Source organism: Oryx dammah, unplaced genomic scaffold, assembly GCF_014754425.2.
Source record: "Oryx dammah isolate SB20612 unplaced genomic scaffold, SCBI_Odam_1.1 HiC_scaffold_28, whole genome shotgun sequence".
NCBI classification, from domain to species: Eukaryota; Metazoa; Chordata; class Mammalia; order Artiodactyla; family Bovidae; genus Oryx; species Oryx dammah.
In genome coordinates this window covers 101095689-101239353 of record NW_024070212.1, presented here as the reverse complement: position 1 = coordinate 101239353, position 143665 = coordinate 101095689, and the positions used below count along the sequence as shown (strand labels likewise).

The window sequence follows — 143665 nt, the reverse complement described above, 5'->3', positions numbered from 1 at the left end:
TACTCAATATCAAAAAACCAAACAATCCAGTTGAAAAATGGGCAGAATATCTGAATAGACATTTTTCCAAAGAAGATGCACAGTTGACCAACAGGCACATGAAAAGATGCTCAGCATCGTTAATGATCAGTTCAGTTCGATTCAGTTGCTCGGTCATTTCCAACTCTTTGAGACTCCACGGTGTGTAGCACTCCAAGCTTCCCTGTCCATCACCAGCTCCCAGAGTCTGCTCAAACTCATGTCCGTTGAGTTGGTGATGTCATCGAACTGTCTCATCCTCTGTTGTCTCCTTCTCCTCCTGCCTTCAATCTTTCCCAGCATCAGGGTCTTTTCAAATGAGTCAGTTCTTTGCATCAGGTGGCCAAAGTATTGAGCTTCAGCTTCAGCATCAGTCCTTCAAGTGAATATTCAGGACTGATTTCCTTTAGGATGGACTGGTTGGATCTCCTTGCAGGCCAAGGGACTCTCAAGAGTCTTCAACCACAGTTCAAAAGCATCAGTCCTTCAGCACTCAGCTTTCTTTATAGTCCAACTCTCCCATCTATACATGACTACTGGAAAAACCATAGCTTTGACTAGATGTACCTTTGTTGGCAAAGTAATGTCTCTGCTTTTTAATATACTGTCTAGGTGGGTCATGGCTTTTCTTCCAAGGAGTAAGCATCTTTTAATTTCATGGCTGCAGTCACCATCTGCAGTGATTTTGGAGCCCCCCCAAAATAAAGTCTACCACTGTTTCCACTGTTTCACCATCTATTTGCCATGAAGTGATGGGACCAGATGCCATGATCATTTTCTGAATGTTGAGTTTTAAGCCAGCTTTTTCACTCTCCTCTTTCATTTTCATCAAGTGCAAATTAAACCAATGAGATAGCATCTCACATCTGTCAGAATGCCTATCATCAAAAAGACACAAATGTTATTGAAGATGTAGAGAAAAAGGAACCCTTGTACACTGTTTGTAGAAATGTAACTTGGTGCAACCACTGTGGAAAACAATATGGAAGTTTCTCAAAAAACTAAAAATAAAACTACCACCTGACCCAGCAATTCCACTCCTGGATATATATATTCAAAGAAAATGAAAACACTAATTAAAAAAGATACATGCACCCCAATGTTCATAGTGTCATTGTCTACAATTGCCAGTTTGGATTTGGACACAACCTAAGAAGGCAGTGGCTCCCCACTCCAGTACTCTTGCCTGGAAAATCCTATGGATGGAGGAGCCTGGTGGGCTGCAGTCCATGGGGTTGCTAAGAGTCAAACATGACTGAGCGACTTCTCTTTCACTTTTCACTTTCATGCATTGGAGAAGGAAATGGCACCCCACTCCAGTGTTCTTGCCTGGAGAATCCCAGGGACGGGGGAGCCTGGTGGGCCGCCGTCTACGGGGTCGCACAGAGTCGGACACGACTGAAGCGACGCAGCAGCAGTAGCAGCAGTGTAGTGACCATAACAAAAAAGGAACAGACTCACAAGTATTTAAAACAAACTAGTGGTAATCAGTGGGAAGATGGGGAGGGGGCAAGCAGAGGTAAGGGATTAAGAGGTATAAATTATAAATAAGCTGCATGGATATATTGTACAACACAGGGAATATAGCTAGTATGTTGTAGAAATTATAAATGGAATATAACCTTTAAACATTTTTCACCTGTAACATGTAATATTCTATATCAACTATACTTCAATTTAAACATTTTTGAAAAGATTTAAGATGGTAAGTTTTATGTTATGTGGGTTTTTAAAATCACAACAAAAAAATAAGCACAACCTTTGACTCAACAACTGCACTTTTAAGTTATCCTAACTAAATAATCAGAGTGGGTGCTATTCCTAAGAGTAAAAAACCAAAACAACCAAAATATTTATAAATAGAGATTGATTAAGTAAATTACAGGATAACTAAAATGGGATTCTATGGAGCCATTATAGTGACACAGAAGAATATTTTAAAAATGTTTTAGTATATTAAATATGACAAGTATATTAAATATAAATTTAGTATATTAAATATACAACATAGTCACAATATTTGTTTTATCATTTCATTTCATGAAAAAGAGTCTGGATAGAAACACATCAAACTGCATATTCAAATTACTTTGAGTGGAGATTATTTTATCTTCTCTGTGCTTTTCTGTATTTTCCAAATTTTTTTCAATGAACATTTAAACTTCAGCAAGATTTATATATATTTTTACACTTTTATCACATTGTACAGTTTATAAAATTCATATAAACTCTGGATTAGATTATAGCTGGAGGCAGGGCAGGGACCTTTGGAAGGCTTATAAAGCCAATGGAAACAGACTGGATATATAGAGTATTAAGTTGTGGAAAAGCTAAACTGGAAGGTTAGAGAAACAGTCGACTGCTGATAAAAAGTGAATGTATGATGAGTTGGCTTGGGAAGGGATGAGGAAGAAGATAAATCAGAGGTGTGTGTGTGTGTGTGTATGTGTGTGTGAGAGAGACAGACAGACAGATAGAGAGAGAAATACAGAGAGAGAGAGAGCTAGTTTACACTTACAGATGGCAATAAGCAAGAGTTGTCCACTAAGCACAGGGCTCCAGAGAGTCATAGGTGTGGAGGTACTGGTTTGGGATTTTTCATCAGGAAGGTGAAGGCTGGAGCCAGGAGGGAGTGAAAGTCCCCTCTCTGTTCTTCATCCATGAATTTATAATTTCTCTCTCTCTCTGTCTCTCAACTATCAACAGAGTCTTGGCCAGTCTACCAATTCTCTGGTTGCTTGAGTCAATGTTTACATGAATATAACTGTAGAATATTTTTACAGTGTATATTATATTAATATATCATTCATTTTATTAAGCAACTTTTTTTTTTACCCTGGAGTCAAAAATTGTCTGTTTTTTTTTTCCTTTGTGTAATTATCTATGCATCTACTGGTAATCATTCCATAAACTCTCCATCAGGACTGTAAAATGTCTTTTAATCTGGTCACAAAAATCCAATATATTTCAACTGTTTTTTTTCCCTTGGAGAAAAAAAAACACATTCCTTAGGCTTATCCTCTTTGCACTCCAAGCTGTACTCTTGGCTTTACTGTCCCACTGTAGTCCTGAGACTTCCCCTAACCACATTTGGGGACTTCCATCTCCTCTTCTTGCCAAATCCCCTGTCTCCTGGATCTTCCTATTTGTGGTTTATTCTCTCACTTTGGAGGAGTTCATTCCCATCATTTCCCCAGGACAGTTCGACGGGAGGTAAACTTTTGAAATCTTGCTTGTCTAAAAATGGCTTCACTGTGCTCTCTCACTTGATTGACAGTTTGGCGTGGTACAGATTGGAAATCATTTTCCCTCAGAATTTTAAAGGCCTTGATCCGTTGTTGTCTTGCTTTCCATGTGGCTAGACTCTGAGAAGGCTTCCCACGTGGCACTAGTAGTAAGGAACGCACTTGCCAACGCAGGAGATGTAAGAGATGCGGGTTTGATCCCCGTGTTGGGAGGATCCCCTGGAGGAAGGCATGGCAACCCACTCCAGTATTCTCGCCTGAAGAATCCCATGGACAGAGGGGCCTGGTGGGCTACAGTCCCTAGGGTTGCAAAGAGTCAGACATGACTGAAGCAACTTTGCACGCATGCAGACTCTTGAGAAGTCTGATTTATTCTGATTTCTGTTTTGTTTGTTCACTTGTTTCTAGAGGCTTTTAGGACATATATTTTCCCTGCTTGATCTTTTGAACCTTTATCATGATAAGTATTAATAATGTTAGTCTTTTTCATGCATTACAGTGGGTATTCAGTGGCCGCTTTCAATCAGGAAACATATAGTCTTCAGTTCCGGGAAATTTTCATTGTGTTAGATTTCCTCGTTTTTCCCATCATTTTTTCTCTTATTTTCTATCTCCTGGCTCTGCTTATTCTAACTCTATAAGAGATTTTTCTGAACTTTACCCTCTAGTTTTTCTGTTGAATTTGCTCATTTTTTTGCTATAAAATTTTAATTCCCAGTGTTTTTCCTGGTTCCCTGGCTTTCTTTTTGGTAACCTCTTGCTTTTGTGTTGATTCAGGATCTTATTTCGTGCTTCTGAGGGTATCAGTTGTTGTTTTCTGCCATTTTCTCCCACTTCTTAGACTGCCTCTGTTTATTTTCGTCCCTGATTTCAAGTTGGCTTCCCCGGTGGCTCAGACGGTAAAGTGTCTTCTGCGTACAATGCGGGACACCCGGGTTCGATCCCTGGGTCGGGAAGATCCCCTGGAGAAGGAAATAGCAACCACTCCAGTACTCTTGCCTGGAAGATCCCATGGACTGAGGAGCCTTGTGGGCTACCGTTGATGGTGTCAAAAAGAGTCAGACACGACTGAGCGGCTAACACTTTCATTGGGTATAAAGCACAGTTCTAAGTATTTTACATGTTTTAACTAATTTAATCTTTACACCCAATGAAGGAGTTACCATTCTTATCCTCAATTTACCAATAAGATGCAAACTACTGTGGATAGTTTACCAGGCTCCTCAGTCCTTGGGATTCTCCAGGCAAGGATACTGGAGTGGGTTGCCATTTCCTTCTCCAGGGGATCTTCCTGGCCCAAGGATCCAACTCGTATCTCTTTCGTCTCTTGAATGTCCTGCGTTGACAGGCAGGTTCTTTACCATTAATGCCACCTTGGAAATCCTATAAAATAAATAAGCTACAGTGTATATTGTACAACACAAGGAATATAGCCAATATTTTATAATAACTATAAATGGAGTATAACCTTTTAAAAAAAGTGTTTGCTTTATTTACTATTCTGGTGTATGAGGCTGTGGTAAAATTTTAAAAAGTTGATTTTCCTGAAAAAATTACAAAGAAATGTAAAAAATTTTACTAGTAAGGAGAATTCCCTGGCAGTCCAGTGGTTAGGGCTCTGAGTCTTTGCTGCTGGGGGCATGGGTGCCATTCCTGTCTGGGAAACTAGGATCCCACATACTGTGTGGTGAGGCCAGAAAAAGAAATTTACTAGTAGGGAAACGGATACAGTAGGTTACGACTCTCACCCAGGTCACACAGCTCAGAAGTGAACCTGAATGTAATCAAACTTTCAGCTTTCCAGTTTAGGAAATCTGAGAAATAGAGAACTACACTAAATGTTACCACAGGAATGTAATTGGCCAAATCCACAATGTGTCCCTTTGTATAAGACAATTTACCAACAATCAAGTGTGTAGGGCAGAGGAATCATTATGGAATAAAGACACTTAAGAAATTTAACCACAAAATACAATGTGTGTTCCTTGTTTGGATCCAAGTTTGAACAACCCATTATAAAAAGACATGTTTGACATTATTGAAAGCATATGAACATAGACTGGACACCAAATAATATTAAGGGATTGCTTGAGTTTCTTCCAGCCCAGCATTTCTCATGATGTACTCTGCATAGAAGTTAAATAAGCAGGGTGACAATATACAGCCTTGATGGACTCCTTTTCCTATTTGGAACCAGTCTTTTGTTCCATGTCCAGTTCTAACTGTTGCTTCCTGACCTGCATACAGATTTCTCAAGAGGCAGGTAGGTGGTCTGGTATTCCCATCTCTTTCAGAATTTTCCACAGTTTCTTGTGATCCACATAGTCAAAGGCTTTGGCATAATCAATGAAGCAGAAATAGATATTTTTCTGGAACTCTCTTGCTTTTTCGATGATTCAGTGGATGTTGGCAATGTGATCTCTGGTTCCTCTGCTTTTTCTAAAACCAGCTTATATGCAGAGTACATCTTGAGAAACGCTGGGCTGGAAGAAGCACAAGCTGGAATCAAGATTGCTGGGAGCAATACCAATGACCTCAGATATGCAGATGACACCACCCTTATGGCAGGAAGTGAAGAGGAACTCAAAAGCCTCTTGATGAAAGTGAAAGAGGAGATTGAAAAAGTGGGCTTAAAGCTCAACATTCAGAAAACGAAGATTATGGCATCCGATCCCATCACTTCATGGGAAATAGATGGGGAAACAGTAGAAACAGTGTCAGACTTTATTTTTTTGGGCTCCAAAATCACTGCAGATGGTGATTGCAGCCATGAAATTAAAAGACACTTACTCCTTGGAAGGAAAGCTATGACCAACCTAGGTAGCATATTGAAAAGCAGAGACATTACTTTGCCAACAAAGGTCTGTCTAGTCAAGGCTATGGTTTTTCCTGTGGTCATGTGTGGATGCAAGAGTTGGATTGTGAAGAAAGCTGAGTGCTGAAGAATGGATGCAAGAGTTGGATTGTGAAGAAAGCTGAGGGCTGAAGAATTGATGCTTTTGAACTGTGGTGTTGGAGAAGACTCTGGAGAGTCCCTTGGACTGCAAGGAGATCCAACCAGTCCATTCTGAAGGAGATCAGCCCTGGGATTTCTTTGGAAGGAATGATGCTAAAGCTGAAACTCCAGTACTTTGGCCACCTCATGCAAAGACTTGACTCATTGGAAAAGACTCTGATGCTGGGAGGGATTGGGGGCAGGAGGAGAAGGGGGTGACAGAGGATGAGATGGCTGGATGGCATCACCGACTCGATGGCCGTGAGTCTGAGTGAACTCCAGGAGTTGGTGATGGACAGGGAGGCCTGGCATGCTGCAATTCATGGGGTCGCAAAGAGTCGGACACGACTGAGTGACTGAACTGAACTGATTGTCAATTTTGATAGGTATAGTGATGGCATGAAGGGTGTAGTTGTGTGTATGCGTTAAAAATTACTGAGAACTCCCAAGAGCTTCAGTTTCTGTGGGTTATGTTTTTTGAAACTCACCATATTAGAAATTAAAACAGAGATACTTAAATTATAATTATTGCTTCATTTGAAAACAAAAATAATAAACACATTACATGTTAACATGCACAACATGTTTTATGAAAACAATTATTTTCTGAAACAAAAAAGTTAGTGAGAAAGATGGACTTGTTTTCTGTTTCTGTAAATCTTTTTATGTGTCTGGCTTAGTAGAAGTCAGTTGTATCCTCATGCAAGCTAGTGCATTCAGTCAGGAAGTTCACGTACACCTGACCCTTGAACAATGATGGTTTGAATTGCCCAGGTCCACTTATATGTGGATATTTTTCTTTTTCTTTAAAAAATTTTTTTTTAATTGAAGTAGTTGATTTCCAGAGTTGTATTAGTTTCTAGTATATAGCAGAATGATTCAGTTATATATATAAATATATATTTATTATTCTTTTATATTTTTTCCACTATGATTTATTACAGCATATTGACTCTAGGCCCCGGTGCTATACAGTAGGTCCTTGTTGTTTATCTATTTTATATATAGTATTTTGTATCTGCTAATTCCAAACTCCTTATTTATTCCTTTCTTACCCCCTTTTCCCTTTGCTAACCATAACTTTGTTCTCTCTGTCTGTGATTCTGTTTCTGTTTTGTACGTAAGTTCATTTGCGTCACATTTCAGGTTACACGTATAAGTAATAGCCCATGGCATTTGTCTTTCCCTTCTGACTCACTTCATCTGGTATGATCATCTACAGGTCCATCCATGCTGCTGCAAGCGGCATTATGTCATTCATTTTAATGGGTGAGTAGTATTCCATTGTGTGTGTGTGTGTTCATCTACTTTATCCATTCGCCTGTTGAAGGACATTTAGGTTGCTTCCATGTCTTGGCTATTGTAAATAGTGCTGCTTTGAACACTGAGGTGCATATATCTTTTTGAATTACAGTTTTCTCTGGATATGTGCCCAGGAGTGGGATTGCTGGATCATACGGCAACTTTATTTTTCACCTTTTTAAGGAAACTCCAGGCTGTTTTTCATAGTGGCCACACCAATTTACATTCCCACCAACAGTATAGAAGGGTTCTCTGGAAAAGGAGCATTTCAATCACCTCATATAATTGTGGATTTTTTTTCTTTGATGCTAGAAGAAACTTGACAAGTTACCACTTGTCTTAAAAGTTATTGCCGCATAGAATCTAAAACTATACCAGTGAACTTTCCCTATCTTTCCTCACCTGTTTTTATTGAGATATAATTGTATAAATTTATAATATTGTATAAGTTTGAGGTGTACAATAGGTTGATTTGACACACTTACAGATTGCAATCTGATTACCATCGTAAAGGTAGCTACCACCTCCAGGACATCACATGAGATTACCATTTCTTTTTTTGTGGTGAGAGCGTTTAAGATCTACTCTTTTGTTGTTCAATCACTAAGTCGTGTCTAACTCTTTGAGACTCCAAGGAATGTACCATTCCAGGCTTCCCTGACCTTCACTATCTCTCTGAATTTGCTCAAACTCATGTTCATTGAGTCAGTGATGCCATCCAACCATCTCATTCTCTATCGTCCCCTTCTCCTCCTACCCTCAACCTTTCCCAGCATCAGAGTCTTTTCCAATGAGTTGGCTCTTCACATCAACTGGCCAAAGTATTGGAGCTGCCGCTTCAGCATCAATCCTTCTGATGAATATTCAGGGTTCATTTCCTTTCGGATTATCTGGTTTGATCTACTCTTTTAGCAACTTTCAAATATATTATATACCAATGAACTTTTCATACTGTTACAGTAAAATACACTAGATTATCTTGAATTTTATCTTTTACTCATGCATGGTTGTCAACACATGTATTAGTCAATTTGAATTTACTGGTTCACTGAATTGTGCAGATCTTTCAAATGTTGACACATTTCATATTCATTAATGTCACTAGCAATCTCATCAGGAAAATCTTCTTTTAGTGGGAAACCATTAAGCTCACAGTAGCAGATAAAAGTTTTCCAAACTTCTAATTTCCAACCAAAATATCAAATCTCTTTGGCAACAAATACTGTCAGTTGTTCTCCTTGAAGTGACAAAGTGCCCTTTGTTCCTTTTAGAGAAAACAACTGCCGAGTCCCCAAGTCTGAATAATCATACTTTGTCTGTGGTTATACTTTTTGGTAGGAATGAAGTTCATGAGTAAAGAGCTAGTTCAGCTCACAAGTCATCATTTATGCGCTTTTCCTGGAGAAAGTCATTGTATCTTGATACACAGCAGAACTGCTTAAGTACTTCCATTTTGACACACTGAATATTTAAAAGATATGTGCTCAGTGGTTGAGCTTCACTAAAATCAGCAACTTCTACTGCAGTTTGGTGCTGCTTCCTTGACTGTACTAAGATGCTGTCAGTTTTACCCATCATTGCTTTTGCAGGTTCAGGGAAAATGTCAACACCTTGAAAAAGACAAATGATGGCTCAGTGAACACGATCGCACAGGGGTCCCCTGAAAGGATCTCAGGGACTCTCAGAATTCATGGATCCACACTGAGAACTGCTGTCCCAGAGAAACTGTTGCAAATATAAACTGGGTAACACAGGTCAAGAATTCTCATAGCAGCACTATTTGTAAAAGCAAAAGCCCAGAAATAACCCTCACTGTTATCAATGAGGAAATGGGCAGACTGTTGGTATACTCATATTAAATACAATGATCTACCACACAGTGGGGCTTCCCAGGTGACGTAGTGGCTAAGGAATCCTCCTGCCATGCAGGAGACGCAAGAGACTTGGGGTCAGTCCCTAGGTTGGGAAGATCCCCTGGAGAAAGAAACGGCAACCTAGTCCAGTATTCTTACCTGTAAAATTCCACAAACAGAAGAGCCTGGCAGGTTACAGTCCATGGGGTTGCAAAGAATCAGACACGACTGACCACACACACCCACCCACACACACACCACAGTGTTGGATAGATTTCACTCTCTTAATTTGTACTCCACAAAATCAGAGTGCAAGATAAATTCTTCAGTGCAAGTGTATTTAGGTGGTGATCCCAGGAATCAGAAATGGTGAGTGAGAAGAAAAGGAAGACAAACCGATAACATGTGCATTACTGAGTTACTGATGATGGTGGGGATTGTCCTTATTCCTGCTGGGAACTCCCTGAGGAATCGTGTAGAATACAGCTTAGAACTGTTCCTCTGGAGATGTGAGGCTGGACCATTTTCCACTGACTTCCATCCCTGACAGCCCAAGCCCCCTTGACCCCCTGGGGCATTAACTTTCCTGAACTTCTAAGCTACTCACAGGCTGAACAGCTTTCTCAAGTTTGAAAAGACTCCCAGTTCGGTAGGCAAAGAACTGCTATGGTCTGTGAGGTGGAATGCTGGCAGCTTGCCTGCAAGTCTCACTCAGCTACCCTGAAATTGAGTGGGCTGAGGGGACATGGTGTGAGCAACCATAGGTGCTGCTAGACTCAGAAACTAATGTGGAGTGAAAAAAGGAAATCACAGAAACTCATGTACAATGTGCTCCATCTTTGTAAAGTTCAAAAATACATAACAGTATATAATGCATGGGTAAGAATGCAATTACGTATATTATGAACATAAAATTATGGATATTCTGGGAGCAAGATAGGCGAGAAAGGGTTTATCACCCATTGGGGGACAGTCAGCAGGTTTGTCAGAAAGCACATGTCAGAGTGCAGTTGGAGATAAAAGTAGCGAGTTAAAGAAGGTGGCTAATTGGTGGGTGTCTGAAACCAGTCTTCAATTTGACTCTGAATTGGAAAGTAAAGAGGAGCAAGCTTTTTAGCATGGGTGTGATCGGAGCAAAATGTATCAAAGCAATCAGCATGCCATTAGCTTGAATGGGAGAAGGAGCTGAGGGGCAGAGGTCCTGTTCCTTACCTGGCGCCGCTGGGAAGCTTCCCTGCTTTTAGGAACCTTCTCTTTGCTCTGTTCCTTTATCAGGGGCAGACAGGCAGGGCGTGGCTTGTTGGTGCTTAGGAACAGCTGGAAGAGAGTCTGTGTGGCAGAGGGAGCTCTGGCTGAGAGCTTCAGGCCTTAGAATAAAAGCCAAACTTTTCCCAGACCCATCTCCGGAGTCCTTCCTGCTGCTCTGCCTGATGCCTGGTCTCCCTGAATGGGCGGAGGGTGTTCCCAGCTTAGAGACTCCAGTGCAGCCAGTGAGGGACAAAGGGCCCCCAATGCCAAAAGTGGTGAGTCCTCCTCCCTCTCCCCTCTCTTCATTCTTTTCAGTTCTGACTTTCTCGGGATCCTCAGGTTCGTTGGAGAAACTATCTCCTTTCTCCATATTCACAAGAACATTTTAGAATATGAAATGGGGAAATGAGGAACACAAAAGGGGGCAAGTGACAAGGGGACCCAATGGGTTTTGTCAAAGGACTCTCCTTTAGGTATTACTGTCAGTATTGTTAAGTATGACAGCTAACACTTAGCCCTTACTCTTAGCTAGGTCCTGGCTGTGTGCTTTCAGACTGAACATCTGTATATATGCAGGGTCTTCTTAAGCTGCTGGGACTTATCAGGGGAGCTTTGGTTGCATATTTTTTTCTGATTTAGAAGTTTTTGAAATTAAACTGTTTCAAACTTAAGGGTGAATGATTTCCTGTGGGGGAAAATATTTCCAACATGTGTAATAGAAAAAAAAATTGTTATTCTATGAAGAATTATATTGCTTAAAGAAACCATTTAAGAGACAAATGTCCAAATAGAAAAATGGACAAAGTATAAAGACAGGTAGCTGACAAAATTCAAATGACAAAGGAATAATCAAAGAAGTACAAATTAAAATGACACATCATTATTTTTAATGAGATACCATTTTCTTACTCATTAAAATGACAAAGAATTAAAAAAAAAAACCCAGTGATGGCAAGATTGTGGAAAAACAATTCCATACACTTTGGTAAATTGATACGACCTCTATGGAGGGCAATTTGGCAGTGCAAATTAAAAGTCTCATCATTTTAAAGATGGGAAACTCAAGGCCTAAGAGTTTGTGATTTCCTTAAAGTTACAAAGTCACTTAGTTAGAGACCAAACTCAGACTAGGACTAAGCCTTATAACCTGACCTTTAATCCACAGTCAGTTGTAGCAAAGCTTATAATAGAAATGCACTGGGGAAAACCTGAATATTCTATAATATTATTTTTTAAATTATTTTAAATTATTATATTATTTTTAAAATTCTTGCACATTCATGATGGAATACTGAAATTATTAAAAGAATATTTTATGGCATGGAAAAACTACATAATGTAGTTCTTGGTAAAAATGCTGGGTATGAAAAGAACACATACAGTATGTGCTGTGCTTAGTCGCTCAGTCGTGTCTGACTCTTTACAATCCCGTGGACTGCAGCCCACCAGGCTCCTCTGTCTATGGAATTCTCCAGGCAAGAATACTGGAATGGGTTGCCATTCCCTCCTCCAGAGGTTATAGTCCTCCTTTAAAAGTTATACACCTATACAGAAAAAATATTTGAAGAACTATATTATCTTCAGGTAAAGGAATTACAGGTCATTTCACATGTTTTGGTCGTTTTTTTTTTTTTCCCTTGTAATATCCAGATTTTCTAAAATAACTAGGATAGAAAAAGTAATACATTTTATTTGATAAAAAGTGTAAAACAGCTGAAATTTCATGGGGCTATGCTAGAGGTGAGCTGGAGTTGGCTGACCATGGGTGCCTGTCAGGCAGGGACCACCCATTTCCAGAAGGCAGTGTGAAGGGTTCCCAGAGCCAGAGTGAATTTGAGGCCAAAGGCAAGGGAACTATAGATGGTCAAAAAGCACATGAAAAGATGTTCAACATCAGTAATTGTTAGAGAAATGCAAATCAAAACCACCATGAGATATCACCTCACGCTGGTTAGAATGGCTATTATCCAAAATTTTTTCTACAAACAATACATGCTGGAAAGGATATGGAGGGAAAGGAACGCTCCTACACTGCTGGCGGGAAGGTAAATTGATAAAGCCGCCTGTAGAACAGTAAGGTTCCTTAAAAAACTAAAAATAGAACTGCCATATGACCTAGCAATCCCAATCCTGGGCATATATATGAAGAAAACCATAATTCAAAAAGATACATACACCCCAGTGTTCACTGCAATAGTGTCTAGTGTAGCCAGGATATGGAAGCAACTTAAATATCCATCAGCAAAGAGATGGATAAAGATGCACATATGCACACTGGACTATTACTCGGTCATTAAAAAGAATGAAATAATGCCATTTGCAGCAACGTGGATGGACCTGGAGATTGTCATGCTGAGTGAAGTAAGTCAGACAGAGAAAGGCAAATATCACATGATACTGCTTACATGTGGAATCTTTAAAAATGGGGGGCACAAATAAATTTATTTACAAAATAGGAAGAGAGTCACAGATGTAGAAAACAAACTTACAGTTACCAGAGAGCAAGGATGGGGAGAGGTAGATTGGAATTGATATATACACACTCTGCATGTGCGCTCATTCACTTCAGTAGTGGCCGACTCTTTGTGACCTCATGGACTATAGCCTGCCAGGCTCCTCTGTCCATGGGATTCTCTAGGCAAGGACACTGGAGTAGGTTACCATTTCCTTCTCCAGGAGATCTTCCCAACCCAGGGAACAAACCTGGGTCTCCTGCATTGCAGGTAGATTCTTGACTGTCTGAGCCATCAGGAAGCCCATATATACACTGCTGCTGCTAAGTCGCTTTAGTCGTGTCCGACTCTGTGCGACCCCATAGACGGCAGTCCACCAGGCTCCCCCGTTCCTGGGATTCTCCAGGCAAGAACACTGGAGTGGGTTGCCATTTCCTTCTCCAGTATATGAAGGTGAAAAGAGAAAGTGAAGTTGCTCAGTCATGTCTGACTCTTCGCGACCCCATGGACTGCAGCCTACCAGGCTCCTCTGTCCATGGGATTTTCCAGGCAAGAGTACTGGAGTGGGGTGCCATTGCCTTCTCCAATATACACACTACAGTATATAAGATAGACAACTAATAAGGACCTATTGTATAACATAGGGAACTCTATTCAATAATGGCCTGTAGGGGAAAAGAATCTTAAAAAGAGTGGACATATGTATATGTACACCTGATTCACTGCTGTATACCTGAAAATGGCACAACATTATAAATCAACTATACGCCAATAACATTTTTTTTAAAGACTAGGGGAGATAGTAAGAAGAGAGGACTTTTAGTTCCTTAAAGTAGGATGGATACAAGAAAAAATTAAAATCACATGTATAGCAATGAAAAAAATACTCTTTTACATATAGCAATTTGGGGACCTGGTGTCCTACAGGTGACTTACAGCAAAGGTAACATCTAGACAGCTGATGATGACAAATTCTTCCTCACCATCTGTTCACCCTTTTATTTTTTCAGTCTTTTTCTTCTACCTTGTCTCCCCTCTACCATCTTTTACTTTCCAGTCCCTTTCTTTGATTTTTTTCTTCCCATCTGGCTTGGAAACTTCCACTGAATAACATGGTTTTCCTTTACCATTGCTCTGCCCACTGAAGGCTCTCTCAAAAATAGAATTTGAATAATGCCCCTCTTAACTCAATAATTTTGTAATCGGAAGTATCATATTTCCAAATTAGGATATTTCTAATGGAGAACTGGGGTCGCAAAGTCAGACATGACTGAGCGACTGAACTGGACTGAACTGAACGGAGAACTGAAAGTTAGACATTCTTGATATGTTGTGTTTCCTTTTAGGAAACAAGATTATAGCATATTGGAGCTGGGGAAAGGAACTTAAAACTTCAACTAGTCAAAATTCTTTAATTAAATGCATTTCACTTTTGCTAAATTTAGTTTCATGTTACACATTTGTTCATCAATATATTATACTTTATTAATAAGTTGGGAAATAGAGATGAGAAAAAATTGCCCATATTTCCAACCACCTTAATGATTAATGACTACTCATATTTTATAGGCCTTCCTTTTTTTGCTTTTAACACATCATTAGTTTACACTTGAAGCATAGGCTTGATGAACTGTAATTAACTTAGTCATTTCCTTATTGATGTACTTATAGATGGTCCTGTTTTTCACTATTATACAAATACTGCTGACATCATGTAAACTTCTGTATTTCAGATTCTTTCCTTAGAGTAGATTTCCAGAATATTTCTTCCTGGATCAAAAGCCAAATATATTTCCTTACCTCTTGTTACTTCCCAATCGACAGTGTACTCAGCAAATATAAGTGAATCTCCCAATTTAAAGGTGAAAAATCAGGGACTAAGAGTTTAAGTGACTTGCTCCAAGTTACAAAGTCACACAGATAGAGAGCCCAAGCCAAGACTAAAAGCAAGCATCTGGCTCTAGTCCTCAATTCACTAAGGACATAAACCCTTCTTTTATCTCTTGGTTTTATTTAACCTTAGATGTTTGGAAATGTTGTCAAGTAGCTTACTCTCTGCTCTTCTCATATGAGATTATGAGGAATACCATTCACACCTTCAATCAAAATGCTCAAGTCTCATGTCACATGAGTCACATTCTACCCAATGACAGCAAAATACACGTGAAACATTTACCAAACTAGACCACATGCTAGCCCATAAAATAAGTAAATACATTTCAAAGGGTTGAAGCCACATGAAGTATGTCTTCTGGCCCCAACAGGATTAAACTAGAATCAATAAGAGAGGTGTGTCTTCTTCCTGGGAGAAGGCAATGGCACCCCACTCCAGTACTCTTGTCTGGAAACTCCCATGGACGGAGGAGCCTGGTGGGCTGCAGACCACGGGGTTACTAAGAGTTGGACATGACTGAGCGACTTCACTTTCACTTTTCACTTTCATGCATTGGAGAAGGAAGTGGCAACCCACTCCAGTGTTCTTGCCTGGAGAATCCCAGGCACGGGGGAGCCTGGTGGGCTGCCGTCTATGGGGTTGCACAGAGTCGGACACAACTGAAGCGACTTAGCAGCAGCAGTCTTCTTCCTGACTGGTCTCTGTCGTTCCCGCCTGAGAACTGCTGATATCAATATGTCTTCAGGAAATGCCGAAATTGGGCACCGTGCCCCTCAGTTCAAAGCAATGGTTGTTGTGCCAGATGGTCAGTTCAAAGATATCAGCCTATCTGACTATAGAGAAAAATATGCTGTGTTCTTCTTTTACCCTCTTGACTTCACCTTTGTGTACCCCATGGAGATCATTGCTTTCAGTGATGGGGCAGAAGAATGGAAGAAACTCAATTGCTGGTCTTTCTTGGTGGTGCAGTGGTTAAGAATCTGCCTGCCAAAGAAGGGGACATGGGTTCGATCCCTGGTCCGGGAAGATTCCATGTGCTGTGGGGAAATGAAGTCCATGTGCTACAACTACTGAGCTCACATGCCACAGCTACTGAAGCCTGTGCACCCCAGAGCCTGTGCTCCTCAACAAGAGAAGCCTCTGTAACGAAAAGCCTGGGGACCACAACAGAAAACAGCCCCTTCTCGCTGCAACTAGCAAAAGCCCTCGAGAAGCAATGAAGACCCAGTGCAGCCTAAAATAAATAAATTTTAAAAAAAGAGACTCAACTGCCAAGTGATGGATGTTTCTGTGGATTTTCACTTCTTGTCACCCTGTGTGGATTATCGCACCCAAGAAACAAGGAGGACTGGGGCCCGTGAACATTCCCTTGATATCAGACTCCAAGGGCACTATTGCTCAGGACTATGGGATCTTAAAGGCTGATGAAGGCATCTCATTCAGACCCTTCTTACTATTGACGACAAAGGTACCCTTTGAAACATCACCACCAACGACCTTCCTGTTGGCCACTCTGTGGATGAGACATTGAAACTAGTTCAGGCCTTTCAGTTTATTGACACACATGGGAAAGTGTGCCCAGCTGGCTGGAAGCCTGGCAGTAATACCATCAAGTCTGATGTTCAGAAGAGCAAAGAATATTTCTCTAAGTGGCCCTCGGCCATTTTAGGGCCAGGCTGCAGTAGAGGGCCTTGAGAAAAAAACCTCCTTTGTCCTACTGCCATGCTTAAAACCAAGACCTTACACTCCTTCTAGACGTGGTGTGGGACAGGACAGGCCTTTCCTGTAGGAGCTGGGGAGGCAAGCCTCTCTTCCTCTGGAGGGAATGACTTAGCTGCGTTATGGGGCAGGCCAACTGATGTGTACAGTAGTAGGGTATATAGTAGTAGCATATCACTTTTAATCTTTTGTAGTTTCTATGAAACGTGAGCTAAAGGGAAAAAAGAAACTAATAGAAAGTTATCTCAAAAAATTTCAAATATTTGGAAACTAGATAATACATTTAATTAAAAGAAGAAATTAAAAGGAAATTAGAACATTTTTCTTTCTTTACTTCTTGAAATGAGCACTGTCTTTATTCACAGTTTCACAAAGACAGAGACTGAGGCTTAGAAGTTCTGCTTAAACAATTGGTTGGTAAGTGGTGACTCAGGCTCAGAGCCCTAGTGCTTCCCTGTTACCCTAAAAGGCCTCTCTCCACCTAGTTCTTCCATGTATACGGGGTCCATGGATGCCTGAATTTAATCAGAAGTATAGAATGTATTTTGACTGGACCAAAAATGAAAACCACTGCATATCAAGATTTGTTGGATGTCCCTAAAGCAATTCCTAAGGAGAAATTTGTGACTAAATGACTAATGACTATATTAGAAAAGATGAGTAATATAGTCATCTGTATTGTACTAAGTGACAATATTAGGAAAGAAGATCACAGATCATTGACCTAAGCAACAAGGAAAGAAGAACAAATTAAATCCAAAATAAGCAGAAGAAAGGAATTAATAAAGATCTGAGCAAAAACTAATACAATAAGAAACAGAAAAACATTAGAGAAAATAAATGAAACCAAAAGACGATTCATTGAGATCAATGAAATTGATGAACCTCTAGTCAGACTGATCAGGAAAAAAGAGACATAAATTACCAATAGCAAGAATGAGAGAGGTTCCTCCTGGACTGTGTGTTCCCTTGCCCAAAGTGAACTCTATTTCTCCTCCTTTGTCTCCTTTCCTTCCTGGGCATCCTCCTACTGCTTCTTTTAATAGATTTATTTCCTGATAATCACAGTTATACACATTCAAGGTAGATAATTTAGAAAACACACAGAGAAAACTGTAAAGATCATCTTTGTTCTCCTCTCCCACTCTTAGAAATAACCACTGCTTAATATCGACATTCTTGCCTTTTCTTTAAGCATCTTCTCCCTAAATTGTATCAGACTATGAATAATTTTTGTAAAGATATTTATTTATTTGGCTGCATCGGGATTTAGTTGCAGTGCACGGACTCTCTAGTTGTGGCGCGTAGGCTTAGTTGCTCAGCTGCGGTTGGGATCTTAATTCCCTGACCAGGACTAGAACCTGCGTCCCCGGCAATGCAAGGTGAACTCTTAACCATTGGACTACCAGGAAGTCCCTATGCATAGTTGTTATATGCATGCATCACAATTTTAAAACAAAAACTGACAATAGAACCCTAAACCAGTGTGCTGTTTGCCATGAGATAAGCAGAACTGGAAATATGTTCAAATCTTGAGTCCATCTTCAGTTTCACAATCTTGCTTTGACCGTCCTACCCACTCCAAGCTCTGTTTTGCCATCTTCCAATACCTGCAGGGATCCAGCCTTATGACTTTTTGGAAAGGATTTGAAATCTTGAAGAGAATGTAAGAGTGCAAGGGATAGATTCTCTCTTTCTTGAGGGTTTGCATTTGAACTTCAACCCCAGGGGTGCCATTAAAGATTTGTTTCCTGCCCAAGGAATTTCTGGATGGCAGACATGAAATTAAGAGACACTTGCTCCTTGGAAGGAAAGCTATGACAAACGTAGACAGTGTATTAAAAAGCAGAGACATCACTTTGCCAACAAAGGTCTGTATAGTCAAAGCTATGGTTTTTTTTCAGTAGTTATGTTACAAATGTGAGAGTTGGACCATAAAGAAGGCCGAGCACTGAAGAGCTGATGCTTTCAAACTGTGGCGCTGGAGAAGACTCTTGAGAGTCCCTTGGACAGCAAAGAGATCAAACCAGTCAATCCTAAAGGAAATCAACCCTGAATATTCACTGGAAGGGCTGCTGCTGAAGCTGAAGCTCCAATATTTTGTCCACCTAATGCAAAGAGCTAACTCATTGGAAAAGACCCTGATGCTGAGAAAGACTGGGGGCAGGAGGAGAAGGGGGAAACAGAGGATGAGATGGTTGAATGGTATCACTGACTCAGTGGACATGAGTTTGAGCAAACTCTGGGAGACAGTGAAGGACAGGGAAGTCTGGAGTGCTGTGGTCCATGGGGTCTCAAAGAGTTGGACATGACTTAGCGACTTAGCGACAACAACAAGGAATTTCAGACGATAGCAAGGGCAGATGGTGACCCACACCTCCCAGGGATGACTGGTCTCTTTCAGTTTAGTAATAAAAACAACAGGTACTGGTGACAGGTGCTCTACAGGTATCATTTCCTTGAACCCTCGCATTGGCAAGTGAAGAAGGTCCCCCCTTTACACATTAAGAACTGCAGGCCCAGGACTTCCCTGGCGGTCCAGTGGTTAAGACTCAGTGCGTACACTGCAGGGGGCATGGGTTCGATTCCTAGTTAGGGAACGAAGAAATTCCCCACGGCAGCACAGCACTATCAAAAAAAAAGACAACTCTCCCAGGGACACAGATCTAGGACACGGGTGGAGCTATGACTTGAGCCCAGGTCCTTCTAACTCCAGACGCTGCACTTGTAGGATTAGTGCCTTCACGATGACATGAAGGGACCTCACTGCCTTGGTTTCTTGTTTTCCAGCAGTCAGACTTGAAAAGCTGTCCGGGAAGTGCTTCAGGCTACATCATGCGCCCATGATTGGCTTGCAACAGGCACTTTCCAAGCCTGACCTGCGACGCTAAATGCAAAAAACAGTCAGTCCTTACCATGTTTATCTGGCTAGTTCTGGGTATAAGTTCTCATTCTTCCAAACTCCTCCCTGTGCTGTCTATATCAGAGTTGGTGTCTCACCCTCTGTCCCCACTAAAGGCATTTATAGACTTAACCATGATGCCAGCCTCTGTGTGGCTGGCCTCCTTCAGTCTTCATAATAATCTTGCCAGGAGGCACGGTAAGTATACCCATTTCAAAGATGGAGAAACTGAGTCCCAGAGACTTAGCTTACATGGAGCTAAGCAGCAGAGCTGGGATTACACACCTGGTTTCTGTGACACCAGAGCATACTCTATGCAACCTCCATCTCCGCCTCACCTGCTGGGTGGTACCCTTTCTCACATCAAGCTCACTGACTCTTTTTGATGTCTCCCTGTGTCTGTCCTCCTAGTTTGGATGAAGATGCCAAGTTGCTCAGGCTCCTGGCTCTCTAGATGCTTCACCACACTGGTCTTCCTCCAGCTGCCTTTGCACATGTTAGGTAAGAGTTTCTGAACCTCTTTCCCTGCCTAGGACATTGGGCAAAGGTGTCCAACAGAGCCAGGGACAGCACTCTGGGGAGTGTACTGCACCATCTGCGACATGGCCCTCGGCCAAGAGAAGACCAGCCATGGTCATAGGAGATAAATGCAGGGCAGGAAAAAAGCCTGAAGTCCCTGGTGGTTCCAGAGAAAACTCCTATGCTAGCTGAAACATAAGACAGCAATTTTGGGGTTTTTTAAATTCTGTCAATAACAAATGTTTATTGTGGACAATTTGAATAAATACAGAACATTTTAAAGAAAACCCTAAATGGCCTAGAACCTCATAAATTGGAAAGAACAACTGCTAACATTTGAGGGCATTTCTTTTTTTTTTTTACCATTAAAAAACTGAAATATAGTTAATTTACAATGTTGTGTTAGTTTCAGATGTATAGCAAAGTGATTCAGTTTTATATAGATCTATATATATATAGACATATATATATGTCTATACACTATATATATATATACACTACATATGTCTATATATATATATATACAGTGGAGGGATTTCTTTGAAGACTTTCTTGTATGTCTGTATCTCTGAGTGTTCATGTGTTTATGTGTATGTATTCTTCTGCCCGGGTTTATTTTTTTCCCTCCATTTACAACGCCATGAACATTGTTCACCCATGTCCTTAAGTCATTCTCTGCAGCATGGTTTTTAAGGGCTGCGTAGTATTTCATTGTGTGGTTATAGCATAACACAGTTATTCAGATCTCCATTTCTAGACATCTGAAGGTTTCCATTTTTCCCTTATATTATAATAAATGGTGCAATGCACATCTTAGCACATATTTTGGGATGTGATTCTGATTGTTTTCTTAGAATGTGTTTCTGGAAGTAGAATTAATGGGTCAAAAGGGTATGACTCTTTTAAAGACTCTGGAAACATGGAGCCCTGTGGCAGAGCAGAGTGGTTTCAGAGCCAAGAAAGACTGTGGTCTTGGGTCCCAGATGGGGAGGAGTCATGGACCTCTGCCAGTCTCTTTTGTCTTTTCTCTCTGTCCCCACCTTCTCTTACTACTGCCACTGTCTCTCACTAAGAGCTAAGTGCCTGATCTCATTAAATCTCCCAATGGAATAGAGTTGGCAGGCCAGGCTTGGTGAGCCTCAGTCTCTGGCCTGGGATCACGCAGTGCTGAGCGAAAGACTCTCATCCAGCTTATGCTCTTCGCCGCTTGTCATAGAGCCTCTTCTGCTGTTATTTCCTTCTCCACTTTGTCTCTCCTTTCTCCTTTCTCTCCTGCCTAGACATTCGGCTTGCTGCTGTAGCTCTATAGAAATTGGTTTGCCCTGGCCAACAGGGCTCAGAGCAAAGGGTTCACTGACCGCTGTTCTATCCTGGAGTGAGGATTTGAAGGGGAAGCAGGTGGGTGCTCACAAGATGATAGGGGATTCCTGAGGCACAGCTCCAGTTCTCCGAAGTCTCTGCGTAGTTTTTCCATATAGGGTAGGGTGAGATTGTGGTTTAGGGGCCGAGTTTGTTTTTTTTTTTTTTTGTCTTGTCTTACACCTTTTATTCTCTTTAAATTAAATGTATTTGACCATGCTGCACAACATGTGGGATCTTAGCTCCCAAATAAGGAATTGAACCCATGCCCCCTGCATTGGAAACAGAGTCTTATCCACTGGACCACCAGGGAAGTCCTTAGATGCTGAGTTTTTAAAAATTTACTTTATTATTGGCTGTGCTGGGTCTTCCTTGCTGCCCATCAGCTTTCTGCAGTTGTGGTGAGCAGAGGCTGCTCTCTAGTTTTGTTGCTCGGGATTTTCATCGTGGCAGCTTCTGTTGCTGCAAAGCAGAGGCCCTAGATGTGCGGGCTTCAGTGGTTCCTGAGTACTGGCTCAGTAGCTGTGGTGCACGGGCTTAGCGGTCCTATGGCCTGCGGAATCTTCCTGGAACAGGGATCGAACCTGTGTCCTCTGCACTGGCAGGAGGATTCTTAAGCACTGGACCACCAGGGAAGTCCAAGTTGCTGAGTTTGACTCATTGTCTTCAGGCAGGGTCATTGAAACCAATCCTGAGAGATAAACATCTCACTTTAAAGTCATCCCTTGGTTATCTGGGCTTTGAGTTGCTGAGAGAAGCAGAGACCCTCACCGTCTTGGCTTAAGGTGTCCCCTGAGGTGACAAAGGCTGTTGGGATGTGCCTGAGACACCTGCTTCCTTGGCATGGGAGCAGCTCTGAGTGGGTGGTCACAGGTGGTTTCTGTTTCAGCCGAATCTCCAGGGAGCTTCTCGCCATCAGCCGTGGCTCTTACTGTGATCCTACCTGTTCTGGGGATTTTCATCATGGTGGGCATTTATATCATCTGGAAGCAAAGAAGGTCAAAAGGTAACTGAGTGGTAAGGGAGCCCAGACTGGCAGGAAGTAGTACTGCAGACTCTCTAGGGAAAGGCTGGGAGGGATGCCGACACAGATTCAACAGTTATCCATAGGTTGTCTGGGAGAAAACTGGTAAAGCCATGCTCTCGGAGTCCACATTGCAGAGAGGATCAATAGGAAGCTCCTAGGCAGGGCTGTGAATTCTCATCTTTAGAGAAATTACCACATAACACATCATGCCAATCTTCCAATTAATTAAGAACTCCAGTTGTATCCACTGGATGAAACCCTTAATAGGCTTGCATTTCCTGGCTCTCAGGATTGCAAAGGACTTTGCAAATCACATAATCCAACACTCCTTTCTGCATCTGATGGTTTGAAGACCCTCTAATCCTTTCTAATGGTCACACACTCACAGTGACAGGGAACAAAATCCTGCTCAGGCCGCCTGTGGACACCTCTGCTTGTTAGAAAAGCTGCTGCTGCTGCTAAGTCGCGTCAGTGGTGTCCGACTCTGTGCGACCCCATAGATGGCAGCCCACCAGGCTCCTCCATCCCTGGGATTCTCCAGGCAAGAACACACTGGAGTGGGTGTTAGAAAAGGGCCTTCCTTAAAAAAAAAGAAAAGACCCTTCCTTAAGCTGACGTCTCTCTCTCTCCCTTCCAGAGAGGCTTCTCTATGAACACGCGGTGGAGGTAGGTAAGTGTCCCGGGCTAGGTGGAGATGTTTCTCCGTTTTGTTCATTTTTGTGTCCCCAGGACCCACTAATCTAAATTCTGGACCTGCAGATCCCAGCGTCTGCTGTCCTTGGTGGTGACAGTAGTGGGGAGGGGATCAGCTCCTGTCATTTCCACTTTCTGATGATTCTTTCTTGTAACATCTTGCCTTCCAATGTGTTTGGTGATTTTGTCTGTGAACTCATGGCTTGATCTGATTCTGGGAGAGTCGTGTATGTCTAACATAGGGGACATGTTTATTCATTCAACAAATAATCGATAATTCTCTACTAAGTGGTTCAGACTATACCAGATGCTTGTGACACAATGGTGTGTGAAAGTGGACACAGTCTTTGTCTTCTTGGAAGCTTTGATCCAGTCAGGGAGGTACACATGAATTTAATAGTGAGACAAATGCCACAGATGGAAGTTCTGAAGGCTGGAGAGATGGTGACTGGATGAAACTAACCTGACTTCAGGGACAGAAGAGGACTTTCCAAAGGAAGTGATGTTTGGCCTGGAGGACGGACTGACATGGGGGAAGAGAGCAGAGAAGACCACCCGCAGCAGAAGAGCTTGAGACAGAGACGTGGTGCCTGCATGAGGGGAAAGGTGGCCGCAGATGACGCTGCAGAGAGAGCCAGGGACCAGCATGTGGGGCTCCGGGGGTCCCATGGAGCTCTTCATCTTTCTCCTGGGAGCAGTGGTGAAGCTGTGAATGGGATATCCTGGCCAGAACTATGCTTCCAGAAAGCTCTCTTCGGCTGCTGTGTTGAGAGGAGACCAGAGGGAGGAGACAGAATGTGAGGGCAATTTGGGCCACTCTTTCTGGCATCCTGATGGGAGGTGATGAGGGCCTGGATCAGGGAGGAGGAGGTGGAGAGGGGAGGACATGTTCAAGAGCCCATAAACTCAGTTAGAAGCAGGGATCCTCAAGAAAATGGCACAGAATCTCATTTTCTTTTACTTTTCCTTCCTCTAGAAAATCTTCTCTCCGACCATGCAAAAGAAAAAGGTAATTCTATGTATAGCATAAGGGGCAGGGAACAGATAGCATATTTTTTCTCCTTCTACATAAATGCTGACAGTCACTTGTTAAACGTACAATATACATATGTGTATGTGTACACATGCACACACTCCCCACGCATATCTCCTTTGTTAGTATTATTGGGCTTTGCTTTCCACTGTCAAGGGTTGTTAGCTATGGGTGAGGGGACGCCTGTGGTCAGAATTCATTGGGCCATTCATTGGCTTTTCCAGCAATCATCTAAAAAGAAGATCTATACACTATATAAAAATATATTAAAATGGTATTATGGGGGACTTCCCTCATGGTCCAGTGGTTAAGAATCTGAACTTCCAATGTAGGGGGCACAGATTTGATCCTTGGTTGGGGAACTAACACCCTGCAGGCTGTGTGGTACAGGTCCCAATTTTTTTTTAAAACAAGGTATCACAGGATGTACGAGAATCTCAAGGACCCATACAAACTTTGTGTTGACAGGGGTGGTGCGATACAGTGGGAGGATCATAGGTGATGGAGTCAGCAGCAGCTGGTTCAGGTCTGCCACTTACAGGCTTGGGTTAAGTCACTTTACTATTCTGAGGTTTGGTTTTCCTCATCTGCAAAATTGTGATAATAAATCCTCTCACCTGATTGTTTTCAGTATTATTAAAGACAACTTAAAAAAAACCAACACCCTCCTGTTACAATTCCTGAAATCTTTCTCTTACTACCATTTTGTCTTCATTAATTAAATGCTTGCTCTGGGCCACTGAGGGTAAAAGACAGAACCCTGGATTCAAAAAGCAGGTGGGACTCTGCCCTTTGAAAGTCTATCTGGGAAGACAAATCACTGTCTTCTAGCTCAGAAATGGCTCCACATGCAACGATTTCGGCATCTCCTCCCTTCCCCGCTCTCATCTCCTCCAGGCTGGTTAAAGTGTGGGATGCAGCCTCAAGGATGCAGTGACCGTGCAATGACCATCCTGTCCTAGAAGGGAAGGGACAGTGTGGGATAGGAGGGAAGCCTCTAGCTAGGAGTCAGACAGACTTGCGTGTGAATCCTGCCACCTTGGCCACTTGCCGCTGCTGCTGCTAAGTCGCTTCAGTCGTGTCCGACCCTATGCGACCCCATAGATGGCAGCCCACCAGGCTCCCCCGTGTCTGGGATTCTCCAGGCAAGGACCCTGGAGTGGGTTGCCATTTCCTTCTCCAATGCATGAAAGTGAAAAGTGGAAGTGAAGTCACTCAGTTGTATCCGACTCTTCGTGACCCCATGGACTGCAGCCTACCAGGCTCCTCTGTCCACGGGATTTTCCAGGCAAGAGTACTGGAGTGGGGTGCCATCGCCTTCTCCGCCTTGGCCACTCACTAGCTGGATAATCTGGACAAATTTCCATGTCCCTCTGAGCCCCAGGCCACCACTCTGTAAAATGGGAATAATTATATGCACCTCACATTGTTGAGAGGATTCAGGACCTACATCATAAGAACAGGACACAATGAATGGAGGCTGTTGGTAGTGAGAATGATAAAATAATGTCTTATTGGGAGGCTGTATCATATTCAGCTTCACTGCCCCAATGCCCTGAAGAAGGCAATGGCAACCCACTCCAGTACTCTTGCCTGGAAACTCCCATGGACGGAGGAGCCTGGTGGGCTGCAGTCCATGGGGTCATGAAGAGTTGGACACCTACTGAGCGACTTCACTTTTACTTTTCACTTTCATGCATTGGAGAAGGAAATGGCAACCCACTCCAGGGTTCTTGCCTGGAGAATCCCAGGGACAGCGGAGCCTGGTGGGCTGCCGTCTATGGGGCATAGAGTCGGACATGACTGAAGCGACTTAGCAGCAGCAGCAGCCCCAATGCCCAGCACCTAATGCATGCCCAGCCCTTAGCACAGGGCCTGACAGTAAACTCAGATGGATCACTTCAACTCTGTGGTGGGGCCAGTGCTGAGCGGAAATGTGGGCGGGCGACCCTTCCAGAGAAGCTGGAGGTATTCCCCCAAAGCACAGAAGCATATGCACGTGTCCCAGACCTCCTGGGGTCACAGTTCTTCAGGGAGGGCCACTGTAGAGAATAATAGAACATGTCAGTAAGTGAACAGTGGGTCTTCAGCTAGTTTTACACCATAGATATGATGGCATAGCATAGTGTCGTGCATGTTCAGTCATGTCTGACTCTGTAATGCCATGGACTCTGGCCCACCAGGCTCATCTGTCTAAGGAATTCTCCAGGAAAGAATACTGGAGTGGGTAGCCATTCCCTTCTCCAGGGGATCTTCCTGATCCACGGATCAAACCCAGGTCTCCTTCATTCCAGGCAGAATCTTTACCATCTGAGCCACCAGGGAAGCCCAACAGTTTTAAAAGAGCAGCAAGGCATACACGCATGGACACTGGTTAAAAACATATGGAAAAATTCATACAGACAGCAAAAGGAAACCAGACAGACAAAGGGAAGGGAAGAGGAACCAGAGTCAGGGTAGTCCAGGTCATCCGGAAAATGGAACGGGCACCAGTGAATTTCCACATCTGCCCTTAGGGAGATGTGATTGGATTGGGGGCTGATGGGATCGTCATCATCTTTTCCACCCGGGGCAGGGGGTGGGGGCGACTGGCATGATGAGCCCTCCTGCTCACTTGTGCTTCTTTCTCTGTTTTCTAGGACGACTCCATAAAGCCCTCAGTAAGTTCTGCTTCTCATCTGTGCTCCAAACCTTCTGCAGACATCTTTGTTTTAGGATGAGAGTCCCAGATTCACCTCCTGGGGCAGAAGAGAGGGGGCAAGGGTACTTAAAGCATATGGGTTGGGGATTTTTTGGCTTCATAAAGGCCTCTTTTTTTTTTTTCTCAAATATCCCCTGCTCCTGTTTCCTGCACAATTGTTATCTGGTCTCTAAAAAGGACATGTTTTAGCAAGAAGAGAGGTACCTCCTACAGGTGAAGTCATCAGGAAGACACTTCTGTCACTCAAGCATGACATTCAGTTAGGTGGAATCCAAGGTAGATGGATCCTCATTCAACTGGATATATGGAGCAGTGCTTCTCTACCCTTTCATGTATGAGAACCTCGTTATAACAACTACCCCAAATCCTCAGACACGTGACGTATCTACATGATTTCACACTGAGAAAATATGCATTAGAAAATCTAATGGAAATTCAATAACAGTTTTAAATGAATCTATATTTTATTTTTCTCCCACAATATTGCATACATTTATGTGAGATGTGTTGTACATTCAGTCTGCAGGTCATTTTGGCTCCCATAGGAACTTGCTGACCCTCTGCTTTATCACTGGGGACCCGGGCTGGGAGTCATTGCTGTTGAAACACTGTCGTGGGGGAAGGATCTGCTCTAGGATTGTGGTTGGGATGGGACTGGAGCATCACAGGCATGTAGAAGCCCTCATTCTGATTTGTCAAATTCTTTTAATTCTCTAGAGAAACTCCGGAGAGAACTGAGTAAGTACCCCTGCTCTTATAACTTCCATAACATCTTCTTTCCTGTTGATTCTGTTTCCAATGAAAACTCATTCTCTGTGTTTCTTCTTTTGTAGAGTTAAAAAGAGCTGCAGCAAACTCAGGTGAGATGCACTTTCCCCATCCAGCACCCCCCCATCCTTCCACCATTCCCCACCTCCACCCTGTATCAGAAAGTCTCCATTTATTTCTCCATCACTTTAACAATGCCTTTTTTTTTCTGTCTTTCAGGCTGGAAAAGGGCCCGGCTGCACTTTGGTAAGGTACACCCGTCAGATGGATCCACGGTTGAGAGCCCATGACTCTGTTCCTTTAGAAGGCACACTGTAATTTTAACAAAATTTAAGTCTAATCTGTTTATCTGTTAATCAAATTTTGAAACTCTTTTATTTTGGGAGGATCAAATTTAGATTTAGAAAGTCTCCTTTCTTTTAAAACACTGATAAATATTTGGTTTACTCTTCTTAAGGGTATTCTATGATTTTTGAGATTTTTCTTAAAATTTGTATTTTATCTCTGTGACTTGTCTGCTCCTGTCCTATTCTGGCTACTTTCCAATTTGTGGGGACTTTTTGCTATATTAACCCTTGGTCGTATTTTTCACACAGTATGCTTCTGAGTTTTTTATTTGCATGTTAATGTCCTCGATGTACTTCTTTTGAAGCATGAGTGTTTTTATTTTTCTGTAGTCAAATCTATTCATCTTTTCCTGTGTAGTCTCTCCTGCGCTTTCAGGTTGAGCAGTCCTTCTTTTCCCACTATTGGACAGCTAGTCAGTGCTCCTGTCTCTTTCTACGAATCTGCCACATCCTTCTTTCTCTGAAGATCCGTTTCCTTGGTGAGTAGTGATTCTCAGCAAAGAGAGTGAGTTGGGTGGAAGCCCCAGCAATGTAGACTACAAAAAGGTTTCATAGTTTTATTTGAAAAGACTTGCACATCTCTTCAATTTTTTTCCTAGATCACATATTTTTGTTGCTGTTTGAATGAGACCTATTATTTTCACTGCTTTTCTGCCCTTCCTGCGTTTTCCAAGATGCTCATCCCCCTTCCATTCAGAAGGTTTTTGTTTAGGCAGGAACAATAGAATCCATGAGTCGGCCCATTGAGAAAACACCGGATCACCTCTATTGACATTCTGCTGCTGTTGCTGCTGCTAAGTCACTTCAGTCGTGTCCGACTCTGTGCGACCCCATAGACGGCAGCCCACTAGGCTCCTCTGTCTCTGGGATTCTCCAGGCAAGAATACTGGAGTGGGTTGCCATTTCCTTCTCCAATGCATGAAAGTGAAAGGCAAAAGTGAAGTCGCTCAGTCGTGCCCGACTCTTAGCGACCCCATGGACTGCAGCCTACCAGGCTCCTCTGTCCATGGGATTTTCCAGGCAAGAGTACTGGAGTGGGGTGCCATTGTTATTGACATTCTGGGAACTCACAAACCCTTTTCACTCTCTTAGTCTGATTCATTCCCACTACTTGACTGAGTGTGCATTTTGTGGATTTAACTCTACAAAATGAGCCTGTTTTTTGACTTGGGGAAGGAAGGAGATTCATTGTCACCCTCATAATCCATAATTTTAAGGAAGTTATCTTTCTACATTAACATTTTAAGATGATGACTATAAGCAATAATTTTAGTTAAGAAAATGAGCATCACACACTCATTATCTAGTGCATTAGCTCGTCAAATCTGCACAACAGCTCTCCAACATCGATGCTGCTATTATTCCCACTTTACAGATGAAGGTTTAGAGATGAATAACAAGCCCAGTATCACATAACTAGTGTAAGACAGAGCTGGGGCTCCAATATGCTATCACGCTACTGGGTCTAACATCAAAACTTGTTTATTATCATATGTGAGAGTCCTTTGGACCAGCAAAGACAAAAGCAGTATTTCTTAAGGATTAAGACAGCTTCGCAGACAGATGAGAAACGTTTCACTCTTTTACTTAATCCACTAGTAGATCTAGGAGACTGGACAACATATTTTTTTTAGTTCCAGGACATGTGGGGATGAGAGCACCATGGTTGCAGACCTAGAGATGATTATTCCCTCCACAGCTACTCAGAGGTCGCTGGAGACTTAGCTTCCTAAAACCTCACCTCTCTGTGACTCTCTGCAGTGACTGTGACCCTGGACCCAGACACAGCGCATCCCAAACTCATCCTGTCTGAGGACCGCAAGTGTGTGAAGCTTGGAGACACAAGGCAGCCCGTGCCCGACAATCCCGAGCGATTTGACTTCGTTGTCAGCGTCCTGGGCTCCGAGTACTTCATAGCTGGCTGTCACTACTGGGAGGTATCTGTGGCAGACAAGACCAAATGGGCCCTGGGGGTGTGTAGTGAGTCAGTGAGCAGGAAGGGGAAGGTCACCGCCTCGCCTGCCAATGGACACTGGCTCCTGCGACAGAATCAAGGGAACGAGTACGAGGCCCTCACATCCCCGCAGACCTCCTTCCGCCTGAAAGAGCCCCCGAGGTGTGTGGGGATTTTTCTGGACTATGAAGCAGGAGTCATCTCCTTCTACGATGTGACCAACCAGTCCCACATCTTTACTTTCACCCACAGTTTCTCCGGCCCCCTCCGCCCTTTCTTTGAACCTTGCCTTCATGATGGAGGGAAAAACACGGCACCTCTAATTATCTGTTCTGAACTCCAGAAACCAGAGGAATCAACTGACCCCAACACAGAAGAAAAAGGCCAGGCTAATGGAGATGTGCCTCTGCAGGTGGACCCTTTCTTGCTCCCTGCTCAGACATCAGAGCTCGTCCCACTCAGAGATATGATCCTGTCCTGGTCCTCTGACCTTGGCCCAGCCCTTCAGGGGCTCAAGGTTCCTTCTTTTTAGGGATGGGCCTCATCACCTGATTCTCAGACTCTCTCGCCCAGTGCCCTGGACTTCAGTCTCCTGGTCCAGTGATTCTGGACTCTCTCCTCTCCTTTCACCCAACCCAAACCCCTTTATGGTTTCTCTTGCACCACTTTCTCCTAGGGCTCAGTTTTAGAATTTCTGGGAACTTGAAGTTCCCATTGCCCTGGAAGAATTCTTGAAAACCAGATGAACAATCAGATTAGGTTTAGGTGATGGTGTGGAATGTGTGCCACTGAGATATAGGGACTCTCTACTCAAGGGGCTTCTTAAAAGCCTTCATCCTGCCTCATCCTGCACTCAGGCTTGTAGTTATGAAGTTAGGATGCCCAGTCCTGACTTACTTATCACATCAAGAATTGCTTTTCTCCTTTTCTCAGTTCAGGCCTCTAACCCCCAAGGACAGCTTTTTAAAAGTAAACTTTTTTTGGATCACATACTCTTCCTTCTTTCTTCTGGAATATAGAGCAGAGGGCCAGAGGGATTTAAAAAAAGAAAGTCACTGTTTTCTATTTCCTTGATGCTATCTATAACGTAGTTTGGTGACATGCAGAACTAATATGTGGATGTGTTAAGTCACTCAGTTGTGTCCGACTCTTTGCCACCTACAGACTGCAGCCCACCAGACTCCTCCGTTCATGGGGATCCGGGCAAGAATACTGGAGTGGGTTGCCATGATGTCCTCCAGGAAATCTTCCCAATCCAGAGATGGAAACTAGGTCACCCACATTGCAGGCAGATTCTTTACCATTTGAGCCACCAGAGAATGTTTACAAAGCTAACTTGGTGATAGCCAGGTATGGAGACTGTAGACGTGGTAGCCGTAATCTTAATTTTGAAAAACCTAAGGATCACCATCAGGAAGATAGGAAGCAAGGCTTCATACAGAGTAGACCAGTTGTGTGTGGCCTTGAAAAGGCAGCTGTGGGTGAGGCCGTGTGTTACACTGATCCTTTTGAATCCCCTCTGAGATTCAGAGAGGAATTTTTTGTTTGCTTTTGTACAGTCCTTAAATAAAAGCTTGGTATTTGTCATTTGGCATACTCTTATTTTCACTGGGAATGAGAAGTTGTGGGGAAAGGCTTTGGGCTGATAAGCAAAAGGCACATTACAGGACTGCTTTTGAAGAGCCTTGATTCCATGCATGCGAGTTTAACCACAGTTAAAAATAAAGCCATAGTTTTATTTCTGAGTCTGCCTTCTCAGTATTTCATTTATATCCATTTATAAAGTTGTAGTGTATGTGGGCAATTTATATTTCACTCATCCATATTTAGTTTCAAACATAATTTGTGACTATCTCAGTCTTAAAACGGATTCACATTGTTCACACTGGTTGCACCCAAGAAAACTTACCAACAGGAAAGAGAACTGACATTTGTGGTGGCAGAAGTATTACATATGTTAACTCATTTAATTCTTACAGTAATTCAGCCAGGGATTTTACAGGGGAAGGAAATAATGCAAGGTGGTAGAACTGGGATTATAAATCTAGTGTATCGGTCTCTGAAGACAATACTCTTTTTTCGCTTTGCACTGAAATACCTTGAAGATGTGAGAGGCTTGTAGAATTTTAGCCTACATATTTGATTAGATTTTTAAAAAATTAAACCTGAAAGAAAAAACCTTTAATCCTGGATAGTGGTCTTGTTGTGTCCGAATCGATGAACAAAAGTCAAGTTTAACTAAGTAGCACTCAGAAAAATCTCTGTGCAGGGACTTCGGGAAACTGGAGGTGGTTCCTTGGCCAGGGAATGTTTAGCTTCTCCGATAAAGGTATTGGATTAGTTGATCTTTTAACACCCTTTCAGGGAGAGGCATAAATTAGGAGTACGGAATTAACAGATATAAACTAGTATCCATAAAATAGATAAGCAACATGTATTTACTGTAGCCCACAGGCAATTACACACAATATCTTGAAATACCCTGTCATGGAATATAATCTGTAAACAACAACTAGCCCCTTATCACTATGCTACACACCTGAGACTAACACAATATTGTAAATCAACTATGGAAAGTGAAGTTGCTCAGTCGTGTCCGACTCTTTGCGACCCCGTGGACTGTAGCCCGTAGCTCCTCCGTCCTTGGGCTTCTCCAGGCAAGACTGAAGTGGGTTGCCATTTCCTTCTCCAGAGGATCTTTCTGAACCAGGGGTCGAACCCAGCTCTCCTGCATCGCAGGCAGATGCTTTAACCTCTGAGCCACCAGGGAAGCCCCCAACTATACTGCATAATAAATAAATGGACTCCTTTCCAGTTCCCAAATCCTTTGACTTTAAATTATAAACTTCCAGTGGGGCGCGGGATTCTGGGTTCGGGGGATGTCTACAGGGCCGCCAAGGGTGTCAAATTTAGAGTGAAGAAGAAATTCTGAATTCGTGACCTCTAGGAGAAGGAAATGGCAACCCACTCCAGTGTTCTTGCCTGGAGAATCCCAGGGACGGGGGAGCCTGGTGGGCTACGGTCTATGGGATCGCACAGAGTTGGACACGACTGAAGCGACCTAGCCGCAGCAGCAGGAGATCAGGTAGGTTAGCGCTACGTAGCCTACTACTTCCCACAGTGGTGGCCCGCACTTTGGGCTTTTAACGCCGGAGCGCAGCAGGAAGCCCTCGACCTGAAAGGGAATCCAGTCTCCACCACTAAATTCTAAACTTCTCGAATTTCTTCTCGTAGCCTGGTATCTTCAACAGGACTACAACTCCCAGCAGGCCACGCCAGGGAGTCTAGCGCTGTGGCAGCCAGTAGAAAGGAAAGGGAATTCTCAGGAACCAATCCTGAAGAGGTAGGGCGGATCCTTTCCGGGTTCCTGTTCCGGCTCCGCCCCCCGGCTCAGTGAGGCGGTACTGTTCCTGACCGCGAGACGCTGGAGCTAGGTGGGTTGGGGTCGGGCCCGAGGTCGCGGTGGTGAGGTGCTAGCGGCTTCGCGGGGAGCTCTCAGCTTAGTCCCTTTCCTGTCATCGGGCAGCTGGGGCTGTGGCTTTGTTCCGCGGACCCACTGGGGAAGAAACGGGGCCCTGTGGTCCCTCGTCCCAACTCCTGGCCCCTTCCCCCGGCCTGCACGGCCAGCGTCTGGCTCCAAGCCCCTGCCTTCCCGCCCTTCTGTTTGCCTTTGAGTACCCAGTCCCGCTGCCACTGACCATATCTTCGGGGTCAGCTTCGCCTTCTCTCCCACCCCTCCGGCCCCACGCCCGCCCGGCAGCTCTGAACTTAGCTCCTCTACAACGCTCGAACCTCAGACTCCGCCCGGCTGCACACAACCCAGCCTCTTGGGTCGGGTTCCCACCCTGACCAGTCTCCTCGGACCCTCTGACTCTCTTGGTCCTCTTCTCTCTCTGACTCCTTATCCATCCCCTCACCCCCGTTCAGTTTGCAGTGCTTTCACACATTTCCCCTGATATTTCCAAGCTCCCTCCAAGTCTTGACTTGACCCTAACGGCTCCTCAGACCCCTTTCCAGCTTGGTCCCTTCCATCTAACCCAGGCCTTTGGCCTTCAGCATCTCTGATCACCAGCCCCATCTTCTTGGCTCTTACTTGTTAGATCTGGATCCTTTTCCACACCGTCTCAGTCCCTTCCACCTGTGGTCCTCCCTGTACCTCTGCACCTCCTGGGAAGACAAACCCCATGAGTCCCTTTCTCCCCAAATCTCTGAAATGTGATATGGAAATGCTTCTTTACCTGGCACTGTCTTCTTAGTAGCTGGTGGGTTCTCCATCTCTGTCAGTCTTGCTCATCCATCCTGCAAGTCCTGACTCAGAGACTACCTTTTCCACCAACCTGCTTATACCTGAACTCTTCAGGGAGATATGCCTGTGTCATCAGAACTCCCAGGGGACTGTATTTATTACTGGTGTAGCGCTAAAAAGCACTGGCTTTGGAGCGATGGGCATGGCTCCCAGTTCTGCCACTCATTGCCCCTGGGCAAACTACAAGTTTCCTGCTTCGCCTGGAACTTAACCTTCTACACATGTATGACAGTTTCTGGAGTTAGTGGCCCATGACGCTGCACTGTACCATAAAGTCTTTTAGGGTGATGACTACAGTCTTAAGTCTTCTTATTCAACCCAGCATTCAGCTCTGGGAAGAGTCAGAGCTTGGTATATTGTGGATTCTCAGTGTAGTAGGGTTGGCAGTGAGTGGAGGCCGTGTAGCTTGTTGCATAGAGAGATATTGGAGCTCTAGCTGGGATGGACAGGAGTAGGAGGTAAATTAAGGTCATACCCATTCACTGATACTGAAAAAATTTTGAGCACAAGGTCTTGTGCTGGAGACATTACCAAAATGACCAGTCCCTGCCCACAAATTGCTTATAAACTAATAGTGGGAACAGGCTTATAAACTAATAGTGGGAACAGACTTATAAACAGAAAATTGCAAAACACCATAAAAGCCAGTACAAGACTCTGTGAGTGCATAAAGGAGGAGGTGAGCAGGAATTAAGAGATTGCTAAGGAATCGTGGGTGAGAATAGACACAAGTAAGCATGAAATGGGTTGTGGAGACAGGCCTGGTCTTCATTCAGTTTATTCAGCAAATATTTATTAAGGATCTACTGTGCTCTAGGAGTTTGGTTTACGTTAATGAATAAAGCAAAGAACCTGCCCTAATGGGACTTATGTTTTGCAGGGGGAGGCTTATACTAAATAATAGACCTTTATAAAGAACAGATCATTAGAAGGTGAGAAATGCTATTGGGCAAGGGGGAACTGAGTGTGGGGGAAGGGGTTATAATTTTTATTTTTAACTTTTGTTTTGGAGGGGTTGTAATTTTTAAAGGGATGGTCAGAAAATAGTGACTAAGTATCAAGGAATAGTTTCTGATTTTTTTTTTTTTGCAGTTTTGAAAGTGAAGCTGCCTTTTTTTTTTTTTTTAAACATTACTTACCTAGATTCTTGAAAAAAGAAACACTCTTAACAGAGATTGGTAGATTATAGTTTGCTTTCTTTTGTTTGAAATAAAGTTTTGTTAGGATACAGCCACACCCAGTCATTTATGGATTTTCTATGCCTGCTTTTATGATACAATGGCAGAGTCGAGTAGTTGCAACAGAGATCCTATGACCCCAAATATTTACTAAATATATATTCCCTGGTCCTTTACAGAAAAAGTTTACTGACCACTCCCCGACCCCACTCCTTAAAGGTTTAACGTACTGTCCATGTTTCACATTTTAGATTATACACACTGTACCATTTTTTAATTGAATTTTTTCCTTTCCTAACAACATCATGTAAGGAATCTTTTTCATTCTTGCCTTCTTTGCAGGGCTAGCGTATAGTGTCTTCAACAGTTGATCGCAGCTGTCATGTACTGAATGACTAGTACGTGCCACAGTTGACACTGAGCGTATGATAGGCATTCCTCTAACTGTCCTGCTGTCAGTTGGTATCACAATTTCAGTGATACAGGAGTTGAGGCTCAGAGTGGTTGAGTAATTTGCAGAGTTGTAAAGACAGTATATGTCACCATAGGGATCCAGCCCTAAATGTAGTTGGTGTCCCTTCCATTATTTGTTGTTGTTTTCCAAAAAGGATGAAGAATTACCAGTCTTTGACTCACCGTCATCAGTGTCCCATCGTAGCCTGGGCTCGCCTCCCTCATCCCCTTGTTCATGTCACTCTGTGGTATTTCCAGCAGTCCACTCTGCCTTTTGAAATGCCATTATTTCCTCAAGGTTCTGAGGAAATACCACTCTCCTCTTGTCAGTCTTTCTCCGCCTCATTTGCCGTCCGTGTCTGTAGGGACTCTAGAGGAGTCTGTGTGGCTTAGCGAGCATCTACTGAAGTATGCCCAAATAGGCCCCGTCCTGGGCACTGTGTTGGGGGCAGGGGGGCAGAGGGGGCAGTGTGTGCCTGTGAGACTGTGTGGTGTGAGAGTGCAGCTGCCTGTGTATATGGTGGCTGCTTGTGTAGCCATGTATGTGGTTCTGTGTATGGGAGGGCTGTGTATGGTGTGTGTGATTGGTACGTGTGTGGCTGTGTACGTGTGACTGCATGATATACGCGTGTGTTGTAAGAGTGACTGTGTGTGTTTGGTGAGTATGACTGTGTGTGTGGTGTGAGACTGTGTGTGTAGGCACTGCTCTCGGGGGGGTGTGAGTGGAGGTGGGCACTGCCCAGGCAGAACAGACACAGTGCAGGCCCTGCAGGCCCCGCAGTGGATCTTGGAGGACCCAGATGTCACCCTTTATTTGTTAGACTGTGGGGAGATGAGGAAGGGAGGGTGGCAGAGCACTTCAGAGGATGCAGACCTGGGCCTTGTGAGTGGGTAGGAGAGCCTCAGGACTTAGAGGCTCTGTTATTTTCAGTTTGAAAGCAGGCAGATAGAGGGATACTTGTAAGGAAGGTTTTTCCAGAAAAGGTTAAACAGAATGGGAGTTTCAGTTAACTTAGACAGTTAGAAAAGTCAAACTCACCCCCTAATGGAAGGTCCTGTACTTGCAGGTGAATTAGTCTAGACTGTCTTGGTTTAGTGTGGTAGTAAGATAAGTGACATTATGCAAATTTCACAGATAACATCTTTTGGGGGTAGACAAAGCTGGGGGCCTTCCTTTTGCTGTGGTGGGTAACTTTACGTATCTGTGGAGGTTTGTCACTTGAAAGTTAGTAAAGGCATTCTTCCAAGTATTCCAGTTAATGGAATGAAATGATTCTTTCTATAGGGATCACGTACTGGGACAGAATCTACCCAGGATAGAAGATTCGCTGGGGGCTGGCCTGACCCATGGAATAAAGGTGTTGGCCATTTGTGTTCATTCTCAGGATTCAGAGATGGGCAGTGAGAAGGAGCAGAGCCCAGAACAGCACCTGCCCGAGGAAGGGGAACGGGGTAATAAGCCATGGAGAGTGGATGACTCCAAGGTACTGGATGGGGAAAAAGAGCCTGGGCAAGCAAGCCCGTCGGAGGGGCCACAAGGGCCCCGTCCAGAAGAGCCAACACAGGAAGTTGCTGTCTCTGCTGCAGAGCCAGAGGACCTCTCTGCTCATCGGAGGCCCGAGGTGGATGAGAAGCCCTTTGTATGTGTCCAGTGTGGCAAAACCTTCAACAACACCTCCAACCTGAGGACACACCAGCGCATCCACACGGGCGAGAAGCCTTACCAGTGCTCCGAGTGTGGTAAGAGCTTCTCCAGGAGCTCCAACCGGATCCGGCACGAGCGCATCCACCTGGAGGAGAAGCAGTACAAGTGCCCCAACTGTGAGCAGAGCTTCCGGCGGCACGCGGACCTCACCACGCACCAGCAGGACCACTTGGGCCGGCGGCCCTTCCGCTGCGACCTCTGTGGCAAGAGCTTTGGCCAGAGCGCGGCGCTGGCCGTGCACTACCGGACCCACCTGGAACCCGCGCCCTACATCTGCTGCGAGTGCGGGAAGAGCTTCAGCAACAGCTCCAGCTTTGGCGTGCACCACCGCACCCACACGGGCGAGCGGCCCTACGAGTGCTCCGAGTGCGGGCGGACCTTCAGCGACATCTCCAACTTCGGGGCGCACCAGCGGACCCACAGGGGCGAGAAGCCCTACCGGTGCACCGCGTGCGGGAAGCACTTCTCCCGCAGCTCCAACCTCATCCGCCACCAGAAAACACACCGGGGAGAGCAGGCCGGGAGAGAGTCCAGCTGAAGAGGCCGAGGCAGCGAGGACAGGGCAAGGGGCCCCAGCCTAGCGCAGAAAGGTCTTTAGGAGCTGCTGCTGCCCCCTTGACCTCAAGCCCTTCTCCCATTTTGGAGAAGGGTTTTCTGTTGCCTCTGAAGCCAGGATCTCCAGGAAGTCAGAGAAGGGACTCTGAGTAAAAATCTTTAAATTTTTCAGGCCAATTTCTTGTGGTAGATAGTCAGAGGACTCTATCTTAGTTTCATCTCCTTGAGGTGAAAGAGAAATAGGGTAGGCTTAGTACTTGCTTATATCATTAGGGTGACCTTCCCCGGCCTTTAAGGAAGTTCCTGTGAGATAAGCATCACTGTCTGGAGGGCCTCTGTATTTTGTATGGTCTGCTTGAGCTTAGGGTGCACTGCAGGGGTCCACTAACTCCACCCACTGTGCCTCAGCTGGCCAGGGAGGAAGGAGCTTCCCAGGCCTGGAGAAGAGGTCTGAGGTCCTACTTTAGGAATGAAAGGGAAACCCTCAAGGAGCCATGATCCAGGGACCTTCACATTCCCTCAGGTGTGTGACTTGTCACCCCCAGCCCAGCGTGCATCTGTTTCCCCAGGATTAGCAGTAAAACCCTTTAATGAAAAGGGCCTGTGTACTTATTTGGGGGCATCAAAGAGGTGGGGAGATGGTCACACTGCCACCACTCTGGAAGGGGGTTGAATTTCAAGAAAATGGGCGACTGCTCTGAAAAGTGAAAGGAAGCAGCTGACTGTGAGGTCTGTGAGGAGGAAGGGGAGCGAGAGGGGAGTAGTGTTAACTGAGCATCTGCTGTGTGCCCTAGGTGCCACAGGCCACATTCCCATTCTTCATTTAGAGGCGCAGCAGCCCGCAGGGGCATATGTGGAGGAGACGAGGAGAGGCGAAATCGCCTGCTGTGGTCACGTGATGGGAATGCTGGTAGAGCCGGGCTTCACACCTGGGTCCCCCTTGTTTCTGAGCTGACGCGCTTTCACTGCATTCACCTTGCTGGCTTCCGAAGGAGGAGCCACTCAGGGGGCTGGCCTGGGGCCAGCTGATTTCCTAGAAGCGGGAGCTAGTGCGTGGCCTCTTGAGACAGTCCCGGACCCTTTGCTCTGTGGGACATCAGTGCCAAGCATGAGAACCTTTTCAATTTTAGACTGATAGTTGATTGACACTATTCTGTGCCTAGGAAATAGGACAGTAACTTGGAATAGGGGCTGAGGGGTGGGACAAGATGAACCTAAAGAGAGTCTTTGCCCTTAGTAGCAGCAGTTTAGTTCCTAAGGTTGGGACAGCTTGGTAGAGGTCAGGCCTGGCAACAAATCCAAAAGACCCCCGTCTCTGGCCACTCTGGGGTTTTGTTCTTCCAGAGTGAGGGGCCTTCTTCATCTGTCACCAGCTGCAGAATGTGCCTGGCACAGCTGATATCCTGACTACAATGGGATCCTGCCATCCACCCAGGAGGGGATGTGCCTTTATTCTTTCTAACCATAAAAGATGATTTCCAAACAATGCCCTGAGATTTGTAGGGTCCTTTTTAGTTTACTAAGCACTTTTATTTCATATACATTTTCCTGCTCCTTGAAAATCTTCATACAAAGTATTTTAAACATATAGTCACCCAGCTTGTATGTATAACTTGCTCCCTAATAATAGAAGTTGCCAGGGACTTCCTGGCTGTACAGTTGTTTAAGACTGCTTCCACTGCAGGGGCTGCGGGTTTGATCCTGGCTGGGGAACTAAAATCTCTCATGCCATGTGGCCAAAAATAAAACTTGGAAGTTGCCATCTAACACCTACTGAGCGCCAGTTATTTCTGATTTGCATGACTAGTGTGCAAAGTAGCAGTATCCCCATTTTGAAGATAAGGAAATTCTGAGGGTTTGAATGACCTGACTTCATGGCTGAGCTAGGATTCCAGTTAGGCCAGCTCTTCGTTTTTGCTCATTACCAAGCTAGGTCTGCTGGTCTCCTCTCAGTCTGGGGAGCTTGGTAACGTTAACCTTCCAGACCCAGAGCCTTAGTGACAACTGCTGTGACTTGGAGTCTTGCCAGTAAGACCTGCTTTGAGCTTGCTGGCCCATTTCATTTACCCTTTTCTTTTGGTGTTGGTCCAGGCTATTGAGTTCTGATTAGCCCATTTATTCGCTGTCTGATTTCTTTTTTTTTTTTTTCTAACTTCCTTTTCTTCATTCCTTTTTCCGCTTCCCTTCTCCCTTCCCCTTCTTTTCTTCATCCCCAGTCATTCCCTCTCGCTTCCTCCTAGTTACTAGGAGTACTGACAGTGAGGATATGGCTTCTGTGTTCTCTAGTGTGGGGTGGCTGCTAGGTTTCACCAGCAGGCAAACCTGGAAGGGTGGGGCTCCCATCAACACCTGGCACTTGATCCTCGTGTGGTGACCACCCACAGCGTCCCTGCCCCTGGACTGAATTCACATGAAGCCCCTTCCCCTCCCATCGGCCTGCATGCAATTCAGTTCCATCCACCAACATTTATGAAGCAGCTATTACGTGTCAGGAAGCAGGGAATTCTCCCTGCCTCACCTAAGGAGTTCTAACTGGATTCCTGAGAGGGTCCAGAGCAGGGAAGAGATGTGGGTAGGTGTGGAGAAGGGAAAACCTGAGCATGCATAGCCTATGTACAGGCCTTCTCTTCCTTCAGCACTGGAGGACCTTGACCCCTGAACTCTCCTCTATGATAGGAAAGATCTAAGGGACATCAACACAGCCATAGCCAGAGCTCCTGGATCCCGACTTCTGTTGGGATAGGCAGTCACCCCTGGTCTCCTTATGCTCTGAAAGTTCTGGGTTCCTTCTGCTATGAGATCCCAGATGAAAGCAGAGACCCACATGTACCTTTACCTGCAGGTCTTGCCACCTGCCATCCAGTACTCCTTGGAATCAAGGCATTTTCCCAGTCTCTAGTCCACAGAGAGACGTCACCCCATTATGATTTGGGTAACAATACTTCTTTCCCATTCTGTCTCACAATACCATAGTGCAGGCAAATTACAGGATTGCTTTTGATGGAGCCCAGAAGATAGGCCTGGAACCAGCCCTACACAGGTTTGGGTATTGGGAAATGGTGATTATAACAGCATTTACTGTTGATCCTAATTTTAAGTCTTCATAGTTGTGCACGGTAATTATTGTTGCCATTTTGCTGAAGAGGAAATCGAGGTTCCGTTCAGTAAAAGTAATTTGCCCATTTAAAGTCATGTGGCCACTAGGTGGCTCACCTGGGATTTTAACCAACCCAGACCTGATACTAAGGCCTCCTTAATGACATGGTAATTGAGCCTCGCTCCCTGGACCCCGACTCCCTGTCAGGTCCCACTACTCCTTAGAGTGGTCCTATCCCGGAAGGATGTTCTTTCACATCTCTATCATGGTTATTTGGCCTGGCCTAGGAATTGATGTTCCTGGAGAAGATGGGGTGTACTGAGCCAAGGCCAGGCTGCTGAGGGGAAGGTCTGAGCAAGAACAGGGGTCAGCTGGAGCCCTGGGAGCCTCCTCCTCGTTCTCCCTCCCCAGTAGGTTGTCTTCCGGGCAGTACAACGTCTTGCTCTAGTCCCCAGGGTGATTTGGGACCCTGGGACAACCAGGGCTTCCTTCTCCTCTTCACTGGACACTGAGAAGCTGACTCTTTCCCCTGCTCTGGGACACTGCCCCGGGCCTCAGCTTACTGCCCCGAGGCTCCCACCCTGGGTTTAATTTTCACCAACCCTAATGTGAGACACCAGACCAGGGTACAGCCTGCAGTAGCAGGCCAGTGATGGGAGAGGGAGGAGCCTCCAGAAAGAGGTGAAAAATAACTACCACTTTACCCTTCAGAGTTCTTGCCTGAGACCCATGTCACAAAAGACAGATGAACAGGAGAAAAACAAGTTTATTCAGGTGTATATCTCACAAACCTGAGACACCCAGGGAAAATGAGTGAACTCACCTAGGTGGTCTAATGTGTTCAGTTGTGTCCAACTCTGCCACCCCATGTAGCCCACCAGGCTCCTATGTCTGGGATTTCCCAGGCAAGAATACTGGAGTGTTGTCATTTCCTTCTCCAGGGGATCTTCCCAACCCAGGGATCGAATTCACATCTGCGATCTTTACCACTGAGCCACCTGGGAAGCCCTACGTGGTCTAAACCAGCAGTTTAAATACCATCTTTAGCCAAAGACAAATAAAGGTGAGGGTGAGGAAGCCAGCCAGTTCCAGGAGGTTGCCAGGAAGAACAGGGTAAACAGCTTAAGGTTTGTTATGCGGATTAAGTGTCTGCCTTCCCCATCAGTAAGATTCTCTTACTATTTAGTTGTTTTCTCCTAGTGCAGCAAGGGGGACACCCTCACAAATAGAGATTTCCTTTATAAGTGTAAATTTGCCTTTCAAAAAAAGTAATCCCTACTCTGTTTTTCTGAGTCAGTCCTTCTGACTGTGGGAGACTGGCACTTAAACCCAGCGTTCCAAGGCAGGGTGATAGGTGGCATTCACAGGCATGCCCAGGGGTCTGTGGGAGCAGCCCCGGGGAGGCCCTAGCCTGGCCTGTACTGGACACTGGCCCCCAGGAGTGAATAGGACAGTCCTTCCTGCTAGGAACTCAGAGGAAGGGAGACTCCCTTCTGAACAAGGTGCGGGGGGAACACAGGCAGGATGCCTAAACTCTTCACAGGAGAGGAGAAGGCTGAGGATTGAATCTGGTCTTGGAGAATGAGTAAGTGTGTACTAGCTAAAGAAGAGGAAGGCTATTTCTGGTGGAAGGGAAGCTTTAGTGTTTTAGGGAACAGTGAAATATTTGAGGTAGTGAAGGTGGTCCTGGGTGAGAAGATGAGGTTGGCAAGGTAGTTGGAGACTGGGTCCTGAAGGGTGTTGGATGCCAGGATAAAGAATTTCAGGTTGTGGACAGTAGAGAATTTTCAAGCCAAGAGATAGCATGATCACATTCATGCCTGAGGTTCCTGTGGTCTGTGCAATCCTGTGTGTCAACAAAAAATTAATCAGGCGATCTAAGAAAGAAATGGAAAATTTTAGAAAGCTCCGAGAACTGTTCCACCCATTAGAGGCCAAAGAAAAGTTATATAAATTTTTGAGATAGAGGGTTGTACATTAAGTGTTATTGACAGTTTACACAATCCAGACCTGTGTGTACAAAGCAAGCAGTGGGCCATGGGTCATCATGGCCCGTTCCAAGATGAAGAAGGAAGGTTATCTCCCAGAAAGTTATAACCCTTGATGAGATTAAGAAGAAATGTTATCTCCGAATGAGGTCTGGTCAGTGAAGGCCCATAACACAGTAAAGGGGAGGGAGGAGGAGAAAATAAAAATTTTATTTAAAATTTTGTCTTACCATAAAATATAAATTTTATTTCATCACTTGTTTGTCTCCATTTGCTTAATCACAGAACTAAGCACCTTTCTGAGTTCCCTGGGACGTTCTGTCATATCAGGCATTTGTACAGCTCGAATCCCTTCGAGAGACTGGGAATCTTGCGGAGGGGTCTCATCAGGGACTGGGACTAACTTGCTCTTCTTTCCTCCCATCACTGTCCTTACTCCTCTCTCAGATTGCTGTGGAAACTCCAGGTCATTTTACTCTACTATAAAAAAGCTGTTCAGCTGTCCTCAACTTCTGATAATTTGTATATGCAAACACATCAAGGGACTCGACTCAGCAGAACAAAGGCCTCACCACTTAACAGTGGTACAGTTCAGTCGCTCAGTTGTGTCCAACTCTTGGCGACAGTGGTACACTTCAGTTCAGTTCAGTCGCTCAGTCGTGTCCGACTCTTTGCGACCCCGTGAATCGCAGCACACCAGGCCTCCCTGTCCATCACCAACTCCCAGAGTTCACTCAGACTCACGTCCATTGAGTCCGTGATGCCATCCAGCCATCTCATCCTCTGTCGTCCCCTTCTCCTCCTGCCCCCAATCCCTCCCAGCATCAGAGTCTTTTCCAAAAAGCAGTTGTAAAAAAAATCCAAGCGACAAATATCCTGGAAGATTTGCAAAGCACGTGAACATATTAAGGGTTCAAGATGGTCATGTGAGCACAAGTTTCCACTTCTTTCTGAGACCCCCATTAAAAGGACAGAATAGGAATACAAACGCCTAACAGCAAAGAGAATGGCAGGGAGAGGGGGTGCCAGGTGAAGCGATGTCAGCACCTCTCTAGAAGTGGATGACAACACGTTTGTGGTTCAGCAGAGTGGAGGAAGCCATGGCCCAGAAGGTAGGTGATGGACGTGACGGCCGGTCTTCCTGGCAAGATCCCACAGAGGCTCTGAGTTCATAACCAGCAAGTACCGAGGACAGACATGAAAAGTGGACCTAAAAATGACGGCGCTGGTAGGAGCTCTTTCTGTGCAGAAGCTTGTACCAGTCAGTCCCCTACCCCTCAACCTTCAAAATGGAGAGTGATTGGCACTTACTTTCAGACAAGCAACACACCACACACACACACACAGCCAAACCAAGAAGAATCATTCTATGGAAATCCACTGAGTCCCTAGGAGAAATCTAGGGTGTTTAATGCGGTGTTGACATCTCAGAATAAAACTTTTGTTATTCTGACATTTATAAGCCCCCCCACCCTTCCCCACCAAGAATCACCCAAACACTCACCCTGTAGTAATTCCCGACAGAAAACCCTACTGCCGAACGTCCTTCATGGTCCCGCTCAGGAAGCAGACACGGCAGGGGAGGAGACACACAGCAACAGGAGAACCAGCGCAATTACTGAGATCGTTGGTCTGTTACTCTATGAACACACAATCCGCAGCACTAGAATTATAAAGACAGTTAAAAGCGCGAGAGACAACATAAACAGAGTAGGTGACTCCAGACAACAGAAAGTTATAATGGCACAGTGAAAGTGAAAGTGAAGTCGCTCAGCCGTGTCCGACTCTGGACCCCATGGACTGTAGCCCACCAGGCTTCTCCGTCCATGGGATTCTCCAGGCAAGAGTACTGGAGTCGGGTGCCACTGCCTTCTCCAGATCTTCCCGACACAGGGACTGAACCTGGGTCTCCTGCATTGTAGTCTGAGCCACAAGGGAAGTCCAGTAGAATCATTTTTTAAAAATTGATTTTTGTTCATTTGTAATACTCTATTGGTTTCAGGTATACAACATAGTGACTCGGAATTTTTATAGCTAATACTCCATTTAAAATTATTACATTGGTTATATTCTCTGTGCTGTACAGTATGTCCTTGTACTTCATTTTATACAGAGTAGTTAGTAACTTAGTCCCCAACTCTATCTTGTCCCTCTCTCTCCCCGACTGGTGACCATTAGTTTGCTCTCTGTTTTTGTGAGTCTGCTTCTGTTTAGTTATATTCATTCATTTTACTTTTTAAATTTCACATATAAGGGATAACATAAAGTATTTGATTCATCTCACTAAGCATAATGCCTCCAGGTCCATCCATGTTATTGTAAATAGCAAAATTTCATTCTTTTCATGGCTGAGTAATATTCCATTGTATGTATGTATATATGTGTGTGTGTGTGTGTGTGTGTATGTGTATGTACACCACATCTTCCTTATTCATTCATCTGTTGAGGGACACTTGGCTGGTTTCCATATCTTGGCCATTGTAAATAATGCTGCTATGAGCATTGAGATGCATTTATCTTTTTGAATTGGTATTTTTGTCTTTTTTTGGCTATATATCCAGGATAGAATTGCTGGGTCATATGGTAGTTCTAGTTTTAGTTTTTTGAGAAACCTTACTGTTTGCCATAGTGGCAGCACTAATTACATTCCCACCAACAGTGTACAAGTTTCCTTATTCTCCACATTCTCGCCAGTGTTTGTTATCTGTGGTCTTGTTGATGATAGCCATTCTGACAGGTATGAAGTGATATCTTGTGGTTTTAATTTCTTTGATGACTAGTGGTGTTGAACATCTTTTCATACGCCTATTGACCATCTGCATACCTTCTTTGGAAAAGTGTGTTAACTCTTCTGAACATTTTGAAATTGAGTTGTTTATTGTTTTGATGTGGAGTTGTATGAGCTGTTTATATACTTTGGATATTAACCCCTTATTGGACATATAATTTGCCGGTGTTTTCGCCCATTCATTAGGTTGACTTTTCATTTTTGTTGAGGTTTCCTTTGCTGTGCAAAAGCTTTTAAGTTTAATTAGGTCCCATTTGTTTATTTTTTCTTTCATTTCCTTTGCCTTAGGAGATCTCAAGAAATACTACTGTGACTTCTGCTTATGCTTTCTTCTAGGAGTTTTTGGTTTCTGGTTATACATTTAGGTCTTTAATTTATTTTGAGTTTACTTTTCCATATGATGTAAGAAAATGTGCTAATTTCATTCTTTTACAGGTTACTGTCCAGTTTTCCCAGCACCACTTATTGAAGAGACTGCCTTTCCCGTATTGTATATCCTCACTTCCTTTGTTAGAACTTAATTAACCATAAAGGCATGGGCTTATTTCTGGGCTCTCTGGCACAATAGAATCTTTAAGAACTCTAGAGATATCCTCAAGGAGATCTGGCAAGATACTACCTCTATAGAACAAGAAGGTTGATAGTGGAAAGAGACCAACTGGAAAATCGGAAACAGCTTTTGGATATTAAAATTTGTGTTAAGTCGCTTCAGTCGTGTCTGACTGTTTGCACCCCATGGACTGTAGCCTGCCAGGCTGTGTCCAAGGGATTCTCCAGGCAGATACTGGAGTGGATTTCCATTTTCTCCTCCAGGGGATCTTCCCAACTTGAGATCAAACCCCCGTCTCTTCTGTCTCCTGCATTGGCAGGAGTTCTTTACCACTAACGCCACCTGGGAAGCCCTTATGGGTATTAAGCATTTGATAGATAAAATAAGATATTCAAGAAACCACTTCGAAGATAACATCAAGAAAAGCCCCTAAAATGTAAGGCAAAAATACAGAGATAGGGAAAGAGGAAATAAGTGACACAGAAGATCAGCTTCGTATGATGAAGACTGCTGATTGTTCTCCAAAATCTGTCCACCTATTTTATTTGGAGCACTTAACTAGTACTTCCCAGTCTCCTTTGCCATTACGTGTAATACTTTCATTTAAGTTCTTACCAATGGAAAATGAGCAGAAATGATACATGACGTTCCTCAGCCACAGCACTCAGGAAAGCAGGCGTGCCTTCACGTCACTCTTTTTCCGTTTCTCACCAGCTGTAACCTGCAGAAACCCAACCTTAATGGTTGCAGACTATATAATGTCCTAGTGTGGATTTGCCAGATAAAGCACAGGACAGCAAGTTAAATTTTAATTTCAGATAAACAATGAATCATTTTTAGTTGGATGCACATTTCACAGCTGTTAATGAGACAGAAACACTTTTTTTTTTTTTTTGGAACTCCAAAGCACTGTGTTGTTTGGTCTCTTTATTACAGCACCCTAACCTTTCATCCGGATATTTACAGGTGAGTCTCTGCTATAATGAGGCTGTGGCTCATCACACTATGTATGATGTCTTACTCTTGCCATTGGTCATGTCTCCTCCACAATTTAGCATCTCTAAAGCTAAAATACATCCAATAATTGATTGGATGTTTTAGATAAAATACCATATTATGAGAAAGAGAGGAGGCCATGATCTCAGCAAGATAGTGGAATAGGAAGTCCCAGGCATCAGTCTTAAACTGAGATGCCAACTTAACAACAATGTACAGACCAAAATACCTTGAGAACTCCAGAAACCCACAAGCAAGCACAGCTCATCTTGGGTTGGTTTTCTGGGGTTGGGATGAGAGTGGAAAGAAGAGTGGAATATGCATGCAATGTTCTGGCTTTTCAGAGGGTTGCCCAAGGGACTAGTTTCTGTTTCCCTTGATTTGCGATACTGATGCGGAGCCAAAATACTTGGGATGCCTCTGAGCACAACATACTTTGTGATCTTGCTAGGTGAGGTGGCTTCAGTTCAGCTCAGTCACTCAGTCGTGTCCAACTCTGCCACCCCATGGACTGCAGCACGCCAGGCCTCCCAGTCCATCACCAACTCCCAGAGCTAACTCAAACTCCTGTCCCTTGAGTCAGTGATGCCATCCAACCATCTCATCCTCTGTCGTCCCCTTCTCCTCCCACCTTCAATCTTTCCCAGCATCAGTGTCTTTTCCAATGAGTCAGTTCTTCACATCAGGTGGTCAAAGTATTGGAGGTTCCGCTTCAGCATCAGTAATTCCAATGAACACCCAGGACTGATCTCCTTTAGGATGGACTGGTTTGATCTCCTTGCAGTCCAAGGGACTCTCAAGAGTCTTCTCCAACACCACAATGTCAATTCTTCGGCACTCAGCTTTCTTTATAGTCCAACTCTCACATCCATACATGACTACTGGAAAAAGCATAGCTTTGACTAAATGAATCTTTGTTGGCAGAGTAATGTCTCTGCTTTTTAATATGATGTCTAGGTTGGTCATAACTTTTCATCCAAGGAGCAAGCATCTTTTAATTTCATGGCTGCAGTCACCATCTGCTGATAGTAGAACCAGAGAACTTTCAGTACCACAGACAGACACCAGAGGGAGCAAGAGATTGCAAAAAAGAAAACTGGAAAAGAAACCAGCATGTGCCTGCGTGCTAAGTCACTTTAGTTGTGTCCAACTCTTTGCAACCCTATGGACTGTAGCCTGCCAGGCTCCTCTGTATATGGGATTCTCCAGGCAAGAATACTGGATTGGCTTGCCATGCCCTTCTCCAGGGGATCTTCCTGACTCAGGGATCAACATACTTTGTGATCCCGTTTGGTGAGGTGGCTTGATGCTGTAGCACCAGAGAACTTTCAGTGGCCACAGACAGACACCAGAGGGAGCAAGAGATTATGAAAAAGAAACCAGCAGCCCTCTCTAATTGGAAAATTTGTTACACAAGCTCGGAGAAGTTGTATCCACCAAAAATGTTTTCAGAGATCCCCAGAATCTCTAGTGAGGCTAACTATTAAAGGTCTTCCCCTGAATGAAGCCAGTCCATTAAATCAGGATTATGATGCATGAACAAAAGGAGGATACCAACAAAGAGAAACTATAAAAAAAGAACCAAATTCTGGAGCTACAGAATGCAATTAAGTGAATTGAAATGTTTTTAGAGGGGTTCAACAGCACACTTGATCGAACAGAAGAAAGAATCAGCAAACTCAGAGAAGGTCATCTGAAATTATTTAGAGTCAGAGGAACAACAACAAAAAAGAAAAGTCAAGAAAAGCTAAGGGACTTATGGGATAACACAGAGTAAACCAATATATGCATTATGGGAGTTCCAGAAAGAGAAAAGAGAGAGAAAAGGACAGAGAGCATGTTTGAAGAAATAATGGTCAAAAATCTCCCCAAACTGAGAAAGATTGGTGTTAATTCTTCTTTAAATACTTGATAGAATTTTCCTGTGAAGCCATCTGGTCTTGGACCTTTTGTTGTTGGGAGCATTTTGATTACAGATTTAATCTCTTTAGGAGTTATTGGTCTGTTCAGATTTTCTGTTTCTTTGTAATTCATCTTTGATATATTGTAAGTTTCCAAGAATTTATCCATTTCTTTTAGGTTATCCAATTTGCTGGCACATAATTTTTCACAGAAGTCTCTTATGAATCTTCTTATTTCTGTGGCATAAGAAAGGTAGATAGATAAGATATAAAAGGCATCCACTGGAATGGAAGAAGTAAATTTTTCTCTATTTACAAATGAACTGATCTTACATGTAGAAAACCCTGAAGACTTCATGAAAAAAACTGTTAGAACTAATAAATTCAGTACAGTTATAGAATAAAAAATCAGCACACAAAAATCAGTTGCATTTCTAACAGCACTCCTATATATTAATAATGAATTAGCTGAAAAGAAAATTAAGAAAACAATCCCATTTACAATAGCATCAAAAGGAATGAAATACTTAGGAATAAACTTGGCCAAGGAGGCAAGAGACATAAAGTGAAAACAACAAAATATCGCTGAAAGAAACTGGGTGCAAATGAATGGAAAGGCACCCCCTGTTCATCTTGGGGAGACAGTGCTTTAAAGATGTCTAGACTACCCAAAGTATAACTTGGGTCCCTTAGCCTTTCTCCACTCTTCAATGCTATCCCCATCAATATCCTGACATTATTAACAAAAATAGAAAAAAATCCTAAAATTCACATGGAACCACAAAAGGCATCCCCCCAAGGTTTCTTAAAGCAACCGTAAGAAAGAAGAACAAAGCTGGAGGCATCACACTTTCTGATTTCAAAATATATTAATATTATGAAGCTACAGTAATCAGATAGTAAGGTATCGGCATAAAGACATGGAACAATGGAACAGAATGAAGAGCCTAGAAAGAAACTGACACAGAGAGTCACCTGATCTTTCACAAGAGAGCCAATAACACCCACAGCGAACATCATTCTCAATGGTGAAAAGCTGATAACATTCCCTCTAAGATCAGGAACAAGACAAGGATGCCCACACTCACCACTTTTATTCTACCGAATTTTGGAAGTCTTAGTCACAGCAATCAGAGGTGAAAATAAAAGGAATTCAAATTTAAAAGGAAGATGTAAAATTGTTACTCTTTGCAGATGACATGATACTGTATATAGAAAATCCTAAATGCAACTAGAGATGATCATACTAAGTGAAGTCAGTCGGAGAGGGAAAGGCAAATACCATATGACAGCACTTATATGGGGAGTCTAAAATGTGGCACAAATGAACCTACCTACAAAACAGAAACAGACTCGTGGACAGAGAGAGCAGACTTGTGGTGGCCAAGGGGGGTGGGGGAGGGAGAAGTTGGGACTGGGATTCGGGGGTTGGCAGAGGCAAACTATTACATTTACAGAGGATCCATCACAAGGTCCTAATGTATAGCACAAGGAACTATAGTCAGTAACCTGTGATAAACCATATGGAAGGGAATATAAAAAAGGATGTATGTACAACTCAGTCACTTTGCTGTATAGCAGAGATTGGCACAACACTGTAAATCAACTATCAGTTCAGTTCAGTTCAGTCACTCAGTTGCGTCCAACTCTTTGTGACCCCATGAATTGCAGCACACCAGGCCTCCCTGTCCATCACCAACTCCCAGAGTTCACTCAGACTCACATCCACCCAGTCCGTGATGCCATCCAGCCATCTCATCCTCTGTCGTCCTCTTCTCCTCCTGCCCCCAGTCCCTCCCAGCATCAGAGTCTTTTCCAATGAGTCAACTCTTCGCATGAGGTGGCCAAAGTACTGGAGTTTCAGCTTTTGCATCATTCCTTCCAAAGAAATCCCAGGACTGATCTCCTTCAGAATGGATTGGCTGGATGTCCTTGCAGTCCAAGGGACTCTCAAGAGTCTTCTCCAACACCACAGTTCAAAAGCATCACTTCTTTGGCACTCAGCCATCTTCACAGTCCAACTCTCACATCCATACATGACCACAGGAAAAACCATACCCTTGACTAGTTGGCAAAGTAATGTCTCTGCTTTTGAATATGCTATCTACGTTGATCATAGCTTTCCTTCCAAGGAGTAAGCGTCTTTTAATTTCATGGCTGCAATCAACATCTGCAGTGATTTTGGAGCCCCCCAAAATAAAGTCTGACACTGTTTCCACTGTTTCCTCATCTATTTCCCATGAAGTGATGGGACCAGATGCCGTGATCTTCATTTTCTGAATGTTGAGCTTTAAGCCAACTTTTTCACTCTCCTCTTTCACTTTCATCAAGAGGCTTTTTAGTCCTTCTTCACTTTCTGCCATAAGGGTGGTGTCATCTGCATATCTGAGGTTATTGATATTTCTCCCGGCAATCTTGATTCCAGCTTGGGTTTCTTCCAGTCCAGCGTTTCTCATGATGTACTCTGCATAGAAGTTAAATAAGAAGGGTGACTATATACAGCCTTGACGTACTCCTTTTCCGATTTGGAACCAGTCTGTTGTTCCATGTCCAGTTCTAACTGTTGCTTCCTGACCTGCATACAGATTTCTCAAGAGGCAGGTGAGGTGGTCATCTCTCTCAGAATTTTCCACAGTTGATTGTGATCCACACAGTCAAAGGCTTTGGCATAGTCAATAAAGCAGAAATAGATGTTTTTCTGGAACTCTCTTGCTTTTTTGGTGATCCAGCGGATGTTGGCAATTTGATCTCTGGTTCCTCTGCCTTTTCTAAAACCAGCTTGAACATCTGGAAGTTCACAGTTCACGTATTGCTGAAGTCTGGCTTGGAGAATTTTGAGCATTACTTTACTAGCGTGTGAGATGAGTGCAATTGTGCAGTAGCATGAGCATTCTTTGTCATCGCCTTTCTTTGGGATTGGCCAGTCCTGTGGCCACTGCTGAGTTTTCCAAATTTGCTGGCATATTGAGTGCAGCACTTTCACAGCATCATCTTTCAGGATTTGAAACAGCTCAACTGGAATTCCTTCACCTCCACTAGCTTTGTTTATAGTGATGCTTTCTAAGGCCCACTTGACTTCACATTCCAGGATGTCTGGCTCTAGATGGGTGATCACACCATCGTGATTATCTGGGTTGTAAAGATCTTTTTTGTACAGTTCTTCTGTGTATTCTTGCCACCTCTTCTTAATATCTTTTGCTTCTGTTAGGTCCAGACCATTTCTGTCCTTTATCGAGCCCATCTTTGCATGAAATGTTCCCTTGGTATCTCTAATTTTCTTGAAGAGATCTCTAGTCTTTCCCATTCTGTTCTTTTCCTCTATTTCTTTGCATTGATCGCTGAAGAAGGCTTTCTTATCTCTTCTTGCTATTCTTTGGAACTGCACATTCAGATGCTTATATCTTTCCTTTTCTCCTTTGCTTTTCGCCTCTCTTCTTTTCACAGCTATTTGTAAGGCCTCCTCAGATAGCCATTTTGCTTGTTTGCATTTCTTTTCCATGGGGATGGTCTTGATCCCTGTCTCCTGTACAATGTCACGAACCTCATTCCATAGTTTATCAGGCACTCTGTCTATCAGATCTAGGCACTTAAATCTATTTCTCACTTCCACTGTATAATCATAAGGGATTTGATTTAGGTCATACCTGAATGGCCTAGTGGTTTTCCCTACTTTCTTCAATTTAAGTCTGAATTTGGTAATAAGGAGTTCATGATCTGAGCCACAGTCAGCTCCTGGTCTTGTTTTTGTTGACTGTATAGAGCTTCTCCATCTTTGGCTGCAAAGAATATAATCAATCTGATTTCGGTGTTGACCATCTGGTGATGTCCATGTGTAGTGTCTTCTCTTGTGTTCTTGGAAGAGGGTGTTTGCTATGACCAGTGCATTCTCTTGGCAAAACTCTATTAGCCTTTGCCCTGTTTCATTCCGTACTCCAAGGCCAAATTTGCCGGTTACGCCAGGTGTTTCTTGACTTCTTACTTTTGCATTCCAGTCCCCTATAATGAAAAGGACATCTTTTTGGGGTGTTAGTTCTAAAAGGTCTTGTAGGTCTTCATAGAACCGTTCAACTTCAGTTTCTTCAGGGTTACTGGTTGGGGCATAGACTTGGATAACTGTGATATTGAATGGTTTGCCTTGGAGATGAACAGAAATCATTCTGTCATTTTTGAGACTGCATCCAAGTACTGCATTTTGGACTATTTTGTTGACCATGATGGCTACTCCATTTCTTCTGAGGGATTCCTGCCCACAGTAGTAGATGTAATGGTCATCTGAGTTAAATTCACCCATTCCAGTCCATTTTAGTTCGCTGATTCAACTATACTTCAATTAAAAAACAATCCTAAAGACATCATCAGAAAACTACTAAAACTCATCAATGAATTCAGTAAAGTTGTCAAATACAAAATTAATATACAGAAATCTGTTGTATTTCTATACACTAACAATATCAGAAAGAGAAATTAAGGAAACAATTCCATTTATAATTGTATAAAAAAGAATAAAATGCCAAAGAATAAACCTACCTAAGTGGGCAAAAGACTACTCCCAAAACTATAAGGCACTGATGGAAGAAACTGAAGGCAACAGAAATAGATTGGAGGATGTATACTGTGTTTTTGGACTGGAATAATCAATATTTTTAAAATGCAATCATACACAAGGCTATCTACAGATTCAATGCAATCCTATCAAATAACTGGGTTGGCCAAAAGGTTCATTTGGGTTTTCTATAGTATCTAGTTATGTGAAAAATGCCATTGGTATCGGGTTAGCCAAAAAGGTCATTCAGGTTTTTCAAACTGAATGGCATTTTTCACATAATTAAAACAAATAATTTAAAATCTGCACAGAAATGCAAAAGATCCCAGATAGCCAAAATAATCTTGCGAAAGAAGAATAGAGCTGGAGGAATCACTCTCCATGACTTGCACTCATGTAACAATGTATGCCAAGCGTGTGAACTAACAGGTGAATGGACATGCAAACGCACATTTGCCTCTTTGAAAGTTTGCAGCTTGAAGGTGTGAATGTAGGAGACTTACTGTGATGGAAATAAAAGCAAAAATAAATGGGACCTAATTAAACAATACATTTTGCACCGGAAAGGAAACCTAAACAAAAAGATACCTACACAGCAGGAGAAAATATTTGCAAATGATGTATCAGACAAGGGATTAACTTCCAAAATATATAGACAGCTTATACAGGTGAATATCAAAAAAACAAACAATTCAATCAAAAAATGGGCAGAAGACCTAAATAGGAATGTTTCATTTTTCCAAAGAAAACATACAGATGGCCAATGGGCAATGAAAAGATGCTCAACATTGCTAATTATTAGAGAAAGGCAAATCAAAGCTACATCATTGTAGCTCTATCACCTCATACCAGTCCAAATGGCCATCATCAAAAAGGCTACAACTAATAAATGTTGGAGAGAATATGGGGAAAAGGAAAGCCTTCTTCAGTGTTGGTGGGAATGTAAATTGTGCAGCCACTATGGAGAACGGTATGGAGGTTCCTTAAAAAGCTAAAAATAGAGTTATCATATGACCTGGCAATCCTACTCCTGGGTACGTATCTGGAAAGGACAAAAGCTCTAATTTGAAGAGATAGATGCATTCCAATGCTCATAGCAGTACCATTATTATATACTTGGTGTATTATTATATACCAAGACATGGAAGTAACCTAATGTCCCCAGCAGATGAATGGATAGAGAAGACGTGATATAGATATACATGATGGAATATTACTTGGCCATAAAAAATGAAATAATGCCATTACAGTAACATCAGTGGACCTAGAGATTATCACACTAAGTGAAATGTCAGCAAATATCATATGATATCACTTATATGTGGAATCTAAAAAAATGATACAAATGAACTTATTTATAAAACAGAAATAGACTCACAGACATTGAAGACAAAGGCACGGTTACCAAAGGGGAAAGGACAGGAGGAGGGAGGGGTGAATTAGGAGTTTGAGATTAATGATATACCCTACTATATACAAAAGAGATAAACAACAAGGTCCTACTGTACTGCACAGGGAACTGTGTTCAGTATCTTGTAATAACCTATAATGGGAAAAATCTGAAAAAGAATATGATATAAATACATATATGAATCACTTTGCTGTACACCTGAAACTAACAACACTGTAAGTCAACTATACGTCAATAATAATAATAAAAAGAGAGAGAGCCAAGAATACACAGGGGAAAGGATAGTTTCCTCAACAAATGGTTTTGGAAAACTGGGTATCCACATATAAAAATAATGAAATTGAACCCTTGTGAACTGAAGACTCAAATATAACACCTGCTACTGTAAAACTCCTAAAATAAAAAAATACAGGAAAAGGTTCTTGGCATGGGTCATGGTAATTTCTTGGTATGACACCCAAATCATAGGTAACAAAAGCCAAAATAGACAACTGTAACCACATAAAACTAAATAGCTTCAGAACAGTAAAGGACACAATCAACAAAATAAAAGGTAACCTACCCCTTATTGGTAGGAAGAAGATATTGTGAACATTATACTTAGGGGTTAATACCCACCATATATAAATAAGAAAGCCCTACAACCCAGTTAAAAAAAGGAAAAATTTGATTAAAAAAGGGGTAAGACTTGAATAGATATCTCTACAAAGAAGACATGCAAGTGGACAACAGGTATATGAAAAGGTGTTCAAGAGCACAAATCATCAGGGAAGTCAAAACCATAATGAAACGTCATCTCACGTCTGTTAAAATGGCCACTATAAAAAAAGAAAACAAGTGTTGATGAGATGCAGAGAAATCGGACCCTTGTACACTGCTGGTAGAAATATAAATTGGTGCAGGCACTATGGAAAGTACCATGGAGATTCCTCAGAAAACTAAAAATTGAACTACCATATGATTAACAATCCCATCTCTGGGCGTGTGTCTAAAATAATTGAAAGAATGAGCTCAAAGGGACTCTACACTTCCATGTTCATTGCAGCATTATTGATAATAGCCAAGATGCAGAAACCACTTATAAATATACATTAAAGTAGACTACATAAAGAAAATGCAATATATATTGATCATCCCTAAAATATTGATCATCCTTAAAAAAGAAGAAAATCTTGCCATGTGCAATAATATGGATGAAACTAGACATGCTAGGTGAAATAAGTCAGTCACAGCAGGACAAATATTGCATAACTCCACTTATCTAAAATAGTCACGCTCATAGAAACAGAGAGTAGAATGGTGGTTGGTGCAAGGGAAATGGGCGGTATTGTTCAATGAGTATAAAGTTTCAGTCCTGCAAGATGAACAAGTTCTGAAGACAACACAGTGCCCATAGTAACAATAGTACAACATAGCGTTACCTGTAAAACACAGTGGTTAAAGGAACAACACTGTTTGTACACTTAAAATTTAAGAGGGTAAATCTCATGTTAAATCTTCTTACCATAATAAAAAATGCATAAATAAAGATTTAAGAACACAGAGAGAAAGTAAAGGAATTTAAAAGATATCCCAGGCAATTACTCATCAAAAGTAAGTCCGTGTGTAGCTACCTTAATATGAAGAAACCAGACTATAAGGGAAAATGTATTCCTAGGGTTAAAAAGGGTCACATAATGATGAACTGTAACTCATCAGTAACATATAAAGATCCTGAAGCTGTAAGAATCTAGTAAAACCTCAGAAGTTGGGTGTGGCCTTGTTACTCCTGGATGGAAGCTCTAAGAATTAGCTTGTGCTTTGCCACATGCGCGTTCCTCCACCATGGCAATCAGGACTGTCCAGATGGTAGCTTCTCCATCAGCCTGGGACCCAGAGTGAGGAAAACGAAAATATGACAAGCAATTCACGATGCACATGGAACATGAGTTAAGCAACAAACCTTTCCTCTGCTGTTTGTGTTCCTTTTGTTGCTGTTTTTGGCTGCATCGGGTATTTGTCGCTGCCTGTGGGTTTTCTCTCGGAGAAGGCAATGGCACCCCACTCCAGGACTCTTGCCTGGAAAATCCCATGGACAGAGGAGCCTGGTAGGCTGCAGTCCATGGGGTTGCTGAGGGTCGGACACGACTGAGCGACTTCACTTTCACTTTTCACTTTCAAGCACTGGAGAAGGAAATGGCAACCCACTCCAGTGTTCTTGCCTGGAGAATCCCAGGGATGGGGGAGCCTCGTGGGCTGCCATCTATGGGGTCGCACAGAGTTGGACAGGACTGAAGTGACTTAGCAGCAGCAGCAGTGGGTTTTCTCTAGTTGCAGCAAGTGGAGACTACTCTCTAGTTGTCGTGTGTAGGCTTCCCACTCTGCTGGCTTCTCTTGTTGTGGAGTGCGGGTGCTAGGCTGTGCAGGCTTCAGCAGTTGCCACTTGTGGGCTCTAGTTGCTGTTGTTCAGTCGCTAAGTTGTGTCCGACTCTTTGTGACCCCATGCACTGCAGCAGGCCAGGCTTCCCTGTCCTTCACTATCTCCCAGAGCTTGCTCAAACATATGTCCATTGAGTCAGTGATGCCATCCAACCCTCTCATCCTCTGTCACCCCACCCTCTCCTCCTGCCCTCAATCTTTCCCAGCATCAGAGTCTTTTCCAGTGAGTCAGCTCTTCACACCAGGTGGCCACAACAGTTGTGGTGCACGGGCTTAGTTGCTCCATGGCATGTAGAATCTTCCTGTATCAGGGACTGAACATTGGCAGGTGGATTAGGGAAGTCCCTGGGCTGTTTGTTTTTGACAGCTTTATTGAGGTCAACATGCAACGGTGCTGCAGCTAAGACCTGGAACAATCAAATAAATAAATAAAAATAAATATTAAAAAACATACAATGAATTACACATAGTTAAGTCTACAGTTTGTTAAATTTTGACACGGATATGCACCTGTAAAGCCACCACTACAATCGAGATACTGAATGCATACATCATCCCCAAATTTCTTTAGGTCCCGTGTGATCCTCCCTCTCATCTTCACCCTCTACTTGTTCCAGGTGACCGCTGGATCTGCTTTGGTCATTGTAGATCACTTGCATTTTTTATTTTTTAATTTTTATATTATTTTATGTACTCTTGTTTGTTTTCACTTGGCATAATTATTTTGAAATTCACGTATGATGAAGAGTTCATAAATAGTTCATCTATTCTTATTGTTGAGTTGTATCCCATCATATAGCTGTACATTTATATATTTATCCATTCACCTCAGTTCAGTTCAGTCACTCAGTCATGTCCAACTCCTTGAGACCCCATGGACTGCAGCACAACAGGCCTCCCTGTCCATCACCAACTCCCAGAGCTTACTCATGTCCATTGAGTCAGGGATGCCATCCAACCATCTCATCCTCTGTCATCCCCTTCTCCTCCCACCTTCAATCTTTCCCAGCATCAGGGTCTTTTCAAATGAGTCAGTTCTTCGCATCAGGGGGCCAAAGTATTGGAGTTTCAGCTTCAGCATCAGTCCTTCAAGTGAATATTCAGGACTGATTTCCTTTAGGATGGACTGGTTGGATCTCCTTGCAGTCCAAGGGACTCTCAAGAGTCTTTTCCAACACCACAGTTCAAAAGCATCAATTTTTCAGCATTCAGCTTTCTTTATAGTCCAACTCTCACATCCATACATGACTACTGGAAAAACCATAGCTTTGACTAGATGGACCTTTGTTGGCAAAGTAATGTCTCTGCTTTTTAATTTGCTGTCTAGGTTGGTCATAGCTTTTCTTCCAAGGAGCAAGTGTCTTTTAATTTCATGGCAGCAGTCACCATCTGCAGTGATTTTGGAGCCCCCAAATATAAAGTCTGTCACTGTTTCTACTGTTTCCCCATCTATTTGCCATGAAATAATGAGATCAGATGCCATGATCTGAGTTTTATGGATGTTGAGTTTTAAGCCAGCTTTTTCACTCTCACTTTCATCAAGAGGCTCTTTAGTTCTTCTTCGCTTTCTGCCATAAGGGTCCATTCACCTATTAATGGACATTTTGATTGTTTCCAGTTTTTGCCTATTATAGATGAAGCTACTATGAACATTCCTGTAGAATTCTTTGTGTAGACACATGCTTTTCATTTCTCCCTAGGAATGGCTGGATCAGATGATAGACATATATTTATTTACCTTTTGAAGAAACTGCTGAACTGTTTTACAAAGCGTACTATTGTGGTTTTAATTTTCGTTTCCACAATAACTAATAATATTGAAAATCTTTTTATGAGCTTATTCGTCACCCATTTATCATCTTTGGTGAAGTGTCTCTTCAAATATTTGCCCATTTTTCATTGGGTTTTTTGTTTTCTTTTTCAACCCCAAACTTCTAACCTTTGGAAGACACTGTTAAGAGAATAAAAACACCAGTGAGGGTGGGTTGTGTGACTATAAACGGTAGAACAAGGGAGATCTTTGTGGTAATAAAATAGTTTTGTATCTTCATAGTGATGTGGTTACACAAATATACATGTATTATAAATAATACATAACACAGTATCAATGTTATATTCCTGGTTTTGATAGTATATCATAATTATATAATGCTAGATAGTAGAAAATATATATATTAGTCTCTGCCCCTGGTTCCTGGCACAGAGCTCCTAAAACCTTTGCAATTTCCAAAGTGATTAGAGCACTCGGAACCTCTTTTGTTTCAGTATCTGGCCTTTGACACCATCCCTGATACAAGGTGCTAAGTCCCTTGGAATTTCCTAGGTGATAGGAGGGTCTTTTGTTTTAATGAAGTGACTCCGGGTGGACTCCTGGATAGCTCTTAGATAGAAGCTGGTCATCAGAAGGACCAAGCCATGATTAGAAGCTTGGAATTCTCCCTTCCACTCTGCATAACCCCTTCCCCATCAGAGAGGTTGAAAATGGAGTTAATAACTGATCATGCCTACCTGAGGAAGCCTCCATAAAAATCTCAGCAGAAGCAGTCTGTGGAGCTTCCAGGTTGGTGAACATGTCCACATTCTGGGAGGGTGATGCAACCCGACTCCACAGGGTTAGAAGCTCCTGTAATTGGGACCCTCCCAGACCTCACCCTCTGTATCTATCCGCTCATCTGGCTATTCATTTATGTCATTCATCATATCTTTTCGTAAACTGTTAAACATCAGCCAGTGTTTCCCTGAGTTCTATGAGCTGTTCTAGCAAATAACTGAAGGGAGAGGAGGTCATGGGAACCAAGTTGGACAGAAGCTGCGGCTAATCTGGGGTCCTACTATTTGCTATTGGCCTGTGTGTGTGTGGTCAGGGGGAAGCGTCATGGGACTGATCCCTTAACCTCTGGGATCTGATACTTCTTCTGGGAAGATTGTATTAAAATGGAGTTAGGTTGTAGGACACTAGCTGGTGTTGCAGAGAACTGCTTGTGAGGAACCTCCTGACTCCCACATTTGGTGTCGGAAGTGTTGTGAGTGTGAGACGGCGTGCGTGACGGTGGTGGGAGAGTAAAGGAGAAATGCAGGAGGAAAACTGGGTTTTTCTAACTCAATAACCATTTGGGGGAACTGGGTGAAGAGTATAAGGGGCCTCTGTACTATTTTTGCAACTATCTGTGAATCTAAAATTATTTAAAAAAAACCCCACAGACAATGTAAAATAAATAGTGCTTCAACAACTGATCATATTTAGGCAGAAAATAAAATTGGATCCCTATCTTACAATATACATAAAAGTCAATGCCTAGAATATTAAAGGCCTCAATCTGAATAGAAAATTATTAGAGAAGAAATATGGAAATTATCTTTGTGACTGCAAGATGGGAAAATATTTCCTAATGTTCAAAAAGAAAAAACCTAATGTTCAAATGAAAAAATGTTCAAAAGGAAGAAAATCAATAAACTTGACTACATTTATATTAAGCATTTAGATTCACATAAAGTGAAAAGATAGGCCACAAACTGAAAGAATAAGTACAACACATAAAACTGAGTAAGATTTAATATCTAGACTATATAAATTACTTCTATACATCAATAAGAAAAGACAGTTCAATCAGTAAAATGGACAAAGAAATGAATGGTATTTTCACTTAGGAGAAAGCATGAACAATCCATAAACATATGAAAAAACTTTCTGGTTCATTTGATATCAGAGAAGTGTAAGTTGAAATCATAATAAAATCCAATTACACAGCCACTAAATGCAAAAGTTAGATAATACCAAATGTTAGCTAGAATATGGAGTAATGGGAACTTTTACGTGTTGCTGATAATGGTGCAAACTGGAGAAGTTCCCTAGGGAAATAGTATGTTATTACCTTAATAAGCTGAACCATGCATATCCTCTGCAAGTTAGGAATTCTACTATGAGGTATATTTCCTAGAGAAGCTCTTGCAGCTTGGCACCAAGAGACACGTACAGGAATGTTGATAGCTGCATTGCCTATAATAACAAAACTGATGGCTTCATAGTTTTAAGCTTTTTCTATGTTATTCCATGAAGCTGTATTTTATTTCACCACTCTATTGCATGAATATTATTGTATTAGGGAACGCCATAACTTATTTAACTACTCTCTTCATTAAAAGCACTAAAGCCAGATGGTTTTACTGGTGAATCTTTACTAAGCTTTCAAAGGAACAGATAATTCTTATCTTTTACTTGTTATTCCATGCGAAATCATCTAGCTCATTGGGAGAAATTATCCAATTTCTTTTTAAGAGGTTAATATAATACTGATACTAAGACCATTTAAGGGCAACCTCATTTGGGAACATGGGTGTGAACATTTTAAATAAAATATTAAAATTTAAATCCAGCAGTAAATTTCAAAATAATGTACTAGAAGCAGAATACAGCATAATCTAGAAACACAAGGATTTTTGAAAATGAGAGACCATCAGTGCTTTTGACTCCCTAACCTAGTCCCATGACTTTGTAGGCAATAAATGGCACAAGCAAGGAGAACAATCCAAGCCGTAGGTCACTACAGTTACTATGATCCAGACCAGATTATACGGAGGATGACAAAATGAATGTCTGGGGTTCATTCATACAGCAAGGCTAATGGTTTCAACATACAGATAACACAGATGTACAACTGCACGATTTGTTAGCTTAAACTGACTAGATTGAAGTTGACAGGAAAAACACCTGCCTTATGGATCCAGAACCCAGAAGCTCTCCTGGGTGTAAAGGCTCAAGATTATGTTTTCTTTCAGGACCTCATGTCTTTATCTTCTACATAAATCCCTGTAGGTGCCTCCCCAGATCTTTCCCCAAGGTAGTTAACATCTCTAACTTATTTCATCTCCTCTAATAACATCACTGTTTGCAGGTGGTATTATTGCCTTAGAAGATCACTCTTTTATAGCCATCATGTAATGAGCAGATTCAGGTAGGGATCATCAATGGATGCTAAAACCACTGGGCGAAAGACTGCTGCAGAGCAGAATATTTACTTCATTTCCAAGTATCATTCCATAAGTTACTTGATTAACTAGAAAGAGGAAAAGGTACCTTTAAAATGGAATTCTGATGGACATCACCTGAAACAAATGATCAAACTTACCATCACCAATAACAAGACAAGTTGGCATGATGTACCTTTTGATGGGATATAAGGTATACAACATCACACATATAGTATTTTTGCCAAAAAATGTTTAACCTAAATCTAATTGTGGGAGGAAGGTGACCAAATCCAAATTGTGAGACATTATAAAAGACAACTTCCCTGGACTCTTCAAAAACAGTAGATTCATGGAAGACCGTGCATGTCTGTGTGTCCTGTTCTTGATTAAAGATAAAGATTAAAGAGTATGCAAAAGGCTGGACAGCCAAAGGCACCGTTGGATTCTTCACTGGATCCTAGGTCAAACAAGAAAAAAGTTCTAAAGGAAACTGGTGGTAATGATGAAATTTTACTATGTTATTGTCTATTAAATATATTAATGTTAAATTCCCTGGATGTGATAATGGTTTTGCAGATATTTAGAAGAATGTTCTGTAAAAAGCTATGTGCTGAACTATTCAGGCAAAAAGTCTCATCATGTCTGAAACTTTCAAATGGCTCAGCAAAAAAAAAGAAAAAAAAATACACAGATGTATCTTAGATAAATAAAATGTGGCCAAATGTTAATAATTGATGAATCTAGGTAATGGAACAACTATTAATTCATTATATTAATACCATAAATTCACCTTTTCTGGGGATTATTTTTCAAAATGAAAATTTGGGGTAAAAGCAAAAAGAAAACATTAAAAAAAAAAAAGGCACCTACTACAGTTGGAAAAAGGCAAGGGCTGCAAGGGAGAAAGGATGTGTAGTGCTAAATTACAGAAACTTGAATCTTACTTGGTTAATCATCCACTGTGCTCCTAAAACCTTCACTTTTCTGGTCACAAAAGTCGAAACATTCCACACTTGTTGTTTTTCTCCTCTCCCCTCATAAGGTCTGACTCATATGAATAGCTTCTCCTGAATTTACTTAGTGAATTATTTCTTCCAAGTTAAACTTGCCTTTCCCACCTCTTATATAAAAAATTCCCCTCTTCAGTTCCACTCATTAATCAATGTTGTCCTTTCAAAATGTGGAATTCACCTTAATAGCTTCAGCTCAGTTCAGTCACTCAGTCATGTCCGACTCTTTGCTACCCCAAGAACCACAGCACCCCAGGCCTCCCTGTCCATCACCAACTCCCGGAGTCCACCCAAACCCATGTCCATCGAGTTGGTGATGCCATCCAGCCATCTCATCCTCTGTCATCCCCTTATCCTGCCCCCAATCCCTCCTAGCATCAGGGTCTTTTCAAATGAGTCAACTCTTTGCTTGAGGTGGCCAAAGTATTAGAGTTTCAGCTTCAGCATCAGTCCTTCCAATGAACACCCAGGACTGATCTCCTTTAGGATGGACTGGCTGGATCTCCTTGCAGTCCAAGGGATTCTCAAGAGTCTTCTCCAGCACCACAGTTCAAAAGCATCAATTCCTCAGTGCTCAGCTTTCTTCACAGTCCAACCCTCACATCCATACATGACCACTGGAGAAACCATAGCCTTGACTAGACGGACCTTAGTCGGCAAAGTAACGTCTCTGCTTTTGAATATGCTATCTAGGTTTGTCATAACTTTCCTTCCAAGGAGTAAGCGTCTTTTAATTTCATGGCTGCAGTCACCATCTGCAGTGATTTTGGAGCCCCCCAAAATAAAGTCTGACACTGTTTCCACTGTTTCCCCATCTATTTCCCATGAAGTGATGGGACCAGATGCCATGATCTTCGTTTTCTGAATGTTGAGTTTTAAGCCAACTTTTTCACTCTCCTCTTTCAGTTTCATCACGAGGCTTTTTAGTCCCTCTTCACTTTCTGTCATAAGGGTGGTGTCATCTGCATATCTGAGGTTACTGATTTTTTCTCCCGGCAATCTTGATTCCAGCTTGTGCTTCTTCCAGTCCAGCGATTCTCATGATGTACTCTGCATAGAAGTTAAATAAGCAGGGTGACAATATACAGCCTTGACCTACTCCTTTCCCTATTTGGAACCAATCTGTTGTTCCACATCCGGTTTTAACTGTTGCTTCGTGACCTGCATATAGGTTTCTCAAGAGGCAGGTCAGGTGGTCTGGTATTCCCATCTCTCTCAGAATTTTCCACAGTTTATTGTGATCCACACAGTCAAAGGCTTTGGCATAGTCAATAAAGCAGAAATAGATGTTTTTCTGGAACTCTCTTGCTTTTTCCATGTTCCAGCGGATGTTGGCAATTTGATCTCTGGTTCCTCTGCCTTTTCTAAAACCAGCTTGAACATCTGGAAGTTCACAGTTCACATATTGCTGAAGCCTGGCTTGGAGAATTTTGAGCATTACTTTACTCACGTGTGAGATGAGTGCAATTGTGCGGTAGTTTGAGCATTCTTTGGCTTTGCCTTTCTTTGGGATTGGAATGAACACTGACCTTTTCCAGTCCTGTGGCCACTGCTGAGTTTTCCAAATTTGCTGGCATATTGAGTGCAGCACTTTGACAGCATCATCTTTCAGGATTTGAAACAGCTCAACTGGAATTCCTTCACCTCCACTAGCTTTGTTCATAGTGATGCTTTCTAAGGCCCACTTGACTTCACATTCCAGGATGTCTGGCTCTAGGTGAGTGATCACACCGTTGTGATTATCCAGGTCATGAAGATCTTTTTTGTACAGTTCTGTGTATTCTTGCCACCTCTTTTTAATATCTTCTGCTTCTGTTAGGTCCAGACCATTTCTGTCCTTTATTAAGCCCATCTTTGCATAAAATGTTCCCTTGGTGTCTTTAATTTTCTTGAAGAAAACTCTGATCTTTCCCATTCTGTTGTTTTCCTCTACTTCTTTGCACTGATCGCTGAGGAAGGCTTTCTTATATCTTCTTGCTATTTTTTGGAACTCTGCATTCAGATGGGAATATCTTTCCTTTTCTCCTTTGCTTTTCACTTCTCATTTTCACAGCTATTTGTAAGGCCTCCTTGGACACCCATTTTGCTTTTTTGCATTTCTTTTCCATGAGGATGGTCTTGATCCCTGTCTCCTGTACAATGTCATGAACCGCGGTCCATAGTTCCTCAGGTACTCTGTCTATCAGATCTAGTCCCTTAAATCTATTTCTCACTTCTACAAGAGATCATCCCTTGTATAATCACAAGGGATGAATGTTCTAGTGGTTTCCCCTACTTTCTTCAATTTAAGTCTGAATTTGGTAATAAGGAGTTCATGATCTGAGCCACAGTCAGCTCCTGGTCTTGTTTTTGCTGACTGTATAGAGCTTCTCCATCTTTGGCTGCATAGAATATAATCAGTTTGATTTCGGTGTTGACCATCTGGTGATGTCCATGTGTAGTGTCTTCTCTTGTGTTCTTGGAAGAAGGTGTTTGCTATGAGCAGTGTATTCTCTTGGCAAAACTCTATTAGTCTTTGCCCTGCTTCATTCTGCATTCCAAGGACAAATTTGCCTGTTACTCCAGGTGTTTCTTGACTTTCTACTTTTGCATTCCAGTCCCCTATAATGAAAAGGACATCTTTTTGGGGTGTTAGTTCTAAAAGGTCTTGTAGGTCTTCATAGAACCGTTCAACTTCAGCTTCTTCAGCATTACTGGTTGGGTCATAGGCTTGGATTACTGTGATATTGAATGGTTTGCCTTGGAAATGAACAGAGATCATTCTGTTGTCTTTGAGACTGCATCCAAGTACTGCATTTCAGACTCTTTTGTTGACCATGATGACTACTCCAATTCTTCTAAGTGATTCCTGCCCACAGTAGTAGATGTAATGGTCATCTGAGTTAAATTCACGCATTCCAGTCCATTTTAGTTCGCTGATTCCTAGAATGTTGATGTTCACTCTTGCCATCTCCTGTTTGACCACTTCCAATTTGCCTTGATTCATGGACCTGACATTCCAGGTTCTTATGCAATATTGCTCTTTACAGCATTGGACCTTGCTTCTATCATCAGTCACGTCCACAACTGGGTGTTGTTTTTGCTTTGGCTCCATCCCTTCATTCTTTCTGGAGTTATTTCTCCACTGATCTACAGTAGCATATTGGGTACCTACCGACCTGGGGAGTGCCTCTTTCAGTATCCTATCATTTTGCCTTTTCATACTGTTCATGGGGTTCTCAAGGCAAGAATACTGAAGTGGTTTGCCATTCCCTTCTCCAGTGGATCACATGGACTATATAGTCCATGGAATTCTCCAGGCCAGAATACTGGAGTGGGTAGCTGTTCCATTCTCCAGGGGATCTTCCCAACCCAGGGATCGAACCCAGGCCTCCTGCACTGCAGGTGGATTCTTTACCAGCTGAGCCACCAGGGAAGCCCTTAATAGCTTAAGGGAGGAAAATTATATGATTGTTACCCTCCATGCAAGGAAAGCATGCAATAAAGTTCCGTGCCTTCTCAAAAGTAAGAAACTAACTTCCTTAATGTGAGAAACAGCATTACAGCACAACCTCTATCAAACCTCATATGTTAAAGTACGAGTATCCTTATGGACCTCAGAGGCATTTCCTTTAACACTGGTAATGAAGGAGACCAATAAGATGGGGGGGTACCTCTATCACCTCTAATGCATGATGTTGGAGGCCCTGACCAATATAATAAGACCAGAAAATGAAGGAGTAACTATAAGGACTGGAAAGAGAGAGATATATTTGCAGATTATATGATTATTTGCATAAAAATAATGATAAGAATGGCATCCCATTCCAGTACTCTTGCCTGGAAAATCCCATGGACAGAGGAGCCTGGTGGGCTGCAGTCCATGGGGTCGCTAAGAGTCGGATACGACTGAGCGACTTCACTTTCACTTTTCACTTTTATGCATTGGAGAAGGAAATGGCACCCCACTCCAGTACTCTTGCCTGGAGACTCCCATGGATGGAGGAGCCTGGTAGGCTGCAGTCCATGGGGTCACTGAGAGTTGGACACGACTCAGTGACTTCACTTTCACTTTTCACTTTTATGCATTGGAGAAGGAAATGGCAACCCACTCCAGTGTTCTTGCCTGGAGAATCCCAGGGACGGGAGAGCCTGGTGGGCTGCCATCTATGGGGTCGCACAGAGTCGGACACAACTGAAGCGACTTAGCAGCAGCAGCAGCAATGATAAGAATAGCTAACATGCATTGAGCACTTAATATATGCAGAAGCTGTTCAGTAAGCATTACATGTATAAATGCCACTTCATCCTACTTTAAAACAACCCTAGGAGATAGGTATAACTATTATCCCCATTTACAGATAGTGATACTAAGGCATAGAGAAGGTAAGAAATTCGCTCAAGGTCAACCTAAGCAGTCTAATTCTAGAGCTTTAAGTTTTAACCACTCTTTGATAACTTTACTGTTATCAACACAACTTGTGACAGACAGAGAGAGGTATTCAAGAGCCAATATGATAAAATTAACATGTCTTCATAGCTGGAAGAGAAGGCGCAACAGTGATTTTCAACATTGGCTGCATATTAGAATCATTCAGAGAGCTTTGAAAAATCCTGATGCCCAGGCTGCTCCCAGACCAATTACAAATGAATCTTGAAAGAATGGTGAAGTCTCAGGAGTTTTAAAGAACAGTTGCACTAACATGTCTTAAGAGAACTCAAGAATCCACTCAAATTGTGGTGTAAGTTTCCTTTCTTGCACCCTGGGTAAAGTTGCATACTCCAAGCAGATGAATTACAGAGGGGTGTAATTTGAACCCAGGAAAAGGACAGGGAATCGAAGTGCCCTGCTGTAGCGGAGACTATAAAAAGGGCTCACTGTATCCATATGTAGTCAGGTGGAGTCATCCCGGAAGCAGGTGAAGCTTAGGTTGTAGCCCCCAGGGTCAAATCTCTGACTGATAATGACCTTATTGGGGTAATAAATTGTCAACCTAATTAAGGTATCAACCTCAGCTGGATCCTAAGAAGGTAACTATATCACGGCCTGGATTGTTGAGCCAGTCACCTCAATGTTGCCCTGCTAGATGGTAACTTTATCATGATCGTGAATTGTTGACTCAGTAATCTGAACTCCCTAGAGATGTTAGAACTTCTTTCTTGGTGAGTAAGTGGCTTTTCAAGTCTGAAAAGGTTTAGAATTAAATTTAGACATGATAAATAAATCAAACCCATCATATAAATACTTCTGTGTTTAAAATAATTTTGAGTGTCTGGTACTTAAAATGTAATTTTGAAATAATATGCCATATTGAAAAATCTGAGAGGTTAACCTAATTTGATAGATTAGATTTATTAAATGTAAGGGAATTTAATTGTTTGTAAATAATATTATTGAAACTATTCTTTTGGCCACTCCACATGGCTTGTGGAATCTTAGTTCCCTGACCAGGGGTTGAACCTGGGCCCTTGGCAGTGAGAGCACAGAGTCCTAATCACTGGACAACCAGGGAGCTCCCAAGTAAATAATATTAGAATACTAGATCTACTATATCAAGTATATGTGTTATTTATACACATGTAACAAATTTTTGTTAAGTACTTGGGAAGAATTTGCTTATTAGAAATGAAAGTTGATTGATATGATAGATATAAAATTAAAAGAGAATATATGAAATTTATATTTGGTTTACAATACTTAATGAAATTATATTTTATAAATTTTAAAATGGGATTAATTGTTTAACAGAGTTTATATTGTTCTGTCTGAGTTCTCTGAACAATAAGATCCTCTTAGGCCTAATCATTAGTTTTATATAAATATAATCAATTTATAAGTAGAATAATACATTTATAAGTTGAACTTTCAAGTCTTAAACAAAACCAAAGTTTTGAGTTTATAGATGAAAATTTTAATATTGATTTAAATTCAAGATGCTGTAGTCTTTTGTGGCTCACAAAATCTGCCCTTAGACATGGAAAAAAACATATCAACACTATTATTATCTGCATTTAAGTGATGGAGAAATGGAAGCTCAGAAAGGTTAAGAAACAAGGGATCAACTCCACGCATGTGTGTCTTTAAAAACCTGTGTGCTCTTAACCAGTATGCATGTGGTTTCCTGATGGACCAACCTCCTAAAAAGTCAGGTGACTTCAGAATAATTAAATGTTTTGAGGTGACTTAATCAGTGTCTGCTTATGTGCACTGTAGGTCGACTTCACAACTAAGAGTCGATTTCAGATCAAGGAAAGAGACTTTACTGGCTCATATGACAGAAAATTCTGGCTTCAGGCAGGGCTGCTACAGACTCAAACCCTGCTTCTCTCTGTCCATCTGTCTGTGTTGGCTCCTTTCAGACACAGGCTCTCTTTTCCCTCATTGTGCAAATGACTGGCATTGTACCTCTGGGCTCAAGGATAGCTAGAAAATGTGGCTGCCTCTCTTTCAATGTTCCCACAAAGGAACCACTGCATCTCACTGACTCCGATTAGCTCATAGCTATTCTGGAACTAATCACTGTGCCCGAAGAAATGTGATGGTTTAACTGACTATGTCTGAGGTCTCAGGTTGACCACAAGAGTTGGAGGTGGAGTCAGATCCACCACAAATATGTGGGCTAAGAGTAGGGAAGGGGCAGTCCTCCTCAAGAAGGCTGAATGGATGACAGGCAGCAAAAACAGATGTCCACTATGGCATCTTCTCTCTTAGTTAAGTACCTCACTATAGCGTTCAGAGGTACTGCTGACATAGACTCTTCCTTTCAACCAGGAATCATGATACAACACTATAACTTAACTGGGCATCCTTTATTCTGCCCATGATTTCAGTTTGTGGGCAGGGATCTCTGTCTTGCCTTTCTTCAGTGACTGACATAAAAGCTGTCCAGGGACTTGTCTAAATGAATGAAACCCAGATTACAGAAGCCTGGGTTTGCTACCCCAGAAAAGAAATGAGGAAGATGGTAACATGTTTTTATGGTATTGTGGGGTGGCTTCCCTGGTGGGTCAGACAGTAGTGAAGGAGGGTAGGTCAGATTCACCAGACACTTACTGATACCTTCTTAGTGTTAGGCTGATCCCTACTGGGGACAGTGTTCCAGTGGCCCTCAAGGAGCAACCAGGCTAGAGAAAGAGACACGTGGAGGGTGTTGGTTCCTGTGATTTGGTTTTGGCCCAGACCCAGGTTAGAATGGGCTGCCACAGAGCCCTTGGTAATGGATTCGGGTTATCATGTGTAATGTTGGTTGGGTTTAGGGATTTTAGTTTCCATTTATTTGAGGCCCCCTATCAAGTTCCTGCTATCCAAGGCCTGGCACTTGGGGGTAGGCAGGTCAGAAATCTCCCAGAATAGGCCCACACCCTGGCTTAGGGTTAAAACTACCACTTCAGAGTGTGAAGAACCTAGCCACAAATAGACCCAGATACCCACAAAACCACAGACATAGGGAGCAAATTGGGCAAAGCAGAGACCATGCTTCCAGACACCCATGGGAATGGAGCACTGTCCCAGAGATGGCATGTCTAAAGATGTAGAAATAGTACTGACTAGTTCCAGAGGGAAGGTGTGCAGGGTGCCTGAGCTGGAGACCCTGTGAAATGCAGTTGATCACACTTTTCACCTTGGCTGTTCAGAAGGAAGGACATCTTTGTTAAACTGCACCCATTCTGAAAACCTGTCTATGTCTTTCAGAAGCCAAGGCTTGTTTAGGAAGTGTGGGAAAACAGGAGCAGAGCTGGAGAAGGAGTCATTAGGCTCTATGAGAGCATAGCTCATTCCTTTTCCCTCTTACTTTCCTGGAGGGAGAGGCTAGTGATGAAAGACCTACCATGATACTCATTTCTCAGTGTACATGGGTCTGAAGTAAACATGGAGGGCTTCTTGAGAAGAGGGAATAGTCTGTCCTCCAGGTCAAATGGAAACCCTGCTGTTGCTACACATGAGCCCAGGACAGCTACCCAACACTCATCACTCAAGAGCTGCCAGACACTCCCCTTGATCCAGATGCCCCAGGCGGAGGATGGAAGAGACCCCGGATAGGGAGCTGGCACCCTGTTGGCATATCAGAGGCAGAGTTAGAAAACAAAACAAAGGAAGCAGAGGACTATTAATCTGGACCCTCCAGAAAAATGGTCTTCAGACTTGGTATGCATACCCCTGGTGGTTCACAAAAACTTTCCATGAGGATGTGAGCATATTTAGTTTAAAGGGAATCAGTGTAAAGATCCTCAGCTTCCAAGTGTACTCTTTACAAAAATTAATCTAACAGGAGTTATGTTAGCAAGATGATATAATTGGAAGCCCATTCTTTCTTCCCCAACAGAGACACTGACTTAACAACAGTATTCAGTCCAAAAAGCCTTTATGAGAATTCTAGAAACCAGTTAAGAAGTCACAGTACCCAGGCAAACTAAAAGTCAAGAACAGCTGCATTGAAACAGATAAGAGGAACCATTTCATTTCATTCACAATAGCCCTTTTCCCAAGCTGGCACGGCTTAGGACACTCAGGAGCAGAATAGAAATCATGGAGTGGGTGCTCTCAGACCACAGTGGAATTAAACTAGAAATCAACAACAGAAAAATAGCTAGACAATCTCCAAATACATGGAAGTTAAAGTATTAAATAAACTTTAAATAACACAAAACTTCTAATGTGGACCAAAGAAGAAATATCAAGAAAAACTTAAAATATTTTGAAGCAAGTAAAAAACACAACTAGTCACAATTTGTGAGATGTAGCAAAAGCAATGCTTTGATGGCACTGAAAAGGGGAAAGACCTAAACTCAATAGCCTAAGCTCTACCTTTGGAAATTAGAAAAGGAAGAGAAAATTAAATCCAAAGTAAGCAGAAAAATTAGAGCATGAAATTGAAGACAGGATAGCAACAGAAAAAAATTAACAGAGCCAAAAGCTGAATAAAATTGATAAACCTTTAGCTAGTAATAAATAATGATAACTAATAAAATAGAAGACATAAATTATTAATATCAGAAGTGAAAACAGGGACATCTGATCCTATGGGCACTAAAGGATAATAAAGGAATATCATGAGCAACTCTATGCCCACAAATTCATTAACAGATGAAATGGACCAATTCTCTGAAGGACATAAGCTATCAAAACTCATGTAAGAAAAAAACAGACAATGTGAGTAGGTTTATAGTTATTAAAGAATTTGATCAATATTTAATAGCTTCCCCAAACAGAAAGCATTAGATCCAGATGGCTTCACTGGTGAAGTCTATCAAATATTTAAGGAAGAAATTATATCGATTTTCTACAATTTCTTCCAGAAGATAGAGTCAAGAAGGACTGTTTCCTAACTCATTCTATGATGTCATCATTAAACTAATACCAAAACTAGACAAAGGCCTTACAAACAGAGACAACTACTGAAAAATATCTCATGAACATAGATCCAAAAATTCTCAAGAAAATATTAGTAAATCGAATCCAGCGATGTATAAAAAGAATTACAGAGGGAGGATTCTGGGAAGATGGCAGAATAGGAAGCACCTGGAATCTGTATCCCCACCAAGACAACAATCTAACTGGCAGAATCTATCTGATGTAACTTTATATTGGGGAGATCTGGAGTCTACTGAAGGCTTGCAACTTCCATGGGAAGGCTTAGGTGATAAATAGTTAATTTCAGTCAGTTTCAGCTCTGGTACAGCAGCAGGTTCTCATCCTCCAGCCTAGCCTCGTGGCAGGCAGCACACACATTTCTTGAGTAACCTACACACAGCTAGTGAGAGCCATGGTGAGCAAACAGAACGTTGTCCTCCAAATATTGAGGATCGGTGCTCTGATTGCTGCTGCTGCTTTTAATTTTTATTACAGTTGATTTACAGTGTTGTGTTAGTTTCAAGTATAGAGCAAAGTGGATCAGTTATACATATCTATCTATCTCGAGATATATCCACTCTTTTTTAGATGCTTTTCCCATATAGGTCATTGCATAGTATTGAGTAGCGTTCTTTGTGTTATACAATAGGTCCTGTTTTATATCAGTAGTGTGTATATGTCAACCTCAATCTCCCAATATATCCCTCCTCCTCCTTTACCCCCAGTAACCATAAATTTGTTTTCTATGCCTGTGACCCTATTTCTGTTTTGTGAATAAAATCATTTGTATCATTTTTACTTTTTTAGATTCCACCTATAGCAATGTCATGATATTTGTCTTTCTCTGACTTACTTCATTCAGTATGACCATCCCTAGGGCCATCCATGTTGCTGCAAATGGCATTTGATTGCAGTTTCTGCTCACAGAGGTGCAAAGAGGGCAGCTTTTGTTGCTTCTTCCCTTACTGTTACAAGCCATTCTCCCTCTGGCTCAAATGTCTCCCAGGGGATTTAAAGGACCAGTACTCTTTTTCACACCAATTTCCTTTCTCTCTTTTTGGGGCCAAACCAGTAAAGACTAGGACATTCAAAAACAACTGCATATATGGGGAAAGTTAGAATGTGACTGCACACACCCGGGGAAAGACGAAGGCCCAGAAAAGACCTGAGGAGACCTTAGATTTATATCTCAGGCTGACATTTGGTAGAAAGACAGCCTATAACAATAAAACAAACAAAGGAGCAAGTCCTGGGAAGGGGGAGAATAGGATTTCCAAAGTCAATACATTATTAGATTTAAATGTCCAGTTTTCAACAACAACAACAAATCACAAAGCATACAGAGAAACAGGAAACTATGGCCCAGTTAATAAAATAAATAAATAAACTAACAGAAACTATCCCTGAAAAGAATCTGATGACAGTTCTACCAGAAAACCCTTACAAGCCCTGTTTTAAAGATGCTTAAAGGAAGATGTGGAGAAAGTCAAGAAAGTAATGTATGAACAAAACAGAAACATCAGTAAAGGGAGAGAAAACCTGGAAAGAAGCAAAAAAGAAATTCTGGAGCTAGAAGGTACAAGGAGTGAAATGAAAAATTCATTAGAGGATTCAAAGGCAGATTGGAGCAGGTGGAAAGAATCAGCGACCTTGAAGATAAGACAATAGAAATTATTAAGTCTGAGGAACAGAAAGAAAAAAGATGAAAGAAAAGTGAACAGAGCTTAAGGAACCTGTGAGACAACATCAAGTATGCATTATGAGAGTCCCAGAATGAGAAGAGAGAGAGAAAAGGGCAGAAAGAATTATCTGAAGAATGTTTGAGAACTTTCCAAATTTGAAGAAAAATATGAATATAAACATCTAGGAAGCTTCATGAATTTCAGGTAAGATGAACTCAAAGAGACTCATGTTGAGATGCAAAAGCAGTGAGACAGAAACAAATTATTACACACAAAGGATCCTCAATAAGATTTTTGACATATTTCTCATGAAAAACTTTGGAGGCCAGAAGGCAGTGGGCCAATATATTCAAAGAGTTCAAGGAAAAATATTGTGAACCAGATACTTATAGCTGGCAAAACTATCCGTCAAAAGTGAAGGGGAAATCAAGATATTCTCCAACAAACAAAAGCTGAAGGAATTTGTGGTCTATAGACTTGACCTGCAAGAAATTCTCAAGGGAGTCCTGCAATATGAAAGGAAACAACATTAGACAGTAACCTGGAGCACAACACACGGGCAATTATGAAAGCTAGCATTATTGTAATGATGGTTTGTAACTGCATATTCGATTTGAGAGACTAACATATTTAAGTGGGCTTCCCTGGTGGCTCAGAGGTTAAAGCATCTGCCTCCATTGTGGGAGACCTGGGTTCGGTCCCTGGGTCGGGAAGATTCCCTGGAGAAGGAAATGGCAATCCACTCCAGTATTCTTGCCTGGAGAATCCCACGGACGGAGAAGTCTAGTAGGTTACAGTCCATGGGGTCGCAAAGAATTGGACACGACTGAGCGACTTCACCTTCACCTTCAACATATTTAAAGGAAAAAAAAAAACCCCATTTATTAGTCTAAAAGCTAGTACTGTTCTAACTTTGGTTTGTAACTCCAAATTTTGTTTTTGACATCATTTGAGAGACTAATGAACTTAGTTTATGGTTTTTCCAGTGGTCATGTATGGATGTGAGAGTTGGACTATAAAGAAAGCTGAGCACAGAAGAATTGATGCTTTTGAACTGTGGTGTTGGAAAAGACTCTTGAGAGTCCCTTGGACTGCAAGGAGATCCAACCAGTCCATCCTAAAGGAGATCAGTCATGGGTGTTCATTGGAAGGACTGATATTGAAGCTGAAACTCCAATACTTTGGCCACCTGATGCGAGGAGCTGACTCATTTGAAAAGACCCTGATGCTGGGAAAGATTGAGGGCAGGAGGAAAAGGTGACGACAGAGGATGAGACGGTTGGATGGGATCACCGACTCAATGGACATGGGTTTGGGTGGACTCCGGGAGTTGGTGATGGACAAGGAGGCCTGGCGTGCTGCAATTCACGGGGTAGCAAAGAGTTGGACATGACTGAGCGACTGAACTGAATGAACTTAAAAGGATTATCAATTTATGTTTGGGGGAGCAATTCTACAATTCTGTGGCATCAGAACACAAAAGGGGTGGGGATGGAGATATAAAGGAGCAGACTTTTTGTATCGTATTGAAATTAAGCTGTAATACATTCAAATTAGAATGTTATAAGTTTAGGATGTTAAATGTAGTTCCCATGATAATCACAAAGAAGAGAACCATAGAATATAAACAAAGAAAAATGAGAAGGGAATGCAAATGTTTTTCTACAAAAAATCAAGTAAACAAAAAAGCAGACAGTAACACAGGAAGTGAGGGAGAAAAAAGCTCTGGGGGCATATAGTAAACAAATAGTACAATGATAAACGTAAGTCCCTCCTTACCAGGAATTGGGCTTCCCTCATAGCTCAGTTGGTAAAGAATCAGCCTGCAGTGCAGGAGATCCCAGTTTGATTCCTGGGTTGGGAAGATCCGCTGGAGAAGGGATAGGCTACCCACTCCAGTATTCTTGGGCTTCCCTGGTGGCTCAGCTGGTAAAGAATCCGCCTGCAATGTGGGAGACCTGGGTTTGATCCCTGGGTTGGGAAGATCCCCTGGGAGAAGGGAAAGGCTACCCACTCCAGTATTCTGGCCGGGAGAATTCCATGGACTGTATAGTCCATGGGGTCACAAAGACTTGGATATGACTGAGTGACTTTCACTTTCACCAGGAATTACTTTAAATGTAAATGGATTAAGTTCTCTAATCAAAAAACAGATTGGCAGAATGGATAGAAAACACATAATTCAATAAATGTTATCTACAAAAGATTCATTTAGATGCAAGGACACAAATATATTGAAAGTAAAGGATGAAAAAAGATAGTCCAAGGAAATAGTAAACAAAAGAGAGCAAAGGAAGCTATCCTAATATCAGACTAAATAGACTTTTAGTCAAAAAAGGTTACAGGTAACTAGGGGTTTTACCAGAGGTTCAGTTCAGTTCAGTCGCTCAGTCCTGTCCAACTCTTTGTGACCCCATGGACTGCAGCATGCCAGGCCACCCTATCCATCACCAACTGCTGGAGCTTGCTCAAACTTATATCCATTGAGTCGGTGATGCCATCCAACTATCTCATCCTCTGTTGTCCCCTTTCTTCCTGCCTTCAGTCTTTCCCAGCATCCAGATCTTTTCCAATGAGTCAGTTCTTTGCATCAGGTAGCCAAAGTATTGGAGCTTCAGCTTAAGCCTCAGTTCTCCCAATGAATATTCAGGACTGATTTCCTTTAGGATGGACTGGCTTGATCTCCTTGCAGTCCAAGGGACTCTCAAGAGTCTTCTCCAACACCACAGAGGTAGGGTGTATGAAAAAGCAGGCCAGAGAGTACAGAGTTTTAAATGGTAGGCAAGGAGGTCCAACCAGTCCATCCTAAAGGAGATCAGTCCTGGGTGTTCATTGGAAGGGCTGATGTTGAAGCTGAAACTCCAATACACTGGCCACCTGATGCGAGGAGCTGACTCATTTGAAAAGACCCTGATGCTGGGAGAGATTGAGGGCATGAGTTAAAGGGGACAATGGAGGACGAGATGGTTGGATGGCATCACTGACTCAATGGACATAAGTTTGGGTAAACTCTGGGAGATGGTGATGGACAGGGAAGCCTGGAGTGGTGCGGTCCATAGAGTCAAAAAGAGTCGGACACGACTGAGCAACTGAACTGAACTGAGGTATTCTTTCTGAGTGTGCAGTCACTAAGGTCATCCACCAGGGAGGGGCTTTAATCCCAGACCTGAGTGTGAAGAATGAAATGGGAAGAGCACCAAGAAAGTGAATTTGGTTGAGATATTTCAGTTTACTCAGAGAACAATATACCTTTTCCCATAAATGTCCTGATATAAAATATTCCTAATAGGGCCTGCCTCTGAAGATATGTCTCAGAGTTAGACATGATTTTTGAAAGTATATGATGAAAGGCTGAAGTTTGCCTAAGTTCCAGAACCTATTGCCCCAAAATAAAAGAAAAAACAAATTTATAGATTTTGACCAAGTTGCTTTGAATCTAATTGGTTTTTAAGAGAACCAGCATAGTTTGGCTGTGTGACAATATAATAATCATAAAGCTAATACAATACTATAAATCAAACATACCTCAATTTACAGAAAGAATTAAAAACAAATAAAGTGAAAGTGAAAGTCGCTCAGTCGTGTCTGACTCATTGCGACCCCATGGACTATACAGTTCATGGAAATCTCCAGGCCAGAATACTGGAATGGGTAGCCTTTCCTTTCTCCAGGGGATCTTCCCAACCCAGGAATCGAAACCAGGTCTGCCACATGGCAGGCGGATTCTTTACCAGCTGAGCCACAGGGAAGCAAAAACAAATAAACAACAAAAAAATTATAGTAACCACTGAATGAGTGCTTGCTATGAGGCAGGTACCATAAGTCTTTCCTCTTTCAATACTCACAGCAACCCAATGACAAAGATTCACTTATTATCCTCATTTTATAGATAAGGAAACCAAGTCTAAGATAGTCCTGAGTCAATACACAGCATCACTTAGATTAAAATGCTGTGCTTCTTATTTCAAAATCACATCTTTACCCACTGCAATTCATGTACCTAAGCACTTGTGCTTGGTAGGAGCATACAGCACTACCCCCAAGGATGATGACGTGACAAAAAAGAACTGGTTGACTTCTTTATGTTTGATTCGTTCAGCAATAAGTATAAATAATAACTGTCTCTTTATCAGGCAGAGTAATGGGAGATAAGACTGGTTTTCCCTCTTGGTTTGATTGCAAAGAAGGCAGCTAGGCCATGTCAGTTCATAGCTGTGAATGGAAATTAGAGGCCACTTACAGAATGTGGTTTATGTTGGTGGCCCAACTGAAGTTGCCTCATCTATACAGTGGGTATAATAATAATGGTACCTACCTCCTAGGGTGTTGCTAAGGATCTAGTGTACTAATATATGTCATAGATTTAGGACAGTGCTTGACAAATAGCACTCACTATCTAAATATTAGCCATTGTTGGTATTAAAAACAGAAACTTGGCTACCAGGGATCCCTGTGGCCATAAACATAACATAACCACCAAGCAGAAATAGGGGAGAAGTCCCCTCTCACCCTGGCTTTTTCTCAGTAGGCATTTAGTCAGGATGATTGGCTAGCTATAATCTTGCCCAATGGTAAGCAGAGCTCAAAGAATATGACAAGGATGGAGAAATAAGGTTATCAGAAAATAATAATAGCTCCTAATCTTTACCATTTCTATAATCAAGCATCACATTAAGAGTATCCCAACTTGGTCTTGCCTAATCCTCACAGTTCTGTTAGGGTAGGTTTTAGTAACTTTCCCTTCAATTTCCACTTCCACCTCTGTGAAAAGACAATAGGAAGTGATGGGAGAGGTGAGGGGTCGGGGGTGGGAGGTGGGCTGGGGTTCCTGCGGGGTTCCTGGCTGCACAGCTTTTCTACACTCCCAGGCAGTAAGTGCCTTTTCCAAGGACATCAATGCAAGCCTGAATAAGAAAAATAATTTCTCCCTCCTAAGCCATGGCACATCAGCTGTGGAAAAATACCAGTATGGGAAGCAGTCTTTGGGAGAGCCTCAATGAGCTCATACTGTCTAGACACATTACCCCCCAACTTGCCCTTCAAGTTCTACTTCAGTTTGATAAAGCTGTAAATTCAACACTGCACAAAACGTCAGAGTCAGTTTCAGGCCTATGTATATTTGGCTACCTCCTCTGAGGAGTTACTGAGATTTCAAACATCTGAGACATTATCTGCAGGACTGAAGGGCTCTCTAAATACTCACAGATTCTGCAATAATGCATAGACTTTTGAATTGAATGATGTTGAATTCAGAGAGGTGACAGAATTTATTAAATTGGATAAAGTGAAAATTGTAGCCTGTAACGGTAAAAACACTGCTCCAGTACTACAGAATGAATAGGGAGAAATGGCTTTTTAATGACATCCTGTCATCGTTCATGGCTTTTTGAAGAAAAGCATAGAAAACTTAAAAAAAAAAATGTATCCTAGCATTGAGGAAACGACTACACTGTGCCGTACTATCAGTAGAAAGAAGCTTATCACTCTGTACCCTCTTATATTACCTTTATTATACAGCATGAAGAAGTAGAATTTTTGTTAAAAATGACAAATCAAACATTGTTGCTTTCCTAAGACCATTCTTTAATAAATTCATTTTAAAACTAAAAAAAAAAAAAAGTGATGAGGATTCCTGCCTGGGCAATATTGACACACCATAATTACATCACGGGTTTGTGGAAATACTTTGAGTCCCCCCAAATACTTTGAGTTCTCTCCTTTAAAATTAGATTTTAAACCCTAGGCTACAAGAATCAATGGTACTGCCTGAGAAGCTCTGAGTGAAGCCTGTTGACACAAGTGCATTTGAAAGTTCAAAACACCAACAGATTTGTACTCTCTGTTTAGAAAGAAAGGAGGGAGGAGGAAAACTATCTACCTCCCAGATTTTATAAAGTTTAGGTTAAATTTATACTTATTGTTTTTTGCTGTTGCTGTTTTTTAATTGCTTTATTAACTTTACATCTTTCCATGCAAATGGTGAAACTCTACTGTTGACAGAAACTTAGACTGCCAAGGCAATCTCCAATTATAAGCTGGTAACACAGAACCCACCTGACATTTAGAAATTACATAAGGTTCACAGCCAATGTATCAGTAAAGGTGTATCAGGAAAATGCACGGAAAAAGAAGACAACAGTGGGAATCACACTATTAATCTCACGGAACATGGCAGGAGTCAAGGCAAAAGGCAACATTCCTCATGGTGGTCAGGGTGATTAGAGAGCTTTCCCCATAAGAATACGCAGACAATTCCTCAGCTGCAGCTCCCTTAGTTTTCTCATCTCTGCTTTGAATATTTCCATATCATCTCTATCTCCATCATCATTGGGTATGGTCCGTTGGAAATTAGGGGCAAGCTGGCAAGCCTGTCCTCCTCTATTATTTCCTGCTGGCTGGTGGCCCTAGCCCCTGCCTGAAGGACAGTCTTCCTCTCCATTCTGCATGGGCTGTTCCTTTCCTTTGTTTTCTGGGCCTATCCTCAGTGTCTCCTGCTCCTCTGATTCTCACCACAAGTGCCCTGCCACACCACTTAATCCTGCAGACCTGATCCTCTTCCCCTGGCCTGATGCCAGCCCCCAGTTGGTACCCAGATAGGAGTCTGTGCTTATTTTTTATACTTATTTCTATCTTGGAGAGCTAAGATAAATTAATTGAAATTTCTAAGACTTCTTACTGGAAATGCCAATGAATTTTCTGTAAGAGTCAGAGGTTTGTTTTCATAATTATCTTTATGGGTTTTTTTTCACCTTACAACTATATCTTTGTTATAGAAAACTAAATGCGTTACAATGTAGGTCCTCTCCACAGTTGTAAAGTAGGTCATAGGAAGATGGATTTGCTCACTAACCCTATGATAACTAACCTGCTGAGCATAACTGCATAGTATAATGCATGCAAACAAAATATCAAAACTGGGAAGTTTCTTCTTATATTAAAAAATCCCTAAAATGAAACCCAAAGTTCCCAAGTGACATATGAGGCCCGACAGGGTCTAGTGTCCTGCCACCTCTTCACCCTTATCTCCCTGCTGCCCTGGTCCAGCTGTCCTGACCTCCCTGCTGGTCCTTTAACACATCAGACATGGTCCTGCCTTTGTACCTTTGGACTTGCTGTTCTATTGGCTTAGAAAAGCCTCTCCCCCAAATTAAGGGTCTGATTTGCTCCCTTACTTCATTCAAGTTTGTTATCACTTCTTACTTCATTCAAATTTTATTATCACTTATCACTCCTTCAGGGCGACCTTCACATTATCTCATCTAAAATTGACCCACCCACCCCATGCGCACATCTATCATCTTCTATTCTTTGGTTAGCCTTTCCTTCCCCATAACACAAATCACCATCTGATACTTTATTATATACCTGTTGATTGTTGATTGCTGGTTTCCCCTACCAGAATGTAAGCTCCATGAAAGTGAATCTTGGTTTTGTTTTACTGCTGTATCCCCAGCACTAGAACAATGCCTGGTGCCCAGCAGGTACTCAGTAAATTAATGAAGTGAAACTAATCAAAAGATCTGGGTTCCACAATAGGAAAGAGCTTGCACTGGGAACCCTGTACCAGGTAGTTTAGGAGCTGCAGATCACAGAGCCAGACATGACCTTGAAATCCCTGGGGATTCACAGAAACCTTGGGGTGAGTACCAGACTTTACGAAAGGAGTGGAAGGGGAACTATGGAGTAACTCTAACGGACACCTGTCTCATACATACATCGTCTTATTTCATCTTAGTATCACAACAGATGAGGAAATTGAAGATCAGAAAGGTGAGATGACTTACCCAAAGATTTTCAGCTAAGTAGCAGGGCCGGAATCTGAAATCAGCTCTATCTGACTCTAGAAACCATGTTCTTTCCAAGACACCACACAGCTGAGGAGAAAGTTTGGCAGAGTATTTGTTCAGTTAAGTAACTGTTGAAGGAATGAAAACATGCTTCATAGAGAAGGTAATTGTTCATTTGGTCTTTTTTTTGAGATCAAACAGACTTATGGAGAGACCAAAAGCAAACCAAGAGAAAGAAGAAGCTTGGACAGACCGTTTTAAGATTAGGCAGTGAGGTGAGGGGCTGTCCAGGGAACACTGAGTATCTCAGCTTAGCTGGGTCTTAAAGTGTTGAAGGAGCATTTGGGAAGATCAGGTCTCCAAGGACCTGAATGTGAAAGATCTTGACAGCTTGGTTATGGAATTTGAGCTTTACCACAAGACAATAGGGAGCATTAAGCTGTAATGTGGTCAGACACTGCTCTAGGAAGTCATTCTTGGGGTGCTGGGGACAGGGTTGAAAAAGCATCTTTTGTAATAGTCCCTGTGAAGGGTTATTGCCAAAGAAATCAATTCTCTCAATCCACGAGTTGAGGTTAAAATCAGCCCCCACCTACACATTCACACAATAGCCACTAGTTGGCAGCAATGTTCCAAGAAATCAGTGAGCCAGCCTCTGCAAGCAGCAGCTTCCTCAGCTAACTCCTTGGGCTGTCCTGGGATATGGTGGAACACAGAGTAAGTGGGGGATCAGTCTTTGTGGAGGGAACCCCAAAGGCACATAGGGCAAGGAGTATGTGGAGGTCAGAGGACAGAGTGATCAATGCCTGAAGGATGGTTGCAGTGTGTGTGTGGGAGGGGTGGGGGTAGGGGGTGGGGGCTGGAGGCAGTGGAGAAAGAGGAGTCTACATCTGAGAGCTAGAAACATTGCAAACGGCCTTGAGTTTCCAGGCTAAGAAAGCTGAATGTTACCCTGAGGGAAATGGGAGCTCAGGAAGGGTTTTAGGTAGAAGAGAAACATGCCGAGATTTGCCTTTCAGAAAGATTACAAAGATTGCTGTGTGGAGAATGAAGGGAAAGAGACAGGAAGTAAAGAGAGCAGTGAGGAGGTGCCGCAGTGATCTCTGTAGAGAAAAGTGATCTGAACCAGGGCCAGCAATGTCAGTGGACAAAACAGGTCAGATTTGTAAGAGACTTGCATAAAAACCATAGAATGAGAAAGAGGGCATCAAAATGTAGTTTTCACAAAAGAGAATGAATATTCTCTCCCCATTAAGAACTCATTCTGAATTGTTGGATTTTCTCCCTAAAACTGCACTGGGAGAACTCAGATCGTGGAACTTCTTTTAGGTCTAAATTCACTCAGCAATTCTCATCAGTCTATGGTGGGAACTGGCAACAAAGGAATGATTTAGCAGTTGCCTCCCCAGTCTGGGGGAATCAGTCAACTTCTGTACAGCGTGGAGGGGGCTTTGTGAAGGAAATACAGGACGCTGTGGGGTCCAGCGGGGGAACCTGATTCAGAGGTCCAGGGAGAATAGACTTTTGAGCCTGAGATATCGGATAAAGGTTCTCACAAAACTGTAAGCTAAGCACTGGAAAGGAAGGGAGTTTGGGAGGAGCCCCATTACCTATTTACCCCTTTTCGTCACAAGGCGTCACCTTTTGTACTATAAGGTATCCCAGGTGAGCTACATTCCTCAGGATGCCAGCGCTAACCCTGCCACGGTCGCCAGCTCTTAGAGCAAACGCACCTCCCTGAAAACATAGGACCACAGAGTCCCTAACATGGTCCTGGACCACAGCCCGGAGCAGCCAGGCTGTGATTGGTGGGAGCCTGGGGCCCGCCCCTCACCAGCCCAACATTGCGGTAGTGATTGGTGAAGACACTGCGTAGCCCCGCCCTCCCCGCGAGTACACAATGGAGGCTAACCACGTGGGTCCGCGATGCCCAGCCGGCCCTGAAGCACCAGTGTTAGGGGTCTATGGGGAAGATGAAAGATCGCCCTGGCACCAAATCTTCTACACTCGCGATGGATTGCGGCCGCTAGAGAACAGGCGGCAAGGGACCGGAAACTGTGCCTCCTTAAGAATTGTGGACCCAGGCTGGGGCGGGCCGGGACTCCAGGCGCCTGCGTGCACCTCGCAGTTTGGGAAATGGTGGCATCCAGCACGTTGGTGCAAGCCTTGTGAAGGGCGGGAACCCGGGAGTGGATTCTCCGACCTTTTCAAACAAGGTCTGGAGCCCTGGGCTGTGGCGGGGCTAGAGTGTTTCCGGGCTCTGCCCTATTTCGGCGCCATCTGCTTTGCATCCCTAAGTTCTGGCCGCTCGTGCCTCTTCGGCCCTAACCCCACCCCGAGTCCTTTCATCCGGTGGGACAGCCAGTGTCACCATAGGTTTTTAAGAGCCCTGAGTGCACACCTGGCAGCAGGGGTCTCTGACTCTACACTAACCCGCGTAGGACCCCTGCGAACTAACTCCTTTCAACATAAGACTTTTGAGGACATGGACATGTGATAAGTCCTCCTTCAACGCACCTGGCCCCTGCCCTTCATCGGTTCACCACCCTGCCCCCCTGCTCAGGCAAAGCACACCCCTTTTCTGAACTTCCCTCTTTGTGAGATGATGGCTAACTCTTCAGATTCTTTATACCTAATGATAATACAGATAGGCACTGCCAACTAGGATGTACTTTTCTTTCCCTTCTTGCCCTCTTCTTACAACCCCTCTTCATGCCAAGCAGATTTCAGTTTCACCTGTGTGCAGTTATGAAAGCTTCCACAGCTATATCCTACCCCCCCCAACCCCCCACAAGATTTTGTCAGATGAACCTCTAGGGAAAAATATCTTTGGTGCTTCTATTTCATTAACTGTCTTCTGACTACCTGCTCTGCCAAGGACTGTATTTAGTACTGGAGACCCAGAAGAATCAGATTGACTTCTTTCTGTGAAATTGAGGCTAGTGGACGAAATAGGAACTTGTGATAAAGATATGGTGCCACAGGAAAGAAACAAAGTGCTCTTGAAATTCAGGGATTGGGAGAAGGGCATGAAAAATCTTTCCAGAGTGTGCAGTAGCCTATAAGCTGTATCATACAGGGCATTCTGAATTAAATAGATGGAAAAAGGCAGCTTAACGGCTCACTCGGCCCATGCAGTGAACATGGTTCATTGAAGGGGATGGGAGTTTGAGGGGAGAACTGAGCTATAGCATAGGGGGTGTGCAGTATAATTTTTTTTTTTTTTTGCCACACCGTGTGGCTTGCAGGATCTTAGTTCCCCTGACCGAGGACTGAACCTGGGCCACCACAGTGAAAGCATCAGGGAATTCCTGCAGTATAACTTAAAAGCAGGGGTTTTAGCATATTTACTGTGAAACTTCAGGCACCTTAACCTCTTTGAGCCTGTCAAACGTAGAGATAGTACCTACCTCACTTTCAAGATAATGCATATCAAGGCCTGAGCATCAAGGTCAGCACATAGCTGTCGTTCTTTTGAATACCAGCTATCATTTGTGAATAAAAATGGGAATGCGGCAAATGCCACAATTTTCAGGTAATCTCTAGGTAATAGAGATCAAATAGATTTTTAAGCAGTAGAGGGTGTTTACCAACGGTGCTTGGAAATAACTGGATCTTGGAGTCAGAAAGTCTGAAGCTGTACTAAGAGTGGCTTCTCTCCCATTCCCATCCAAATCTGCCTACCCTCAATCCACACACATTTCAAAACCACGTTTCTAAAAACCAGCCATTTATATCTGCTTAGGTAAGTTACAGAGGGAGTAAGGTGGTGTATTTACAAGTTGGTTTGTCCAGATATACTATAACTTAGTGTCTGTATTTAATATTGACAACCAAAAAATATATATAAATATCTTCCAACTATACACAGCAGGGCAGGAGTGCCCAGGTCTTCTTGAATAGTGAGTTCTCAGTTTCCCATGGCCCTCCTCCTCTCATGGTGATCGTCTGGCCCTCAGTACAAAGGAGACTAGCACCTGGCAGCCCAGTCTGGCCCTTCCGCTCTCCTCCCTGCACTCCAGTGCTCCCAACTGGTCTCAGGCAAGGGAAGATTAATTTGAGTGGTTGGGTAGGAAGAGACGGGAATAGGCAAAACCTAACGGAGCCTGACTCCTAGGTTTGGGAGACCCAGGCCCACAGAAGGGGTGGCCATAGCCACCTCTTGGGGTAGAAGACTCATAGTTTGCAGTTTGATTAGTGTGTCCTTAGGTCATAGGTCCGGCCCTACAGATTAGCTTGGCAAAGAAGGCAAGTGTCTAGGCAGGGCTTGGTCCCCACCCTTAGGCACTGAGCCATTTAGGGTGAAGCCAGGGATGTGGGTGAAGGAGACTCTGGCTGATAAAAAAATAATAACAAAATCAGTAATAAAAAATTATAAAACCTGTTGCTTGTCTGAATAGATCTGAGCAACAGTCTTTTGTTAAAATCCTGGAGCCGTTAATGTCCTGAATATTCTTCTGGACATCACTGCTGGCTGAAGGAAGGAGCCCCAGGCCCGGGTCTGCTGAGATCTATCAGTTTGAGAGTCTCATCCAGCTCCCTGCGCTCTGAGAGATCCTTGGGCCACTGGGAGCAGACCGGGCTGGCGGTGTGGGGCACCTCACACTTGGGAATCAGCTCCCAGGGGGTGGAACAGCTCCTCAGGTGTCTTGTCACTTTGGCTTGCTCCTCCCTGTCGGAAGCCAGAAGCAATCTCATCGAAGGTCCGGCCTTTTGTCTCGGGAACTTTGAAGTAGGTGAAGATGAAGAACAGAACCAGGAGCACAGTGAAGATGATGAAGACGTAGGGTCCGCACAGTTGCTGAAAGACACATAGAAACACTTGGTTGGAGACCTGACCCTACATCCTGCCCTTAAGATGGACGATCACTTTACCTTTGGGTCCTTGATCTGAAAGAGGGAACACCCACCTACAACCCAGGAGCACTACAACCCAGGACTCTGCTGCACCGGGCACATGGTAGAAGCAGATTCTGATGGCAGAACAGAATAGACAATTCAAAGCTAAGGGAAGAACCCTGGAGTGGAGGTCAGGGTTCTGAGCCCATAACCTGGCCTTCTGAGCCTGTTTCCTCCCCAGCGTGATTCCAGTAAGAACACCAGGGACAGCATTTTGCACAGTGCTATGGGGTCCTGTGTACAGGAGAGAAACGTTGAAGTGTGGGGACTCTGGGGTTCTCACCTCCACATACTGGAAGCACATGCCCACAATGAAATTCGAGGTCCAGTTGGAGAAGCCGGCGACAGCGATGGCAGCAGGGCGAGGGCCCTGGCTGAAGAGCTCAGCCACAATGAACCATGGGATGGGGCCTGGGCCCACTTCGAAAAAGGCCACAAAGCCAAAGATGGCCACGATGCTCAGGTAGGACATCCAGGGCAGTCGCTCCTGTTGAGGATGAGAGAGGGAAGGAAAGTTAGGCTGGGCTGCTCTGGGTCCTCAGAGGAAACCAACTCCAGGGGCAGCCCAGGGCAGGGTAAGAACTCTGGCAGGCAGGAGGCCTCGGGCTGGCCCTGGATTTGCTGTGTGACTTAGGTACCGGGGCCAGGTCTCAGTGTTCTCATCTGAACAAAACAGTTGAAGCCCTGCATGGTGGTTGTGAGCTTGCGACTGCCTCCAGGAACGGTCACGTAGTTGCACGCAGGAGGTGCTAAGAAGAGGTCCCTGTGGTCCCCTGGCTCTGGCTGTGGAGCAGTCTGCTTATGGCTGGAGGATGTGGAAGAACATTCCTGGGGGTGGCTGTCAGAGGCTTGTAAGGTACCCAGCTCAGGACCAGCATTGGGCAGGCATGAAGTTCCACAGAGAACCATTCTCGAGGAGACCACAGCAGAAGAGTTATATGGTTTTGTTCCAGATCCCAGATCCCCTGCTTATCACCTGGGGCATGCTGGCCCTCTCAGTCAGTGTACTCTCTAAGCCTTGGTGCAGCTGTAAAATGAGTGTCCTGGTGTTCTCCTTGCCCAAACACTGGATAAGCGAGTGGTGTGTGAAGTGCCTGGGATAAGGTTATCATAGAGGTTGTAGTCACAGGCTTGGGGCCAGCAGACCTGAGGTTGATTCCTGGCTTTATCTGCTGCATTACGAACCTCACCAGGAAAGGGGGTGGGGGGACGTTTCCTCACTGGAGAAGTGGAAATATTGACTGAACTACTCCTGTGCTTCCTGAGGACTGAGTGAGATAAGGCATGTTTCCACGCCTCTCTGGTAAGGAGGGCATTGCTTTCTAGGGCTGTTTACAAGAAGAATTGAGGCTGTGGAGGAAGACTTTGCAGAGCAGCTCCAGGGGTGAGGGAACTTGCAGGGCTGGAGGTGTGGTGGTGAGAAAGCACCAGGTAGGGAGGAGCTGGTTCAAGACCAGATAAGAGTGGAAAGAGATAGCCCAAGGAAGCCGAAGGTCTGGCCCAAGCCCGGGGCTGTGGGTGGGGCAGAACGAGGGGGAGGGCAGAACGAGACCCCCACCTGGGGTCTGGATGCCCTTGGCCAGCCTGGGGCTGAGATGAGCACCTTGGGATGCCCACATGAGCTCCCCCTGCCCCCTCCTCTCCCCCTCCCCCCTGCTGGCCCTCCCCCCGCTCCCCCCCACCCCGTCCCCAGAGCACGGCAACTCACCAGCAGCGCCAGCGCGATGGTCATGAGCACGGCACATCCGGCCATGCCGGCCAGGCCTATGAGGTGCAGGGTCCGCCGGCCGGCTCGTTCCACCACAAATAGCTGTGGGCACAGAGTGTGTCAGTGCTTCCCCTCCTGGTGCCCCTCTGAACACACCCCTTCCTCCAGGAGGGTCCCCCCAAGTGCTGGGAAAGCCACAGGACACTGCAGAGATGGAGTGGCAGATGGATCGCCTCTTCCCTGGGGCGGGGTTCAGGGACTACGTAGGATCCCAGGGGGTGAGAGCTGCCTGCGAGAGTCAGACAGCTGAGCATTCCGGCTGTGGCCTTGGGCCAGCCGTGGCACTTCTCTGAACATCAGTGTCAACTGTTTGATCCCAGTAATGAACTTGACAAGCTGTTGAAGATGAAATGAGAGAGCACTTAGGGAGCACGTGATGCCTGGCTGGCTCGCAGTAAAGACTGCTGTCTGGTCACGAGGCCCCGAGGCCCTGAGACCACAGGCTGGACCCCAGCTGCTGGCTGGCTGTGGGCAAGGACGCGGAAGACTCACCGACACGACGGTGAAGGCTGTGTTGACGATGCCGGAGCCGATGGTGGCATACACGGGCTGCTGCACCCCCGCCTTCTCGAAGATGCTTGTAGAGTAATAGAAAACCTACGGGACACAGAGGCAGTCGGGGCTCAGCTGGGTGCTGTGGCTCTTCCCCGGCCTCCGTCCCAGTGGGTGCAGGACACACGGTCAGTAAAGCATGAAGAGGACACTGCCCCAGGGCCCTTCTGAGTTTGGGCTCTAAAGGAGAGCTGCTCCTCTGGCAGGGGTCGGTCTGCTGTTTCAGGTGTGGGATCTGTCCACAGCATGCCTTGGGCTCCAGGGATTGGCGGGGGGCACAGGAGAGGGTGGGTACTGGGCACTCACAGCGTTGATGCCGGACAGCTGCTGGGACAGCTGCAGCACCACGGCAATGAGGATGGGCTGGCGGTAGGCGGCCGAGCGGAACAGCTCCAGGATGGTGACCTTCTTCTCTCGCATCATCTGCCGGCTCTCCTCCTTCATTTCCTGCAGGTCGCGGGTCACGTCCGCGGTCCCACGCAGCTTCTTCAGCACTGCGGGGGCCGGAGGGAAGGCAAGGCCGGCTCAGCGCGGGGAGGAGGCCGGGGCCGGGGGCGGGGAGGGGCAGGGCCCGCCGTACCGCTCTTGGCCCGGTTCTCCTCGTTGCGGTTAATGAGCAGGAAGCGGGGGCTCTCGGGGCAGAAGGGCAGCAGGACGCACTGCAGCAGGGCCGGGATGAAGATGACGCTCAGCAGCAGGGGCCACAGTTCCTGGTTGCCCATGATGGAGTCCAGGCCGAACACCTGGGGGAGGCAGGGCCGGAGCAGCGGCTGTGAGGCATCGGCTCAGGGCTCGCTCCTGCCCCGCTCGCCCAGGGGCCTTTCCCTGCTTTAGAGAGAGGGCTCTAGTTCTGAGTCTAGCTGTGCCACTAATATGAGGCTTAACTTCTGAGGGGATTCCCTCATAGCTCAGTTGGTAAAGAATCCGCCTGCAATGCAGGAGACCCCACTTCTATTCCTGGGTTGGGAAGATCTGCTGGAGAAGGGATAGGCTACCCACTCCAGTATTCTTGGGCTTCCCTTGTGGCTCAGCTGGTAAAGAATCTGCCTGCAATGCAGGAGACCTGGGTTTGATCCCTGGGTTGGGAAGATCCCTAGGAGAAGGGAAAGGCTACCCACTCCAGTATTTTGGCCTGGAGAATTCTATGGACTGCATAGTCCATGGGGTCGCAAGGAGTCGGACCCAACTGAGCGACTTTCACTTTCACTTAACATCTCTGAACCTTGGTTTCCTCATCTGTGACAAGGGGGAAGCAGGACCTGCTTAACAGCATTGGGGGTGGGGGTGGGGCCCGGTGGGATAAGATAGCAGATGGCAAATGTGTCTGGCAGGGGGCAGGGGGACTGCTACTCTGCCACAAGATGATTTGGGGATGGAGAAGGGAGAGCCCTGAGAGAGGGGAGTGCATACATATATACGGGTATCAGGGCCCAGAGGTGTGAGAGAGATGGCATGTTGAAAAACCAGTAGGCTGCCCTGTGCTTGGGTCCCCAGGATGAGAAGAAAGGATACAAGGCTGACTGGGTGGGGATGAGAAGGGCCAAGGCAACTGGACTTGCTCTCCCACCAGGAATGGGGAAGCGGGGAGAGTGATGAACGTGGTGTGTTCTTGGGACCTGTGCCTCGGATGTGTCCACAAGGCTGTGCTCTGCAGGGCTGTGGAAGGCTGGGCAAGGAGTTGAATCTGTACACACACCCAGGGGACGGAGCCATGGGTGGGTGCTTACCTGGGCGATGAGGATGCCGACGACGATGCCTAGCTGGTGCAGGGTGCCCAGGGCCCCCCGAAGCTCCGTGGGGGACACCTCTCCCACGTACATGGGCACAAAGCCAGTGGTCAGGCCGCAGTACACACCGATGATGAAGCGACCCAGGATCAGCATCTCAAAGGACTTGCCCAGTTTTGAGAAGCCCATGAGCACAGCGGACACGAAGGCCAGCAGGTTCATCATCAGCATTGAATTTCGCCTGGAGGGGGCAGGTGAGGAGTGGAGGAGGTCACAGGTCAGGCAGGTCCCTAGAGACCCCTGGAAACCCCAGGGGCTGGGTCATAGATAATTCCCTAGGACAGGCAGGGAGGGCCCCCTCACCCCAACTCCAAGCTGGGACTCCATGGGCAGGGCCAGAACCCCTTCTACTCACCGGCCAAAACGGTTAACAAAAAGGCCCACGGAGAAGGAACCAATCATGCCTCCCACCGAGAAGATGGCCACAGACAGGGACCAGAGCGTGGTCAGTGTGGCGGGCGGGATGGGCTCCGCATAGCGCTGCATCCACGTCTGGTTGTAGAACTCTTCAATCACCTGCAGGAGAAGCAGCAGCCTGGTGGGTAAGGCCAGGACCCAGTCGTCCTCTTCTCTCACACGCCTCCTCAAAGAGGACCATTTTACCCCAGGATGCTGGAAGGAGCCCAGGGCCCCAGGACCAGGCCCAGCCCCTGGTCCCTCCCCTTCTGAGGGCTTCAGTCTCCCCACCCCCACCTCCTCATGAGAAACAAGGGGCTAGACTCTGCCTGCCAGGGAGAGTGGTGCCAGCTCTCACACCTCCCCCAGGTGCAGGTTCCAGGGCCCTGTGGTTTCCGGTGCTCAACAGGACTTTCTGGGGACGATGGCAGGTGACCAGCACTGGGAGTTCAGGCAGTGCAGAGGGGCTCAGAGACAGCGCTTCTGCCTGCATGCCCCCTTTTCCTTCAACGTGCCTAAGGCCACTGGCCACTCTGGCTCTCTCCCCAACCCCCCTTCCTGGGGAGGAAACACAGCTGAACAGAGGCCCTGGGAGGGAAGAGCAGGCTCACTTTGCACTCAGGGCCTGGTGTGAGCACCTTGCACCCAAAGGCTGGTGACACCCAGCTGCTGCTTTCTATCCACCAGGCCCAGCCCCTCCCGGCTGGCCTGGGAGATCCCCCCTGAAGGACCCACGGCCTCATCCTCTCTCCCAGTTGAGCAGCTGGGAGGTTCGGGGAAAAGCTACAGACGAGGAAGCAGTTCCAGGAACTGGAGACACCTGTCCTAGAGCAGGCCTGCCCGCTAGCCCTGCCCCCACCAAGGGGAGGGCCTGGCCGCTCAGGCCCAGGAATGTGGCAGGCGGGCAGCACCGGTTCCGCCTGCGCTCACTCACTCTACTCTCAGGCGACGCAGATACGTGCCCAGTGCCTCAGGACGGGCCAGACCCACCCAGCCACGTGTGGAGCTGGGCACAGGCCCAGTGTACCCAGAAACAACTTCCTGTGTACCCATGCCATCTCACACACACACACACACACTCGTGCTCACATGATCTGAGTATTCCTGGCTTCAGCAAGTCACAGACCTGCATGCCCCTGCGACCCTCACCACCTGCGGCTCAAACTCAACTCCACACCAGCCCATGCCAGGCGCACCCCTTCCCACCTCAAGTTCGGGTACACTGGGCAGTATGCAGTCTCTCACACAGTACGATTCCCGTCGACACTGCTCTTTGACTGTCCCTAACATTCCCAAGCCCCCTGGGAATGCCCACTCAGTGATCTATTTGTCTGTCCAGGGAAGCTGGACTCAACCAAGTTCAGACTCAGCTCTACCCCTCATCTCCAGGGCAAGTGTCTGTATCTCGAATGATGACATTAGCAATACCCACTTCATAGTGCTGTGGGGAATTAATGAAACACACTTCCAGTGCTCACATGCTGCTTGGGACCACCGCTGAGCTGAGGAGCCCGCCACGTTTCGGTTCTGACTCAAGGGCAGCGCAGGCCACTGACAGGCTGACGGAGCCTGCCCATGGGTCAAACTCACGGCTCCTGGTGGTGGCTCTGCCTTTGGCCTATGCACCATTTCCCCACCTTCCGCGGTTACTCCCCCTGAGGGCCTGCCCTGCCTCACCACGCCGAAACCTTTTGAAATCCAGCTCAGAGGGGTCCAGGAGTCTGTCCTCCCGGAGGGCGGGGACCCCAGTGGATTCTCCCCAGGGCCTGTCCCAGGGCTCACGCAGGATGAAGGAAGCCGTGAAAGGGCTCAGGCTCTCCTCCTAGAAGACCTTACTTCCACCAGGGGCACAGAAAGCAGATTTCAACCAAACAAACACAAAGTGCTTGTGTTCTTCAAGGGACAAACCCAACCCCAGAGGAGGACTGCTGGGCACAGCAATGCTCCATTTATCAGGCTCTGCAGAGAGCAAGCTGTCCTGGATAAGGGAACTGCCCAGATAAGTGACCCTCACCCCTTGGGGGGGGCCCACTGTCTGGGTGGAAATCTTTCTCCCTCCTATCCCTTACCCTCTGCTGCCCTGAGCAACTGGACGTACAAGCAGGGCTCGAGGGCACTCCTGACCTGCGGCTCTGCAGGGCCAAGGTGAGATGTTTGCTCCAGGGGGCATTTAATTTTTGCACTCTGTAGTTTACCCCCAACCTCTGTGGTTCAGATGCTTGTCTCACAGAGAGCTCTCCACACATCTGTTTTAAAATCTGCCAAGCCAGTTAATGAAGCTCGTTTGAATTGTGTGTAAAGAGTGAATATGTATAGTATTTGAGTACTGAGTGCTTACCACCTAAATGGGTTTAAGGGCATGAGGCTGAGGTCTTTAACCTTCTCCTTGGGGTTTGGCTGGAGATGTTGAGGACCCATGTGTAAGTGAGGTGTCGCCAGAGTCTCCCCAGTTACATCTCCTGAATGTGGTGACAAGTCAGAGGGACCAAACCCTGTCCCGGGCTCACTCTTTCTTGGCTCTTGAGCCCCTTGCTGCTTTGACTACTGTATGGGGTTGAGGGAGCTGAGCAGTCAGCCCCCTCCACCCTGGGCCCAGGTTCATCCTCTTCACCCCCAGCAGCACCTCTCGGCCAAGTGGAGGCTGCCTGGCAGGTTCTTGCCTCTGGACCTGGTGCTTGAGATTTGTGGGAAGAAGCCGAGTGAGGGTTCCCTTTCCCACAAGTGGTGTGTAGGCTCTCTTCCTCCCCTGCTGGGGGTCCATGCCCTGTGTGGGGGGTGAGGCGGACCCTTGGCTCAGGAAAGGCAGAGGATCCCTCAAGAACAGAAGAACCCTACATGGGGAGAAGTTCTAGGGTCACCTCTCCCACCCAGCCACTGCCCTCAGCATCATCCAGCAATGGCTGGGTGGCCCTCAGGGGAGAAGAGCCTCCTTAGCGTTAATCACTCAGTTCTATCTGACTCTTTGCAACCCCACGGACGGTAGCCTACCAGGCTCCTCTGTCCATGGAATTCTCCAGGCAAGAATACTGGAGAGGGTTGCCATTTCCTTCTCCAGAGGAATCTTTCCCAACCCAGGGATTGAACCTGGGTCTCCTGCATTGCAGGCAGATTTTTTTGCTGTCTGAGAGCCTCCTTACTGCTTCCTTAGCTGGATCCCACAGACCCAGTCTCTACATTGAGGCTCCTGGCAGCCTCCTCAGCCCTGGCTCACGTGCACATCTTCTGAATGCTCCAGCCTCACATTCTGGTTACGAGCCAGGAGATACTCTTAGTCCTGCCACTGCCCCACATCCAGTCACTCAGCAGGTCCCGTCCCTCAAATCCACCTCCTAACCTGTCCTCCTCTCTACCTGTCCTAGGTCTCACCTGGATTCCACTCCCGACTCCTCCTACCCACTGAAGCCAGATTCCGATTCCCACCATTACTCCCAGACTTGGCAGTCAAGCCCTGGACATCAAGTGGGCCAGGCTCAGCCCTCCTTGTCTCTGCTCCCTGTCCCAGCTTGTTCCCAGTCCTTTCCTGCTGTGTGCTGAGAAAAAAGGGCAGGTCCTGGTCGGCCCTGGCACCAGACTCTCTGTCCAGGTATCCCCTCATTGGAGCCAGAGGGCAGGGGCTCACTCAGCAATACTGTTGGGGCCAGCGTGGAGAAGCAGGATGCCCTGGGCAGCTGCCATCCCTTTCCAGTAACAAGCTTTTCCTCATTCCCGCCCTTCTCCTAGGGGTGAGGGTGGGAAGAGGTTTGTATCACATCTGACACCCCTCTCCCTTCCATGCCTGAGTAACTGTGGGTGAAGGACCACACGTCTGCCTGTCTAGAGTGGAAGGTCTGACTTCCTCTGTGTCAGGGCAGTGTCTGTAGTGAGGCTCTGGGCGTGAGGCAGAACCCACTGTCTGGCACTTGGAGTAAGCTGTTCCGCGTGTCACTGTTGTCTCAAGAAGAGAAGCCACCTCCTTGGGAGGAGCATTAGGGACAGAGTTTTCCATTTTAAAATTGCTGAAAAACAAAGCATTATCCTAAGGAACGTATAATACCAGAAAGAACTTGAATAACTAGCCACTTGCCTTGGGGAGTAAAGCTCTATCTTCAGACCTTGCTGGAAGCCCCAAGCTGAGGGACCCAGCAGGTCTGCAGAGCCCCAGGGCACAGACTTCATCTGGGAGTGGGGTGGGGGGAGGGTGAGGAGAGCTTCAGATAAGATTACCCATTTTCAGGTAGTGAGTCCCCTGTTAGCAGGAGGCATACAAGTCAAAATTTGGATCAGGGATTGGCATAAACAACTCATATAAAAGGCTAGATAGAAAATATTAGGGTCTGCTGACCACATTTGGCCTCTCTTCTGTTGCTTATTTTTCTTCCTTTTCTCTTCAAACTTCTAAACATGGGAAAAATCATTCTTAGCTCACAGGCCCTCCCAAAACAGGCTGCTGGCTGGATTTGGCCCCCCTGCCAACCCGTGTTCTAGAATTCCAGACTACTGCCAAGAGAAGGGGTATATGTTTTGGAACTTCTGGCTGGTCTCAACTTTTCCCTGGAGAGGCCTGGTCTTCTAGATCATCCGGAGAGGGAAATCAGTGCTCTCTCAACCCTTTCTTCTCTCTTTTAGACATACTGTCAGGATGAGGGGGTTAAACAGCCACTCAGTCCTTGAGCTCCAGTTAGAAGAAAGGGCTGGCTTGTCCAGTTCAGTCTCTATTTCCCATTCCTTCCCCACCTCTCCCCCACATCTGGGGCTGCCCGCACCCCTCAGCCCAGAGGGGATGTCTCCACAGCCGGCTCAGCCACGCCCCAGGGTCAGCTGGGAGTTCAGAGACAGATGCTCCATATGGGGCTGGACAGATAGCTTCTGGGTCCCCCAGGGCCTCTCCCTGGGGCCTGGGGAAGAGGCCCAGGCAGCCAGATGGAGCTGGAAGCTGGGCCCCACCCCCAGAGCAGATGACTGGACCACCCAGGTTGCTTTTCTGGAAGAGTCCTGACCTGGCTTCTCTCCAAGCCTTCGCTCTGACCTCCTCACTGGTCCTTGGCCTCTAGGGTCTCTCCTGCAAAAAGACCTTCATCTCCCCGGCTCACAGCTCACACCCTCAGGATGAAGTGTCTCTTCCCACCCCATGTGGCCATGCCCTCACATGGCAGTGCCATCTGAGCGCCCCACACCTCTGCACCTTCACCTCGCCTCTACTTTGCCTTCTGCCTGGTAAGCTGTTGGGCACTTTCCCTCCTCTGGAGAGCCTTCATAATCACCTTCTCATTACTGCAGTGGTTCCCAAACAGGGGCAACTTGGTCCCCCTCTGCCCTGGGAGGGGGTGATGTTTGGAGACATTTTGGGTTGTCACCCTGGTGGGGAGAGACGCCAGGGATGCTGCTAAACATCCCACAATGCGCGGGACAGCCCCTGTAATGCCAAAGAATCATCCGGCCCCACATGTCTACGGCATTGAGAAAAACCCTGCTCCAAGGGTCAGGTGCCCGCTCTCTCCCCCTTGTCTGCTTCCACCAGTCTGCCTGCATTTCCATCGCTACCCTGGACAGCTAACTAGGACAGGTAACCGCAAGGCCCTGTGTGCTCCCTCTACACTAAATTTCAACATGGGCACGGCCTGATTCATCTGGGTCCCAGCACAGGGCTAGAGGTTGAAAGCACGGCCACTAATTGAAAAATAAGCCATGCATCTGAGGGACTTAAGAGATGATGGCGCTGTGACAGGGTGTCATGGTGTAAGAGGCTGTGCAGCTGTGTGTAAGAAACTGAGACGTCTGTGCGTGACTAAGCTTGACTCGGCCTGAGGTCGGAGCAGGAAGGAGCAGCTGGGTAGCAGTTGTTGGCATGTAAGAGTGTTTCGGCGTCTGTAAGTGCAACTGCCTTTTCTTCTATGGGTGGTCAAGAACGCAGGCTGGAGCCAGGCTTCCTGGATTTAAATCCCAGCTCTATCGCTAGCTGTGTGTCCTTGGTTAAATTGCTTAACATCTCCGTTTCCCAGTTTCTTATAAAACAGGGATTGCTGTGTCTACCTAATGGAGTTATTGTAAGTAACAATTAAATTACTATTTCTAATGCATTTGGAACAACACCTGGCACGTGGTAAGTGAGCTGTAAGCTGTGAGAGTCTGTGTAAGTGGAGATGAGCGGAGGGGAGAGGGGCCCGGAGCTCTTTGGATCCAGGAGGAGATGCTGCTTGGGGCCTGGGCTGAGAAGCCTGTCTTGCCTCCAAGTACTTTCACTCACCAAGCTGGGCTGTCCTGGGCAGACCTCGCCTGCTCTCTAGACCAAGTTCCTCCTTTGGCAAACAAGGAACGTTGAGCCAACGGCCTGTCAGGCCCCTTCCAGCCCAAACGGCCTGCTTTCTGAGGATGCCTCAGACGGCCTGACACTGTCCCCTGGCCAGGAGCTCAAGGCTCCTCGATGGCCTTTAGCCAGCCCTGTTGGCAGCTCAGCCATGTGGGGAGGCGAGAGGCGGTTCTCTCCACCCAGCGCGGTCGTCAGGATGCCCTTGCTCGTTTGTTTGCTCTCTGTGTGGCTGCGCTCCCCTCTGCCCCGGCAGAGACAGGAGGCCTGGCGTCCATCTGTAGCTCAGCCTCTCACTCCCTGGGTGCCTTCAACCCAGCCTCCAGGCCTCCTTTATGAGCAAGAAGATAACCTTGGCCCCACCCACCGTGTGGGGCTTCTGTGGGGAGATAATTTATGAGGAGGTGCTTTGTCAACATTTAAGATAATGTTATGATTAATTAACCACTTCCAGGAGGAAGCCCTCTGGGGCCTGTTTTATGGGGGAGACGGAGCTCCTGGTAATTAACAGCAGCCCTGGCACTCTCACCTCTGCTGGGGCAAGGTCTCCTCTGGTGAGCAGGCCACCCCGGCCAGCGCAGCAGTTTCCTAAGAGAAGCGCTTCTACAACGAGTGGCCGGCCTCATGGCGTGGGCCGTCAGCGGGACACCTCACGCCACCGCATCTCTGCACAGGCCTGCGATTCCGCCCATCTGTCCCCTGGGGCTGGTTTGCCCTCCAAGGTCTAGCACAGCTGCCAACTCCCTGGCTAAGCCCTTCCTGTCTCTCCTGTCAGCCCTACTCCCAGCATTAGTCATTCCTTTCTGTTCCCATAGCACCGAGGAGCCCTCCACTATTAATACTCTCGCTGTTCCCAAGGAGTCTCCCCTCCCCACCCCACCCCCGCCCTCTGGATGGTTTTGGAGGGCAGGATAGGGCCCAGCTCTGACCGTGTGTCAGGCAGCTTCCTGAGGGCTGGGAGGTCTCTGCTGTGTTCACAGCTCATCCCGCCTCAAGTCTGGTTCATCCCTGTGGATTGAAGATGTTGGCAGAAGCACTGTGCCGTCCTAGGATGATGGCTTTGGTGCCTCCTGAAGCGGGACCATTGCCTCTGAGCCCCACTGTTGTCTCTCACTCTGGTGTCATCCTCTCCCCTCTTCACTTGTTAAGTTTATCACATTTGCTCCTGGTTGAGAAAACCTATGGCCAGGCTTATGAGAAGTTGTTTGTAAAGCGCAAGAGTAAACAGGCAGAATGCCCAAGAGCACGCCCCCTGAAAACACCATGCAGGTCTCTCTCCTGGGTCCCCAGAGGTTGGCTGCCCAAGTGACCTTTGGACAGGTGCCCACAAATGCTCCCCTGAACGTTTACAACTGGGTCTCTGTGCTGCCCATTAGGCTTCCAGATTCCCCGCCCATCTGCCACTGAAATTCTCACCTTTCACCGGTAGCTGATTAGATGGGAAAGAACTGGAGGTCGTCACTCTGGGTTTGTCCACTCCTGCACCCTCGGAAGTTTGTCCCCACAGCCTCTGCTCCACCACCACCTGCCTCCTTAAGGACCCCCCCACCCCCTGCCCCAGCTTCACCCTCTCCTCCGCCAATTCCTGACAACCCCTTTAAAAATGAAGTTTTTGTATTAAAAAAGAAAACTTCCTAGCCCCACAACCCTCTGGCGACTGCTCCCTTCCTCCTTCTCCACCAGTCCCTGGGAAGGGCTGTCTCTGCTCTTCCCACCTCCCTTCTCCCTCTTCAGCCCATTGCAGGGGGCTTCTACCCACAGGACTCCGCTCCATCAGCCTTGGCAATGCACGGTCACCATCGGGTCTTCTAAATTCAGCCATACCGGGCTGCTGTGCCCGGGTCAGCCTCTGGAGCCCGACAGCATTCCTTCAGTTGTCCACATCCGAGTGCCTGTTTTTACCGATGGGTACTGCTCTAGGGACCGTGGACCCTCGTCCTCAGGTGCTTCCATTCTTTCTCTGGCTCAGGAGGGTCTTGTCTCCCAGCTTAGAGGGGCCCGCTCTCTTCTTCCTCCTTCCCAGGACCTTCTATCAGTGGGTGCTATCCAGGGCTTGACCTTCACTTCTCTTTTCCACTAACAGTCTCTCCAGGAGATCCTTCTCTACCACTAGTGACCCAGCTGTTGGCTTTCTTCCCCTGGCTACCCTCCGAAGAAGCAGACCCCCGTGTCCAAGTGTTTGAATGCTGTGTCACCAAACCTCAGTTCCTGCGTGTCCCACAGCCCCTACCTTCTCTTTCTCCAGCCCCAACGTCAGTCAAAACTCGAAGCCAGTTTTAAATCCCACTGTCTCATCCTCAGGCTGAACTGATGACCAGCTCCTACTCAGTGTTTGTTTTTCTAACGTTCTTAAAACAACTGCCTTCTCACTGTTCCCTCGTCTCCAGCCTCACATTCTCAGACCCAGCCCACTGCACCAGACGCCTGAAACATTTCCCTAAAATGCAAATCTGACCCGCTCTGTCCTCTTCAATGGGACCCTATTGTTCTCACCCTGAAGGCCATCCTCCCAGCTCGGCCTCTGCGCTGGTGCCCACATGCCCATTCTCACTGTGCCCTGCCCTGCCGGGGGCTGGAGATTCTGCATATGAAACTGCCGACCACAGGGGCCCTCTGTGGTCTGCTTCTGGCTCACCTCGTCAGCCTCCCATCCTTCTGCCTCCTCCCATTCTACCCTAGTGACACACACTTTCTCTCCTCTGGGCACTTTCTTCCCACCTTTGTGGGCCCCTGCTTACTACAGCCCTGTTCTGTTTCTGGAAAACTCCTCTATCCTGCTCCCAGAGTCCTAGTTCTGTCACTCCGTGTAACTCCCTGTGTGATCACAGTCAAGTGATCACTCCTGACACAGTGTGACCACTTAACCCAGAACTGCTCATCTCTGACTGTACACGAGAAACAGCTGGGGAGCTTTAAAAGTTTGATGCCCAGACAGCAACCCAGACCAACGAGATCAGACGGTGAGTGTCAGGAGACTCCAGTGTGCAGTCAAGTGGAGAACTCAACCTCCCTCTTAAGACAGTACACACTTTGTATCTGAAAGGATTCCCAAAGGGAGCTGACTCCGGGGCACAAACCTAGGCAGATCTGCTCAGAGCACTGAGCAAAAGCAGGCTTGGGACTGTTCCAAGCATGGGCCCGAGGTCGCCCATGGAAAAGCCCCATCACTTCCACTGCAGCTGAGCGTGACTCAGCAGGCCTGGAGTTCCTAGTGACCTGCTCCCCAGCTTTGGGCGTGGCCCCCACTGCCACCCTCCGGCTCTTTGGAGGAGGCCCCACTCTGACTGCTGGTTGCCACCCCACTCCCCCAGACAGGCCCGGATCCTCGGGAGCCAGCCACACTCACTTTCTGGCCTCACCCATCTGGACCGTGAATGTGTTCAGAGGACTTGTCCACTCTCACTTTGTCCTGCCCGGGGAAGGTATGGACTTTTAAGCTGGCAAGGTGGTTGGTCAGGAAGACGGCCCGAGATTGTGTAAACAAGAGAGTTTGGCTTCTGACTCCACATCCCCTAGCTATGTGACCTTGAGCCCGCTGGTCATTTCATCTGCCCTGAGCCGTGATTTTCAGGTCTAGAAAGTGGAAATCACAGCCCAGTGTTATGAATGTACACAGCAGGCCTGGTATAGAGGAGGGACTTGTCACAGTCTCCTCTCCTGCCCCCTTCCTTTCCCCTTCTCCCTAAAGCAGTGGGCTGGCTAGGCTGGAGGCGCTCACTGGGGTCCCTCCCTGTCCAGACACTCAGGTGAACAAGTGAGAACAGATCTGGGGTGTGTTGTGGGGAGAAGGGAGTAAACAGATATGTACCCCGCCCTGGTTCCTAGGACAAGAAGCCATTTTTGCTTTGCCTGGCCCTAGGGCCTGCAAAGAGACAGGCAGTTTCAGCCTAGAGTGGGCTCCCTTACAGGGGAGTGTGCCACGTGTGGATGGGTGAGAGCATGGGTTCAGGGACCATCTGGCTCGGAGGCCACCGAGGCAGACTGATGTTGCCTCCTGGCTCCATCTCTTACTAGCTGGTGATGCCAGGCAGGCTCTGGCCATTCCCCACACCTGCAGGGTAGGAGTGGGCATGGCTACCCGCCTGCCTGCCTTACAGTGCGGTGTGAGCAGCAGGTGAGAGAATCACCACGGCAGCCCCTGTGACCCAAGGGCCGCGTGAATGCAGCACTAGGTGGAGCACGGCTCGGCTGGGTGGGAGGCTGGTCGGGATGATCTGTAATGATCCCGCGACTCTGTGGGCCTTAAGATTCCAAGGCCAGAGCTACGAGGGTCTAACCCGATCAGGGTCAGAGTATTCGCTGGTGATGTCTTCAACATCCGAGAGGCGGGGTGAGCGTGTATGTGGGTGGGGTGTGCTGAGGGTGCACAGCAGAGCCCGCTGGTGTTGAGAAGCCAAGGATGGGGCGGCACTCACCTTCTGCGGGGCGTTGATGACGCCAGTGTTGTAGCCAAACTGCAGGGAGCCGAGCACTGCCCCTCCCACGGCCAGCATGAGGCGGCCCGTCAGCTTCTACAGAGGAAAAAAAAAGCCCACACTGTTACAGGCATGTCGGGGCCCAGGTTACTAGAGGGCAGGGCTTGGCTGGCAGGTTCCCATTCAGTTATCTTGCCTGACTCCTGGCACCACACCAGCTCTTCTCCCAAGAAACTTGGCCACTTCCTGACCTCAGGTGCCCAAACCAGCCCTGCCAACTTCTAGACATGGGGCTGGCCAGGCTCATTCCTGGGGAGAGAGGAATTAGGGTCTTCTCCCTCTCTGTAGCCAGGGCCTGGCATTCACCTCATTGCCCTGGTGAATCCTGGGGTTGAGGTGGACCCAGATTCTGATTAAGAGGCCCAGGAACCAATGCAAGGGGGTGCCAAATGATGTGGGAAGAGCAGCATAGATGGGTGGGGGCAGTACCCTGGACTTGGAGATGAGGATGCAGGCTTCTACTTCCAGCCCACTGACTTCCTTGCGCTGTGAATTCCACCAGGTAGATCCATGTCCCTACTCCTGTAGGGCCCTGTTTGCTGTAAACCCTTGCCTCTAGTCACAGGGTGGGCACCAAGGTGGAGACCAGTTCTAACTCACTCAGGGGGTTGCATAGAACCAGGCTGGAGCTCAGGACAACCATCCTGAGACCACGAGCTTCCCAGGTTGTTTGGACACAGATGACATACCAGCCAGGAATGTGCTTTGCTAAAGTAACACGACACAGGTGAATAAGAGTGCTGGGTCAAGGTGTTTCCAGTGGGCAAAGGGCTGGGGCAGAAAAAGGGCGGGGGTTTGTGTCTCCCGGAAGCCAAGGGCAGGAAGGCAGCAGGCAGGGAGGAGGCCAGCCGGCAGGAGGGCCTGGGTGAGTGAGGTGACTTGCTGGAGAAAGGGAGAGAACTCTTTTTTCCCCCTGTAAAATGAAGAAGCCAGTTAAGGCAGGCTCTTAACTGGCTGAAAGAATGGAGCCTGGGGGTGGGACGCCAAAGAAACAACAGGTGTTCACCAGGTGCATCACACACCAGACTTGGTACTGGAGGGGAGGGGTGGAGGCGCGGATCCGGAGCCACCCCTGCCCGTGGCGGGAGAGCCTCAGCTTGGCCACGGCCTTGCTATGGGCCCTGGCCTCCCCTCCTCCCTCCCGCCGGAACCCAGAAGCAGCCCTGACTTCAAGATCCTCACAGATGTTGCTGGGTTTAGGTGTTAATTAGACATGTTCCTAGTATGGTCTTTTCATTCTCTAGAAGCCGTCAGACCAACGATTGCAAAAGCCAAGGTTCTCACGTCAGAGGCTGAGAAAGAGGAAGGAGGTTCTGGCCAGCTGGAGTTCAGAGCCCATTTCTTGTTGGGGCGGCAGGGGAGAAGCTGGGTCCTTCCTCCCCATGGCCCCTTTCTGGCCAAACTCTGGCCACTCATCCTAGACTGTGGGGCTTTCCTCCCAGCAGGCTGCACTCCTTTTCAATCCGGCCCCTCACGGCCCACCCTGCCCAGCATACCCTAGCACTCCCAGAGCCTCCTTGCAACTGCCTGGGGAGTCTTCAGACCCCAGACTGTCGGTTCCAGGTGGGTGGCGAGTGCCCGACAGACCTCCTCTGGGAAGGGGCCCGGCCTAGCCCAACTCCCAGGGCGACCACTGGGACCAAGTAAGAGGAAGATATCCCAAGGACAGGAGGGCTTGACAGTGGCTGTTGAGCCCCACACACGGGAGCTTTCTGCCTCTGAGTCACAGGCGTCAGCTTGGGGCTGGCCTTGGGGTTGGCCATCATCTGATACTAATGGTATTCAAGATATGCATTTTCCTGGTACACACAGGAATAAGCAGAAAACTAGCAACGCAAACCTATGATTTGAAGAAATGTGGCATGGCTATATAATAGGGTGCCTAAAAAAGAAAGCTCTTTAGGTAGAGATTTGGCATACTCCTCCTGTTATAATTAAGTAAGAAGCAAGGCTTCAGAACAGTGTGTTGTACGCTACCTTTTGTGTGGAGGAAAAAAAGGCTGGGGTTGGGGAGAATATACACACATATTTACTTAAAAGAATGTACAAGAAAGGTAGCAGTGTGCCTTGGGGATCTGGGTGGCAGAGGCAGGGTAGATGGAAAAAATTTCATTTTCCATCCTTTTGTACATTTTGTCATTTTGTATCACATGAATGTATCACCTATTCAAAAATATTTTTTACAAGTCTTGTGGTTTCATATTATTTAGAACACAGCAATTTAAACAAACATAAGTGAAAAATGATACAGATGATATGCAGATCTGCTAACAATCGCGCCCTTGCCTGAATGACACCGCAGGAAGGGCTCTGTGAGGGATCAGTACTATTACTACAGGCTCTTTCTCAGTCTGGCTCTGATGTACCAGGGGTCTCTGGGCCTCTGAAGTCAGTCTTGGGGGCCCCACTGAGCAGCTGTGCCTCTGGGAGTGGGGGCTGCCACCTGTCAAGGTCAAACTCTGCTTTAGAAAACCTGCCCACCCAACCACGGGGTTATATGCACTCCACCCAGGCGGGCTGTTGCATCACGACCTACTAAAAGGCTTAGTGATTCATGCTGCCAGCCCTTTCCTGACATCAAGGAAAAGCATTAGGTCCATTGGGAAGGGGGAAACTGGTGTGATCTGAGCTTCATCCAGGTCACTACGGGAGCCCTGCAGGGACAAACTTTTAATTTCACCTGGGATGATCAATCAAAGGTGGGTTCCTGGGAGATGACACTGGAGTCGGGCCGTGAAGGACATGCAGGGAGTCTGCCAAGGGGAGAAGCGGTGGCAAGACTGCATTCCAGGTAGATAGAACAGTATGTGCAGGGGGAGGGTAGGGGGCCCAGCACAGTTGGATTCATGCTCAGTGTGGCTGGATGCTTGATGCAGGGGAGGAGCATGGCCCTGCTCCTGGGTAGGCACACAGCACCCATCTCTGCCCCTGTTGCTCCCACCACACCCAGCGTGATCACTACTGGACTAGGAACCAGGAGACCCAGGCCGAAAGGCAGAGTGCCGTTTCCCTTCACCTTGAAATTGGTCTTTGTGGTGGCTTTGACTCTGGGTCTCAGTTTCCTCACATGGGAAATGGAGTAAGAGTGCCTTCCCTAAAGGCTTGCTGTCGAGTTCTGGGTCAATGCCCATCATGGAGCCGGCAGAGTTCACTTGACAGGTGTCTGCTGAATCAGGGAGGGATGGGAAGCCATCTGCCTCCACCAGCTCTGTGGCTGGAACTGAAAGGCAGCAAAGCAGTCCATTCATTCAGCATGTATTTATTTAGGTGCCAAGCTGATGGACTAGTTAATGAGAAGGGTTCCAAGTTCCACAGCTCATGGCTTTCTCATGGAAGCCTTTTATACAGGTGGAGGAGCAATGGAGAGCCCAGAATCTGAGAGCCCCAGCCACCTATGACCACCTCTGGGGATGGGGCTACCTTCTAGAACACCCCTTGCCACTCCAGACCTTTGCCCTTGCTGTGTCCTCTATAGTCTCAGCTTCTGCTCCAAGCAGTTGGGGAATACCCAACTGCTGTTCCCCCACCACACTGGGAACTGAATGGGACCTGGAGTGCCCAGAGTAGGATGCAGCGCTGAATGTTTGTACAAAGGTAACTGGTCACTTTCGAAATTAGTGTTTTGGGCAAAATTGGCTCTGTGAGTATCTATTCCCTCCAGCCCAGCATTCATCCTAACAGATTCCAACTTGGTCATGTAACAAACCCCTGATGAGGACTGGAACATCAGCTCTGAGGGCTGAAAAAAGCCTAATAGTAACTCTCCAGCTTCCACCCCACCCCACAGGGAGGCAAAGGCCTCTGAGTTCAAACCCTGATTCTCTGAGGGGTGCCCCAGGCAAATGCCTGGGCTCAGGGCCCTGCACAGAGGCGGCTCTCACGCCCCCATCCCTCGCCACCCCACCCCAACTCTGGGGGTCCTGAGGCCCACTGAGAGCTCTCCCTCTCCCAGAAAGCCACCCATGACGTACCTGCCAGCTTTGGGACCTCTCCTCCCACACATGGAGATGCCGGGGGGGCCTGGCCAGGTCACATATCTTGCCAAACATCATGCGTGGCCTTTTGACCTGTGCCTGTGGGCCAGGCCCTTCCCTGGCACACACTCCAGCCCTGGGCTCTCCTGGTCAGTACTGGCAGAGGGAGGGCATATGGCCATGCCATTGAGGTAGGTCACTCCCTGTGGGAGGAGGGTCTGGGGGGAGGGTCCCTGAGCCGAGATGAGCCACAGGTGGCTCGCACCCCTTCCTCCTTCCACAGCTCCCACATGGCCCTGGGGTACATTGGAACAAGGAACAAGGACTGCGTGGCCCCCAGTTCTAAGACGGGTGGGGCAGGGGCTTATTGGATCGATGACAGCTCCTTTTTAATTTATTTTGTGTACATTTCTTTTCTAAGATTTCATTTGAACAAAATTCTGGTCAGTACAAAAAGAAGCCCAAGAAACTGCAGAATTGCTGTAATGCTCTCCCATGATAGATGGGGACCCTAAGGCCAGAAGGTAGGGGCCAGGTTACTCAGCAAACAGAAGCCAGTCCTGGGACTTGAGTTCTTTGGATTCCTGGACAGACATTTTACTTTGAACTCTTCCAGCCTTCCAGGTCTCTTCAAGAAGAAGTGTGATAACCCTGGGAAGCACGACTTTCAGGTGACCTGAGGCATTTATTTACTCCTCTCCAAACCCTTTTCTTCAAACCTTCCAGGGACGTCAGGACTTCTGCATGGCTGAGCCACCCCTGCACCCCGCGGTGGCCCTATAGGCAAGAAGGTGCTCATCAATCTTTAAAGCAGAAAGTAGAGGAGGGAGCTGCCACTTTTATCAGCGCTGGCAGCACCAGCCAGGCCCCAGGCAGCATGCCAGGGCTGCTTCCACATCCTGATTTAACCACCACCACCAGGCTCTTGGGGAGAGATTGCTCTCGCTTCGGAGGAGAGCCTGGAGGCTCAGAGAGGGAAAAGCGGATGGCCAGAAGGCCTTTGGCTGCTGCGAAGCCTCATTTCAAGGGGTTTCTGCTGCCAAATCCTTCCTGCTCATGTCTTCCCTCTGCTTCCGGGTACTGGTGCCCGAAAGGAAACAAGGTTTCTACCTGGTACTTCCTTCCTATGTAGGTCACATTTCATCCCAGCAACTTGCTGTGCCTTGCCCTGTCTGAGCCAGGACAGCCCAGACCCACACTCAGAAACCTCTTGGCCACTTGGGTTGATTCTGTTCTAAGCCCAGGTTAGTCAACTATGGCCCGTGGTCATGGTCAAATCCAGCCTGCCAGCTAAGAATGGGTTTTACATTTTTAAGTGGCTGGGGGTGGGGGGCGTGGAGAGAAGACCAAAACTTTGTGATACATGAAAATTATATTAAATTCAAATTTCATGGGAGTTCTCTGGCGGTCCAGTGCTTAGGACTCAGCACTTTCACTGCTGTGCACCTGGGGTTCAATCCCTGCCTGGAGAACTAAGATTCTGCAAGCCACACGGCGCAGCCAAAAAAAAAAAAAAGTTCAAATTTCAGTTACCATTAATAACATTTGATTGTAACACAGCCATACTTGTTTGTGAAGACTGTATTGTTACGGCTCCCCTTGTGCTACAACAGCAGACCATGCAGCCCACAGAGCTGACAATATTTACTTACTATTTGGGCCATGACAGAAAAAATTTTCCAGTCTCTACTTTAAGTCCCAGGTGCTCTGAATGGCTGTGTGCAAACCCAACCTACGATAGCTGCACAGGATTTTTCAAAGCCTTCCAGGCAAAACCAAATCAGCTTTCAAAAAGATGTTAATTGCAAACAAATAACTGACTCCTTGAGCCAGCACCTGGGTATGTGGAGAAGCCAGCACCCCAGAGAGGGACCTGTTCAGTGGGGAGGTGCGCCCCTACTTGACTATGAAAAGATTAACTTGATAAGACTATGGGACTATGCAACCCCAACCCTCTCAGCTGACAAGGTTAAGTCCCAGCTCCCCTACTTGTATGACCTTGAAAAAGTTCCTTCCCCTAAGATCTCCTGTTCTCCATAAAAGAGGCTTCCTAAGAATAAGAAGTTATATTACTAAGGAAAGGCAGTACTTGAGTGCAGGTCCCCAACACTGTTCTGGTCAATGGAGATTCAGCAACAAACTAAACTGAATCCCTGCTTCATGGAACTTGATATTTTAGATGGGGCAGCAGTGTGGGGAATGGGAAGGTAGAACCTTGATATACCTAAAATATATCAGGTGGTGAGTGGCATGAAGAAAGAGAGTGATGGGAACAATCACTTAATTCTTAATCGGGCAGGACATCTTGTAATGGAATATTATGCACCTGTTGGAAAGAACAGAACACACCTATATGTACTTGATATGAAAAGACTGCCAGGGAAGAAAGAAAAGTAGCAAGCAATGTATAGAATGTACACTGTGTGTAAGGAACGAGGAGATAATCACTTTATATCACGGCAAGTGCTTAAACGTGCAGAGACAAACACCATAGGTATTGGTGGGTAAGCAGGAGGGAATGCACAGGGCTACACAGAACTATGTACAAAGTGTGATCCAATTACTCTAAATTCCATTTATAGGCACATATATACACACACACAAAAAGAGGTCTGTGAGGGGTAAATATCCAATGATTACAACTGGGAGAAGATGTTCACTCTTACTTTGCATTTGTTGCTAAGTCACTTCAGTCGTGTCCGACTCTGTGTGACCCCATAGACGGCAGCCCACCAGGCTCCCCCGTCCCTGGGATTCTCCAGGCAAGAACACTGGAGTGGGTTGCCATTTCCTTCTCCAGTGCATGAAAGTGAAAAGTGAAAGGGAAAGCGCTCAGTTATGTCCAACTCCTAGCGACCCCATGGACTGCAGCCCACCAGACTCCTCCGTCCATGGCATTTTCCAGCAAGAGCACTGGAGTGGGGTGCCATTTTGGCTCCATTACTTCTGTAACTTAAAAGAAACCCTTGCAACCTGACCTAGAGAGGTAGGTATTATTTCTGTTGTTGTTTAGTCGCCAAGTTGTGTCCAATTCTTTGAGACCCCACGAACTGTAGCCCACCAGGCTCCTCTGTCCATGGGATTTCCCAGGCAAGAATACGGCAGCGGGTTGCCATATCCTTCTCCAGGGGATCTTCCTGACCCAGGGATTGAATCCATGAGTCCTGTATTGGCAGGCAGATTCTTTACCACTGAGCCAGTTACAGTTGGGCAAAAAAAGCTCCAGCAGGAGGTATGGCTGGCCTGGGGTGAAATGGTAGAGCTGTTTCCGGTGGAGCCCTTTCCTCCTCACTCCCCAGTGAGCTCTGGGCTAGGTGATTTGGGCAGATGTCTTGTCCAGCAGAGGCCTCCGTAGCCAAAGGTTCTCTAAGCTGGGGTCTGGCAAGAGCTCTCTCCCCTTCCAGGGTGCCAAGGCCCTTGGGAAGCAAAAGCCAGCAAAGTGTTGGTGTTGAAGTCTTAGAAAGGGTCAACTGTCCTCAGTCTACCAGAGTTCAAAGTATGGGAGCCCTGCTCAGTTACTGCAGAACCCCAATGTTTATACATTACCTACTGCCTCCCTGGCCTGGAGGTCAGACAGTAGAGCCTTAGGCTCCACTCCACTCCTCCCATGGATGAGGCGGGTAACAGCTGGAGGTTTGTTGTGGTGGCCAGGCCTAGACACAGCCTCTCTGAGCCCAGAAGTCCAACCAGGAGGCTTCTCAGCCTCCACAATCCTGGGGACGCTGAGTGACTTTGTTACCTCTCTGCCCCGGAGTAAGGTGGGGGAAGGGTGAGGTTGCAGCTCCCAAGCCAATGCTGCACAGTTCTCCTTTGTCCTAGGCCTCCCCAGCTCTGCCAGCTAGGGTGGGGTGGGTTAGGGGAGAACTGGATGACTGTATCCCTGGAGCTGGAGCAGAGCTCTAGGCCCTGACATCCTGTCAGTGCCTGATCAGGAGGGACTGGGTAAAGCTGAGCTCCTTGGAGTCACAAGCTGATTATGGGGGGATTTGGGGTTGACCCAGCTCCAGGCCAGTTAGGGTTGGTCCCGAAATGGCTCAGCATGGGACAAGGATCATTATAGAGATGTTTACAATGTCTGCACACCCAAACTGAACGTGCAAAGGATCCTTCCGTTTAAAACAGCCACCACCCTGGTTTAGGGCACAGGACCGGTCTCACCACAAGCACCATGGGGAGTGAACCTCCATTTTATGGGGAAGAAAACCAAGGCTGAGGAGAGTCACATCCCCAAGGCACAGTGTTGTGAGGATGTCTTGTTTCCTTTCACAGAAGGCTTTCAGGTCAAATTATATCTAATCCAACTATTAGACTGCACCCAGAAAGAGCCTGGAAAGTCCTGGAGTCTGAGAATTCCTGCTCATTTGGGGTGAACGGAGGGTGACACAGAAAAGAGGGGTGTGAAAGAGGAAGTATTTTTTAAAAAATAGTGAAAAACATCTCAAATTTTTGGACAGCTATATCTTGGTTAAGCTTTTTTCCTTCTCTGGCCTCCGTTTTCATCTGTCAAACGGAGGGTTGGGCCATGAACTGGAAGGTCCCTGCTGGGGACTTTCCTTTATCATCTTCTTGGGCCATCCCAGAAAGGCTGGCAGTGTGTTTTGTGGTGGGAGGCTAGTTTATGACCTTGGAAAAGTCATTTTCCATTGAACCGTGATGTCATCATGTCTTGGTATCACCCTCACAGGGAAGGCAGGGCAGCCCCTTCAGTGGACCCATCTCGGGGCTTGGCACTCTCACCCATGTTCTGCTCTGCAAACCAGCTTCCTAACAAACCCCAAATGGAGAAGAAGTGGCCATTTGGAACTTTAAGGATTTGCCTGAACAAGTGATACAGCCCCGGTATGCTGGGGCTCCCCAAAGGCTCCCATTGCCAGACTGTCAGACTTCTGGACAGAGGCTGCAACCTAGGTAACCCCAGGTCACCTAGGGCCCAGGTAAGTGCAATGCATCATGGGAGTCCAGAGAAGCAAGGGATATTTATGGAGCATCCATGGGGACAGACAGACACATTTATTTCCGAGTTCTTGCAGACACTCTAATGATGAAAATGACATCATTCTGCGGACGCGGTAACTGAGCTAAAGCTGGAATTCAAAACCACAAATGCAGGACTTCAAAAGCCTATGCTCTTTGTACCACTGAAGGGTTGAGGAACCCCGCAGATTTCTATTTCTCCTTTGTATGGAGGATGGAGTCGGCAGAGGTCCTGGGGTGTGATTAGGGTGCCAGGAAGGACTAGTTGAGGGATCTTCACAAAAGGCTGGGCAAGACATCTCGGGGCAGGACTCACCCTTGTCTGCTGCCCAGTAGGGAGTGTGAGCAAACTCCCCCGGCTGGAACAAGAGGGTCTTCAACTTGTCTCCTCCCTACTTTTCACTCAGGTAAACATCACAATGAGCCACAGAGAAGCACCACAAAGTGCAGGGAAGTCAGATGAGTCAGTTCCCAGTTCTAAGGAGATGAGGAGGAACATAGCAAAGCGAACTTCAGAATCAGACACCCCTGGTTTTAAGACCTTGGGCAAGTGATATAACCTCTCCAGGCCTCAGTTTAACCTCCTGCACAAAAGGATGGGGCGTGCTGATTGAGTCAACAGATCCAAAGGGAAGGGCTTTTTTCTAGAATGTATACAGGATGGTCTGTAGAAGGTTTAGCAAAAAAAAAAAAAAGAAAAGAAAAGAATTTTTTTTACTATAACTGCTATCTGTATTTCCCTTTTGAAATTTCTACTTTATGTACTCATATAATCAATTATTATAACAGTGCACGTATATGAATTTATGTGTGTGTGCTCAGTCACGTCTGACTCTTTGTGACCCCACGGTCTATAGCCCGCCAAGATTCTCTATCCATGGGAGTTCCCAGGCAAGAATAAATGCAGACAAACCTCTGGAAAGGAGGCACTCCAAAATTATTTACTGATGGAGCAGGTAATCAAGAGTTTGGAGGGTACTGCATGAAAAACACCCACCTGCTACAGCATTTAGAACTGGCTGACACATGGGCAGCCCTGGAAGTCAGGCAAACTCTCTCCCCTCCATTCAAAACTCAAGAAAGGCTCATGGTGAAAAGGGACAGTGTAGACTGAAAGCACTTTCTGATTAGCCGGGGTTCAAATCCAGTTCAGCCACTTACTAGATGTTTGACTTCAGGAAAGTTACTTCTCTTCTCTGAGCTCCCTCCCTGAACCATATGGAGGGTCAGTGATACTGAAAAGCATTTGAGCCCAGAGCCTAGTAAACTATTAAGCAGCTGTTGAATTTCTCCTCCACTTTTTTCTCCACTCAGAATATTCACTTATCCACTCAACAAATAAACACCCAGGTCCTGCATCATATGCTGAACAGACATTTCTTTCCCTTGAAGGAGTGAAAAAGTTATCCTTCTCTTACAGACAGTGAAACTGAAGCCCAGAGAGGTTAAGTGACCTGCTAGAGCCCTGAGCTAACATAGCAAGCAAGTATTTAAACTTTGCAGTGGTAGTTCTTACCATTAGCTAAAAGAGCTTCTCATTTTATTTGTATTTTGTTATACCGCAGCATAACAGCTCACCTATGACTGTGGGGAAATGTGTTTTGGGCTCAGGGTCTCCCTTCAGGCCAGGGCGGGCTGGTGAAGCAAATTGTCTGGATTCCTCAGGCACAAAGGCGCCTTTTCCCGCTGAGGGTACAGCTTGGCCACACTGTCACGCACCTCTCTGCCCAGTCAAAACCTTGCTCAGTTCCACCGGACACCTCCACCGCCCATAGGAAGGGTAGTGCGCAATTCAGTGCTAACCCATACCAGGTGAAAAAACGTACACCCTCGCGCCTTCCCTGCCCGAAAATAAGCGACTTGAAATATTCTATAGAAGGGGGAAGGAGGGAGTAAAGAAATAAGGCCCTACACAAAAGGTGGGGCCCAGTAAATACTTGTTGGAAAGGAGTTATTCTGGGAAAGTCACAAAGATCCCCTCTAGGGCAAGTCCTACAGGGGGAAAAAAAGAGATCGTATCGAGGCAGTTTGCTCCCGAGGAAAGACTCCTCATCTATTCACAGTCCCGGTGTCCCGCAGCTCCCTGGCGCGAGCTCCTTCCACTCAAGCCCGGGCCCCCTTCCCGAACCCCTGTCCCCCCCCCGGGATCGCGGCGGCGGCCCCCGATGTACACTCTCCGCGCGGCCCTCATCAGCCCCTCCTGAACAGGGAAACGTGCCACCTCGGAGCACATTGCCCCACTTGGCTAAAGCTCTGGGGCCTGCCCTACGCGGAAAGAAGGGCCTCGTATGCGGGCTTTTCGCCTCAGCCCTGCAGCCAGACATCCTGGGGTTGAAGCCCGGGCCTTCACAGACTGCCCTCCGCCTCGGAGCCCCAGAGGGCTGGCGCGGGGACCGCGCGGGGCGGCGGAAAACGCCCAACACCAGGCCGCGCGCCCAGTGTGGCGCCCGGGAAATGAGACCAGCGGTTCCCAGCCTGCCGAGCGGGGGCGGGTCCCTCCTCCTCCGCGCTCAAGGGCCGGGGCCCGGCCGGGGGCTCGGCCGGCTCAGCCAATGGGTGCCGCGCTCGGACCCCTCCCCCGCCCCGGGAGGAGCCGGCGCGGGGCCGCCGCCGGGGAGGATCGTGAGCGACGTGCCGCGCCCGGGTCCTGGGTCCCCGGGCCCCGCCGGGCCGCGTGGACCTCGCGGCTCCCCGGAAGGAAGCCAATTACTCAATGGGGGCGCCACCTACGCACGCGGCGCCCTCGCGCCCGCCAGATCCCGAGCCCATCCCTGTCACTGTCCCCCGGCCCGGCAGGGCACTGCGCTGCCAGCCGGGGGAGAGGCCCAGGCCGGCAGAGCGATCAGCGGGGGTCCGCGCCTTTGTTCCCGGCAGGGAGGGCCCGCAGGCGCGCGGACTCACCTTGCTGGTGGGCTCCATGGCCGCGCTGCGCCGGAGGCTTTCGCTGCACCGGGTGCGCGGGCGGGCTGCGCTCTGTGGATCCCTCTTCGGCTTCGGTCTCGAGACTCGGTCTGCGACTCGCTTGGCCTCCCTCTGCCTAGCGAGCTAGTTGCTGAGACCTGCGGCCCACTGTCTGAATTCTCGCTTTGGTTACCTTTGAGCACTCCGACTGTCGCCTTTATAGGACCCCAGCCATTGGCTAGCGAAGCTGGGGGGGCGGGGCGGAGGGGGTGGGCAGAGCCTGGGGGCGGGGACTGGGGTACGTCCGGGGCGGGGTTCCGCGAGGAGGGGGCCCGGGTCGCGGTCCAGGCGAGTGAGGGGGTGGGGAGGGAGGGCGCCCGCTGGGTACCTTGTTCTGGCTGCGGATCTCCACTTCTCCCTGAGTCCTGAGAATTCTCTGGCTGTGTGACTCTCTGCAAGTGTGCGCACCTCTCTGGGCTTCAGCGGCCAGTAGCAAAATGGAGGAGCTCGTACCGGCTGTGAGACCAAACTCGGAGCCGCACAAGTTTGCGCGTGAGAGTGAGGACTGGAGTCCTCACTCCGCCAAGGGATAACTTCGGGAAACTAGCTTGTAATGATTGTACCACCTCATAGGTTTGTTACGAAGATTAAGTGAGTTAATATTTGAAAAGTGTTTAGAGCAGCCTCTGTTATGTGCTAAGTGGTATTTAAGTATTTGTTAGACTATGGGAGGTCTCGCTCCGTGATTTTCTCCCTTCCCCTCTCCAACCCCACATTCCTGTTTGTAGACCAAGCCTGGCTTTAGCACAGGCTGGGCCCTCTGCCTGAAAATCTATGCCCACCTCATCTTAGGACTTTAATATCACCTCCTCTGTGAAGCTTTTCTCTACTCCTGAGAGTACATGTGACTCTATGGTGACAGGTAAGTGTGAAAAATATGAGTGATAAGAACATAGGAGAACTTGGATTTGAACCAACTCCGCTGTAGACCCGCCCTGGTATGATCCTAGGCAAGGTGCAAGCCTGTGAGGCTCTGCTTTCTTCTGGTTAACCCAGAATGAACACAACCACCAACTTCAGGTGCTAACATGAGAGATACAATGTCCAGATCAGCCCATGAAGTACTTAGCACATGTTGACTTGCATGTAAGGCCCCCTTTAGTAGTAATGGTATTTTTTCACCCTATTTCATCTGATTTCACCTTATTTCTTCTTCTGGACTCGTGTGTTACTTGAGACACAGTGAAGGGAAAGAAAGACCCCTAGTCCAAAGGTCTGGACAAAGGTCTGGACAAAATCCTGAGGTTAACCTGAGGGTCCCTTTCTCTATGGAAGGGGTCAGCAGGGGCTATTTTCTGTTGGGAAGGAGGAGCCTGGGCATGACCCCTGGAGTCCTTTGTCTGGGCTGTGGGTCCAGTGCTGGCCAAGGGAGGGGGCTCTCTGTCTGGAGAAGCCCTGGCAGGGAAGGCAGGCCCTGTTGGTGCACCTCTGCCCGTGGCTCGTAATTCTATGGTCTCCCAGTTGCGCAGCCTGGAAAGCTTGGGGCCACCTCTCTCTTCATCTGGTGCCCAAGCCCCTAAGTCCCGTCGATTTCACCTTTCTTTACCACCTCATCCTCCTTCTCTTCTGCTGCCTGCAGGGCCTCTGGCACCTCTGGTCCTCATCCTCTAGTGCTGACCCTCATTCTTCTGTTTGTATGTCCCATGCTGCCATAGAGGCAGCAAGGTCCAGCCTGGCTAGCATGGCCTTCAGGGCATTAGTTTACAGGCTTAGCCTCACCCCTCACACTTGCACTCGCCACATCTGTACCTTTGCTCAGATTGTTTCCTCTGCCTGACTCCCTCCACCCCCACCTCATCAAGCCAAAGTGCTTCTGATGGCACAAAGCACCTCTAGAAGGGGCCCCTTACAGGAGGCGTGCCTGAGTCCTCCACGAGGGAGTTGTTCTCCCTTTTACCTTTTGATGTTTCTTAGTGTGCTGCTGTGCTTTTTCTCTTCTTCCAGACTAAGCACCTTGAGGATGGCTTCTATAGGTGAGACACAGAGGTGAAGAAAGAAGGCAGAAATGAATGAACACATGAGCAGCTAGTCTGCTTGTTTCTTGCCAACACAAGTGTTCCCTGAAGTACCTTTTGGGTTTTGCCATTTCCCTGCTCCAAGTCTCTCCATTGCTCCCTGTTGCCGAATACATTCAGTCTACTGTGTATACCTCTTCCCAGCTGTGGCTATGCCCCACCTAGCTCACGGGGTGCCCTCACTATCAAGCTCTCTTTCCTTCTCCAGGCCAGCCCTGTCTGTGCTGGCTGCTTCTCCAGGGACAGAGGCAACCAAGCCTGTTGCTAACCTTATGGATTCCCCAGACTGGAGAGAATGAAGAGGGGAGGTGCACAGCAACAATACTGAGTTGGGTGTGCATGGCTAAGAATGTGTATTGGAGCAGATCTTGTACCACAAAGGAAGGAGAGGGAGTAGAGAAAGCTTCTGGATAGGGAGAAGGCAGGCTGAGCAGGGTTTAGTAGGCTAAATATGAGTTCAGCAGGTGGGTCAGAGGGAAGGCCATTTTTGGCAAGGGGAAAATCACCTGCAAAGAGAGGAGACAGACAGAGAATAAATGCTAAAGGGAAGAAAGACTCTTTTGACTGCATGCCTGGTGGTGGAGCCCTGGATTCGGTTTCCTGAGTCCCAGTTCTGCTGTTAACCTGCCAAACATCACTGAACAAATCCCTTCCCTCTGTAACCTCAAGACCTACATCTGTAAAATGGGCGTAACAATCCCCTCCTGAGTTGGCCAGAGGAAAAACAGATTACGTACAAAAGTTTATCCAAATAATGTATGACTTCCCTGTAGCTCAAACGATAAAGAATCTGCCTGCGAGGCAGGAGACCAGGGTTCCATCCCTGGGTTGGGAAGTTTCTCTGAAGAAGGAAATGGCAGTCCACTCCAGTATTCCTGCCTGGAGAATTCCATGGAGAGAGAAGCCTGGCAGGCTACAGTTCATGGGGTCGCAAAGCGTCGGACATCACCGAGTGACTAACACACACACACACAATTTGTGGTGTCAGAAATTCAATCAAACTGCCTTGTTATGGTCAGGGTGGAACTTGAAGACAGAGCGGAGTAGCTAGAAAAACAGCTTTGCCTTCACCCTACCCCATCATATTTGCCCCAATAGACCCCTATCATTTGCTTGAAATTCCATTTCTAAATGTTCTCATTGTAAAAGCTTTATGATCCCTAGAAGGTACTGTGTAGAGGTAAACTCATCAGACGCTATTGACACTGGCCAGATATTAGATTCGCAGGTAGACTAGTTTAGTTTTTGGATGGCTGAGTCCTCCGCGACCAGATTTAACTCCAGCCAGGGAGAGAACGTCAGAGAAAGCCTAAGAAAGTGAGCCTGGAAGGATGGGTTGCCTGGGGAGACAGAGCAACTGCCCATCCCCAGGTCACGGAGGCGCAGCTTAAGGCAGAGGGAGCCAGGCTAAGTAGCCCCTGCGGCGGGAGCGCAGAGGGTTGGGAGCGAGAAGGGGATGAAGTTCGCGGAATCTGAGTGGAAAAAGAAGCTGAAGAGGCGGGGTCAAATGCTAGGTATAGCAGTTAGGGCTTTATTCAGCGGGGAGTGGGGAGCCATCGAGGGTTTTTGAGCAGGGAAGGACCCGAGGAAGTCTCAGCCCTTTCTCAAGCCTACTCCAAAGATTTAAAGGGGAGTGTAAGGAGGCGGTGGGACCCTAACCCTAACCCTAGCCCTAGGGCTCCGCTAGGAAGGACCAAGTAACCCTCCCCAAGCTACTCTCACACTGGCAGCTTTGTTCGTAGGAGGGTGCATTTAGCCCTGGAAGGAACTCGAACTTTTGGATTCCAGGCAGTTCTAGTCCTAGCCAGTCGGAGGAAAAAGGCTCCCTGAGACTGGCGGGGCGGCCTAGTGCGTGCCTGCGAGCACGCTAGCACGCTCCGGGTCCACAGCCGCGCTGACCGCTGTGCGGGGGCGGGGCGGTCTTAGCAACTCCGGAGTCAGGAGTGAGTAAGGCTGCCCGGGGAAAGACGCCTTTTTTTTTTTTTTTTTTGCCTTTAAAGGCAAGCGTCCTTGGCGGCTTTTGCTGAGTCAGCTGCCGCTGACGCAAGTGGGGCTGCCAGGGGCTGGGACGGGAGAGCCCCCAGTCCGCGGGATGTTCCGCAACCCCGACCCTCCCAGGCTGCAGGTAAACACTGTGCTGGACTCCTGGAAGGCCTGATGCGCCAGGCAGGACCGTCTGGTGTGTTTACTATTTTCGTTCTGTCTTGCGCACCTGTTCATACCGCCTGCTCACAGAGCTCTTTTCAGCTCCTCCTTCTTTACCCTTTCACGTGCCTCTCCCCAGCCCTCTGCTCTCAGCAGGGCCACCACCTGCTCGCCAGTGCTGGGGGATATTGAGGGAACACTTCCCCGTTGTCTCCCGCACCAGGCTTGTCTGTCTAGATGCCTCCAAGACAGCCCTTTGAATGCCCCACAGGTCCCTAGCCACAGGTAACTAGCCTTCACCATGATTAAGTCTAAAATCATCACCCTCTCCCATCTCTCCTGGTCCCCACCGCAGAGACGGTTCCTCTATCCACCAAATAGCCCAAGCCAGAGATCTGACATCTCCCTCGACACTTCTTTCTCCCTCCTCCTCAATACCCTGTCAACCCTGTGGACTCTACCGTTCCAAAACAGGCACTGGACTCCATCCCCTTCTTTCATCCCACTGGCCCAGCTATAGCTCTGCTTGTTCATCCTCCCACCTGCCATCTCTCTGGTCTCTCAAACACTCAGCCAGCACATCATTTCCCCTTTTAAGCATCTTTCCCTGGCATGCAAGAATGTGGCTACAGCTCACAGATGTGAAAGAAGCAAAATGCAAAGGAGTGCGATTTCGTGCATGCAAAGTTCAAAAACAAGCAAAACTTATCTATGGATTAGAAGTCTGGATAATAGTTACCCTTGGAGGGATGGTAGTGACCATGAGCGGGGCTGGTGATAAGGGCTGGGGCTATAGTGAGGCCAATGAGGCAGGATAGGCCTTACAGATATTTCCCTTTGCCCTAAGCTTTCATGTGACTCATCACGGCATTGTTACTAATCCTGTCTTTACCTAACATTTTGATATTCTGTCATCATGAATTTTTTTGGCATTAGTTTTGATTTTTAAAAAATATTGCATTAAAACATTATTTGTCTCGATGACTGAGCTTTTTGGCACCCCCTTACATTTTACTCAGGAGGTGAGTGTCTCACTTGCCCTAGTCCTGACCCTGCCGGTGGTGTTTTGCAATGAGTGCTGGTTCCATGTGTGTGTTCAGTTTGTGACAACTCATCAGGTTGGACAGTTCCAATTTTTACATATGCACATTATGCTTCAATTAAAAAAAATTTTTTTTAACTTAAAAAGACCTTTCTGTGATTCCAAGGAAATGACTGTTTTCTGCTTCTTCTAGCATCCCCAGGACCCAAGATGATACCTGACACACTCTGGGATGTGATACATAGTTGTTGAATGAATGAGTACAATATTCTTCCAGTTAATTTAATCCCAACAAGAATTCAGTGAAATGAGTCTTTTTTTCACTCCATTTTCTAAAGGAGAAAACTGAGATTTAAGGGAAGTGAAATGATTTGCTCAAGTTGACATAGGTAGTAGGTGTGAGTTCTAGCACCTCGATTAAAAAAAAAAATCAACAAAAACTCCGACCTGTAGCACCTGCTCGGGCACCTGATCCAGCACGGGCACAAGTGGTGCGCCAGGGCCTGGCTTTTATCCCTGAGATTAAATTCTTTGAGCCATATCTCTCTGCAGATGATGACCTCCTTGGGATAAAGACTCAGGCATACCTGTCTTCTCTCTGTCCAGCTAGTTACTTAGGACAGGGAAGAGGCTCTGAATATTTAATAAATGAGCAGAGCAAAGAATGAATGGATGAGGAGGCGGACAGTGATAGGCGGTGAGTGGAGCACAGATTGGGGAGGAAAATCTGCTAGCTGTGTGTCTTTGGGCTTGTTACTCAGTCTTTCTGAGCACCAGTTGCCCCAACTGTAAAAATGGGAATAGTATCAGTACTTACCTCAAAAATGTAATGAAAATATGAAGTGAGGAAATGATCATTGGGGTGACTGGTATATAACACATGGATAATGTAACTGCAGTGGTGTTCTTTCCAGTGGTTCACATTCTCAAAGTCTGATTTATTGCAGGGTGTCAGGGATCTACCTCTTTTGATTTCCATGTATTACTTTCTTGGGGGTCTCTGGAGTTGGAAGGAGGGGACCTGACGTGGTTCCCCAAGAGCTTTCCTCCTTGAGCCCACAGAGAAGACCAGTGCTGAAACTGTCCAGAAGTGTGGTAGCCCAACTCCATCCTACCGGTGGTGTCTTCTGTGATGAGTTGCTTCTTGGTGAGCCTCACTTTCCTCTCTCTCAGATGAGACTCAGAATCATCTTTACCTTGTGAGGCTCTGGGGAGGATTCCCCAGAGTCTCGAAGTCTAGTCCACAGTACATGTTCCTTTAAGGTTGGCACCCTGGGGAAGAGCCAGGAGATTGGAGGCTCTTAGAGACTCTGGGAAATCTAAGGACTGATGGGAAAAACAAATAAATAGCCTGGCTGGGCTCTGTTTTGGTCTTAGAACCTTGTTACTCCCAGTGAAATAATACCATTTATGCTGGTGCAACTTTTTAGCTGTGCCAAACACCTTCTCGCATGTCATTCCTTTCCTCACATCTCACGAGGAGGTCAAGACCAGATAGATTTATTCATGTACCCATGGCACAGGTGAATATACTGAGGCATACCAAGGTTAAAGCCATTTGCTTGAAATTACACCAAAGGAGGAATTGGGTAGCAAATGGAAGGTGTGAGACCCGGACCTCTTCACCACCACCATGCAGCAATTTGGATTCAAAAGAAAGCAGAGAGCTCACCTCCTGAGTGAGTGGCTATGGCCCGACCGACATACAGCTGTGCCCGCTTCCCCCACCTCCAGCCCCACCTGGATGCCACCTGGCAGTCACACGTACATTCATCACTGAGGAGCTGGCTGACTCACCCTATTATACCGGAGCTGACTCACACTTTAGAAGATGGAAAGTGAGAACCTGAAAACCTGGAGAAGCTCTCCCTTCCTCATGAGGCTTTAAATTAATGTCCCAAACCCATGGCCGTTTAGCTCTTAAGAAAGAGAAAGCACTGTGGTCTGCCTGGAGCTGGACATCCCTGAACTCAGAGGGCAGTGGTTCACTCCACTCTGGGAGGTTACAGGCTTGCTGGGTGACTTCAGGTAAGTCATTGTCCTTTTCTAAGCCTCAGCCTCTTTGGTTTCATAACGAAGGGGTTGCAACAGGTGACTTCCAAGGCCCTTCTAGCTCTGGGTTGAGAAGCCTTGTCATGATAAGTGGTGTGTGTCAATAGTTTGCTGTGTGCCAGGGGCAGAGCTGAGTGACTGATGTAAAATTGTCACTTTTAACCCTCATCACAAGTCCTAGAAATACTGCCTCTATCCCACTTCATAAAGGAGGAAACCAAGGCACAGTTTCAGAGGAATTTGCCCCAGGTCAAGCAAGTAAGCCAATAGCAGATCTGAGAATTTAACCCCGTCTGTCCACAGAACTCGCATACGTGGGCTTATTCTTACTCCTTTTATCCTGCTAGAGCTCGGTTTCCTCATTTAAAAAATTGTGGCAAAGTATACATAACATGAAATTTACCATTTTAACCATTTTTAAGCATATAGTAATTCAGTGGCATTAGATCCATTCACACTGTTGTGTAACCATCACCACCATCCATCTGTGAAAATTTTTCATCTTTCCAAGCCCAAATTCCTTATTCATTAAGCAGTAACTCTCCACTGTCCATCTCCCCAGCCCTCTGGCAAACACCATTCTACTTTCTGTCACTATGAATTTGACTACTCTTGGTACCTAATATAAGCTTTCCTTGTCTTTAAAATTATGACAACAACAAAACTATGAGAACAAAGGTCAAATGATCCTTCAGTTGTGGGCAGCTGGCTTTGAATTGGATTTTAAGTTCCAGTTCTTCCATTCAACAGCTGTATATCCTCAGGAAGATTGCTTAACCTCTCTGCCTCTTCATTTCCACATCCCAACGAGTGGCCTACTGAGTCCAGCCCTGCAGGGCTGTTGGCAGGCTCATAGAAGACAGTGGATAGGTGTTTGGAAAGTCTAATGCCACTCCTGCAGCTTGCTATATATGCCCTCTTTCTGGAGTGCTGGGATGGGCTTAGATCAGTAGATGTGAGAGCTGGAGAGATTTTAGAGTTGTGCTGTTCAACCCTTTTACAGATGAGAAGACTGAAGCCTGGAGAGGTGGTTATGACTTGCCTAAAGCCACCTATGGAACCTTATACATCCACGTGCATCTATGTCCCGTGCGCACACGCCCTGCATATGGAAGGTGCCCAACAGATGTTAGCCGCTGAGGTTGGAAGGTGGGGGCCGTGGTCTCAATGGAGGCCCTGACTGCTCGGCTATGGAGCCCTCCCCTCGAGCAGTTGGCATTCCAGTCTGTATCCCCCCACTTGTAAAGTGGCTTATAGAAGGTGCTGGGCCAATCGTCTTCTATCTCGTGTATTCTTTTTATTGGTTTCCAGAGACCTGGTCTTGTGGCTGAGAGTCCCATCTTCCTTGTTTCCTTAGAGTAATGATTGCTAGGAATTTTTTGGTTGCCAGAGTCAATATATTTAAGGCAACTTCAGGTAATACAGGAGACTTTATTAAGAGATACAGAGGTGTCCCACAAACAGTGGTGGGGTGCAGTCAGATGCTGACTAAGATTGGGACTCAGAGTACACTGCTGCCAGGATGGTCGGCATCCCTCCTTATTGCTTTATTTCTCTTTCTCTTCACAGACAGGCATGTCCTGTTCCACGTGGCAGAATATGACCACCACACAATGCCAGAATTTACCTGGGACCATTTCAAGGCTGGCTCAACTCTCTCCTGGTCTTGATTCTAAGTTTCTAGACAAGGAAAGTAGACTGGGTCAGTTTGGATGAGATGTTCGTCCTGGGTCCTGTTGGCTATGGTTAGGTGATGGTGTCGTAGGGAATGTACGAGGCTGGCAGGACTCACGTCTGTGGGAGGGTGGGGCAGAGGAAGGGTGTGTGACTCCCACAGGCAAACACATGCATCTGTTAAAAATGCTGTGAAACAGGGATATATGTTCATTGACATGGAAAGACAGTCAAGATATTTTTTAATGGAAAAAGTGGGTCACAAAACAGTATGTATATCACAATTTAAAAAGTAAACATGCATATGTAATGTGACTGACTTTCCTACAGAGATGATAAATGTTCATTGAAATTATGGGTAGGAGAATTAGGGGTAATTTTTCATTTCTTCTTTTGTAATATCTGCGTTTTTCTGATTTGTCTCTCATGAATGAGTATCAGTTGAGTAATAATAAAATGATCATTCTTACCACACTTGGCTGCAGTGCGTGTTAACTAAGACATTTATTCACTTATTTAATAAATATTTATTAAGCACCTAGTGCGTGACAGTGCTTGTGAAAGCTGCACAGTGACTGGCCAGCAGTAGAGGTTCAGTCATTGGGGTCCCCTAAGGCTCTGCCTTCAAAGTTTGAACAATAGTCTGGGTGCTCAGACACAGGTGCTTCTGTTCTAGTGATCTGTACACATTTTGAAAATCTAGGAAATGAAAGACAGGGTGTTTCAGCTATCTGTTGCTATAGAATTAGCACTCCAAAACATAGTGGCATAAAACAGCAATGATGTATTATCTCTCTTGATACAGGGAATTGGGCACTTCTGTTCCCCGTGATCAGCCGAGATTATTCATGCAGTTGCATTCAGTGGGGTGCTTGGCTAGGCCCATTCTTCACACACAGTGTTGCATCCTCCGTATGCAGCAGGATAACCTGGACTTCCTTTACAACGTGACGGCAGGGGCCAAGAGGGAGCATTTTGAAAGAACATGTCCAGATGTAGAAAAATTTACCATGCCTGCTCATATCAGTGCAAATCATTCTGGATATGACTTGCTTTGTCTCTTAATCTGTAATGAGCATTTTCTCTGTGAGTAAATATTTTCCCCAGCCTGATTTTTAATGACTCACTGATAGCCCATTATTGATTTGACCAATCCCCAACTGATGAATATTTAGTTGCTTTCATTTTGGGAGCAGTTATAAACATCTCTGTGAAGGTCAACTTAGTACCAAAAACTAGGTACAAATCCTTGTAGGAAGGGGATTACAGGGTCAAAGGAGGGGGAAATTTTTCAAGTTTTGCCAAATTGCCCTTCAAAAATGTAGTTCAGTTCAGTTCAGTCGCTCAGTCGTGTTTGACTCTTTGCAACCCCATGAACTGCAGCAAGCCAGGCTTCCCTGTCCATCCCCATCTCCCGGAGTTCACTCAGACTCACATCCATCGAGTCTGTGATGCCATCCAGCCATCTCATCCTCTGTCATCCCCTTCTCCTCCTGCCCCCAATCCCTCCCAGCATCAGAGTCTTTTCTAATGAGTCAACTCTTCCCATGAGGTGGCCAAAGTACTGGAGTTTCAGCTTTAGCATCATTCCTTCCAAAGAAATCCCAGGGCTAATCTCCTTCAGAATGGAGTGGTTGGATCCCCTTGCAGTCCAAGGGACCCTCAAGAGTCTTCTCCAACACCACACTTCAAAAGCATCAATTCTTTGGTGCTCAGCTTTCTTCACAGTCCAACTCTCACATCCATACACGACTACTGGAAAAACCATAGCCTTGACTAGAACGGACCTTAGTCGGCAAAGTAATGTCTCTACTTTTGAATATGCTATCTAGGTTGTTCATAAATTTTCTTCCAAGGAGTAAGCGTCTTTTAATTTCATGGCTGCAGTCACCATCTGCAGTGATTTTGGAGCCCCCCATAATAAAGTCTGACACTGTTTCCCCATCTATTTGCCATGAAGTGATGGCACCAGATGCCATGATCTTCATTTTCTGAATGCTGAGCTTTAAGCCAACTTTTTCACTCTCCTCTTTCACTTTCATCAAGAGGCTTTTTAGCTCCTCTTCACTTTCTGCCATAAGGGTGGTGTCATCTGCATATCTGAGGTTATTGATATTTCTCCCGGCAATCCTGATTCCAGCTTGTGTTTCTTCCAGTCCAGTGTTTCTCATGATGTACTCTGCATAGAAGTTAAATAAGCAGGGTGACAATATACAGCCTTGATGCACTCTTTTTCCTATTTGGAACCAGTCTGTTGTTCCATGTCCAGTTCTAACTGTTGCTTTCCTGATCTGCATACAGATTTCTCAAGAGGCAGGTCAGGTGGTCTGGTATTCCCATCTTTCTCAGAATTTTCCACAGTTTATTGTGATCCACACAGTCAAAGGCTTTGGCATAGTCAATAAAGCAGAAATAGATGTTTTTCTGGAACTCTCTTGCTTTTTCCATGATCCAGCGGATGTTGGCAATTTGATCTCTGGTTCCTCTGCCTTTTCTAAAACCAGCTTAAACATCAGGAAGTTCACAGTTCACATATTGCTGAAGCCTGGCTTGGAGAATTTTGAGCATTACTTTAATAGCGTGTGAGATAAGTGTAATTGTGCGGTAGTTTGAGCATTCTTTGGCTTTGCCTTTCTTTGGGATTGGAATGAAAACTGACCTTTTCTAGTGCGCCAGCCGTCGCAGGAGAGGAGCCACCCCGCGTCCGAGTTCAGGGGCAACGGTCTGGAGGAGCGACCCCCCGTTCGAGGCCGGGGGCGGCGGCCAGGAAAATCAACCCACGTCCAAGGAGCCGTGGCTGTGCAGGCGCAGGAGGGCCTAGAGGAGCCATCCTATGTTGAAGGTCAGGAAGGGCGGCGGTGAGGAGATACCCTTCGTCCAAGGTAAGGAGCAGCAGCTGCGCTTTGCTGGAGCAGCCGTGAAGAGATACCCCAGGCCCAAGGTAAGAGAAACCCAAGTAAGATGGTAGGTGTTGCAAGAGGGCATCAGAGGGCAGACACACTGAAACCATACTCACAGAAAACTAGTCAATCTAATCACACTAGGACCACAGCCTTGTCTAACTCAAAAATGTAGTACATGTTGCATTTCCATTGACTGTAAAGTAACCAGTCTCTTCACCATCCTCTGGTCAATCCTGGGTGTGGTTTATCTTTCTAATCTCTGTCAGTTAGATGAGTGAGAAATGGTATCTGATCATTGTCTTCAAAGCGAAAATTAAAAGTAAATTGCCCAGAGCCAGATCCTTAGGAAGAGTTCTTATCTTTCTCTGGGAAGCAGCCCTAATAAATCCACAGGCTCGAAGACAGTGCCATGCGGTGTGTCTCTGCCTGCTGACTCAGACTGGGAAAAGGAACACAGGGCTGACAGCTGAGCTCCCGACTGTGGAGGTGAGTTTGCTGCGTCATCATGGGGCAGATCAATTGCAACAAGCCTGCTGCTTTCCTGTCCCGTGTCTGCAGGGTTTCCGGTGCACACAGGGCACATGGCCCCACCCGCTGCACCTGCCTAGCCCATCTTGACTCTGACCCTGTCCACTCTGACCCGCTCTGGAGGACCTGAAGCTGAGATCTGGGACCTGGCCAGCTATGACTAAGGAGGGTTGTAAGGAAAGGTGTATAAAGAGATCAGTACTTGGCCTGGAGTATCCCGAGCCTTACCTCCTGGCCTCAAAAATTCATGAACTGAGGGACACCTTCCTGTGTGGAAACAGGGGTCCTGGACTCTAAGGCAGCCCTGCTTCTTACTAGCTGTGGAGCAAGTAATAGGGCTTCTGAGCCTCAGTTTCTTCATCTAGAACATGAGGGTAATAGAGCTTTAAGGATTATAATTTACTTCCTCTTTGTCTGATCCTTTGAACTCTCATGGAACTCTCAAAGGTTATTATGTATATTATGTATTATGCCCACTTTGCAGTATTATGGGTATTAAATAAGTATAAATGTGTATTCTGCCCACTTTGCAGATGTAAGTGGGGCAGAGAGGAAAGAAATAACTTGCCCAAGATCACGCAGCAAATAAGTGGCAGAGCTGGAAATGAGCTCAAGCCAGCCTGAAAACAAAGCCCATATCAGCAGCTTTTATAGATTTTGTAAAGGATTGGAGGAGAAACCTGTATGTGAAAGAGTTTTGCAACATGTGTCCAGAATAGCTACAGTTACAACCAGCAGTCGCCCTCTAGATGGTTTGAGTCCTTCTCAGTGGGTGGGATGGCTATGCTGGAGACCTACCTGAGAGAGCCAAGTTTCCCACCAGAAAGGTACCTGATTGTACAGCTACACGTCGGCTTTAGTCTGCTCTCTCCACAGAGGGAGGCAGGGCCCTTCATTTAGTAACTGCTATAATTTACTTATGCAGTATTACTCTGCAAAGTATGTTTTCTGTTTATGCTTTGGTTGTGATCCTGTTTGTTACACAGGCTGCGGGGACGTTAGGTGGGCAGGTAACAGCCAGCCAGGGCAGCAAAGTTGGGTTCCAGGCAGACTGAGGATCCTGCCCTCCTGACCAGGCCCTGGGAGTGAGATGCTCAGGCCTAGACCACTAGAGTTTATAATGCTTTTTACCCCGTGATCATCCGAGTCTTCTTTTAGCCCTGCCATTATCTGCCCGACAGATGGAGAAACTGAGGCCCAGGGAGAGGAGGATGCTTACTCCCCACACCTGCCTCAGCCTTCCCCAGCTGGAATGTGGTGGGGGGGGGGGAAGTGACAGGGAAAAGCTTGCTAGCGGCACTGGACTTGTGCCTGTCAGCTGAGCTGTGGCCTTTGCAAGGGCTGGGTGTTCCTTCCAGAGAACTCAAGGTGGGGCAGGCTGGCTAGAAATGAGATCAGAGGGCAGATCAGGCCGGGAAGAGGAGAGGGCAGGTCTCAAGGGTGACGGGTTGTGGAAAGAGGAAGGGAGCCTGGAACAGGCCAAGAATAGGGTTGATCTGGGTATGGCTTAGCAGAGTTTAAACTGGGGCCACATGGGAGTCTGGAGCTCTGGGATCAGAGGCTACTAGGTGCAAATTATGACTGTGCAGGCGGCGCTAGTGGTAAATAACCCACCTGCTAATGCAGGAGATACTTAAGGGTCACAGGTTTGATCCCTGGGTCGGGAAGATTCCCTGGAGGAAGACACGGCAACCCACTCTGGTATTCTTGCCTGGAGAATCTCATGGACAGAGCTACAGTCCATGGGGTCGCACAGAGTTGGATACGACTGAAGCAACTTGGCACCACTTATGAGAATGGTGTGTTTGGGCAAATAGTTCCCTGAGCGCCAGTATCCTCCTTTGTAAAAGGGTTGGAGCATGTCCTGGGTTAGATCCTGGTTCCACCACTTACCAGCGTGACCCAGGGCAAGTGAATTCACCTCTCTGGGCCTCTGTTCCCCGATCTGTAAGATGGGCCTGATAATAATGGTAGCTGCTCACTCAGTTGTTGTGAAACTTCAAAGGTCTAGCAGCATATGTAGAAGGTGCCAAGCATTTCACAAAATCAGTTTTTGCTGCCGTCGTCATTGTCATCATGTATCTTGAAGGGTTCCTGGGAGGCTTCATCAAGGCTATAGATGCAAACTGTTTTCCAGGGGCATTATTGGATACAACATCCCTCAGTATCCACAGGGGATTGGTTCCAGGATCCCTGTGGATTCCAAAATCAGAGGATGCTCAAGTACCTTATATAAACTGGCATAGTATTTGCATATGACTTACACATGTCTTCCCAGATGTAGTAAATCATCTCTACATTACTTATAATACCTAATACAATGTAAATGCTATGCAAATAGTTGCTAGCATGTGGCAAATTCAAATTTTGCATTTTGGAACTTTCTGCCATTTTCTTTTTTTCCCTGAAATACATTGGTTGAGCCATGGATGTGTAACCCGTGGATTGGAGGGTTGACTATAATTCCGGGGCACAGTGACAGTGCTCTGATGGTGTGGGTGGTGCTGTGAGACTCAGGAAGAAGATGAAGGTTCTGACTGGCTGGAAAATAGGTGTGGAAGGCTTCCGGGGAGAAGTGGCATTCTCTGAACCTCGAAGGAAGGATGTGTAGAAGTTCTCAGGTGGAGGAAGGGAAAGGCAGAGAGATGAACTTGAGTGAAAGCCTGGTGGTGAGAGAACCTGAGTATGCCTGGGAATGTGAAGCCTTTTCATTAGGCTGCATGTCCGGGGTGGAGGGCAAGGCATGAGGCTGCCCTGGGGGAGGGGAGGTGCCAGGTGCAGGATGCCTTGCCCGGGGTTTAAACTCACACCAGTAGCTGGGAAGTTCCTATACCTGTCTACTTGGCAGAATCACCTGAGATGTTTTAAAAGCACAGAATCCAGAAATTCCCTGGCTGGCTAGTAGCTAGGGCTCTGTGCTTTCACTGCCAAAGGCCCAGGTTCAATCTCTGTTTGGGGAACTAAGATCCTGCAAGTCTTGAGGCATGGCCAAACAAGCAAACAAACAAAAACCAAACAAACAGATTCCTGGTCCCACCAGGCAATATTCTGAGTGGTAGGTTTCAGGTGGGACTCAGAAATCTGTACTGTTTAAAGTTCCTCCGGAAATTCTAATGCCCACCCAGTTATGGAAACCCCAGCCAAGGAAAGGGGTGTCTCCAAGCATGTAAAGGCACTATTGGAATGTTAGATTTGAGCAGAGAACTTGAGAGGATGGGGTGTGTGTGTGTGTGTGCAAGTGACCCCTGACTTTGATCCCCAGCCTCTCACTCCTTCCCAAGGACATCCACGCTCTGATGCTCACATTTGCAACCAGAGATGGACCTTGGAGATGCCACTGCCCTATAGCCCTCTGGCTTCAGGAAAGACAACCTTCCTTCTCTCTGTCCATTCATTTATCTGTCCATCCATCCACCCATTCAACACAGTGTTTGAGCTTCCCACCCTACAATTGCACTCATCTCACACGCTAGTAAAGTAATACTTAAAATTCTCCAAGCCAGGCTTCAGCAATATGTGAACCGTGAACTTCCAGATGTTTAAGCTGGTTTTAGAAAAGGCAGAGGAACCAGAGATCAAATTGCCAACATCCGCTGGATCATGGAAAAAGCAAGAGAGTTCCAGAAAAACATCTATTTCTGCTTTATTGACTATGCCAAAGCCTTTGACTGTGTGGATCACAATAAACTGTGGAAAATTCTGAGAGAGATGGGGATACCAGACCACCTGACCTACCTCTTGAGAAACCTATATGCAGCTCAGGAAAGCAACAGTTAGAACTGGACATGGAACAACAGACTGGTTCCAAATAGGAAAAGAAGTGCATCAAGGCTGTATATTGTCACCTTGCTTATATAACTTCTATGCAGAGTACATCATGAGAAACGCTGGGCTGGAGGAAGCACAAGCTGGAATCAAGATTGTTAGGAGAATATCAGTAACCTCAGATATGCAGATGCACCACCCTTATAGCAGAAAGTGAAGAAGAACTAAAGAGCCTCTTGATGAAAGTGAAAGAGGAGAGTGAAAAAGTTGGCTTAAAGCTCAACATTCAGAAAACGAAGATCATGGCATCTGGTCCCATCACTTCATGGGAAATAGATGGGGAAACAGTGGAAACAGTGTCAGACTTTATTTTTCTGGGCTCCAAAATCACTGCAGATGTTGACTGCAGCCATGAAATTAAAAGACGCTTACTCCTTGGAAGGAAGTTATGACCAACGTAAACAGCATATTAAAAAGCAGAGACGTTACTTTGCCAACAAAGGTCCGTCTAGTCAAGGCTATGGTTTTTCCAGTGGTCATGTATGGATGTGAGAGTTGGACTGTGAAGAAGGCTGAGGGCCGAAGAATTGATGTTTTTGAACTGTGGTGTTGGAAAAGACTCTTGAGAGTGCCTTGGACTGCAAGGAGATCCAACCAGTCCATGCTAAAGGAGATCAGTCCTGGGTGTTCATTGGAAGGACTAATGTTGAAGCTGAAACTGCAATACTTTGGCCACCTGATGCGAAGAGCTGACTCATTTGAAAAGACCCTGATGCTGGGAAAGATTGAGGGCAGGAGGAGAAGGGGACAACAGAGGATGAGATAGTTGGATGGCATCACTGACTCGATGGACATGGGTTTGGGTGGACTCCGGGAGTTGGTGATGGACAGGGAGGCCTGGCATGCTGCGGTTCATGGGGTTGCAGTCAGACACGACTGAGCGACTGAACTGAACTGAACCCTCCCATTTGCCAGGTATGATGCTGGGTCCTGGAGATATAGGGAATAAAGTGGACACTCTGTGTCCTCCTAGAGAACTTTCCATTTGTTCTGACTCCCTCAGCTGACGGAGATTAGAGTGCATTGGGAATGTGGCTAACTACAAGAGAGCTTGGACAGGAGACCCACCCATGGGCTCAGACAGAAGCAGCAGTGGTTGCATCCTCCAAATCCCACAGCTTCCTGGTTCCCCCTGTCCCACAGGCCCAGTCTCCTCTCCCAGGTGGCTCAGACCCTGCTTGCCCATCTCCCAGCCGTCCCTGGGTGCCCCCTGCTAGGAGGGTCCCGGTGCTGAGGAGAGGGGGAATCTATGTGATGTCTCCCTGCATCCCACCCTGCCGCCCACAAAGAAGGCAACAGCCTTGGGTAAGGCCTGGGCATTTCCTCACAGGGACAGCAGAAATAACAAACAGGAGGAAATTACAGGGATTCCCGGGATTTCAGAGCTCACAGCTACCCGTACAGGATGGACCCATGCAGAGAGATGGATTTAGAACGGTGCTGGTATTGCCACGACTTCCTTGGCTTCATGCTTTGGTTCTGTCCTTTTGTTTCACTACTCTCCCTTGCTCACTCCATCCCACCCACACCGTCACCAGGGTGGGTGCTGTGGGTGTCACTGCCACTCACTGCCATCCATTCATTTCTTCCCTCATTCATTCAGCATGTGCGTACCAGGTGCCAGACAGCAAGGATGACACTGTTGGCAAAACAGGGCTTCCCATAGAATTCCCAGTGGTTGGGGCAGCAAACACGATGAAACAGCTCTAATACAATGCGATTATGGCCACTGCGGAGTTGTGTGCAGGGTGTTGTAAACTCAGGGGGGAACCAGAGAAGGACTGATGCTTAATGAATGAGTAGGAACTTAAGGAAAATGTGCCAGGCAGTGAGAACAAGTGTAAAGAAGGCATGAAAAGATGTTCGCAATGGCTCTAGCCCAGAGAAGGGTCAGGGGACAGAGAGAATGGAGGGCCTTGAATGCTGGGCTAAGGAAATAGAACTTCCTGTCATAGGTAATGGGGAGCCACTGGAAAGTGAGCAGGAGAGGGACATGGTCAGATTTGCATCTGAGTACCTGGTGTGGAAGCTGGTGTGGGGGAATGCGCTGGTGTTGGAGAGGCCAGGCAGAGCGTCCAGTGAAGAGGACCAGACGTAGTCCAGGGAGGAGTTGCCTCACGACTGAGCGACTGAACTGAACTGAACTGAACTGAACCTAGGGCAAGAGCAGGTGGCTCGGCAGGTGCGAGCATCTTTGGGTAGAAGAACTGAGGTGGGCACAGGGCACAGAGCTGGCTCCACTCAGGGCAGCTGGGCATTTCCAGGACTCAAGGTCAAAGAGAGGCTGAGGGAGGCAGGAACTTCAGGAGCTCCTGGGTTTTGATCTGGAGCAGGCTGAAGTTCAGCAGATGCAACTAGGGTGTGTCTAGAGACTCAGGAGGTCCATGGCAGGACTCCAGTCCACGCAGAGGAGTCAGGGCCAGTCCAGCCCTAGAGAAGAGTTCCCACGAGCCAGGCTGGGCGTTAGATGGTCCCCTGGCCCTAAAGTGAGAAGAAGCTACAGGCAAGGAAGAGAGGACAACTGGCTCCAGCACCTTCACATTCTGGAAACCTCCTTTCTCTGGCTATCTGCAAAGATGTGCTATGGGGGCACTTGGGGCTGTTTTCTTGCCCAACACCCACCCCCCCACACACATGAGGCTCCCCTCAGGCTCCTTGTCACACCATGTGGCACGAAGGATCTTAGTTCCTCAACCAGATAGGCAACCTGTACCCACTGCAGTGGAGACATGGAGCTCAGTCTACTGGACTGCCAGGGAAGGCTCAGTGAGCTCCCTCCTCAACTTGATTCCAGTTACCCTCTATCTACTCCTGACCTGGAGACGCAAAGTCTTCAAGGGTCTGCCCTGCCTCTTTTTCCAAGGTCCTTTAAGGATGAATTCTGGCTTGGCTTCACCCGTTCAGGTGCCTTTGGGAGTGCACCCACCTCGCCAGCCCCTGTCCAGATACACTCACAGGACAATGATCTCAGAGTAATTGGCCGGAGGCATTCACTTCCAGAGCCTACTGAGCTAATTAGTCACTCGTATTATGGACATTTACCTAAGCACCCACAGTGTGCCAGTCCCCAAAATGAATCAGATTCAGTCTTTGTCCTGGAGGGCTCAAAGTCCAATGGGGACAAACACATTCAACGCAACACCACCTATTACAACACGACAACACAACTCAATAGGACTCAGCTCAACACAACACGCTTCAGACCTCAGGTCTGTGTTCCAGATCTCTGGGGCAAGATCTGCAAAAAAGCTCACCTCACAGACAAAAGGGCTGTGGGGGACAAAAGATGCTTGTAGTAATGCTAGCAGTAGAGGGCAGAGAGGTAAGGAGACTCCATGGTCAGAATACCTGGCTTCAGTCCTGCCACTGTGGTCCAGGACTGATGACTTAACTCTGTGCTTCAGTTGCCACATCTGCAAAATGGAGACAGTAATGTGTATCTCATAGGGTTTGAGGGTTAATTGAGACAATGCAGATTAAGTGCCTGGTACATGTCTGGAGAAGACTCTTGAGAGTCCCTTGTACTGCAAGGAAATCAAACCAGTCAATCCTAAAGGAATTAACCTTGAATAATGATTGGAAGGACTCATGATGAAGCTGAAACTCCACTACTTTGGCCACCTGATGCAAAGAGCCAACTCACTGGAAAAGACCCTGATGCTGGGAAAGATTGAAGGCAGGAGGAGAAAGGGACGACAGAGGATGAGATGGTTGGATGGCATCACAGACTCAATGAACATGAATCTGAGCAAAGAAGGACACGGGAGCCTGGAGTGCTGTAGTCCATGGGGTCACAAAGAGTCAGATACATCTGAGCGACAGAACAACAGCGTGGTAGCCCTGTTTGTGGTGGTAAGTGGTTGTTGCCTTAGAATTGTAAACTATATTGTATTCTTAGATTCTTGGAGTCATAGACCATACGATCTGACAACCTTAAAAATAGAGCGTAAAGAAAACCTGTTGGTAGTGGTAGTGGTATTTAGTCGCTAAGACCTCTCCAACTCTTTTAAAATCCCATGGACTGTAGCCTTCCAGGCTCCTCTGTTCACGTGATTTCCCAGGCCAGAATACTGGAGTGGGTTGCCACTTCCTTCTCCAGGGGGTCTGCCAGACCCAGGAATCGAACCCATGTCTCCTGCATTGCAGGTGGATTCTTTACTGCTGAGCTACCAGGAAAGTTCCAAAGAAAACATAGAGCCTGAATACTAGCTGGGCCAGTCTCCTTGTTTCTTTAGATGGAGGTGAGATTTCCGTTAATGTCTCCAGCCAGGGCCATCACATTCAGCTATTCAGGCTGTGCACTCTGTGCTTCTAGAGAGAGCTGTCCACATAATCTTTGATAGGAACGGAGTCCCCTAGATGGCTACCCCGCCACACAGAGAGGCCCCACCTTCTCTAGAGAGGCCTGCTAAACTCCAGGGGTTCACACTCACCCCTGTTATCTCTTGCCTCCAGCAAAGCTTGCTGGCTTTGTCCTGGACAACACTAACTGGAATGTGATGAGACCCAGAATTTATTTAGGTTTCATATGAAAAATATAATCACTCCTCCCAAGTACAGAGGATTTGGAATCTTCCCCGTCATATGGAGCTCAGCCCACTGGCATCTAGAGAGTACTGTGGGTTATGTGCTTCCCCACCCACCTTACATCTCTCTCCCCCACCCTCTCTCCCTCCCTTGCTTCCTTCCAGTTCATTCCTCAGAAGTCCAGGCTCTCTATGGGGTCTCTCCTCAAAGCCCTTATTAAATCATTTCCCCAGAAACATAGTTCCTCCTCTTCCCAAGAAGAATTCTGGGCCATGTGTTAGGTAATAATTTTTGTATATCTGATTACATTCAGTACTGCTTATGAAACCCGAGACTCAGAGAACATTAAAAGTTAATAATCTTAGAAGATTCTTGGAATAATCTAGTGTAAGGATGGTAAATTCTAAGAATCATGGAGAATTTTAGAACCCCCTGCTTCTTACAATTGGAAGGAAAGCCATAGAGGACCACGGAGTCCACGCCTTATTCAATGCCACATCCCTGCCTTAACTGAGTGGCTGGCAGCTGTTCAGACTGCTCTGCCACCTCTACCAGAACACAGTGCTCACTCTCTGGACCAGGTGGCCCTTTACATTGTTAGATTACAACATCAACTGTCTGTAGAAATGCTTGCAATAAGGAGGTCCTTAACTTTCCTCTCTACCTGTGATAACACAGGTGGACTCCAGCCCGAGGTGTGCTGAGTTTTGAAAGCAATGACAATTGAGAAGATCAAGATGCAGTAAACTAGCTCGACCTGGGAGCTGGGATCTGAGTGATCCAATGCATGACAGTCACGGTGAGCTCAGCTATGACTGGCGCAAAATATTTTAAAATTTTGCTTAAGATTTCTTGTTTGACCCATGTGTTGTTTAGAAGTGTTGTTTAATATCCAAGTAATTTGGGATTTTCCAGCTACCTTTCTGTTATTGATTGCTAGTTTAGTCCCATTGTTGTCTGAGAGTGGATCTTATTTGACTTCTATTGCTTTAAATTTGTGATGGTATGTTTCACGGGGGCAGGGTGTGGACTATATTGGTGAATGCTCCGTGTGAGTTTTGGGAGAATGTGTATTCTACTCTTGTTGGATGAAGCAGTTGATAGATATCAATTATATTCAGCCGACTGATGATGTTTTGCAGTTCAGTTTTGTCCTTACTGGTTCTCTGCATACTGGGTGCGTCCATTTCTGACGGAGGGGTGTTGAGTCGTCATTTGTAATAGTGGAGTTATCGATTCCTCTTTGCAGTTCTTTCAGTTTTTGCCTCATGCATTTTGGTGCCCTGTTGTTAAGTATGTACACATGAAAGATTATTATGTTTTCCTGGAGAATGGACTCCTGTATCACAATGTAATGCCCCTCTTCATCCCTGATAACTTTTCTTGCTCTAAAATCACCTCTGGCTGAAATCAATATAACTGCTCAAGCTTGCTTGTGACTAGTGTGAGCATGGAATATCTTTCTCTAAACTTTACTTTTAATTTATACATATCTTTATATTTAAAGTGGGTTTCTTGAAGGCAGTGTGTAGTTGGGTCTTCTTTTTTGATCTACTCTCACAGTCTGTCTTTCAACTGATATATTTAGACTTTTAATATTAAGGTTATTATTGATATAGTTGGATTAATATCTACCATATTTGTTACTTTTATTTATTTCCTGTCTTTTGTTCCTATTTTTGTCTTCCACTCTTTTTCTGCCTTTTCCTTTCTTAGCATATCAATTATAATTTTTAAAAATATTCTTAGTGGCTGCCCTAGAGCTTGCAATATACATTTACAGTTAATCCAAGACTACCTCATATAACACTTTACAGTAGTGCAACTACCTTATAATAGCAAATATTCCTAATTCTTCCTTACCATCCCTTGTATCATTGCTGTCATTCATTTCATTTATACATGTTATTATCATCAAATACATTGTTGCTGTTTTTATTTTGAAACTGTTACCTGTTAAGATCAATTAAAAAGAGATAAATTTAAATTTAATTAAATTTTCACTTATTCCTTCTCTGATACTCTTCCTTTTTTAATGCAGGTCCAAATTTCTAACCTGTATCATTTTCCTTCTCTCTGAAGTTCTTTTAACATTTTTTGCAGGACAGGTCTACTGGCAACAAAGACTGTCAGTGTTTGTTTGTCTAAGAATGTCATTATTTCTCCTTTGCTTTGAAGGAAATTTCACAGGATACAGATTCTAGTGTGTGGGTTTTTTTCCTCCAGCCCTCTGTTTCACCTTATTCTCTTCTTCCTTGCCTGGTTTCTGGGGAGACTTTGGATGTAATTCTTATCTTTGCTCCCCTACAGATAAGGTGTTGTTTTCCTTTGGCTTCTTTCAAGATTTTTTCCTTTATTTTTGATTTTCTGTAGTTTGAATACAATAGGTGCAGGGTTTTGGGGGTGGGTACAGAGGGCGGGGTTATTGGGCTCGGTGTTCCCTGAACTTTCTGGATCTGTGGTTTGGTGTCTGACATTAATTTGGGAAAACTCTCAATCCTTAGTCCTTCAGTTATTGCTTCTTTTTCTCTCTCTTCTTCTCCCTCAGGTATTCCTAGTACATGTACGTTACACTTTTGGTAGTTGTCTCTTAGTTAGTTCAGTTGCTCAGTCGTGTCCGACTCTGCATTCTTGGCTATTCTGCCCCATTTTTTCCCAGTCTCTTTTCATTTTGCCTTTCAGTTTTTAAAGTTTCTATGGAAATAGTCTCAGGCTCAGAGATTTTTTCCTCAGCTATGCCGAGTCAACTAATGAGCTCATCAAAGGCATTCTTCATTTTCGTTATAGTGGTTTTGATTCTCGCATTGCTTTTTAGGTTCTTAGGAATTCCAACTCTGCATATATTGCACATCTGTTTTGTTTTGTTTTGTTTTTTTGGCCACACTGTGGCTTTCAGGATCTCAGTTCCTAACCAGGGATTGAACCTGGGCCATGGCAGTGAAAGTGCCAAATCTTAACTACTAGGTCACCAGAGAACTCCAGTAAATACTTTTTAGATATGATCTCATTTAATCTTTACCGCAACACTGTGAAGTAATACCATTATTTGATTCTGTGGAAGCTGTTATTGTGGTTTAGCAAGAGTATGTGACTCTCTTAAGTTCACATCATTAGAAAGTAGGATTTGAACTTGGGTATGTCTGATTAAAAAGCCAGTATGTATCTGGTCATACTTCCCCCCATGTCATCTTCCATAACTAAGCAGATTCCAGATGGGGCTTCAGGACCAGAGGCAGACACAAGTCAGAACTGGACACAGGAGCCCAAGCCAAAATGAAGTAGGAGATCCAGAGGCTAAGAAAGTTCTCAGGGCTCTTTCCTAGCAGGAAAGACATCAGGTCTCTAGAAGCAAGTGCTAAACCCCAATTCTGTCCCTTCCAGCTCTGGGACCTTAGGGGAGTCACTTTACCCCCTCCAGCCTCACAATCTTACTAAGCAGCCCCAGATCAGGAAAATGGCAGTTGCTCTAAAAAGGAAGTTCTTCCCATTGTTGCTAGGTAGTAGTTAATGTTGTCAGCTGGGAGGCTGCAGGTGCCAATCCCTTCCTGCTCTGGCCAGATGAGGCCAGTAACCAGAGAAGAGGTCAGAGTTGCCAGAGACTACGGTTGGGATGGTGAGAGGGAGGGAAGGCCCTGGAGTTCTCAGTGAGGAATCATTCTGTTGACAGAGTACAATGAGATACCCCAGCTCGACTTCCCACGGGGCGTGCTGGTTACCTCCTCTCTCTGGCTAACTGCTCTGGTTGGTCCCCAGGGCCCAAGAGCTGGTGAGCATAGTAGGATTAGCCCTTCCCTGGGGCCAGCTGTCTCACCTGTGTAAGGAAGGGAAAACCTCCTAGATCCAGCCCAGAGCTGACCCTGACCAATTCCAGGGCCAACTCTGATGACAGGAATTTCCGCTTCTGGTTAAGATGGAGTAACAGAGACTAGATTTATCCTCCCATCTGAAATAACAACAACAAAACACACACAAAAAGGGACACTCAAGACACTGCCCATCAGGTGATGACAAACAGTGATCACTGAGAGAATGGAAGAAAAATAAGGTGAGTTCTATGACTGACTCGACATTCTGCTTGGAGAAAGTTCCCAAGCCATGACACAGGTACAGGCTAATTCAGGCAGAGCCTGGCAGTCTCTTCAATTAAGGAGACATAGCTGGGAATCTGGAGGAAGCCAAGGAGGCTAGAGTTTGTAAGAAGAGAGGTACAGAGTAGGAGCTCTGGAAATCTGCAGGGGGTACCCCTCCACTGTTCAACTGAGTGTTAATCAACTAGATATTACCTGAGGCTGAGGAGAGAATCACCCACAAGGATAAGAGGGAATAGTGCTCAGAGCTCTCACAAGCCTGGGAAATAGAGCCTGTTCCTCATAGCCTGATAGCCTGAGTGGAAAGTCTCATAATTCTAAGGACATCCATTTTAGAGTACTAAGAAGGGTCTTGGCTGAGTACTGGGGACAAAGTAATCCTGCTGCTGCTGCTGCTGCTGCTAAGTCGCTTCAGTCGTGTCCGACTCTGTGTGACCCCATAGACGGCAGCCCACCAGGCTCCCCTGTCCCTGGGATTCTCCAGGCAAGAACACTGGAGTGGGTTGCCATTTCCTTCTCCAATGCATGAAAGTGAAAAGCGAAAGTGAAGTCGCTCAGTTGTGTCCGACTCTTAGCGACCCTGTGGACTGCAGCCTACCAGGCTCCTCCATCCATGGGATTTTCCAGGCAAGAGTACTGGAGTGGGGTGCCGTTGCCTTCTCCCCAAAGTAATCCTAACAAAACACATTTCTGGCCCCACCTAACAAAAAGATCAAACTATTTCCAAGTAACATAATTACTTCCAAGAACCAAACTCAAGATTATTTATAGAAATACAAAAATATACAGAATCCCAAAAGGTAAAAGTCTAGCATCCAGTCAATAATTACTAGGCATGCAAAGAAGCAGGAAAACACCACCCATAATGAACAGATGATCAATCAATTGATACTGACCCAGAATGACACCAATGGTAGAATTAATAGAGAATAACACCAAAGTAGCTATTACAGGTGTATTTCATGTGTTTAACCAGAAGAAAGGTTAACTATGTAGAGACATGAATCAACTTAAGAAAACAAAAACAAAAAGGTAGCACTTCTAATTTTAAATTAAACAATTTTTAATTTTAAAAAAGATCCAAATAAAACTTCTATAGATAGAAACTACAATGTCAGAGATATAAAATATAGTGGAAGGAAATAATGGCAGATTAGTCATTGCAGAAGAGCAGATTGGTAAACTTGAAGACATAGTTATAGAAACTAGGCAAAATGAGACGCAGAGAAAAAATACTTAAAACCCAAGATTTTAGCGAACTGTGGGACAACTTCAGCAGGCAAATAGCTAGTTTAAATAAAGTTAAAAAAAAAAAGAAAGCAAATAATATCGAAGGGAAGAAGTACAACTGTTTATAGACAATAAGATTGCCTGTGTAAAAAAACCCTATGAATCTATTAAAAAAAAAAGGCAGTAAAACTAACAAGTGAGTTTAGCTAGAATGTAGGCTACAATATCAACATATGAAAATCAGTTATTTTTCTACATACTAGCAACAAGTAGTCTGAAATAGAAATTTTAAAAATTGCAGCAGAATCAAAATATGAGAATATTTAGGGATAAACCTGACAAAATGTATTAAGATCTATACATTAAAAATGATAAAATGTTGCTGAGATAAATTAATACCATCCGTAAAAAAAACTGATAAATTTGACTTATCAGAATTAAAACTTACCACTCTTAGAAAGACACAGTTAAGAAAATGAAAAGATAACCCACAAACTGTGAGAACAAGACTGCATATCTGGCAAGAGACTTGTTTGCAGAATATATAAAGAACTCTCACAAATCAGCACCAAGAAAACAAAAATTAAAAGATGGGCAAAGATTTGGACAGACATTGCACCAAAGAAAATCTGTGGTTGCTAATAAATACCTGAAAAGAAACTCAATATCACAGTCACTAGGAAAATGAAAATTAAAGTACAATATGATACCACTACAGACTAGAATTAAAAAGACTGACCTATTTGCAGGGCAGGAATAAAGACGCAGACGTAGAGAACAGAACTGTAGACAGGGCAGGTGGAGGGAGGAGAGGTTGAGACGAACTGAGAGCCTAGCTCTGACATATATATACTGCCATGTATGAACACATAGCAAGTGGGAATCTCTTAAGAGCACAGGGAGCTCATGTCAGTGCTCTATGATGACCTAGAGGGGTGGGATGGAGGCGGCTGAATATCTGTATCTTCCCAAGAATGAGGGGGAGGGGAACATATGTATACTTATAGCTGATCTACATTGTTGATCAGCAGAAACTAATACAACATTGTAAGGCAATTATGCTCCAATTAAAAAATAAATTAAAAAAGACTGACCATACCAAGTGTTGGTGAAGATGCAGAGCAACAGGAACACTCTCTGTTGTTGGTGGGAGTGTAGAATGATTTAACCACTTTGGAAAAACAGTTTCTTTAAAAGTTAAAATTACTCCTACCATGTAATCCAGCCATTCTTCTTTCAGTTATTTACTCAAGAGAAATGCAAGCATTGCAAGAACTTGTACATGAATATTCGTAACAACCCTGTTTGTAATAGCCCCAGACTGAAAACAATCCTTGTCACAGGGCCAAGGAAGAAGGGCTTGGCTTGATTGTTTAGTGGAAGGTTTAAACAGGGGCCTTGTGGGATCAGTGACTCTTGGGTGCAAAGCATGACTGTGCAGCTTAAGAAAATGGTGAATTGCGGCAAATTATTTTCCGAAGTGTCAGTGGCCTTCTCTGTGAAAGGGCTGGAGCATTTCCTGAGTTAGATCCTCTACCATTTACCTCTCAGGGCCTCAGTTTCCTCATTTGTAACATGGATCTGATGATAATAGTACCTACCTCACCTGTCTGTTGTGAGGATTTAAGAGTCTAGCAGCATATGTAGAAGGATTGTAGCAGACTTTTCACCTAATCTGTCTTTGCATCGTCATCACCATGACCTTTCAAAGAATTCTTAGAAAGTTTAAACAAGGCTGCTGATGCCAACTGTCTGGCAGAGGCATTATTAGAGCTCCCTTGGTATCAGCTGCGGATTGGTTCCAGGACCCTTGTGGGTACCAAAATCAGAGGATGCTCAAGTCGCTTATGTATTATAAAATAGCATAGTGTTTGCAGATTACCTATTTGCACATCCTCCCATATACTTTAAATCATCTCTGGATTACTTACAATGCCTAATACAATGTGAATGTATGTAAATAGTTGCCAATGTATGACAAATCCAAGTTTTGCCTTTTGGACTTTTCTGGAGTTTTTATTTTCCAATATTTTTGATCCGTGGTTGGTTGAGCCATGGATGCAGAGTCCGTGGATTGGAAGACTAACTGTAATTTCAGGGCACAATGACAGATGCTGTGATATATAGATCATGGTGGTGCTGGAAGACTCAAGAAGATGATGAAATTTCTGGCAGGCTAGGGGATGGGTGTGGAAGGCTTGAGGTAGGGGGAAATGGTCTTCTCTGGGTCTCCAAGGACTGGTAGAAGTCCCCTGGGTAGAGAAGGGGGAAGGTAGAGAGGTGAACTTGAGTGAAAGCTTGAAAGCTTGGTGGTAAGAGAGCCTGAGCATGTCTGGGACCCTTTCCTTTAGGCTGCATGTCTTAGGTGAGAGGCGAAGCATGAATGTCTTGTCTGAGGTTTAAACTCATTCCAGTAGGTGGGAAGTTCCTGGACCTGTTTACACGGAAGAATTATCTGAGAGATTTAAAAAACAAAACAAAACAAAACAGATTCCTGGTCCCAACAGGCAATATTCTGAGTGATAGGTTTCAGGTGGAACCCAGGAATCTATGCTGTTTAAAGCTCCCCAGGAGATTCTGATGCTCACCCAGGTATGGGAACTCCTGCTTTTAGAACAGCGTGTCTCTGAGCAGGGAAAGGCCCTAGTGGAATACTGGATTTGAGCAGAGAGCTTGAGAAGATGGGAAGGAGGTGTAAGAGATCCCTGACCCTGATCCCCAGCCTCCCACCCCTCTCCAAGGAAACTTCACATTTACTGCCAGGAACTTTCTTATAGAGATATTTACTTAACATTATAACTCAGCAATTCTACTCATAGGTATTTCCCTAAGACATGTTAAAGCAAACTGGTGCATGAGAGCTCTATTTG

At 45.8% G+C, this 143665-nt stretch overlaps 3 protein-coding genes and 2 pseudogenes across 4 annotated transcripts; 3 read left to right on the top strand and 2 right to left on the bottom strand.

Annotated features, from left to right (window-relative positions):
* Positions 1 to 15699: 15699 nt before the first annotated feature.
* Positions 15700 to 16703, top strand: LOC120856607 (annotated as a pseudogene).
* Positions 16704 to 20045: 3342 nt separating this feature from the next.
* On the top strand, positions 20046 to 31211 carry LOC120856606 (erythroblast membrane associated protein (Scianna blood group)). The gene is made up of 9 exons (XM_040231953.1): positions 20046 to 20130; positions 22361 to 22513; positions 23172 to 23204; positions 24204 to 24236; positions 26900 to 26920; positions 27679 to 27699; positions 27795 to 27821; positions 27949 to 27975; positions 29838 to 31211. The coding sequence occupies exons 1-9, from the start codon at positions 20046 to 20048 to the stop codon at positions 30560 to 30562; spliced, it is 1125 nt and encodes a 374-aa protein (XP_040087887.1). The 3' UTR covers positions 30563 to 31211.
* Positions 31212 to 33380: 2169 nt separating this feature from the next.
* ZNF691 (zinc finger protein 691) lies at positions 33381 to 43531 on the top strand. Of its 2 annotated transcripts, none has more exons than XM_040231474.1 (2): positions 33381 to 33464; positions 37253 to 43531. In XM_040231474.1, the coding sequence occupies exon 2, from the start codon at positions 37362 to 37364 to the stop codon at positions 38208 to 38210; it is 849 nt and encodes a 282-aa protein (XP_040087408.1). In that variant the 5' UTR covers positions 33381 to 33464; positions 37253 to 37361; the 3' UTR covers positions 38211 to 43531. The 2 variants fall into 2 exon arrangements, with proteins under 2 accessions (XP_040087408.1, XP_040087409.1); XM_040231475.1 differs by having other exon boundaries at positions 33407 to 33464; positions 37353 to 43531.
* A 36713-nt stretch (positions 43532 to 80244) lies between these two features.
* Positions 80245 to 81995, bottom strand: LOC120856604 (annotated as a pseudogene).
* A 4415-nt stretch (positions 81996 to 86410) lies between these two features.
* Positions 86411 to 114917, bottom strand: SLC2A1 (solute carrier family 2 member 1). The gene is made up of 10 exons (XM_040231472.1): positions 114707 to 114917; positions 102798 to 102893; positions 92059 to 92219; positions 91644 to 91884; positions 90497 to 90659; positions 90223 to 90410; positions 89857 to 89961; positions 89305 to 89406; positions 87880 to 88083; positions 86411 to 87498 (listed from the first exon to the last, which is right to left on the bottom strand). Exons 1-10 carry the CDS (start codon positions 114722 to 114724, stop codon positions 87298 to 87300), a joined length of 1479 nt encoding a protein of 492 aa, XP_040087406.1. The 5' UTR covers positions 114725 to 114917; the 3' UTR covers positions 86411 to 87297.
* Between the last annotated feature and the right edge of the window lie 28748 nt (positions 114918 to 143665).

What these genes read in the sequence shown, in the direction of transcription:
- LOC120856606 (XM_040231953.1), top strand. Translation starts at nt 20,046, where the DNA reads ATGAAGATGCCAAGTTGCTCAGGCTCCTGGCTCTCTAGATGCTTCACC. An exon ending in CGACCATGCAAAAGAAAAAG is followed by an intron (nt 24,237 to 26,899) that starts GTAATTCTATGT and finishes TCTGTTTTCTAG; the next exon opens with GACGACTCCATAAAGCCCTC. An exon ending in AAGGGCCCGGCTGCACTTTG is followed by an intron (nt 27,976 to 29,837) that starts GTAAGGTACACC and finishes GACTCTCTGCAG; the next exon opens with TGACTGTGACCCTGGACCCA.
- ZNF691 (XM_040231474.1), top strand. Translation starts at nt 37,362, where the DNA reads ATGGGCAGTGAGAAGGAGCAGAGCCCAGAACAGCACCTGCCCGAGGAA.
- SLC2A1 (XM_040231472.1), bottom strand. An exon ending in TCGGCATCCTCATCGCCCAG is followed by an intron (nt 90,660 to 91,643) that starts GTAAGCACCCAC and finishes TGCCTCCCCCAG; the next exon opens with GTGTTCGGCCTGGACTCCAT. An exon ending in GGAGAACCGGGCCAAGAGCG is followed by an intron (nt 90,411 to 90,496) that starts GTACGGCGGGCC and finishes CGGCCCCCGCAG; the next exon opens with TGCTGAAGAAGCTGCGTGGG.